Source organism: Hibiscus syriacus, unplaced genomic scaffold, assembly GCF_006381635.1.
Source record: "Hibiscus syriacus cultivar Baekdansim isolate YM2019G1 unplaced genomic scaffold, ASM638163v2 tig00116962_pilon, whole genome shotgun sequence".
NCBI lineage: Eukaryota > Viridiplantae > Streptophyta > Magnoliopsida > Malvales > Malvaceae > Hibiscus > Hibiscus syriacus.
Genome location: NW_024063488.1, coordinates 1826697 through 1970875, shown reverse-complemented (window position 1 = coordinate 1970875; position 144179 = coordinate 1826697). Strand labels below are relative to the sequence as shown.

The 144179-nt window shown below is 35.0% G+C and overlaps 9 protein-coding genes and 3 pseudogenes across 13 annotated transcripts in view; 9 read left to right on the top strand and 3 right to left on the bottom strand.

Moving 5' to 3' along the window:
• LOC120190316 (transmembrane protein 256 homolog) overlaps positions 1-4093 on the bottom strand; it is a 4409-nt gene extending 316 nt beyond the window's left edge. Inside the window, exons 1-4 of the mRNA XM_039193406.1 lie at positions 3970-4093; positions 3816-3886; positions 3646-3726; positions 3439-3482 (exon numbers count right to left, since the gene is read on the bottom strand). Of these exons, the coding sequence (XP_039049337.1) occupies positions 3439-3482; positions 3646-3726; positions 3816-3886; positions 3970-4063 (290 nt within the window). The 5' untranslated portion in view covers positions 4064-4093. The remainder of the gene's footprint in view (positions 1-3438; positions 3483-3645; positions 3727-3815; positions 3887-3969) is intronic.
• A 31142-nt stretch (positions 4094-35235) lies between these two features.
• Positions 35236-38220, top strand: LOC120190760 (scarecrow-like transcription factor PAT1). 2 transcript variants are annotated; one of them, XM_039193804.1, is made up of 2 exons: positions 35236-35315; positions 36335-38220. In XM_039193804.1, the coding sequence occupies exon 2, from the start codon at positions 36588-36590 to the stop codon at positions 38172-38174; it is 1587 nt and encodes a 528-aa protein (XP_039049735.1). In that variant the 5' UTR covers positions 35236-35315; positions 36335-36587; the 3' UTR covers positions 38175-38220. The 2 variants fall into 2 exon arrangements, with proteins under 2 accessions (XP_039049735.1, XP_039049736.1); XM_039193805.1 differs by having other exon boundaries at positions 35300-35319.
• Positions 38221-38531: 311 nt separating this feature from the next.
• LOC120190298 lies at positions 38532-40470 on the bottom strand (annotated as a pseudogene).
• A 17669-nt stretch (positions 40471-58139) lies between these two features.
• Positions 58140-62519, top strand: LOC120190776 (annotated as a pseudogene).
• An 8386-nt stretch (positions 62520-70905) lies between these two features.
• On the top strand, positions 70906-74332 carry LOC120190175 (cytochrome b561 and DOMON domain-containing protein At5g35735-like). The gene is made up of 5 exons (XM_039193295.1): positions 70906-70926; positions 71924-71989; positions 72929-73519; positions 73585-73839; positions 73925-74332. The coding sequence occupies exons 1-5, from the start codon at positions 70906-70908 to the stop codon at positions 74231-74233; spliced, it is 1242 nt and encodes a 413-aa protein (XP_039049226.1). The 3' UTR covers positions 74234-74332.
• A 399-nt stretch (positions 74333-74731) lies between these two features.
• On the top strand, positions 74732-75857 carry LOC120190173 (probable receptor-like protein kinase At1g80640). Its single transcript, XM_039193294.1, has 4 exons — positions 74732-74810; positions 74937-75098; positions 75240-75436; positions 75519-75857. The coding sequence occupies exons 1-4, from the start codon at positions 74732-74734 to the stop codon at positions 75855-75857; spliced, it is 777 nt and encodes a 258-aa protein (XP_039049225.1).
• A 5200-nt stretch (positions 75858-81057) lies between these two features.
• LOC120190239 (threonine--tRNA ligase, chloroplastic/mitochondrial 2-like) lies at positions 81058-84195 on the top strand. The gene is made up of 8 exons (XM_039193342.1): positions 81058-81390; positions 81473-81619; positions 81738-81885; positions 82174-82427; positions 82548-82925; positions 83022-83330; positions 83471-83671; positions 83810-84195. The coding sequence occupies exons 1-8, from the start codon at positions 81097-81099 to the stop codon at positions 84068-84070; spliced, it is 1992 nt and encodes a 663-aa protein (XP_039049273.1). The 5' UTR covers positions 81058-81096; the 3' UTR covers positions 84071-84195.
• A 655-nt stretch (positions 84196-84850) lies between these two features.
• Positions 84851-86343, top strand: LOC120190171 (annotated as a pseudogene).
• A 2029-nt stretch (positions 86344-88372) lies between these two features.
• LOC120190240 (F-box protein At3g07870-like) lies at positions 88373-90638 on the top strand. Of its 3 annotated transcripts, XM_039193345.1 has the most exons (3): positions 88385-88435; positions 89267-89579; positions 89634-90638. In XM_039193345.1, exons 2-3 carry the CDS (start codon positions 89311-89313, stop codon positions 90448-90450), a joined length of 1086 nt encoding a protein of 361 aa, XP_039049276.1. In that variant the 5' UTR covers positions 88385-88435; positions 89267-89310; the 3' UTR covers positions 90451-90638. The 3 variants fall into 3 exon arrangements, with proteins under 3 accessions (XP_039049274.1, XP_039049276.1, XP_039049275.1); XM_039193343.1 differs by having other exon boundaries at positions 88373-88435; positions 89301-90638; XM_039193344.1 differs by having other exon boundaries at positions 88420-88435; positions 89268-90638.
• A 23553-nt stretch (positions 90639-114191) lies between these two features.
• LOC120190039 (F-box protein At3g07870-like) lies at positions 114192-115710 on the top strand. The gene is made up of 2 exons (XM_039193166.1): positions 114192-114409; positions 114449-115710. The coding sequence occupies exons 1-2, from the start codon at positions 114337-114339 to the stop codon at positions 115618-115620; spliced, it is 1245 nt and encodes a 414-aa protein (XP_039049097.1). The 5' UTR covers positions 114192-114336; the 3' UTR covers positions 115621-115710.
• Positions 115711-132731: 17021 nt separating this feature from the next.
• Positions 132732-134304, top strand: LOC120190053 (fasciclin-like arabinogalactan protein 7). Its single transcript, XM_039193181.1, has 2 exons — positions 132732-132823; positions 133459-134304. The coding sequence occupies exon 2, from the start codon at positions 133477-133479 to the stop codon at positions 134269-134271; it is 795 nt and encodes a 264-aa protein (XP_039049112.1). The 5' UTR covers positions 132732-132823; positions 133459-133476; the 3' UTR covers positions 134272-134304.
• Positions 134305-137383: 3079 nt separating this feature from the next.
• Positions 137384-141058, bottom strand: LOC120190068 (TBC1 domain family member 2A-like). Of its 2 annotated transcripts, none has more exons than XM_039193193.1 (7): positions 140306-141058; positions 139371-139487; positions 138692-138870; positions 138480-138573; positions 138285-138362; positions 138047-138148; positions 137384-137634 (listed from the first exon to the last, which is right to left on the bottom strand). In XM_039193193.1, the coding sequence occupies exons 1-7, from the start codon at positions 140795-140797 to the stop codon at positions 137506-137508; spliced, it is 1191 nt and encodes a 396-aa protein (XP_039049124.1). In that variant the 5' UTR covers positions 140798-141058; the 3' UTR covers positions 137384-137505. The 2 variants fall into 2 exon arrangements, with proteins under 2 accessions (XP_039049124.1, XP_039049125.1); XM_039193194.1 differs by lacking the exon at positions 137384-137634 and adding an exon at positions 137931-137976.
• Positions 141059-144179: the final 3121 nt, after the last annotated feature.

Sequence of the window (144179 nt, the reverse complement as noted above, 5' to 3'; positions counted from 1 at the left end):
AGTCCATTATAATTTCACCATTAACAACCCAGATTCTGCATTATTAACGCATAAAAAGATGGAAATGGCCAAAAAAGAGTGCAAAATGCATTTCAAACAAGAAGGGTCTGAATATATTAAACGATATCAAGGTCCAGCCTATTTCCTACAAAGATTTTTTCTGCTATACAAAATGCCTTCTAAGTAGCTATTATGTGAATGGATCCCAGTTGTTTACAAAGACTACTTTGAAGGCATTTACCCACATTCTACATATAATTTGGATGCGGCAAAACTAGCACTAGATATCATGAGGGATGCTAGTGTTAAGTTCAGTGCTTTCCTTAACGGAGGCGACTCTTATCGGAGGAGCATTTGAACACTAGACAGTTAGCGATATAAGCATTTGCAACTGATTACATATTTGTATTGATATACATGGATTCTTCAATTATTTAAACCAAAGATATAGAGAAGTCATAGAGTTTAATAAAATCTGCTATGGTCTGTTTTCAAATTTCAAATTTCCAAGGGAGAGAGAAAATATGGGTGTCGTTTATACAGCCCTCACTACCGCCATCCATCGTTAGTCTTCCACCTTCAGTCGTCCGCTGTCCGCCGTCCGCTGTCCTCCGACCACCGTCCACCGCCGCACCCCGACCTCCTTTTGACGCCGTTTTTCTCAAGGATATTCGTCTACCCACAGCGTTTCCTTTTTCCTGGTTATTTTTGTTAGATTCCTTTTCAATCGGAGCAAATCTACTTGCCTTTCTTCGCCGTTCTTTTCCACCAGCAGTTTCCCGAGTTTCGTTTTAACCATTCCACTGTATTCGCCGGAAGCTCGTGACAAAAACCCAAGTTCTCTACTGTGAATAATCACTGCTGGTCAACGGATCTTCTTGAGAAAAACTTATTTTTCCAGATCGTAGTTACTGGCTCTGGGTTTTCAACGTATGGAGGCATATCTTACCTAGCATTTTACTTCTCTGATTTTTTCGTTCAAATCTGCATTCAAAATCCAGGACAGTTTGTCAGGTCTCTGGGTGTTTTATTTCAACAGTCAGTCATCATGCCAAGTGTTGGAATCCTACCTTCTCTCAAGATGAGACCTCCGGTTCAAGTTCCTTCACCCTCTGCAGCTGCGCATTCTCTGTCATCTCACCCTTCTCATCATGATGAGGTTCGTACTATCTTCATTATGGGTCTGCCTGAAGATGTCAAAGAGAGAGAGTTGCAGAATTTTCTAAGATGGCTTCCAGGTTTTGAAGATTCACATTTGAGCTTCAAGGGAGATAAGCCCAAGGGTTTCACACTCTTCTCAACTGTTAAATTTGCAATTGCTGCCAAGGATGCCCTTCAGAAAATAGTTTTTGACGCTAAGTTGAAGTCCTTGCATATCGAGATGGCAAGGAAGAATCTTGTTGTTAAAAGAGTAGTTACAGATTCTGATTTTGACAAGTATGGAGGTTTTCCTGTTCCTCCAGTACTGCCATTGCCAATTCCAGCTTCTGTAGCATATCCTAGTTTTCATGTGTCAGTTAAAGAAGTTTGTTGCGATGAAAAATCTGCAGTAAATGGTGTACACGAGGGATCCAGGGAGTCGATCACAAAGGGGTGCAGAGTTGACAAGTCTGGATGCTTCACGTTATTTGTTGAAAATTTACCAGAGAAGATTCATTGGGAGAGATTTGGATCTCTTTTTTGCTCTCATGGTCGGGTACTTGATGCTTTTATTCCAAATAAAAGGAATTCAAAAGGAGTTCGCTTTGGTTTTATTCGCTTCGCATCAATCGAAGAAGCAAGGAGAGCGATCTCAAAAAATGAATGGCTCTCGTATCGACGGCAACAAAATTGGTGTTTCTTTCGCTAAATTCAAACCTCGACATTCCTATTGGAGAAAGTCCTCGACAGGTGTTCTTCGCAAGTCCGAGATGGAAGATGATTCGAGGATGAATCATTATAAAGTTGAAGGTGTTATAGATGAAGAAAAACTTCAGGTGTTGAGCAATTGTCTAGTGGGGTGGTGCAAGGACTTTGTCAAAATTGGTCATCTCGCTAGACAAATGCAAGCGAAGGGCCTCACTGGCTTCACCTTAATGAGAGCTGCTGGTAATGCGATTTTAATGATTTTCAAAGACAATGCTTCATTGAGAAGTGTAAAGAACGATATATCAAAGATTCTCGCAGAGTGGTTCTCCTTAGTCGAAGCTTGGTCAGAGAGTTTGGTAATGGAGTGTCATCGAGTATGGTTAGTTTGCGAGGGTGTTCATTTTCACACATGGAATTGGAATAATTTCAAGAACATTGCTGATAAGTGGGGTTTATTACTAGCTATCGACGAAAGTTGTCATTCTCCATCATCCTTTGATCGGGCAAAAATTCAAGTCCTCACAAAGGCTGATGCGAGAATTGATGCGATGGTAGAATTGAAGGTTTGTGACAACTTCTTCAAGGTCATGGTGCATGAGATAGAGCCTTCATTCAAACCAAACTCTTGGGCTCCTGAAGAAGACGAGTCTCATTAGATCTTGTCTCTTCAATTGTGGTTTTGTTTTAGTTCATATGGTTGTAGGTGTTGCTTTTAAATTGCATTATGTTCTGTTGCGCTATTTTATTCCTACTGTTGGTGGTGTAATTAGAAGTAAGGTGATTAGACTGTGGCTTTGTATGAGGTTATATGAGGTTAAGGTGTTTGTTGTAATGGTGTTCATCACCATGAGAGGATATTCCGTGGTGTCTTTTGTATCGGGTATTATTATCAATAAAATTTGAGGTACTCTTTTCTTCCTTCCAATGTTCGTTAACATACTTTAAGTATGTGAACGAATAAAAAGGGAGTTTTTAATGAGACTTCCAACTTCTATAAAAAAAAAAAAAGCTGCTATGGTCTATAAATACTATTATAGAGATTACAGTTATTCACAGCCTTACTAATGCATGGTATAGAGACACCCACAGACCCTATGAAAAACTTCATGGTTTCAATGGAAATACATACATTACAAATGAATTAACATTTAGCAACAAGAAATTTTATAAAAATGTTTCAAGATACTGCAAATATTAGTGATGCAGAATGAATCTGTAGCGAATGTTACAAGCATTCTCGTTGTCTAACCTCCTTTTACAATACATTGTTGCAGCATCGGCCATTTTATATGCCAAAAAATTCTAAACTAATCAAGAAGTGCAATGAAAAATATAAAAGAGAAATCTTACATAATGCAAACTGTAAACTGTTAAATACATTGCTCCATCATAGAGTATAGCCAAACACTAGTTTAGAATCATTAAGTTTATGAATTGCATAAAGTAAAGTAACCCAAAATACGAAATCTCGATAAACATCAATCAATCGAAGTTATACCCTTTCACCAAATGCCTTGTTTTCAGATGGAACATCCACTAAATGAAAATTTCTGAGAAAATTTAATAGAATTCAAAGAGAAGGCAACTTACGATCCGGAGAAACAGAGAATGCCAGCAGTCAAAAGGCCGCCAAACTGAAACAAAACAAAAGAGAGCACTTAACCCATTGATAACTGGACATGAAGTAATAAAATTCAGCGCATTGTTTGATTAGTCTCTTAACAAAACCAATCAATAAAGCAACAAAGTACTTGTCAACAATAATAACCAGGAAGCCAAAGAGGAAAGGGAACTAACAATGTGGGGGCGTTTGGCAATAGGAGCAGCAAGAAGAGCAGCCGTGTGAAACAAGTGGTAAGTAGAAGCGATTTGCCATACCTAAGTTTATCATCCAATTACAATAAGAAACAAACCCATAAAAGGAAAAGGAAATAAAGAAGAACAAAAATTGGGTAATAAAAGATGACCTCTTTGTAAACGGGATTTTCAGGTTTGAAGATATGGAAACCATAAGTGCCCAATCCAAGAGCTGCAATTCCTGTTATTTCAAGAGAAAAAGAAAATAGCCCACAAGTATTTGTAAAGAAAGGATTGGGAAGATCAGAGAAAGAAATTGAGAACCAGAAACAGCAGCAATCTTATGCCAGTGATAAGCATGCATTTCGAAAATTCTCAGAAACCCCCTTCTCTCGTCAGTTTTGACTTCCGGTTGCATAAGGACGATCAGTTTTGCTGCAGTGAGCAGACTTTCCAATTTCCATTATCATCTCTCTCTCTCTCTACATTATTTTATTTATTATAAATTGTCCCAAGGGTTAATAAACTATACTTAAATGATATTTTTTGTTATTAAATTTAAAAAATATATAAAACCAATCATTAAAGTTTTAGGGTCTGTTTGTTTAGCTGTAATTGGTTTTCCAGAAAATGAATTACTGGAATTTAAATTACTGAAATTTGAATTACTGGAAAATGAATTACTGGAATTTGAATTCTGAAAAATGAATTACATTTCTGTAAAATGAATTACATTTCTGGAAAACATCTGGAAAACGTTTTATGATATTTGGATGATGTTATTTAAACATTTTTTCGGTATATTTTAGTGAAATAAAATTTTATAAATTATATTAATTATTTATTAAAGTAATAGTACTATATTATATTTTAAAAATATTAATTAGTATATTTTAATATCTTTACTAAAATATTATTGAAATATATAAATAATATTATTCATTATTAAATATATAAAAAAAAATTTATTATATATTATTAAAATAAAAATATAATATCTTATATTATTATAATATAATTGATTATTTTATATAATATTAAAAATATAATATTATATTATTATAAATATTAATAAATATATTTTAAATATTTTAATAATTAATATTTTGATGAAAATGATATTAAAATATTTTATTAATATTAAATTCATAAAATAAAATTATTTTGAGTATTTTTGCTTTGAAGTGAAAAGTTCGGAAAATGACTTACGGAAAATGAATCTGTAAGTCATTTTACAGAAAACACAAAGGAAATTCTGTTACTAGGAAAATGAATTACATTCCGGAAAACGAATTACGTGAAACAAACACGGGAAAACGTTTTCCGGAAAACGAGTTACGTAAAACAAACACGGAAAAATATTTTCCGGAAAACGAATTACGTGAAACAAACACGGGAATTCGGGGAAAACCAATTTCGTAATTCTAATTACGGGAAACAAACAGACCCTTAATTTGATTATAAAATAATAAATATGTCATTAGCTATGATTTATGACAGTTAAAGGTGATGACGTGATATGTTACATTAATAAATAGATATTATTTGATCCATCAATTATAATTAAAATTTATTTTAATATTTTTTAATGATTCTAATTCTAGGAAAAACTCTAAATTGAAATAAAAACAGAAATTTTTAAAAATTATATGTAAACATTTATAATTTATTTTTAAAATTGTATTTTTTGAATTAAAAAAAACATAAAATTATTTATATTAAAACCATGGACAATTATTTAGTGTGTAGACCACCTCGGCTTCGATGTGTTGTGGAAGTGGTTCACTTGAAATTGGGCCACTTCCAACGTGTTAAAACTCTTTGTGCTGTACTTGGAAAAAAAAGGCTTTCACCCTTTGATTATCTTAAATGTTGTTTTTAATAATATAGAGTAACGCACGTACATCATACAAATATAATTATTCGAATTTAAAATCTTAAAGAAAAATAAGACTCTTTTTTATTATCAAGGTAGTTCTATAGATTATGATTATCTTAAAGGTTATTCATTGATTTTAAAGTACCATATGACTTACTCTAGAGTTGTTCAATGTTTAATTGTAGGTGGAGATATGACCTGGTTAATAGGGGTGGTCAAATTTGGATAGTCGAGGTTATCTACGATTTTTGGATCACAAAAATTTGACTCGTGTCCTGGTCTGTAAGAAACCGGTATGCACAAATAAGATATCCGTAAAATTTGACTATTTGTATTTTGGATACTCAATTAATATTTATTTATTTTTTTAATTTATATTATTTTTAAAATAATCCACATAAAAACATAAAATTTATAAATCCAAATTATATAATCTAAAATAAAATTATAAAATACAAAAAATAAAATAAAATTATAAAATTACAACTAAATTTAAAATAATTTGAGATTAAAAGAAGTAATTTAAGAAATATTTTTAATACAACGGGAATAAAAGCAGTAAAGCTAACCGTCCCTAACTTGTTGTGGGAGACTCGGCATATCAGCTTGAAATATGAAATTCACATCTTATATCTGATTAAGGTTTCGTTCGAGCCAAGTTTGTAAGGGCAAACTGAAAAACTCATCCATCCGACTCGATTTTATCACACCCTGCCAAACGGTACGAGCTGCCACACAGTCTCTGAAAATATGCAAATTGGACTCGATCTTTCGCCATATGCCTTCTACATCGTTCTTCATTTGAGAGCAACTTATCTGGATATAGAGATAAAAAATGTTACGATGAAATAATTTTAAAATTAAAAATGAAAATTTTAATTTAAAAAGAAGAAGAAGAATCATGTTGATGGGTACTCAGTTAAGAGCAATTTTGTGATTGGGGTCTGATCTGGAAACTAACCAAAAATAACCGGCTGGAGCGAATGTACATGGCTTTCTAAGGAAGTCATTGCACACCCATTATTTAGAGAAAAATATTAAATTTAGTTTAATTTGTTAACGAGAATTGAAAAAAAAAATAAGGAAACTTGCATACCCAAATCTTTTTAGAATATGATATTAAAATTTTAAACCCCCATTATTTAATTTCTAGATATGTTACTACTGGGTACCCGATCTGCAAAATCGAGTGTTTACCTTTAAAATACCAAATGATTTTATATTGGATCAACGGATAGAATAATTCGGGTATGATACTTTTAAACACACATACTGATCAACAATACTAGCTATAAATGCAATATCTAGATGATTTCACATGAAAAATTTTCAACTATCCTCTTAATATCTCTTAGGATGATGATCTTCATCGGATATAAAATGCACATTATGAATCATTGGAGTACTACAAGTAGTTATGGATAAATGGGGATGTTCATCTCTTCTAAAAATTTTAAATTCTTATATATTTTAGATTTTTTTTTCTTTGAATTTTTATTAAAAAATTATTTTTGCCCTCTAAAATTTTATAAATTCATCCTTCTTAAAATTTTATAAGATTATCTCCTCTAAAATAAAATCTCACGTTCGTCGATGACTACAAAGCTTCACCGCCAACTTTCTAGTTTTTATAAATAGGTCAAGAACATATCTCCTCTTAGATAATTCACTTCTTACTCTTCATTACTTCTACTCTCAAGAAGTGCTTTAAAGAAAGATTCAAGAAAATATATCATTGCATTATCATCTCATGTAATAACAATACCACCAACGAAAGAATAATACCAACTGTTGATTGTTTATAGAAAAATGACTGGTCATTTTTATCCTTTTTCAACTCAAATTTTTAACTACGTCAATAAACTTTCCAAGCCAGGTACGAAGACTTTCAAAAGGTAGTTATGTTGTATGATAGACTAATTTAAGGTTAAGGTTGTTTTCAATCTAAAATGTTACCATATTCAACCTAAAAGTTTTATAAATTTATAATATTTTCGATGAAAATCAAAAAATTATATTGTGGGAGGCTTAGGGCTTATAACCGAAAATGTTATGAAGAATGTAACATTTTCGATTTCACCACTACAGCAAAAGTGTTATACAACGGCGTTTTTAGCGGTGCTTTTAGGGAAAACGCCACAAAATTTAAGGATGTAGCGGCGTTTACAATCGAAACGCCAGAAAATGAAACTTTAGCGGCGTTTTTTCAACAAACGCCTCAATAGGGTGGTAATTTAGCGGCGTTTTTATATAAACGCCGCAATAGAGTTGTTTATAGTGGCGTTTTCTAAAAAAACACCGCAATAGAGTAGTAATTTAGCGGCGTTTTTATATAAACGCCGCAATAGAGTTGTTTATAGTGGCGTTTTACAAAAAACGCTGCAAATGGGTCGTACATTAGTGGTGTTTTTATATAAACGCCGCAATAGAGTTGTTTATAGTGACGTTTTACAAGAAACGCCGCATATGGGTCGTACATTAGTGGTGTTTTTCTGTAAACGCCGCAATTAATTTTAACAAACGTGGCATTTTTTAATTAAAAAAGCCGCAATTAGTTACACATCAGCGGCGTTTGTAATGTTAAACGCCGCAAAGCCAGTTTTAAAACTCCTGAAGCCCTAGCCATTCTTCCTTATTGATTTGTCTACGATTTTCCGATTACAATTTACCCAGAAAACACCAGTAGCCATCTCCTTCACTGCGTCGTGCCTTCTTCGTCTCCGGCGTCGTCGTATTTCGCCATACCCAGGTTAGGCTTTCTTTCTCTCCAGTCGTTTGCCCTCTCAGCGGCGTGTTGATTCCTTAATTTTTTTCGCCCTTTTCTCTTAGCCTCAGTTTACCTAGCTAAAATCAAAGCTTTACTCTCAAGGCTTGGCCTTGAACCCTCCAGAAGACACGTAGCTGAAAGAGACGATTAAACAGAAGTGAACACGCTCTTCACTGGTATGTGAAACAGTTACTTAATGGTTCAATATCGTTGATGCCAATTTTTACATGTGAAGGTTCTTGTTTGATATGTTCATCATTGGAAAGGATTTGAGGCCTTGATTGCATGGCCGTTGATTCATCGTTCCCCTATTTTAAATGAGGATGTTGTCAATCTGATTGAATGGTGTTACCTTAGTCTTTATTTCAGCATTGGTCTTCTTCATTGGTGAATCAACATCATGGTGGTCACTGTCTATTGTTAGGTACCTTGAATTCTAGTGCATGTTGTAATTCTTCGCTTCCCTACAACATTCGAATTGAAGAAAAAAATATAAATAACAAAATAATAAGTTAATTATAAATTATATGTATGATACTACTGTTTCAAGCATGTTAATATACTTAGTTTTTAATTGATAAAAGGATAGTAGATTATGTTATTTAAGGATTTTAGATAGTAATTGATTACCATTGTTATTAGTATGCGTCACCATTACCTTACCAGATTAGGAATTCAATCAAATTTTGAGCCACTAATTCGTGGTCAATTTTAGTGCAGGAAATATTTCAGATTTTAATGGTAATTGTTCAACTCCCAATTCAATAGTATTAGACTCGTTCTAGATAGATTATTTAATTTGTTATCTGATCCATTCTAATCAAGCAAAATGGAGTTGACCATTGTTAACTGTGAACTATAGTTAACTATTAATTGTTAATCGTCTGTTAATTATTGTTAACTATTAATCATTAATCGTTAGTGATCGTTGATTGCTTTTGATATTTGATCATCATTGACCGTTAACTATCAATGATTGTCTAGGTGTTACAGTTCATCCAAAAGTCGAATAGAATTTCTTTTTTATTACATTTTTTTGTTTTTCAGATTTCACCTTTTATCGTTGAATCCTTGTTTTACATGTCAGTGTCATTTGTGTGTCTAATCTTTGTGCTAAACTTATTTGTGTACTTTGTACGATGATTGTTGTATGCCACTGCTTGTATTGTTAATATGTAATTATGATAATATAATAACACTATATGTCTGATTGAGTTGTATGAATGATGAGTATATTTGCTTAAATTGTATGTATGAATGAAATGCATGTTTAATCCATACCATTTGTAACTGTTTATGGTTGACCACATATATATTCCAATTGCACAATTGATAAGATTATTCATTCAATCTATATTACCTCACATCCTTATGTATAGCACATAGATAACTTGATTAAATTGGTATAATTTGGAACATGTATGTATGACATTTTGTATTCTGCACTAGGATTGGTTTAAACTGAGGAAGTTACTGTTTTAGTTTGTTTCCTCTGTTTCATACATTGTTCCTCAAAATTTTGTCAAACACTGATATGTATATGGAAGTCCAAATTAAAAAAAACAGTTTGTTTGCCTCAACAGTAACATGTGCATCGAAACAGGAAGTCAATAATAATGTTGCTTATGAACCCATGGTGTCGCGTATAGAGAATGAGTTAAAATCAAAGCAATTTTTAGTGGTGAAGAACACAAAGAGGATGCCAAAATGTTAACTTCCTTAAATTGATTCCTTGGTTAAATTGAATTGTCATATGGTTTAGGGGTGAAATAAACTTAATAAACCAGTTAAATTCCTTGTTTAAATTGAATAATCATATGACTTTTGTTGTGCTGCTCCATTAGGAGCTTGAATTCGAAAAGAGGGATTTGTTTATTCTCTCATGTATTTATTGTTTTAATTTTGTTCTTGTGTGTATGCTACTGAAATATTAACTTGGTAGGGAATTGAATTATCTTCAAGTTATGTACTCTTATTTTTTCGTTTTGATGGTTAGAAATATTATGGCTTTCGCTTGTAAGATACATTTGTTTAATTTATTTAAGAATCTTATAATATTTGTTTAGTAATCATATTTATCATGTACGATTAATGCATGTTTATAATTGAAGAGGAGGTGTGAAACAAATGAAGAGTCAGAAGAAATGTCCAGTTAACTCTTAATCAATGATCCATCTTTGGTTCTGTTAACGACATGGTTAGTAACACAAGACGAGGGTCTTCTAAAATTTGCATGAACTATGTTGGAACCATCTTTTATGTCCTTAATGATCCCTAAATGGTTCTATTTTTGTTTCAAATACATGTCTACTGTGTTGTACACAATAAATGGCTCTTAATTCAGTTCACTTCACTTGTGAAGACGTGTATTTGTGCTCACCTCTTTGGTTTAGGTTCTTTAAATCATTTAACGTATTAGCCCCCTTTTCCCTTATGATGATATGTAATCATGGTTTATTTGCTACAGTATACTTGCTTTGCCTGTATGGTTGTCAGAATTTGCAAAAAAAAAAGTTACATAAATCACTGTTGCTGTTGGAGTTTGATCGAGTTGCACAGGTATTAATGACATGCATATATTATTCTGGTTCATCAAAATAGCATCATAATAAACATTTTCCAGGTTTGTCCAAGATACTCATTAAGTAAAGTATTTTTACGTTGCTTTAAGATTGTCAAGTCAAATGTATTAAATTATTCTTGGTGTCGCATAGTTGACTAAGACTTAAGTGGATTGTCCTTGGAATTCTAACTTCTAACAATCATAATTAATCACAGAGATATAGTATGCATTTCACTGAGAAATTGTTGACTACGACTTAAGTCGGTTGTCCTTTTGTGTTATTCTTTTTCTTTATTTCTTCAACCCTTCGCTAATGGGTTAATTGGGTTTATATTTCGTTCTAAGTTCTTAATGCCTCTCTCGGTAACAATGAAACAAGAGTCTGTTTAGATGTAAATGCTACATTTTGATGAAACATGTGTAAGTATTTAGTTCTATAGTATGCAGTTGTATATAATTCTCGTTATAATTTTTATAAATTAACTTAGATACATTTGCTCCCATATAATTTTATCAATTTAAAAGTTGTATAATTTATGAGTGATTAGTTTTATACTATGCAAATATTATTATGCACTAAATATGATAATTTAATGCTTCTGTTTAGGTTCTAATTTTATCTATATTATTAGCAATTAACATTTGAAATTGAAACTCCAGAAATACGAAATGGATAAGAGTTGGATGGATTTCTTAAGGGTAAGCGTCGAATATCGAAATGGAGTCGAAAACTTTCTAAATTTAGCTTTTCTGAATGCAAGCCAAGAAAATATGATTCTTTGCCCTTGTAAGAATTGTGTGAACATTAATTGGCACATTCGTGAAGTTGTGTACGAGCATCTAGTTATTTTTGGATTTGTTCGGGGGTATAGAAAATGGATCTTTCATGGAGAGATTGTATCAGATAGATCTACTTCCACGAGTTACTCGACTTATCGTGCTCCTTCTCCCCATCCAACTTTTAGAGAAGATGACATGGAAGGGATGTTACGAGATGCATTTAATATGCACAATCATCAGTCGTATGATATAGAAAATTATTGTCAGGATGATGTTAATGATTTCATTGAGATTGGAAGAAGTGGATGTGATGAAGAGCCAAATGGAGAAGCGGCAAAGTTTTACAAGTTGCTGAATGAAATGAATGAACAACTTTATGAGGGATCAAAGTATTCAAAGCTTTCTTTCTGCATTCGTCTTTTCCACTTAAAATGCCTGGGAGGGTGGACTGGTAACTCCTTTACGCAATTGTTGGAGTTACTAGGAGAAGTGTTTCCTTTTGCAAAAATCCCTCAATCATGCAAATATATGAAGAAAATGATCAAAGATTTGGGTCTTGGATATGACAAAATTCATAGTTGTCTGAATGATTGTATGTTATATTGGGGTGATCGAAAAAATCAGGAGTCTTGTCATGTATGCGGAAAATCTCGATGGATGACTAGAGAGGCAGAAAATGTTACTGAGGATGAAGCTCAAGCACGATCAAGAAAGAAACCGATCAAGATTCTGCAATATTTTCCTCTCATACATAGGCTACAAATATTGTTTATGTCCTCCAAGATTGCTGAGTCTATGAGGTGGCAGAATCGATGATGGATTATTACGGCATCCTGCAGATTCTTTAGCTTGGAAGTCATTTGACAACAAGTATCCAAGTTTTGCAAGAGATCCTCGAAATGTCAGGCTCGGTCTTGCAACTGATGGGTTTAATCCATTCAAACTCATGAGTACTTCGTATAATACTTGGCCTGTTGTACTTGTTCCATACAATTTGCCTCCCTGGATTTGCATGAAACAATCATCTTTCATCTTATCCATGATAATCCCCGGCGAGAAAGGCCCCGAAAATGATATTGATATTTACATGCAGCCACTAATTGCAGAGTTGAAACAGTTATGGGAAGGGGTCGAAACGTACGATGTGTTGACGAAGGAGAACTTTAATTTACGCGCTACTTTATTATGGACAATTAATGATTTTCCTGCGTATGCAAATTTATCTGGTTGGAGTACCAAAAGTCGTTATGCTTGTCCTTGTTGTGCTGCACAAACATGTTCGAAGTGGTTGGTTAATGGAAAAAAGTTCTCTTATATGGGACATCTTCGGTGGTTACCTGATAATCATAGATTTAGATGTCAAAAGAATATGTTTGATGGTTATGAAGAGTTTCGAAATGCTCCTGACTAAACAACCAGCTCTGAAATATTTAGAATGTTGAAAAATATCAATTTTACTTATGGAAAGATGAATCAACCAACTAGTACACGATCAAAGAAAAAGGCAAAACAGGTCAATGAAGAGCTTGAAGTTGACGAACAAACTAATGATGAGTCTGATGAAGAGGATGATCCAAATGAGGTAGATTTGTGGAAAAAAAAGGAGTATATTCTTCGAGTTGCCTTATTGAAAAAAGCAGATTTTGAGACATAATCTTGATGTAATGCATATTGAGAAGAATGTTTATGAGAATATTATCGGGACCATTCTGAATGATGGCAGAAAATCTAAAGATAATCTTAAGAGTCTACTTGACTTAGTGGACATGGGAATTCGACATGATCTTCATCCGCAATTACGTCCGAATGGAAGAAATTTCTTGCCGCCTTCTATTTTTTCTCTTTCGAAGAAAGAAAAAGAAGTGTTTTGCACGGTGTTGAAGGATATAAAGGTCCCAGATGGGTATGCATCAAACATTTCTCGATGTGTTAGTGTTAAAGATCGAAGACTTTATGGTTTAAAGTCTCATGATTATCACATATTAATGCAAGATTTACTACCAGTAGTTGTTCGCGGTTGCATGTCGAGTAAGGTGACGTCTTGTATCATTGAACTTTCTAATATAATGAAAGCCATATGTGGGAAAGTTCTAATGGTTGAAGAACTTGATAAACTACAAGATCGAGTTGCCTTGACTTTATGCAACTTGGAGAAGATATTTCCGCCTTCATTCTTCACAATTATGGTGCATCTGTTAATTCATCTTCCTCACGAAGCAAGAGTTTGTGGTCTTGTTTTCTATCGATGGATGTACCCTATAGAGAGGTGTTAATTGAATTACACGTTTCAAATTACTACTGATTATACATTTGAATAAAATGTATTTACGTAGTATGTTGTTTTCTGTATAGGTTCTTGGGCAAGTTGAAGTCTTATTGTCGTAATAAGCGTTATCCGGAAGGATCAATTGCTGAAGGGTATTTGGCAGAGGAATGTATGACATTTTGCTCTAGATATTTGGAACATGTTGAAACAAGATGGAATAGACCAAATTGAAATGATGAGTTAGGTACTGATGACTTAACTCAACATTATTTGTTTGGAAGTTATGGTCAACCATTAGGGAAAGTTGAAATTGCACATTTAGATGACACGTCTTGGGTACAAGCACACTGATATGTTCTTTTCCATCACGATTCAATAGATCACTTTCGCACGTAAGTCTTTCGGACCCAATCCTAATGAAATCTCTTTATCTTTTATATTTATCAATTTTTAACGACATAATATTTTTTATAGTGAGTTTAAAGAAGTATTGAGATCTCGAGCACGCTCCCGAAGATTAAATCAGCGAGAGCTACATAAGTTATTCACAGAAACTTTTCATGAATGGTTAGGCCAGACGGTAAGCAACTAAATCTTACGGAACACTTATAAATAATATATGTCTTGCTTTTTATATCGACATCAATGCAAATTAATTTACCATTCATGTGTAATAGGTTTGGAGTGGGAGAGAAGTTGGTTTGGAGTGGGAGAGAAGTTAGTGAAGAAGTTAAATTGCTTTCTCAAGGTCCGAATAGAATAGTTAAAAGATATAATGCCTTCCTCATTAATGGGTTCAGGCTTCACACGAAATCTCGTGAAAGATTAAGGAGGACACAAAATTGTGGAGTCGTAGTTACTTCATCAACTACAAGTTATGCTACTGTAAGGGACAATAATTCACAGGATGGAGAGGTCGATTATTATGGAAATCTTACGGACATTATTGAGTTAGATTATTATGGAAAACGAAAGGTTGTGTTGTTTCGGTGTGATTGGGTTGATGTAAACAGATGTATAAAAAAAGATAAATTTGGATTTTCAAAGTTGAATTTCTCTCGATTAATTCACACGGGTCAACGTTTGATGGATGAACCATATGTATTTTCCTCTCAAGTGAAACAAGTATTTTATTGTCACGATCCAATGGATGACGGTTGGTATGTTGTGCTTCAAAATACTCCCAGAGACTTGATATACATCGGGGATGGAAGTAGAGATGACATTGAAACAAGATCAGAGTGTTTACCTCTACTACCACAAAACTTAGATGAAACTATCAGTAATACAACACAATTTCAATGGGTTCGGGAGGACGTTGATGAAGATATTTATGACAACTGACATTACATAAGACTGTTGTACGATTTTATATCTTCATTTATTTATTTATAATGTTATAACCCTTAACATGTTGTCTTTCAATGTATTCATTAATTAAATCATTTTTTATTACTCATGTTTGTTTATTACAGATATAATGCCGAGGAGAAAAATATCTGATTTGCGGGTTGTTCGAGCTTCTGAAGACCATGAAGAAAGAAATAACGAGGAAACGAATGCACCTGAGTCTTCCGAAGTTCCTGAAACTGTTGAAGAAGTAGAAATTCAAGGTAATCTTCGAAACTTTATTTACTACTTTGTTTATTTTCAAAACTGACATTTAATAATTTCTTATATAGTTGAAAATGCTGGAACGCGCAAGACTCGAGGACATATAACTTTAAAAGAATTATACCAACTTCCTCCTGGGCATCGTGTCAAAGTTTCAAGAAACGATGCCGGTCAACTTATTGGCCCAGAATCACGTCTTCTAGCAGGTTACTTAGGCATAGTTGGACGTAATACAAATCTGTTACCGATCAATTATGAGTCATGGCGCAAAATGCCTAATAGTAACAAAAATCAAGCGTTGGATTTTGTTAAGGTAATAATGTCATTATAATAGATACTCTATATAAATTCAATACTAATTTATACTTACGGGGCACACTTATTTGATGTATAGGAGAAATTTGTTTTAGAGGTCTCTGATAATTATGTGAAGCAAGCGTTAGGGAAGAGATGGAGGGACCACAAGAGCTCCTTAAAGAAGAAATACTTCAAGAATGATCTCAGCCTTGAAGAGAAGTTGCAAACAGTCCCACCAGGAATGCTCAGGTACCAATGGGAAGATGCAGTCAGATTTTGGAGTTCTCAAAAAGGACATGTATGATGTATTTTTCATAAATACTTGTAATAAAATTTAAATCATCATTATAAGTGGTTGTTTGACATTGTAGGACCCGATAGCATGTTGGTGTTGCTAGCAGGTAACAATAAAAGTTTACGCACACGGCTGGATCGAAGAGCTTTGCTTGTATAGCTCATGAGGAGGTATTATAGATTATTGAAATAGTTTTTTTTGTATTCCATGTACATACTAACTCATAGTAATTACATTATGGTACATTGTAGGAAAATACATCCGGTTCTAAAGTTGGTCGAATCCAACTCTTCGACATGACACATACGAAGAATGATGGCACTCCTATGACTGCTGACGCTGCAGAAATTATGGTACGTTTATTGGGTAGATGTTTTAAATTTACCTGACTTTATTTATATTTGTACCATGATATTTTTTATTTTAATTAATTATTCACTTTATTATTAGGAAAAATTGAGGGAGAAAAGGGCAGAGTATCATGCTACTGCTTTGAGTCAAGGTATTGTTAATGATGATGACATTGAAAACCAAGCTATTAATGACGTTTTGGGTCCTGAAAGATATGGTCGGGTGCGCTGTCAAGGATCATTCGTTACTCCCACCAAATATTTTGGATCCAGTTCATCACAGTACATGTCATCACAGTCTCGATCTTCCCAATTAGAAGTTGGTCGTTTAAAGAAAAGTTGGTTGAGATGGATTAACAAATGGCTAACTTGAAAGCGGAAAATGAAGCAAGGGAAGCAGAGAGAGCAGCAGCGGAAGCAGCTAGAGCAGCAGCGGAAGCAGTGGCAGTACAGAGAGAGGTAGCGACAGAACAGAGAGAAGTAATATATCAGCAGAGATGTAAAGAATTTGAAAAACGACTCAACGATATGATGCTGATGATACAAAAAATGCAACCTCAGAATCCACCATCGTAGCCTCATTTATGTTATGAGCATTATGTTAATGTTACTGAACCGTGTTTAACTTAACTTATATTACGTTAATGAAAACTTTTATTTATTATATTGGATTTGATGTTATTGCTGTTTTGTTTGTTGGATAATGGAACAGGTTGAAAAAACAGATTTGGGGTATTAAGCATAATTTTTAGACCTGTTAAATTCTGTGTTATTTAGCGGCGTTTGTAACAAAAAATGCTGCAATATACCATACATTTAGCGGCGTTTGTGATAAAAACGCCGCGAAATCTCAAGACATATTGCGGCGTTTTCGACGAAAATGCCGCTAAATATCAAGACATATTCTGCAAACGCCGCTAAATATCAACATCTTCTGCGGCGTTTGTATGAAAAACGCCGGTAAAAATAAACATCTACTGCGGCGTTTTTCTACCAAATGCCGTTAAATATCAACGCCTATTGTGGCGTTTTTCTGTAAAACGCCGCTAAATATCAATACCTTTTGCAAACGCCGCTATATGTTGTCACCTATTGCGGCTTTTTTTGTTGAAAAATGCCGCAAATTTTAGCGGTGCTATTTTTAGCGGCGTTTGTCTTTACGCCGCAGGTGTTTTTAGCGGCGCTTAAAAACACCGCTATAAGTAAAAAAAACGCCGCAACAAGCCACTTTTGCTCTAGTGCACCTAAAATATTACTTTGTCCAATCTAAAAGGTTATAATATTCTTGATAATATTTTCGGTTGTAATCAATTTCTATTTTTTTTAACCTGAGTTATATTTTAGAATTTCCGTTATTTCATCTCATACAAAAATTTCTTCAAATAGCATGCTTTCCCCTATTCGCCTTGAGCAACAAACCCAATAGCTTGTCATATAGACCTTTGTTTAAGATCACCATAGAGAAAGGCCAATTATGAACAGCCGCTAAGAAAATTAAGATTATCGCTTGGGACAGGTTATGACAACGAAGATTTTTAGAGATAGATATAATATTTTATGTTAGGGACGAATGTATACATTTTTAAAAGGAAATGAATTTATAAAATTTTAGGGGCAGAAACAAATTATCAATTGAAAATACACAAAAAATCTAAGATATCAGAGAATTTGAAAATTTTAAGCGACGACTACTCTCACATATTCATTCGGTCCATCCCTAAAATTGTCGATAGAGAAAGCGTATACATAACTTTTTCAAACAGCACCAATGATACTAAGCAAGGTGACAAGGTTTACAGTCTACTGAAGGTGAATCATGAAATTACATAGGCAGCTTTTTCAACAACGGTAGAGAAGGATGTCCCAATCGATAATGTGCTTCAACCAAAGATAGAACAGTAGAATAAGTAAACAAATCAAAGATCTCGAGTGTAAAGAGCATAAAAACCACCGACAGCAGGGTGCTGGAAATGACCCACATGAGACCCAAAATAGAAAACAAGATGGGTGAATGGGCTCCATTGGAAGGTGAAGACAAAACATGCAGACGACAAAGCTACAACAAAAATGGAGGATTCAATCTCCAAAAAGCTCAAGCATTTGGTCGGTAAAATTAAAATAAAGCCGACTTCTTTTCTTCTTTTCCCATCATGCATGACTTTTAGCCTGTCTGTTTGCTTCATTGAACTCTGTGATCAAAGTGAAAAAAAATATGGTGATAACTTGGTCTTATTGCAGGTCTGCCATGCGTGGAAATTAGCAGATGAACCCTTCATGGGAAACCTTTGTGTTTTGGGTTTATGACTTTAGGGAACACCTGACGTTTGATTTGTTCATTTTTCTTTTTATTCTTTGTTATCTTGTTTCTTCTCATATCATATCTTTGTGTGTGAATTCAATGTCTGCTTCAGATATAAGTAGAAGCAGGGTTGGATAGAAGAGAGGGTGGAGTAATCATTTTTTTTTCAAATTTTTTTAAATTTTTATATATTTTAAATTTTTTTCTTTAAATTTTTGTTGATAATATGATTTTGTTCTACTAAAATTTTACAAATTAACTACTCCTAAAATTTTATAAGTTTTTCTCCTACATAAAATCTTATATCGTCCCTGAATAGAAAAAGAGAGAATAAATTTATTTTTTGGTAAAAGGGTAACTTTTGCTCCTGATTCAATTTATCATTTTCGCCTCTATCGTATTTTCGCATCAATTTAGCCCTCGAAGTTGGTCAATCACATAATTCTATACCTTGCTTCTCACTTAAAACCCTAAATTAATGATTTAAAGATAGAGTTTAAGGTTTAGATGTTACTGGTCGTACTTCTCACGTCATTTTGCCTTATTTTTTTTATATATTTATTTGGAAATTTTGCTAATAAGACAAATATATTTGGGCTTCCATTTGTTATCAGGAATATGATTTTGTTCCCAAAATGTTTTCAACGCATGCCCATGTTTTTGGATTTTATATATTGCTATCTATCCACCTTGTCCCATATAAAAGAGTGTGTTTTCTGAAGTATTTAAAATATAAACAGAAAAGCAGCACCTTTTTTAATTCATTTATTAATTTAAATTATTTTGTTAGATAGTTCATTTTCAATTTGATTGAAGGTAAAATTCGAGTAGTTAAAAACAATTTTTTGAAAAAAAACAATTTGATTTATTCAGAAACTAAGATTTAAAAGTATAATTGTGTAATGAAGTAGTGACAAATACTACTTTATTGTTGCAAGTATTTCGGAATGTCCTACAGATAAGAGTGTTTAAACAGTTAATTCGGTTAATCGATCTAACCGAACTTCCAAAAATTCATTAACCGAAATATTTTTCTTATTAATTGTTAATCGAACAAAAAATCTTTTGAAAATTTTTGAACTAAATAATCCATAATCCCTAATTCTTAATCCATAATCCTTAAATTCATTAACCCTATTTTATAAAAAACCCTAAACTTTTTTTTAATTTCAAAATAAGTTTTATAAAATCTTAAAGCACTCAACAGTTGAAATTCAATTTTGAAGACAAAATTGATAGAAACAATGCTTAACTAACAATATCTTTCGTCTGAACTGCCACATATGATAAAGTTATCGTTGATAAAACATATTTTTAATCGTACGTAATTGAAATGAGTATTATTTCTTTGAATAATTATTTTTAATTAACTATATAAAAAATATTGTTTACCTAAATTTTAGCGGATATCTAAATTTGAATTTTTCTCTCTAAAATTAAAGCAATTTAGTCGCATTTTATTTTATTTATGTATTAAAAAATATTGAGTATAAAAAGGGGCGATCAATTTGAAATCCCATTTCTCGTAAGAAGATTTAGTATATAAGCGTAAATTTATTTATATTTCCAAGGGTATAATTATCCATGAAAGGATATGCATGCCATTGAAATTATAAAATTTTATAGTATTATTTATTGATCTTTCACAAACATTTCTGCCTTTTGATTGACAAGATTATTTTAAAGTTTAATTAGAGTTGGTTCAATTGGTAAGCATATTGATATTGCTCAAACAAATTTTGAGTTCGAGGTATTGTGTATGCAAAAAATCACCGTTGAGAAATTCATCCACCAGAATCAAATGTGCGACACAGATCAATCCGAATTAATCAGGTCGAAGTCCCAGACCTGGAAATACAACAAAAAGATAATAAATAAAAATTAAAGTTTAGACATGCAACAGTGTCAATTACTTCTTCCAATTCTCCATGCCAAAATTAAGTTTTCGCTCTTTAGCCATATACCATTAATTCTAATTAAAGTTGTTGTAAATTTGCAATTTCAGAAAGGGTAAACTAAGTATTTAGTTACTCGTCTGTTCCTGTAGTTTTATTTTGGTAACTCAACTATTTTAAAAAATATATATATTTAACTTTATGTTTTGTTCCATCTTGATCACCACCGAAGTACCGTTAAAAAATATACATAATTGTTTATGTGATATTTTTTTAAATGATAATGTGACATTATCCTATTGTGATACGTTAATATCATCATTAATTTTTAATTAAAATTAAAATATAATATTACGTAAGATTTAGAAAAATAATTGAATAATTAAAACGAATTTACGTAAATAAATGGATAATTAAATATATAGCGTAGCGTTTTAAGAAAAGCGTCGATAAAGGTAATAGAGATAAGAGATTACGAGTTGTGGGGGACAAACAACAGACAAGATTCCTTTCTCTTAATCCTCTTTGCACATTTTGATTCCCATAAAAATAATTTATAATTAAGGGGTTTCAACTAAATTTTATTAAAAATATAATAATTTTATAAAATATAAAAGTAGAGTACTATAATAAGGCAAGTGTTGTTGAGTTTGTTAGGTGAATTGGAATGCACTATATTATAGGTCATCTAAATTCAAAGTTGAAAATTTGCTAATGAGTCCCTCTTCCTTTCATTCCTTGCAAATATCCCCTTCTTTTCATTCGAATTTTCAAACTTCAACGTCACGACAATTTAGTTGACGGTTTAATTTAAGATGATCATTTTTTTCGAATAATCTAAGGTCATTACAAGATAATATATATGTAGAATCTTTCTTAATTATTGATAACATACACAATATTAAAAACACAACTGTTCGAATTAAAAATCTTTTAAAAAAATAATATTCACTTTAACTACTAAAATTACACGTTCGGGAAGGTCCGATTTTAGAAGGAAAAAAATGCAACTTCTTTTCATCATGAAGAAGGCAAGGCAAACGGTCCAAATTCCCAAATTAATTATATAAAGGTCTTTGTTTCCCCTCATTTGAAAAAATGACAACCGGTCTCACTCTCACCACCTACTAGATTAATAATTTGCCAGTCACACACACACACATATCTTACATTTATTTTAAATTAAAGTAAATATATTTTAAACTTCCCAGATGATTTTAATGTTTAAACAAATTTATTATAATAATTTATCTCAAGTTCAATTTAATGTATTATCAATCTAGAATAACATATTATTTTCTCAATTGAAATTTTTTTACCATAAAATTAGATACTTGTTTTTACCAAAAAAATAGTTTAAGGACTTAAAGCAAAAAGGGACATAGTTTAGGAGCTTATTTTGACCAAAAGAACAAGTTGGATACTTAAAATGGTTACATAAAATAGTTTAAAGATTTACTTTGATTAAAAATAGTTTATGAAACTAAAAAAAGCAAAATTTAAGGATTTATTTTTAGTTTAAGCAGAGAGAGAGAGAGAGAGAGAGATTCTTTTAAAGATCATCAATAATAAAAAACGCAAGATTGCCCACATTCATACAAATGATCCAATGGCTCAGGTGGCACTGGTCTTAGCCATCTATTCCCACCAGATGCTCCTCTTGCCCCAAAACCACCTCACAAATCACACTTACTTGAAGACAATTAAGAATGATTAAAGAAATTGGTAAACTATCAACGGGATGGGTTCAAGTTGTAAGCAGTTTCATAATGCTTAAGCATGTTTCTAGTTCTAGGCCTTGTGTATGCAGAAAATCTTCGCTGAGAGAGTCATCCACTAAAACCAGATTAATTAGGACAAAATCCCAGGGAATCGAGAGTCCAACCAAAAAAAGAAATGAGTAAACTGATTGTATTTAAAAATGGCTATACAATTTGGAAAACTACAAAACTAGTATCTTCAGTGGACTTTTATGGAGCACCTAACCAGCAATTTAAACCAAGCCTGAGAAAATTGAAAATATCCCTTTTTTTCTAAGCTGCAAAAGGATGTGAATTAACTAATGAGTTTTTAATATTTTTTAACTAATAGGTTTTTATAAATTTTAAAACTATTTTTTTTATTTTTTTATAATTTTTGTTTGATTTTTTATAATTTATTTAGATTTTTAAATATTAAAATCAAATTATTACAATGTTTGAAAAATAAAAGACAATTTTTAAAAAATATAATTAAATTAATATAATGTATAGATGTTAAATGTTATTATTTTTTTAAATTTAAACTTAATTGATATAATTTTTTAAAAACAACTTAATTAATATAATGCGTAAGAATTGAATATTAAATTATTTCTTATATCAATTTTGTTTTAGCTATAATTAACTACAAATGATAAAATAAATCAATTTAAAAATGATTTTGTAATTTAATGATAAAAAATCTTACTCATAGTTAAATTGGATGATCTAAATATAATTTACCTTTTTCCACAAAAATTGGTAAAATTAATGAAAAAATAGATGTTGAGAAAAGTTTTTGGATATAAGGATGATGGCTAAATATTTAGGGAATCGAAGATATTTGAATAGTATATGAGAAAATCACTAGTTGTTATCGGTGACTTTAAATTATCTGTGTGACACGAATTAATCTAAATTAATTATGATAAAACATTGAGCAACCAAGATGACAATAAAAAATAAAAAGATGTTCCCTCCTCACATTCACCAAAAACGTGTACACAACAATTTCCTCACATTCTATCGAAACATTTGTAATTATCTGAATATTTAATCTTCATACCCACGGTGATTTTCCCCAAAAATCACCGGTGATCTTCCCCAAAAATCACCAGTGATCGGTATAACACCGGTCAGATTATATTTCCCGTTAGTAGTAAACCGCACTATATGCTGATTTGGCATCACGTAGAGTATAGCGCGCCCCCTGTACCGCGCTATACGCTGACTGGGTTACACGTGGGGTATAGCGCACCCCCTTCTCCGCGCTATACGCCACGTAGGGGTATAGTGCGGATCAGGGCCGCGCTATACGTCGTACCAAAATTATATTTAACGCGGTCCCTGATCTACGCTATATAATAATTACATATAACGAGGTGCCGGTACCAAGCCTTATATGTTTATAAATACTGCATCTCTCCTCACATCTCCTGCATCTCTCCTCTCTTATAAATTAATACAACAATTCCGTCAACGAGTAATAATTCTGGCAATCTTCTCATATTTAATTTAGAAGTTCGTGCGATTTTTCGTTATAAGGTAATTTTGTTATAATTTTTTAATTATACTTATTGTTTATTATCATTATTTGAAAAAAATATTATACTAATTATTTTCAATTAATTTTTATGTTTGTAAAATTGAAAAGCGGGAGCATACGTCGAAATAGTTTTGTGGTGCAGGTAATAATATAAAATTATATTATTTAAATTATTTACGTTGATGTGTAAAAAAAATTTTGTGTTATATTTTCGTTTATATATAATTTATTTAATCAGGTTTGTTTAAGTTATTTTTTTTGCAGATATAATATTGCCGCACTTTTAAACTCAAAGAATGGCGTGACTTTCAGCTATTGTTTATTATGATGGTGAAATTCGAGAAGATGAAACCGACGTTATTTTCGTATCAAATGAGCGTATTAAAATATCATTCAAGAGAAACATACTCTTGAGGAGCTGATAACGAAGATTTCGAGGAAGATTCATGTTGGAAGTAATAGAAGAATATCGTCGTTGCAGTACAGATTTCCAACATCATTGTTGCCATTAACTTATACAGCGTTCGAACTTTCGAACAATGATGATGTTCAAATGATGGTTGAAGCTCAAAGTAATTATTCAGACACCACTATTGAGATGTATGCACATTTTGTTCAAGTGCGTGCTGTTCAGGGTCAATCTTTAAGCTCACACTATGGGCTGGCTGAACAAGTTGATCAAGTTGACAACCCGACTACAGTAATGTGTAATGATTTTAATGCCATAATGGGGAGACATTCATCCGCAACTCCTTACGATATGTACCGAGGTGGGTCCACAAATAATCCGTATGGCAACACCGCGTCCAGTTCAAGGGGAAGGCATTCATCTGCAAATTTCTTTGACCATATGGAGATGTCATCGACGCAACCATCTGTGCAGTTTCCATTTGACACGATGGCTTCAAGCTCCAGGGGGAGGCATTCGACTGCGAGCTTTTTCGATCTCAATGTCGATATGCCTTCCAGTTCAAGGGGAAGACGTGCAAGTAGTAGGTTCTTCGACCTAAATGTGGAGAGCATGGAGGAACCATCATCTCCACCAGAAGAACCGCTTCGTGAGCCTGGTGCGGATGGTGCTGAGATTGGACTATTCATTCATCCAGAATCACCGCAATTCTACTCCGACGATGATGAAGTTCCAGGAAATGTGGCACAAACTGACCCTCCTGCACATATGTATGAAGCTGATTATGGTGCAATGTATGGGCAAGAATTTACGGATATGCCTTATCTCGGTGACTATGGATATTACTCATCAATAAATAATGGTGAGTTATCTTTAGGCATGGAGTTTTCAAGCAAAGAAGAAGCGATGATGACTATCAAAAATTACAATATCCATAATTCTGTTCAGTCCAGAGTCAACCGATCGACGACCGAAAAATATGTATGCTATTGTGCCCGACACGAAAACGGATGCAATTGGATAGTTTGCGTATCGAAAATGAAGAGTGTAATACCCTAATTTTTTTCGGGCAATTTAATTAATTTGAAGATGCTTGAGAATTAATTTAGAGGTTTTGTGTTCGATGATGAATTAATTCAAGTGATAAATCATGGGCATTTGCGTTTGAAAGCTTGAAGTGCTTAATTGGATTGATCGTATATGTTTTATTTTGGAGATTGAGAGGCAAATTAAAATTCAACCCCTAATTAATCATCTAGAGTCCATCTCACAAGCTCAAACCAAATTACAAAATAATAGATCCAATTACAAAGCCCAACAGTAATTACATTCAAACCTAGGCTTCAAGACAAGACCAGATTTTGGCAGCTAGCTCCCACTTGAAGGCTTTGTTTTGCTCCACGTCACTCGGTCACCAGTTGTGCAGATCAAACAGCAGTCTTGAGCACCACGCCCAACAGCAGCCCCTGTCGACCACCCTGAATCCACAACAGGAGACCCATACGTTGCAGCAGCCCCATGCTGCCTACGTGAAGACCCTGTGCCCATGCTCCAATGTAGCACCCCAACCGAGAAAACACACTGCTCCACAACACTATGCCCGAGCAGACAGGCTCAACTCCCCAGCTTATTTTCCATGCTCGCCCTTGTTTGAGACGACGCCCTGCAGACACACGAAAAGAGGAGGACAGAACCAAGCAGGGGATATAACCATTTTTCAACAACGAACAAAGAGGAGGGGCTCTCGGTTGAGGAAACAAAAACCAACACAAAAATTCACCAACAGACATAAAACAAAGTAGCCCTTCGAAACAGAAATCATCAACAACAGGGGGAACCAAAAAAAAGGGATAGACACGAGAGAGCTAGAAAAGAAACGAACACAGAGGAAGGAGGGGCTTCTCAGCTAGCAATCAAGAACAGAGGGGGCAGTTGAGCAAAAATCCATTGAAGAAAGGAAGAACCGAAGCAAAATAGGGGACGGAGGTCATTTTGTACGGTTCCCTCAACTCTTCAAGGCAAGATAGCCTTTGTAACAACACTCTCATTTGATGATTGTATTAAAAAACGAGAAAGCAATAGAAACAATTTAAATATGAGGTATCTCAACTTTTCCTTTGGTTTTTTTACATGCATATTTTTAAATCTAAAAAAGAAACTAAGGAAACAGGAAGATGAGTCTTTGATTATCGTGAGTTGGAGTCGTTAGTCAAGGCTAAGGCTGTCGGGGGTCGCGTCCTTAGTCCAACCAAGTGCTTGCATGTAGGTTTCGGAGTCGGTCTCTGGGTTTTAGGAGGTAAAACATGGGGATTCGAGGGGCTTAAGTTTAGATTTTGCTTGCGTCGTTGTTGATGGTTGATTGGCCAAGCGTTGGCCACGGCTTTTTGGAGCAAGTTGCATCGTGAATGGCGACCATGGAGGCTCTGGTTTAGTTGGGAGATATAAAAGGAGAGATGGAGAGTTGAGAGTGAGGGAGAGAACGACGCTGGGGAGTGTTAGGTTTAGAAAATGAGTTAGGGCTTAAAGTTTTACCCTAATATTACATATATTAAGGCGCCAAAACGACGTCGTTGGATGCCCCCCAAAACGGCAGCGTATCGATCAGCTGGGGGAAACTGCACGTTTTAGGAGTAATGGTGTAATAGCTATTTAGGCCATTGTAACTTTGATTCGTTCTGTATTGGTCCCTGTACTAAACTTTATTATCTTTTGAATTCACCTCATAATTTTTAGTTTGTTTCATTTTGGTTATATTATGGCTATTTTAGCGTTGTTTTTACTTTGGACGTGTATTTTTAAAAGTTTTTATTTTGGTCATTGCTTCGAGTTTCTATGGTGTTTTGATATGGTTCTTAAGTTTATGCGCATCCTATTTTGGTCCCAAATGTTATCTTATTAAACTTTTACTGTTTAGACGTTCGACCTTTACATTCTTTGCATGTTTCTTCTGGTTCTATGTATGTTTAATGTTTATTATAATTTTAATCCTTCAAGATGGTGATTTGTTTTATTTTAGCTGCGTCGTTTATTTTTGTATAGTATTGGTGTTTTAGTTTTCAGTCTATTTGTAATTAAGTTTGTAAAGTTTTATTTAATATTATTTAGTCCTCGTTTTAGTAAACATGATTATTATCTTAAACTTATAATTTGTTGTGTTTTTATTTGTTATAGTCATATTTGTTCTTTAAATATTATTATGAACATAGTATGTAATTTTTGGTTATAAAATATGTATATAATTTTTATATTAAAGTGCTGCATTGTTGGAATATTTTGTATATATTTTTTGCTAATTGGATGATTATATATGATAATTTTTAAAGCATGTTAGCCTCATTTTCTTAACCTAACCTAATCACATAATTGGATTAAGGGTAATACTCCTTTAATTTAAAACTATTGAAACGACTTCTCTTAACTTACTAGAGGGTTGTTTTGACGATTTTAAATTAAAAGTGTATCCCAACAGTGTCACAAAAAGAATTGATTAATCATTTTAAAATTTGGGAATGAAAGAAAAAGAAATATTCGGCTATTTAAATTATTTGAGAAAAGATCGTTAGAACTCACCTAAAGATTTGGTATCGATATTTTTAAATAATCGAATATTCTTTATCTTTCTAATGACTTGGTAATTTTTAAATTAACATATTTTGTTGCTTTTCAATGTTACAAATTTTCATTTTTGTTGTTTAAAGGGATCATAAATCAAATTAAATTCGAACTTGTGAAATTCATTGCAAAGACATTAATTAATCGACTAGGTACCGATTTTAGGGCGTTATGGGGGTGCTAATCCTTCCCCACACGTAACCGACTCCCGAACCCGGATTTTGATAATGTTGACCACAAATTTGTCATTTTAATTAAAATTAATTTTTATTTAAAATAACAACGTTTTTGGGTGCCCAATCACACCCTAATCAAAGATTGGTGGCGACTCCTCGAACCATATGTTTTTATCGTAAAAGGATTTCCAAATTTTCGAAACGAGAGGTTTTCTAAATTTGCATTGCTTTTAATTAAAATTCAATTGAAAAGCGAATAATTAAAAATGACGCGGTTTTCTAAATCTCGCCCCCCCGTTAAAAATCGTTTCGACAAAGAGGAAAAACAACATATGGGAACTAACAATATACAACGGTCCTCACACATGTTGTGCTGGAGGGGTCAACCAAGATCATCCCAACTTGGACTCTGAAGTGATATGCCAAGCCATCATGCCCATGGTAAAAGCAAGCTCTCATATAGCTGTTGCAGTGTTGATTTCAGCTATACAATCGCAGTATGGGTACACCGTCTCCTATAAAAAAGCTTGGTTGGCAAAATAAAATGCCATTGTCAAACTTCATGGTGAATGTGATGCATCTTACAACGAACTTCCAGGTTGTTTTAGGCTAGTGCGGACGTTGAATCCTGAGATAATTGTGGACTTCGAAACCTCCTATGCATACCATAAAGATCGAGTTCTTCGCGATCGATGCAAATTCTACCGGGTTTTTTGGAGTTACCCACAGTGCATTAATGCTGCCAAATACTGCAAGCCTGTGGTCCAGATCGACGAGACTTTCTTGTATGGAAATTACAAGCAAGTTTTATTATTGGCAGTTGTCCAAGATGACAATCACAACATTCTTCCAGTTGCTTTTGCTCTTGTCAAAGGAGAAGATACAGATTCTTGGGCTTTTTTCCTCCGAAATTTACATGCACATGTTATCACGAGAGAGAAAAAATTTGTGTCATTTTAGATCGCGAAGCTGGGATCAAAGCAGCAATAAAGTCTTTGGGTCCAATGTGGCAACCACCCTTTGTCCAACATAGGTATTGTCTCCGACACATTGCTGCGAACTATCATGGAAGGTACAAGAAGAATGATGAGCGTCAATTAATTGTGCGCATGGGTAAGTGAAAGCAAGTTAGTAAGTTATACATTTTTTGATCATTTTAATTTTGCAAAGAAAGCAAGTTAGTAAGTTATACATTTTTTGATCAGGTTACGAACTACTTCCTCGAACGTTTGAATCAATGCTTCAAGATTTGCGGGAAAAGAACGAGGAAGGATACGATTGCATCAGCCTCATCGATAAAGAAATATGGACGACCACATATGATGGTGGATATCGATATGGACATATGACAACCAACTTGGCTGAGGTAATCAATTCAACCTTAAAGGGTGCCCGTCACTTACCTGTAGTGGCTTTGGTAAAAACTACATATTTTTGTTTGGGGGCACTTTTTGCGAAGCTTGGGGGACAAGCTCAAACCTGGATGCAAGGCGGTTATGTCTATCACCCTAGATTAGTTGCAGATCTAAAGAAAAAAAATTACTGCATCAAATGGAATGTCTGTAACAAGCTTCTCTAGAAGGCATGAAATGTTTCATGTTACAGAGTTACCACGACCTCTTCAAGGGATTGAAACTGTGTCGTTAAGAGTAAATCTAAGGGACAGAACGTGCGACTGCTGGTTTTTTCAACCTCTGAAGTATCCATGCTCTCATGTGATAGCAGCTTGCTCGCATACACGTCAAGACTATAACCATTTTGTGAATCCCATATACCTACTATCTGAAGTTTTTAAGGTATACGAATTTGAGTTTCCCCATAGGTAATGACAAAGACCCTGATGAGGTTCAAGATTGGCTTCCGATTGTACCAAATCCGAGTTTATTGAGGGAGCGTGGTCATCCAAAATCCAATCGAATTCATTGCGATATGGATATTCGAGAAAGATCTAGACAAGACAGAAGATGTGGCCATTGTAGAAACCCAAGACACACTAGAAAAACATGTCCACTTCTGTTGCCATCAAGTAACAATTGATGAGGAAATGATGTATTTGTTTATCAAATAATAATTTTTGTATTTTAATTTGCATTTACTTCAAGTTAATGTCATTCGATAATCGCTGATGAAGATTAAAAAAACGAACATAATCATTAAATTTTATCAAACTAATAAAAATTTGGTATTTAAATACAACAAACTTACAATAAGAATTAAATAGTAAATGATAACCAAATTACAATAACTGATATTAAATGGTAATAAACAAAATTAACTGAAATATATTAAAAAAAAGTCCAACAAATTTAACAAAATAAAGTAAGTATTAAATGAGAAATAATAAAAAATTACAATTAAACAAAATAAAGTAAATACAAATATAATAAAAAAAATCTATCGATGCATGCGTCGCAAATGTGTTCCGCAGGGCGGTGGCTGTCGGTCTCGAGGAGGATTTCTTTGTATCACTGGTTCTGACTCCTCGCTGTCATCATCATCGGCGTCGTCGTCGTCACCATCATCATCGTCGTCGTCACCATCGTCATCGTCGTCGTCGTCGTCCTGAGCAGGTACATTAGGTTGATGAGGAGCTGATGACGATGAAGCACCTCCATAGAATAAGGACCCTGGAGGTGTATGACTGACTATCCCACCGGCCTGCCAAAACTGGGAAAACCCAGACATCGCTGAGTGTGAAAACTGTACAGGAGGTGTCTGTGTTGCGGCCATGGGTGATGAGGCTGAACCCGCTAAATATCTAGTATATGAAACCCAAGTCGGATCTACAAACAAAGACCCATAATAGCCTCCAGGAGGGGTCATCTGTGACGGTAGCGGTGGCGGGGTCATAAAACCAGGTGAAGGCGGCGGTGGCGGCATCTGATAATGGAAAGGCGATGGCGGCATCATATATGGCTGCGGCATCATATATGGTTGTGGTGGCTGCTGGGAAGGTCCTACTGGTGCAGCTGAGGATGAACCGGAAGCACCTGATCTCCGTCCACGAGTCAGGGGATAATGATATTGTGTCGGTGAACGTCTCTGTCGACGTCGTGGAAAGGTATGCCATCGTGCATCCTCGGGAAGTAGAAACGGTTTCCCATTACTGTTGAACCACTCATAATAATCCTCAGCATACATCAAGAAGTCAGTAAAAATGAGCTCTCTACGTGGAAGACGCCGATGTCGATCCTCCCACAACACGACCCACTCATGATGCCTCACCAACCAATCTGTATCTGTCTTGCTACGTCTATCTAAGCTATACAACTCGTCCATATTGCGAGGTACTTCCGGAATTGGTTGAAAACAACCAAACTGTCGGAGCACGCGATCAGTGGAGTGCCACTCGACGGTCGCATAACAGATCAGAGGGACCATCGCCATCCAAACATCTGATAGGCCCCTCAACTCAGGTGGGATCACCGCCCTCACATCATCAGTAGAATATGGCACCCATTCAAACTAAAACAAATAATATATAATTTTTATCAAAATAATAATCTAATTATATAACTATAATCTAAAATCGATTTTTAAACATTAAAATTCATACCAGTGTGCCAGCCTTCTAATCGATTAGCACCCTAATTTTTTCTAAATCATCAGGTAGCTCCTGATGATTTTTCCTATCAGTAGACCACCTATTCAAGGAAAAAAATTGTTATACGCTGTATAAAATTATTAATATACAAAATCAGTTTTATAATTACGTCAGAAGTAGTGAAAATACGAATGGGTTCTTCACAACGGGACATAAAAAGGGCAATCGATACCATGCCCAAGACTGCAGCAGCAGGAGACATCCGCCGATAGCATTACGTCTGTAGTCAGTGGCTCCACACATCTCCCTGTACAGCAAAGCCAAAACTGTCGAGCCCCAACTAAATGATCCGGCGAGACGAAAGTCGCTAAGATGTTACAACCACATGCAGTGAACTAGGTTGTGCAATTTGTCTGGCATCAGCAACCCTCCTATCAACTGCAGTATGCATGCCCGTGCATATATCTTAACCTCATCCTCAGATGCGTCTGCGCTCAACTCCCAAAAATTGGCATCTAACCAATTTAACGGTATCCCACCTCTGATAAAATTTTCCGGGACACGTCCTAGACTATCCCGACACAAAGTAGTCCAAGAACCGAAAGCTATCCCCGATATCACATCTCCATCCACTGGAAGCCCCAGGTGCATAGAAACATCCTCAAGCGTGATCGTGCACTCTCCGCACGGAAGATGGAATGTGTGGGTCTCCGGCCTCCACCGCTCTACTAAGGCAGAAATCAGGTCTGGCTCTATCTTACAATGACCCTGATATATACCTATGTAACCGAATCTAACCTCTACTAAATACGGTAAGACACGACTGGGTATCACTAACTTAAGATTTCTAATAAAATGATTTAATACACGGTCCTTCTCCTAAAAATAAATAATTACAAAAATTAATTCTTAATCTAATAATCACGCATTAAATAAATCAACTAATTATTACTAATAATTTAAATTAAATTAAAACGTTAAAATGTTACTGTATCAGCAAAGTGTCGAGATATTTAATTCTTAATCTAATAATCATGCATTAAATAAATCAACTAATTATTACTAATAATTTAAATTAAATTAAAATGTTAAAATGTTACCGTATCAGCAAAATGTCGAGATATTTAATTCTGAATCAATCATGGATTAAATAATCAACTAAATACTAATAATTTAAATTAAATTAAAATGTTAAAATGTTATCGTATCAGCAAAGTGTAGAGATATATGATTTCCATCCGAGCGAAGTAGACTGCCTTCCATTATATATCTGTAAAATAATTATATTAGTAAAATATTAAATAAAGTAAATACATAATAGTAAAATTATTATAAAATATACCTTAAAAAGAGAGAGTATTTGAGAGAAATTTAGAGAATTTGAGAGAATTTGGTGTGATAAAAGTAATTGAGGATTGGGGTATTTATAGGGAGGATTGGGATGTGAGGGGCCGGGTATTTAGGGGTATAGCGCGCCCCCTGCACTGCGCTATACCCCACGTGACAGATACGTAGTTATAGCACGGATCAGGGGGCGTGCTATACCCACGTGGCGCCAAATCACCGTATGTCGCGGAGCAAGGGGTGCACTATACCCACGTGGCGCCAAATCAGCGTATAGCGCGGTTTAGGGGGCGTGCTTTACTGCTACGGGTGTTAGATCGAGAAATATAATCTGACCGGTGTTAGATCGGTAAATATACCGATCACCGGTGATTTATTGGGAAAATTGCCTCATCCCCACACCCTTAATTATTTTTCTCAATATCTATTACTTTTATATATTTTACCTCCACAAAAAATAAATTACATAACAATACAATTAAAATATTTAAATTATTTATAAAATGCAGATACAAGGTAAAAGTGCCCCCCAAATAACGCTACAGTGAGTGTTTAATTCCTAAATTAACATGTTCATCCGATTAATTTCTCAAATGGGGTGTTTTCTACAGTAGATTTTGGATCTCTCGACGTCTTCAGGGTTAAACCAGATTTTTTTGGGTATTGCTTGGGATCTCTCGGCGTCTTGTTTGGGATTTTCGGCGTCTTGAGGGTGTTGGATTGTTTATGGGGATCTCTAGGCGTCTTTGTGTGGAATCAAGAAAAAATGTGATTTTTTACACAAATATCACCTTAACATAAAGTAATTACTTGTAAATTTATTTAATTATAAAATATTTTAAAAAATATTATTTTAAAATATAACACAAGACATACACATCTTTTAGGATGAACTTATAAACTTCGATCTTACAAAGTACGAGGTTCATGATAAAAAACATTTTTCTTTTTATTAAATTTGTGTAAAATACACTTCTCGATATATTATATGTAAATATATGTTAACTATTTTTTATTTAATTTTAATTTAAGTTGTATATAATTTTGAGATATTTTTTTCTTTTTTCCTAGACACCCATAAAATAATAGCACGACAAAACGATTTAATGATTTATAAATTAATTAAATTGAAATTTAATATTAAGTTGTACGAAACTAAAAACTTATATATTTTATCATTCATTATACTAAAGTTCCGATATATTTTTGACTAATACTTTTTGGTATTAAAATATTATTGTAAAAAGAAGAGAGAATGTGATATAATGGAAACATCATTAAGTGGCGTGCCACTAATATTTTAGGTGAATTATATATTGAGTAAACTTATATAAAATTTATAAAAATTTTATAGAAAATATTTAAAAATTTGTTAGATCCGTAAAATATTCTTAAACAGTGCCTAACAACTAATTAATTTATGTTAAGGTGATATTTGTGTAAAAAGGCCAAATTTTTTCCATGATAACTTAAAGACGCCTAGAGATCCCATAAACAATCCAACACCCTCAAAACGTCGGGAGATCCCAAACAAGACGTCTGAAGACGCCGGGAGATCCCAAGCAAGACGCTAAAAAAATCTGATTTAACCCTGAAGACACCGAAAAATCTTAAATCTACTGTAGAAAACACCTCATTTAAAGAATTAATCAAATGAACACGTTAGTATGAGAATTAAACATTCCCTATAGCGTTATCTGGACACTTTTACCGCGGATACAATATATCATTTTCGATTTATAGAGATACAAATAATTTTTTTTCATAAGCAACGTGTAAAGTGATGGACCACATGTGCGTTTGAGAAGGCATCCTAATCATTTCAGTAGTCTATAACACAGTAGTTCCACATTCGTTTATCGTTCAAATCTTTATTTTAATTTTTTACTTCTAATTTTAAGATTTCGTCTTTAATAAGTTAAATAGATTTATATTGTATATTTAATTTTAATAGATGAATTTTTTAATAACTTTTTTTTATATATACAAAGACTTAAATCATATTAAACTATTTATTGCTTTAACTAATCATATTAGTTTATCGGTCAAATCTTTGAAAAAGAAAAAGAAAAGAAAACTCAATGTTACTATTTTCTTTCTTTTTTCCAGACATACTTATGGTACCTGTAGTTTTGCCAAAATCAATGGGATTTTCATAATTCGTCAGTTTTTAATTAATATAATAATGCGCATGTGGGTAGCTCTGCAGTTTTCCCAAAAGAAAATTAGTTAAAATTCTTTCATTTCTTCTTCCCACTCTCACAACTCAAAGCTGAAAGATTCCTTATTCTAAAGGTGGGTATGTTTGGAACTGAATCTATTTTCATGGTTTCCCTTTTCTTTTGGTGAATGTATACTGAGAATGGGTTGGTGTTGGATCAACTAAAACTAAGATGGTTTTCAAGTAATTGTAGTTTTGTTTTTACTCTTTTTTTCAAATCCTGAAATGGCTGTCATTGGGATTCTCAGTCCCTATCTGCTTTGTCCATTGTTGATGCTTGATTTTCTTCCCAAAAACAAACCGATTCCATTCCTTATCTGGGTTGTTCTTACTTGTCAGAAACAAAAAGAAAAAATGTTTTTGTGTGTGTGTGTGTGTGTGCGCGCGCGCGAAGAACTGAGTGAGTTGTTTCATCTTCAAGAACATAAGACCAGAATTGGAGTAATTAGTAGGTTATGGTTGATTTTTGGTAAAGCTCATTTAGTTTACTTTATTTGTTCTCCTTCTATAGCATCAAAGATGTGTTACATAGAAGGCCCCCTCCCATTTGTGTTACTCTGATTCTTCATTTTCCCTAAATTTTTCTGTCTGCAAACCCATATTTGGTCATTAGTATTAGAACATGATAATCTAATATACTGAGAACATGAGGGAAAAGGCAGATGATTTAGAGGTGATTGTGAAAGGGAGCATAGAAATGCATTAATATTACTTCAGTATGTTTCTGAGTCGTTATGATGATCAAAAGTCTTAATAACTTACTCTAGGAAGCTATTGTCCCGGGTTCAAGTAAAGCTGTTTAGCTATTTTTTATAATCAACACTATTTATTTCTGCTTTAAGTTTACATGGAGAGGAAAAAGAAGAAAATTATGTTCAGTTTGTTATATGTATGCAATGATACATTCTATAAGTAGTTCATTTTGTTATCTGTATACAATGATACATTCTATATGCTTATGAATCTCAATGCTTGCTTAGGTTTCGGTGAAATTGACACTGAACATTATTTGTAGGCATGATGAACCTGGAATTTCGGTTGTATCCTAGATGCTGCCACTAAATCTTGCTGAGATTGTTCCACTTTTTTGCAGATCAGGAAGAGACAAGAGATGGAAACAATCTTGATTATCGGGGGCAAAGGATCATTGGTGATGTTGGTTTTTCTTCCTTAGTTTGTATGCAGCATTTAACCTGTCAAAAAGAATCAAGATACACCAATAAACTGCTGAATTCTGATTGTTAAGTACTTTGGATTTCGTTTCACGACAATCCTGACAAGATTTATTTCTTTGGTTTCCCGAGCCTGTATAAAGGGTTAGAGAAGTTCAAGTAAATTATCTTTCAATGCAGGCATCCCAGCAACATAGAAGTTCAATCATGGCTAGTGGATTGTATCATCAAGTAAAGAAAGAAGTTGATCCCTACTTACCTCAATTCCCAGCTATTGATCGCTCTATCTGCTATAGTGACAGCAGCCTCAGATCTCATCTCTCAGTTAAGAATTCCCATGAGATTTATTGCACATTGGAGTCATCTTCTGCACGTGGCAGTGATACGGTCTACAACACTTCATCAAATGGAAGCCCGATAAAGCAAGAATCTCAGTCATATCCGTCTACTCTGCATCAGTCTCTGGATAATAACTATAGCTCTCCTATTAGTGGTTCCTGTGTAACTGATGATGTAAGTGATTTGAGGGATAAGCTGAGAGAACTGGAAACTGTGATGTTGGGACCCGATTCTGATATTATCAGCAGCACAACCTCACCGGAGATGGACAGCTGGAGACTTGTAACCGATGCAGTCTCCAGACAGGATTTAAAACAGGTCCTTGTCTACTGTGCAAAAGTTGTATCAGATAATGATTTGTTGACAGCACAGTGGTTAATGGACGAATTACGGCGGATGGTGTCAGTTTCTGGTGAACCCATCCAGAGGTTGGGAGCATACATGTTGGAAGGGCTTGTGGCACGACTGTTCTCCTCAGGGAGTTCAATCTACAAGGCTTTGAGATGCAAAGAACCGGAAAGTGTCGAACTATTATCTTATATGCACATTCTTTATGAGGTTTGCCCCTACTTCAAGTTTGGTTACATGTCCGCTAACGGAGCCATTGCGGAAGCCATGAAGGATGAAGATAGAGTTCATATTATTGATTTCCAAATAGCTCAGGGGAGTCAGTGGATTACTCTTATTCAAGCGTTTGCAGCTAGGCCTGGTGGGCCACCTCACATTCGTATTACCGGCATTGATGATTCCACTTCTGCTTATGCCCGTGGAGGAGGCTTAAGCATCGTGGGAAAGAGGCTGTCTAAGCTTGCAGCACATTTTAAGGTGCCATTTGAATTCAATGCTGCTGCTATGTCTGGTTGTACTCAGCAGGAACATCTTCAAGTTCAACCTGGAGAGGCTCTAGCTGTCAATTTTGCTTTCATGCTTCACCACATGCCTGATGAGAGTGTCAGCACCAAGAATCATCGTGATCGACTCTTGAGGTTGGTTAAGAGCCTGTCTCCAAAGGTTGTAACCCTAGTTGAGCAGGAATCTAACGCAAATACTGCTCCATTCTTCCCAAGGTTTTGTGAGACATTGAACTATTATACGGCCATGTTTGAATCCATCGACGTGACTCTCCCACGGGAACATAAAGAGCGGATTAATGTAGAGCAGCATTGCCTGGCACGGGATGTCGTTAACATCATAGCTTGCGAGGGGCCTGAGAGAGTGGAACGACATGAGCTCCTAGGGAAGTGGAGGTCAAGGTTCAGAATGGCAGGGTTCACTCCTTATCCATTAAGTTCCTTGGTGAATGCCACCATAAAAACACTGCTTGAGAACTACAGTGATAAATATAGGCTTGAGGAGAGAGATGGAGCTTTATATCTCGGATGGATGAATAGAAATTTGGTTGTTGCTTGTGCATGGAAGTGATTCTTTTTCCCCTCTGTAATATATTGTACTCTCATACATGGGAACAGGGGACTTTGAACATAGTTACCCTTGTTCTGCACCATTGACCAAGGCCTCTAGCATGCATGTAAGTGAAAATTATGCTTCTAAATGCTGTTTTAGGAGCCTGGGAACTGAGCAATGGTCGAATATCCTCTCTCTTTGCTTCCAAGAGCTTATTAAAAGGTTACTGCTTATTGAAGTCTTTTCTTAACTATGTACTTGTAAATCATAAATTTGCCGTCTTTTCATTCATAACCTACAACAGATTTGTGCAGAAGCAAAAAGGCCAACAGTAACTGCAAAATGTTGTCAATAAAGATTAGCAGTGGCACCTATTTAATATCACATATGTACTTTAACTTAAAATGTTACACTTGATCTAGAGAATTATTTGACCGGTCGAATGATTTTTACACATGGGGTGGTTTGCCAATATTAATACACCCTACCAAACTGCAGCCCCCAACTTCGATACATTTGAATACGGCCATTATTAAACTCTCGCCCCCAGTTCAATTTTTTGGACAGGTTAAGCGCTAGGCATCAAATTACACACAGAATGGGGTGATTTTGGACCATCTTGTCAATGCAAACAATACTATTTTCCGACTATGTTTCAGGTTCTCTGCTCATTTGCAAATAATGTATTCTGAGAACTCGATTTACTATGAATGGTATGCCCAACCACTTCTGTCTCTTCACTGGGATCCAACTTACCACTCCGTTGCTCATTTGACCGACCTTCAGGACCCGATATAGATGCATCAGTTATACCAACATTAGCAGTAGCACTTACTTCTGACTTTGTTAATGGTTCACCATTCAATTGCTCACGTGGTGTATTCTCTGCTCCAGAACTAGAATGAATGTTCTCACTTTCTCTTGCCTTGGTGCCTGATTCGCAATTTTGAGCTGCTGAATGGACATTTACTCCTGTTATATTGCGAGTAACAGTCCTAGTCGGAGGCACATCATGGTCATGTTGTCCCCCGTAAGTAGTTATAACCAATTTTGCATCATGAGATGCCCTCTCTACATGTTTCTTGATAGGGCATCCAGGATTTGAGCATCTGTAATAACTCCTACATCACAAGTGAGCAGAGAGTCAACTTAATTCCAAAGGCCAAGCCGCAGTATGATTATACATCTAAAGTAAAATTCTGTACAATCAAAACGCGATAAGTAATATGCATCAAGTGCTAAGATAAGGATCTTCCTCCACAGTCATTATAACATTGTAATCATTTCCATTTCCAATTTTTTGTGTTTGAAACGTGCATCAACAAATATAATGTGATTCATACCTTGGATTGGGATTTCCTTTAACTAATTTTTGCCCATATTTGCGCCAACGGTACCCATCATTTACAATGTCAACCTCACTTAGAGTCTTAACAACAGTATGTGATTCACTAGTTGGCTTATGCACTGGAGATGAATCAGCATTACTGTTCTCTTTCTTCCTGTTTGCATTTGATGACTGTTAAACAAAGGTTACGATGATATACGAGACATGAGAGAATAAACTAAGGTACCTGCGTTTTGTGATATTATGGCCTTCATCACTACTGGAAACATTTATTAACCTATTTGATTTTGAAGATGCACCTTTCACATCTTCACTGGAAGCAATAAGCAAAGGCTGCAAGCCATTTATTACCTTTGACAACAGTTGGAGATGCATCATCTGGTCTCTCTTCAACAACAGAGACAACAAAGCCAACAGCATGGGGAAGGTTCATCGGTTTTGGATGATCATGCTGACCAAAATAAACAGTGTCAACCATTTTCCCATCATATGCATGCTCCAACTGTTTTTTCACTTGGCAATTTGGATGTGTACATCTGTAATAACTTCGAACAAATTCGTTTCCTTTAACAAGTTTCTGCCCGTATTTACGCCAGTTATACCCGTCCTCTAAGACTTTCTCCCGTACTATTGGACCGCTCCCTATGATACTAGGCAAAGGAGAGGGAGTCAGTGACGTTTTCTTACATGTCAAGGAGGAAGCGTGTCCTTCATGCTCTGATTGTGAAGTATGGATCCCAGCATTAGGTATTCCTTTCCCTTTAGCAGATTGTGATGACCGAATTTCACTATCAGAGATCAGTTGCAATTGATGACCTCCAGCATCTGGGCTCTGTACTTTATCGTACCAACTTCATCTGTTACACACTCCCCTGAAGAAACCATCTGATGTAAAGAACCTCTCATCAGTTAAAATTTCAGCAAACCCAAGTTACCATTAAAAAAGGTCTTGTATAACTAAAACAATAATGCGAAATAATTACAAAACAATCCATCTGAAGAACAGCTGGTCACTGTATTATCAATAATTATTCAATTGCGTACACATTTATCATATTGCATTGGCTTCTTATTGGCTAATGCATTTCACAATTAGCCAAAACATTTGCAGAAAACTTATGCATTTCAAAAGCTTTGTTATGCTGAGCATGATGTGAAATGATTCCAATCGCCAACCGAACAATTCCTAATTATACTACAAAAAATAAGGATGAGACTTATGAGGTTAATATAATACAAGAAAGGGTGTTAATAAACCCTCCTTGGGCTTCCTCTTTTCAAGGATCATTTGTTGAATTTCTAGCCCCAGGTCCCTCTGATCATAGTATAGCTATGGTATGGATTTCTAAAGAGACTCAAACCAATAGACCTAAGCCTTTCAAATTCTTTAATTTCTGGACCAAGCACCCAAATTTTCTTGAAGAAGTTTTTTCCTCCTGGCACCTTCCTACTCAAGGAAACCCTATGCAGAAACTTTTCATTAAACTTAAACGTTTAAAACCTTGCTTGAAGAAATTAAACAATGAAAATTATAGTGACATCTCTGCAAGGGTAAAGCAAAAGAGAAATGAGCTAGAGCAGATTCAATTATCTACTTTAAATGGGCAGAATTCTTTAGAAAAAGAACTGAATGTCCAAAAGGAGTTAACTGCCCTAGAGGATAATGAACTCATGTTCCTTAAACAGAAAGCAAAGGTGAGATGGATTAAAGAAGGTGATAAATGCTCCAAATTATTTCACACTGCTATTGCCTCTAAACTCAAAAGAGATACCATTAGGGTTCTTATCAACAATGAGGGTAAAAGACTTGAGTCTTATGATGATATGGAAAATGAGATCATTGATTACTTCAAGAAGCAACTAGGAACTTCTGACCCTAATGTTCTTCTTTCTAATTCTGATTTCTTGAAAAACCTGCTTCGGTTTTCTATGCCTTATGAGACTGCTGCTGATCTTACTAAAATTGTTTCTGCTGAAGAGATAAAAAAAGCTTTGTTTAGTCAAGGGAACGACAAAGCTCCAGGCCCTGATGGATTCACTCCTATGTTCTTCAAAATCTCTTAGTCTGTGGTAGGAGAGGATGTTGTATCTTTCTTCTTTCAAGAGGCTACTATTCACCAAGCTTTTAATTCCACCATTTTAGCCTTGATTCCTAAAATTCAAAACCCCTGCAAAGTTAAAGATTACAGACCCATTTCTTGTTGTTCAGTGGTATATAAAATTATCACAAAAATTCTTGTTAAAAGACTCTCTTTGGTGCTGCCAGATCTTATTAATCTTAATCAAACTTCTTTTGTGAAAGGGAGATCCATAATTGACAACACCCTACTTGCTCAGGAATTGGTGAAAGACTATGGCAGGAAAAACATTTCCCCAAGGTCTGCTATAAAAATTGATTTACAAAAGGCCTTTGATTCTCTACACTGGGACTTCATGTCTTCTACTCTTGTTGCCATAGGACTGCCTCACACTTTTATAGGATGGATTGAAGCTTGTTACAGAGAAGCCATATACTCTATATCTTTTAATGGATCTCTTATAGGATTTTTTAAAGGTCAGATAGGAATTAGGCAAGGAAACCCTTTAACTCCTATTCTTTTTGTCCTGGCTATGAATATACTCTCTAAAATCCTCAATCTTGCTGCTGCTAGAGGAATTTTTTGTTATCATCCAAAATGCAAGAAGCTAGGAATCACTCATCTCTCTTTTTGATGATCTTCTAATTTTTTGCAAATGTAATCTTGAGTCTATGGTTGGTGTTTCCGATGTACTTAACCACTTCTATTCCTTGTCTGGCCTTAATCTTAACGTCAATAAGACTGAATTCTTTGCTGCTGGAGTGTCTGCTAGAACTCTTGAATCTATCAAATCTACCACTGGATTTAAGCAAGGTTTTCTGCCAGTCAGATACCTTGGAGTTCCTTTGGTCACTAGGAAACTTATTGAAACATACTGTTTTCCACTTCTTGACAACTTCAAAGCTAGACTTCACCATTGGTCTAGAAAATCTTTAAGTTATGCTAGACGTCTTGAACTTATAAAAATCGTCCTCTATAGTGTTGTAAATTTCTGGTTTCAACAGTTCATCCTTCCCTAGAAGGTTATCAATCGTCTTGAGCAGCTTTGCTCTCGTTTCCTATGGAAAGGATCCGATAAAGCTGCCAAAGGAGCCAAGATCAGCTGGAATAGACTTTGTTGCCCTAAATCTGAAGGAGGCCTTGGTTTGAAGGATCTTAATTCTTGGAACAAGGCTTGCATGATTCATCTCATTCGAAAACTTCTTGCGAGAAATGGATCTCTGTGGGTTGCTTGGATTCACTGTTATGTTATTAAAAACAGTGAATTAAGTGACATCAATGTTAGTTCTTCTTTTAGCTGGAGCATTAGAAAGCTTCTCAAAGTTAGAACTTAGGCCCTTCCTATTATTTCTGTTGGAATCACTAAAACCTCTGTTATTTGGGATGAATTAAGGGAGTATAGAGAAAAGGTTCCATGGCATAAATTGCTCTGGTTTCCTTTCCACATTCCCAAACATAGTATGATTTCTTGGATGATTATCCTCGGCCGTCTTCCTACTCGTGATAAACTTTGTAGAATGGGAATCTCAAATGACCAGCTTTGTATCCTTTGCAATAATGAACCAGAATCCAAGAACCACTTGTTTTTTAACTGTGTCTATGCTTCTTCTATCTGGAACTCTATCATGATTCTTACCAACTTGCGAGATTCACACGGGACTTGGAATTCAAGGATTGAATGTGCTGCTCAAAAATGGAAGGGAAAATCGTTACTTTCTATTATCCTAAGAATTGTTTGGAACGCTTTTAACTACTTAATATGGGAGTAGAGAACTAGAAGGATTTTTAAAGGTAGATCAAGAACAACATATCAAATTCTCAAGTCTATCAAGGAATTTGTCTGTATTCAGCTTAGTGATAAAGACATTAATAGGACTGATCATGTTAATTATATTCTTTGTAGCCATTGGGGTCTTGACTAATCTATCTTTTGTTGTAAATAGGGGCTTATTCTCCCACTTGGGATGATTGCAATTTGTTGAACTTTCATGTTGGATAATAAAAATCTTACTTATCCAAAAAAATATAATACAAGAATAATCCGAAAGTTCCTTTATTTCTTCACCAAGAAAAAAAATATTGAAAATTAAATTTTAAAAAGTTAATTCATTGACTATACTTGTGCAAGTTCTGTAGCTCGTTTTCTATCCAGTTTCTGGAAGCATAGGAACAAATTAAGAGACATAATTTCCAGCAAACGGTAAATTCAATTCAGTGAGGAACAAATACATTAGGTGAAGACGATAAAAGAAGGGAAAAGTCACCTATCATATACAACAGTGGAAGAGACCATGAAGAAAACCTAGCTGAAGATCACGTGGAATGAGCGAGATTAAAAGAGGCGATCATAGCCGTTGATGACGCATATACAAAAATATATAAAGCCAAGAGCTTTGGGAAAAATATACGATACGAGCAATAATACTCAAGTCTCTGGTTTCTTTTTGTCTTGAGACACTGTTATTGGTTGCTTTTCCCACGTAAATTACATTTGCGATGACTGTAATTTTTTTATCTGCTTTATTTTAGTTGATCAATTTAAAAAAATCAATTTTGATATTATTATTTTTATAGTTGATTATTAAATTATTTTAATTTATATACATTAATAAAAACAATTATTTTAAATTTTAAATTTTAAATTTTATATAAAATATTATTTTAACTCTAAATTTTAGATAAAATATTAATTTAACATCTAAACTTAATTAAACTCTTTATCACCTGTTGTTATACTTCATCATTGTTGCCGATGATCTCATACCCTGAACATATTTTCCCTTTATCAAAGTCCTCACTTTTAACTGCCTTAACTAGGGTTGTAAATGAGATGAGACATATTACAAGTTATTCGAGATTGATTCGATCAAAGCTCAGTCAACTCTTGACTCGAGCTCAAACTCGACTCGAATTCTTAATGAGTTGAAGCAAACTAGTTGATACATGACTCAAAAAGTTGGCGAACAACTAAAAAATATATTAAATTAAAAAAATAAAATAAGTTGTTTACTTTAAAAAATATATAATATTTTTAGAGAAAATAACCTCAGCGACCGAAAATGCCTTATAATATACGATTTTAACCAACTTTTTTTAGATTTTCCAAAATGACCAACAAATTCGCAACGCGAACTCCAATTTCGCAACGCGAATTTGTAAATCGCAACACAGAAGTCAAATTCGCAACGCGATAGTCAAATTCGCAACACAAAAGTCAAATTCGCAACGCGATAGTCAAATTCACAACTGATGCTTTAAATGTTTGAGAACCAAATAGATCGCCTTCGAGATTTTAAATATGCAGCTGCTTCTACATCAGCTATGTTTCTCTCAGACTGTTTCGGTTAACGGTTATCCTATCTTCATGAGCTGGATGAAATGGATAATATTCGGAAGGCATTTTTTTACATAATTTTATTTCTATATAATTTTTCAATGATTTCTCTCCCAAATTATCAACTATCAACTTAATAAAGGTATGTTATTCTCTAAGTTAGTGATGATATATAGTTTATAGCTTGTTTGTTTAGTAAATTAATTTACAATTTGTAGAATGAAATCATCTAATGTTGATCATGTTTGGATATTGACATGTGGATCACCAGTGCCATCACAATCATCTTTTCCTCTACCAAAATATGGATCCTCATCAAAATCCAAAGCTCATATGGTGCCAAGCAAAAGGAAATCAAAATCGCAATCAAAATCAAAATCCCTTTTGATTCTTAGGTGATTTTTAAATGCAAACGTTGTATTATGTGTATTTTAAGTGTGAATGCATACATTTTCAGTTAGACATTCATTAGTAACTTGAGTTTGAACATTTCTATGATCTGTTCAGTTGTTATCATGTTGGGATTTTCTCTTGTGTTTGATTGCTTGGATAGTTGTTCTCTTGCTTCTTCAAGTGTCATTAGCTTGTATTTATAGCTTGGAATGTGTTTGATGTTGTATATAACTTGATGTTGTATGTTGCGATCAACGAAATAAGCGTTGCGATAGTCAAATTCGCAACGCGAAATCGCAAACCGAAAATCGCAACGCGAATTTGACTTTCACGTTGCGAATTTGTACCTTCATCAGGTCTTTTTTGCTTTCAACATAATGCAGATTGGATTTAAAACAAAAAATCAACTTTTACAAATCAATTAAACAAGCATAAAAAACAATTCTTATTTACACATCAAATTAAACAAATAAACTTTTACAAATCAACTTTTACAAATCAATTAAACAAGCAAAAAATAATTCTTATTTCCTCATCAATTAAACAAATCAACTTTCAATGTAAAATTCAATTAAACAAGCAAACAAAGTGTACTCCAGACTGTTGTTTATGCACAAATACGTCAATTTCATGCAGCTCAAGTCAGGAATAACATGCAGAAACCAAACATTTGCTCAAATAACACTTTCTACACATCTAAAACCAAGAAACAACAAATTATTGAATTCTAGGTACTTAACCAAACATTTTTAAACCAACAAAGAGTATATATGTTAACAACACTTGATCAAACTTACCAATTGTTTATGCAAACTTTCAGCACGCGGATGCATGTAGGCAACGTCTCGCATATATCGCTCGAGACATAAAATGCCGAAACCATAAGCCTATTGCACCTCTATCTCTATCTGCGGGAGGTAGAAGGTGTTTACTTCCTCTCGTCAAACGCTCCAAGCACAAGCATACAAGAGGACCACAATCTCTTCTAGCTCCCTCCGTTTGTTGTGGCGCGGTATCATCTCTGTTCATTGTAACTTTGAACTTTGTTGGCTTCTTGTTTCCAGAATTAGTACAATAATCAATCGAGTCCAAGTATTTCGCCAAATGAGCGCTCCATCCCTTACAAATAATATATATCAAATCAGACAATGGTATGTAATTCAACATGCTGTCATATACCATTGTCTTCAGGGATGGGAGCTGAAGTTCGACGAGAAGCCAATGACGACGTTCCAAAATAGGGATAAACACCTGCAATCATAAATAATTGCGCACATCAAATAAAATTTATGAAAACCTTTAAAATATTCAAAAAATAAATACTAACCTTATCGACCTCCCACCATGCAGAATAAAGTTTAGCTTTTCCATTACCCAGCGTATATGAAGCATCTCTCGAATCCTTCAAGTGAGCTACGTGAAAAGACGTCCGCATAATAATCCATCGAATATTTCTTATTTTCCTCAATTTCCTTATTATTAGAAGACGTGACACCCATACATCAATATGTTGTTTTATAAAAAAATACATATATTAGTGAATTTATTAATAATTTTAAAAAAAAATTAATCAAAATGCAATATAAGAAGAATATAAGACTTACCACCTCTTCGAGATAGCCATTATCTTCAACCCCTAATAAAATACCCCACCAAGACCGATCAAGAAACAAATGAATAACATCATCGAGTTGGCATAGGTCAGAATAACACCCCTTGCTCCGCTCATGTAGATAAAAATCAACTGCGGTCTTAGCCCAAAGTGTATTATCCGTAATTGTGTCTGGTAGTGTTTCCCTCTCCTGCTGAGGAATAGTACTGGCCGGTAACACATATGAAAGCCAACTCGCATCCATCATATCGGGCATGAGAGGGGGTTTATCAATATGTCGACATATGACGCCATATGAATCGTGCTCTTGAATGGCGGACGGGACCTCTTGAACGATGACAAGGGCCTCTTGAACGGTGGGAGGGGCTTCTTCGATGATGAGATGGGCCTCTTGAATGATAGGAGGCGCCTTTTGAATGATGATAGGTGCATCAGGCTTCTTCTTACGGAGTCTTGGCACTAGTGGGGTGAACGGAGACGTAATGGCACGTGCACGGCATCTGATGCGTGAACCCCGTCGTGCAAAAAAAACCTGATATAAAGCATCTACCTTATCAGGCCGTTGAAAATAAATTAATACATAAATAAATAAATAAATAAATAAATAAATAATACCGAAAAAGGTTATTTGCATTTAGTATTAAACAAATTTACCTCATTGCGTAGAGTATGAACCTTATTCTGCAATGATGAAATAATCTCGCGTAGAGCGACAACCTCATCACATAAAGTAGATACCTCACCACGTAGCACACCATTGTCATCGCGTAAAAAATCCACCTCATCACGTAAAGACCGAACTTCATCACGCCATGCACCATTATCTTCACGTAAAGTACCGACCTCATGACGCAAAGCACCGACCTCATCACATAACTCCCCTAACTCATCCCGTGGAGGTGGAAAATAGGGAGATAAATGTCATGGCCTCTTTGTCGATCGTCTATCATGAGGTGATGGTGGAGAAGAGGCTCGATGATGTAATGCAATAGGTAATGGTGGAGGTGGAGAAGAGGCTCGATCAGGTGATGGCTCCGGGTGTCGAGCTGTAGAATCGGCCCGATCAGATGATGGCTCTCGAAGTGGGGGGTGCTCATCATCCGTCCCATCAAAAAACCGCTTACTAGCTTGCCACCAATCAGTGGCAAGCTCAGCCTCTGTAGGTGTCAGCCTTTGTAATGGATAGTTGGCCTCCTAACAATATAAAAGCTCAAACAAAGTTAAACTTGTACTAGTAATAACTTGTTTATATATGGTATTATTTGTGTGTTAACTTACATCATTCATCGTCGTATATGAGAGTAACTCTTCCCAATCCAACATGCGGATCCTCTTCCAGGTAATAGCCCTAGAAATATCATTTGATCTTTTTATCGCATATGTCCGCATGCTGGGGAAAGCCTCAAATATCCAAATCTACAAAACAATATAATACACAAACATTAGTAATTGTTAAATAATTAATTATAATTTTGGAAACATTATATAGAAATTCTTACCTTAAAGGCCCAAGTAAAGCCTGTCAAAGTGTATTTAGAACCATCGCCCCACAAACTTTTTCGGTCCTCAAAGGCAGACGACAACTTCTTCCAGGTAGCTTTCCATAGTTATGAACCCCACGGAAATAGGTTACATGCATTTAGGTACTCTACTAATAATATTAGGTCCACAGAGATAGGTTGTCTGCCTTCTTTGCCTAAAAAGCCGACATGCAAAAGTAATAAATGGCATACTCGGAACACATCAAGGTCATCCATCCGAGTAAAACCATCTTTAACAAATAATCTCTTCAAGTCGTCGACGTGTAAACTCGTCTTCGACTTTGTCAGCTTAGGAAAAACCCGAGATAACCATGATGGGCGAGAGATATGACTAGTGTACCGGGTTACTTTATCGTGTCCGAAGCGTAGACCAGTGATTAAGCAAAATTCCTCCCACTCAAAACAAGTATACGCCGATGCCGGAGGAAAATGAAACCATATCTCTTCATCACCACGTTGTATCATCTCGGGTAGATCGTCAGTCATGGTCTGAAGAAACAAATGTGTCAACATAGCATCTCCACCCGTATGTTGTACTTTCAGCCATGGCCCGAAGCAAGTATCCTCAAACAATTTTCTTTATAGAGGTGTAAGCGTCGACGCAATTTTAGTGGCTAGGCTTAATTTATTCCTTAAGGTCAATGCAGCCGAAAATTTTTTCTACAAAAACAATAAACATACCAAGTTAGATATACCAAATTATACACTATAAACAGACATGTTATTAAACAGTGAAAACAAAGCCAAATATGTTTCAAACTAGCACGGTATTCACATGCTGTCATTATTCCATCATAGTTCACAAAATGCATCAAATAATATTCCAGAAGTAAGCACTTATATAAACATTTAAAAGGACAACATATAGGTTTAGTGCAGGTTAAAGGACAACATAAAGAGTAGTAGTTTATTCTTGAAACTTAAATTAGCAACATTGTGAAGTTAGTATTTGTCTTTGTTTTGTCTTTTTATTGAAGTAATGCAATTCATTCAAGTTTCAATTTGCAGAATAAGAGTAGTTTCTGAAACTTAAATCCGTAACGCGAAAATGAAAATCGCAACGCGAAACTAAAATCACGTTGCGATTTTTATTTTGGTGTTGCGATTTTCATTTTCGTGTTGCGATTTTAAGTTTCAAAAACTATTCTTCTGCAAATTGAAACTTAAATGAATTGCATTTCTTCAATAAAAAGACAAAACAAAGACAAATAATAACTTCACAGGGTTAAAGACTAAACAGTTTAGCAGTATTGGCAGCAACCAAATGAATTTACTAAGCAATCTCAGTGAAATGGTTAATCTTTATATATATTGAAATTACCAGTAAATGTATCATCAATATAAGAAAAATCTAATAATAATACAAAAATTTTAAAATAAAAACAAGAGATTAAAAAACTAACCCTCAGTGGTTGATTTTCCATTTCTGACAGTGAATGGTTGTGAGGGTTGCTCTGAGAGATGGAGATAGATGGATTTTGTCGAAGATGGGGACGGATTTCGTCAAAGATGGGGATGGATGTTGCCGTAGAGAGTGAGAGATGGAGATGAGACTGAGTTGTGATTTAGGGTTTTATGTTATGATTTGGGATAATATTGTTTACATTTGTGTTGTGAAATTAATATTGTGTTTCGCGTTGCGAATTTGACTTTTGTGTTGCGAATTTGACTTTCGTGTTGTGAATTTGGCTATCACGTTGCGAATTTGAATTCTGTGTTTCGATTTACATATTCGCGTTGCGAAATTGGAAACTGGGTTGCGAAATTGGAGTTCGCATTACGAATTTGAGATCGCGTTGCGAATTTGTTGGTCATTTTGGCAAATCCAAAAAAAGTTGGTTAAAATCGTATATTATAAGGCATTTTCGGTCAGTGAGGTTATTTTCTCATATTTTTATGTGCTTAAGGTTTGAGTTTGAGTTTGTGTTTTAGCTTCAAACGAGTTAAATGTAAGAATATTTTGAGTTCAAGTTTTTTCAGTTTGAGTCGAACTTCAATTTTTTATTTCGAGTTGGAGTCGAGATTGAAATTTTTAAGCTCATGAATTTTTGAGTATACATTTCCCGAATTGAACTCAACACTACTTAAATTCAACTTACTCGTTCACAATCCTAACCTCACCTCCCTCCCTCGCTGCCTCACCTCCCTTTCCAAAGCCCATTAGGACCCCGACCTCCCAATCCACCTCCATACCTTCATCAGCCATTTCTCAGTCAATCCAAATATGACATCGACCTCGTGGATGAAATTATGCAGTGGCCTACTTCTGATGACATCGACCGCCAATATGAGTGGTCAGGCTTAATGGTTAGAAGTATGGTGGCCTACTTCTGATGATGAGTTCGCCTTTGTTGTGGAAGATGATTTGGAGCTTTCTCCTCTATACTTTTAAGTATCTTAACTCATTATGTTTTATTTTAGGATAAAATATATACTGTTGATTTGAAATCATTGAGGGTTAAAATACTAAAGAAGAGAAGAAAAATAGAAATGATTATTTATTCAAACGATAATTATTTTCATTATATATTTATTTTTTGTTATTTTAGGTGGAACTTTCCCATTTGCTTGGATAGAAATGACTAATTGTTATTATTTGTTGAACAATTCTGAAATTGTCTTTAATTTTAGGATAAATTATGTTAAATAGTAAACTTTTAATTTTATTAATTATGGTATTGAATTTTAGGTTTACACATTCACTTATAGTACTTTATCGTTAAGTTAATGACAAAATTGTGATATGATTAAACATTATTGATATAATAATCATATCAAAATGATGATTTTAATATAATTATCTTAATGTTTAAAATATTCAAAACTATTGTCAAAAGCTTTGCTGGATAGATTAAATTTCATACCTCTAATAAAAAATTATCTGTTCATTCTATGCAACAGTTACCAAAACTGTTAATTCTCTGTGGCAGTTTAGGAGTTACAAGTAAATTGACAGAATCTTTTGTTTTTGAAAAGATGGTACTTTGTATTGATGAGATTACAAAGTAACCACCCCAAGGGCCTCGTTAAAAAACCTCCCTAAGCCTAAACGGAGGAAAAAGAGTACACCTTAGGATGAATATAAACGAAAAATAGATAAACTATACCTATTACAATGCTCACCAAAACATGGAGCAGACCACATCCCTATAGCATTAAATCCTAAACAACCATTAGGATCAAACATAAACATTGACTAGAGGCAAGAACAAACAAAAAGAAATATTTCTTGGCAACACAGCATAAAACATACACACACCAGAAACATAAACATTGACAGGCCACCTAGGTAGTAACATACATCGCTATAACACAGTACCAGAGTTCTGAATTAACTAACACCACGAATGATCACTTACGGATTACACACAAAGTCGTTAACCACTGGAATCAATAGCGGCTATAAGTAGTTCGCCCATACCCCAATCTGTAGCAAGGCTTTATGGAATATCTGCTATACCGAAAAAGAACACCCATTAAATCTGGTCTTATTTCTGCAATTCCAAATCGTCCACATCAACCCAAAAAAACCAAGTTTCCATAGGTCCCGAACTCTCCTACTTATATTTTGGGAAAACCAAGCCTCCAATAATTGTTTTACATTCTTCGAGAACACCAGATAAACTTTCCAAACGCTACACCATCGTTTCCAAACTGTCCAGACTACAACACAATGATATAAAACATGGATGATTGCTTCCGACTCGCTTTTACAAAACATACAACAAGACTGATCAGTGCAATTCACTCATTCTTTTTTTTTCCAGCTCTAGCATAACCTGCAGTCTATGGTGAACTGCTTTCCACACAAAAGCCGACACCTTTGGAGGAGAAAATTTAAACAAACCTTATTCCACACCAGGTCTCCCAACTACCTTCGCAAGCCACTTTTAAACAAAAAGATTTCAGATTATAGGTACCATCATGCGCTCCATACCAGATTAACCTGTCGAGACCTTGATTAACACTAACCACTTTATTCAATACATGCTTGAATTCACACCAAATTGGCTTCTCCCATTCAAAGAAATCTCTTCTCAGCTCAATCCTCCATTCCCATATTCCATGAACCCTGCACCCAAAATCCTTAATCTTTCCGCATTTTTTAATTGCTAAACCGTATATTCTCGGAAAAGAATTTTTCAGAGAAACTTTTTCTGTCTAGAATTTAATCTTATTCATGTTACCTATTACATACCTCAATTTGGCAAGGAATTCAGACTCCAAAGCCCCAGACGGATTAACAATATTACGCTATACCCAAAAGGAATTTCTATTATTCACAGCTTTAGGAATAATCGATTATTTGTTGTAATTATACTTAGCCACCACAATCTTCCTCCATAAACTGTCTTTTTCCATACTAAACCTCCAAATCCATTTATTGAGCAAGAAACGATTTCTAATTTTGACATCAAAGATACCTAACCCTCCATGCGATTTCGGTCTACATATGCTATCACATTTAACCCGGTGAATACTCCTAACAGGCTTAAAACTCCAAACAAAGTTCGATATGCATCTATTAATCCTCTCACCAATAGACTTAGGCATAGAGAAAATATACATGTAATAAACAAGCAAGTTAACTAGGACAGATTTGATAAAAGTTAACCTACCTCCCATTGAAAGCAGTTTATCTTTCCAGTTTTGGAGCCGAGAATTGACTTTATCCGAGATAGGCTGCCAGAGAGACTTTGAATTCTTCTGATGCCCCAATAGAAGACCCAAGTACGTCGACGAAAGCTTCGCCCAACCACAATGAATCGAATCTTCCCAACACCTAACTCTACTTTCTTCCACATTGATGCCAAATAACTTAGTTTTTTCAAAATTAAGTTTCAAACCAGTAGTCACTTCAAAAAATTTTAGAACCCGATTAAAATTTAAAATCGACGCAGCTTTTGATTCGGAAAAATGATCAAATCATCTGCGAATTGGACATGTGATAAAACAATGCCTCCAGACCCTACTTCTACTCCACAACATAGACCAGTGACCATAGCCTTCTTTATCATACCACTGAGGGCCTCGCCAACAATGTTAAAGAGCAACGGCGACAACGGACATCCATGTCTAAGACCCCTCTTGATTGAGAAACTGTTTGACGGACATCCATTGACTAAAATAACAATCTTAGGAGTAGAAATACATAAATTTATCCATTTACTTCATATTCTGCCGAAACCCATTTTTTTTAAAATCAAATTTAAAAATAGCCAACCTACCGTATATCGTAGGCTTTCCTAAAATCTGCCTTAATCAACACTGTTTCTTTCTTACTTTTATTCAACCCATCGATGACTTCGTTGGCAATCATACTACAATCGGCTATCTGTTTTCCCGCCATAAAGGTGAACTGATTCTCTCCAATTACCTCGGCAAGACAACTGCCCAACCTCTTAGCCAATAAACGGGATACAATCTTGTACATGCTTCCAACCAACGAAATTGGTCTAAAATCGTTAGGTTAAAATGCCTCTGCTTTCTTCGGAATAAGCGCAATGAAGGATTTATTAAAAGAACAGTCTTCAACTCTGCGCCCAGTAAAAGTCCTCCATAAACTTCATAACTTCGCCTTTGATATGCTTCCAAAATCTCTTCAAAAATCTAAATTGAAACTGTCCGGTCCTGGCGCTCTTGATCCATCGGATGACTTTATTATATACCAGACCTCCTCTTCCAAAAAAGGGCTCTCAATGATCCTTCTGGTGGCAACATTTATTCTCTTGAGGGGGATATTGAATCTCTTTAACGGAATTGCTTTCACCTCGTTATATCCAACACTAAAATATTTAACAAAAGCTTACTGAATACCCACCTGATTCTTATAAATTGAATTCTGAAACTTCAGCTTAGTAATCTAATTTTTACGACCCCTTGAAGCGGCTGAGAGATGGAAAAATTTCGTATTTTTATCGCCCTCTTTAAACCACCTCAGCCTAGATTTTTGTAGCCATTCACGTTCATCATTCCTCTCAACAACCCAAAGTCTTGCTTCAACGATGTAATCTCCAGCTGTGAGTGTATATTGCCCGGATTCAACAACCATTTTTTTCTAGCGAATCAATCTTATTTGCAATCTCCTCTGCAGAATCGGGATTCAAGTCTCTGACTTCTCTATCTCTATCATTGGTCGCATTCTTTGTCAGCAAAAGAATTTTTTCAAGACCTTCACTTTTATTATCCGCACATATATCTCTGATCATTTCCACTAAAATAAGGTCATCTGCCCAATAATTAAACCATTTAAAAGGTTTAATAACCTTCCTTGACCTCTTCTCTTTCAACACAATTGGTCTGTGATCAGATAAGCCCCTAGACAGTGAACATTGCATCAATTGGGGACACATACTGAAAATTTTTGTTGAAACAAAAAATCTATCAAGCCTGCTTGCTACCACATTACAACCACCCCTAGACCATGTAAACAAACTACCATGATTAGACAACTCAACCAGCTCAGAAGCATTTATAAACCCTTCAAAAGTTCTCGACGCGGCCGATTGATCTTGACTCCCTATTATTTCAGACGCCACCCTAACAGTATTAAAATCCCCCCACTATCACCGGAACGTGCCAATTAGAAATAATCTAACTTAGATGCTCGAAAAACTCTATTCTGTCACCTTGCATATTCGATCCATACACGTTGATAATCCCTAACACCCTATTTTCCCAACTATTCTGCCTTTAAGAGCAATCATTCTTCTATGTACCGTTATACAACTAACATTATAAAATTCCTATCCCACGATGAGATCAGACCACCCGACACCCTTTCAGCAAACACGAAAGCTATTTCCTTATTGAATTTCCCTTTTAATCTTCTTAGGAGATACACACTCATTTCATTAACCTTAGACTCCTGAAGCATAACAATATTGACCTTACTCGTTTCAATTACCCTATGAACATGTCTAATCTTTTTGGATTTTCCTAACCCTCGGATATTCCAAGATAAAACTGATAATCTAGGTTCCATTAAATTGAGACACCGACCTAAACGAACACAAACAGTAAAGAAATTCATACTCGATACTAACCCGTTTACACAATATCTTCTAACCTTTGTAGCGCATCCCTTCTCATCCCTGAAAACTCCACCCCTAAAGTTTCAGCAATAGCTAGAGTCTCATCCGCTTCAATGGCTTCGATCTTATTGCCATCAGAATGCTCTCCGCCTATGGCTCTATTTTGATTCCAACTGCTACTAATATTCTGCCTTCCATCCCGACCATTAATTCCATTCTTTTTCCTCTTCCCATTGTTGAATCGCGACGATACTTTAAGGCTGACCCGACTCACCCCCATCGAACTTGACTTTGGTAAGCTATCAAAACCTAAAATCAGTGGGTCTTTGGTCCTCTTCAGAGAATTCCCAATTCTGATTGCTCGATTATCAGCCGGATGTAACTCATCCATAATTTTGAGCGATGACACCTCATCTATTGGCACATCTAAAAGCCTAGAGCTATTGGAGATGGATTGGGTTGTCCAAACTAGATCTGGTTCCCTATTAATAGCTATTAGCCCAACACTTTCATCGAAAACAGGCTGCTCAACCGGCCCATCAAATGAAGTGATAAGAACTTCGTGTAGTACCTCTACAGAAACACCCATGCAATCCACGATATCTTCTGCATGCATCGATCCACCTTCCAGAAAGCCATAATCATTGCCACACCTCTGACTAACTGAATCACCCTACTCCTGTTTATTAATGCCTCCCTCGAGACCAACACCTAGAACAACCTCATCCTCGAAGATTGGAGAGTTTGTTCCTTCTTCGATATCCGCACACCATGCTCCACCCCCACCATGGTTCTATCGATAAAGTCTCTGGCCTCTTCCTGCACCTCGGTCTGAACTTTAATGGAGTATAAATGTCCTTTAAAGATAATGGAGATTTTCTCTGGGATAGATGATTCGGACTGAACTTCCAACAACACTCTTGCAACATCAAACCTATCTCGATCAGCAATTTCTTTATCAATCATTACGACTCTTCCCCACAAGCTTCCAATATCATTGAAAAACTTAGCACTCCAAATAGAAAGAGGAACATCTTTCAGAGAGACCCAAACTTTAATTTTAACTCTATTTTCATATCCCTCCATCAATTCCAACTCATCAAATCATAAACGAATCCATTAATCTCTTTTTAACCAACAAGCCTGGCAATCGTTTTCATTCTTGAATTGGACAATCATCAGCAGATCGTGCCAAATACTAACCTTCACGTCCAAGCCTTCAGCTCTAAACGTTGTTTGGATAATATTATCATTATAACTGTTCTTAACTTTGCCAACCAAACTTATTTCCCTCCACGATAACTCCCTCTTAGGGATTAGAATACTCCTGCTTCCGACATCGAGGTTGATGAAGAACTTGCTTCACTATCATCAACAACGTTTACATGCACAACTACAACAGAACCACTATGAATTCCATCATGCTGACCATCAGTCTTTTCATATGGCTTCCCACCTTTTGCCTGCGTACCTCCAAGAACTTCTTTAAATGACCTATCGTCCCTTAAAGTTGGGTTTCAAACCTTTTTAAGACTTCTTTCCGCATCAACCTTCTTACTTAGGCTTTCAGTTGTTTTGTCATGGAAAACTCTGATCTTAAAACCATCTATCATCCTACTATCCGCTCTCCTAACCGCTAAGTTTGCTTCAGATATGTTTCTGAACGAATGCAAATGTAGATCCAGCAGATTTTCTTTTCCTACTCCTATACGCAATGAACACATCCAAAACAACACCATAGGCTTGAAACGCTTCCTTAAGAGAGGAAACATGAATCCTTTTGCTAACATAATTAACGAAAACTGAGAAGCCTATGTAAATATGAGTAGGTCTCTCCACTTCACCATTCCTGCTTGAAATACAACCATCTCCCCGCCCTTTTGTTCCCATTTTTCGTTATTTCCTTTTACTTTTACTAGTTTTTAATTTTAGTTTTATCATAGTTTAATATTAATGTTTTCTCTTGGCCCTTTTTCTAGTAAAATGTATCATGGCTATTAGTGTTTGTAGACTTCTGGTGCAGGTTTATTTTTTGGTATGTATTTCAACATGCTTCCACGGATGAGATTACCTTTAAGAGAGATCACATTCTTCATTTGTCGTTTTGGATCTTCTTCAAGTTTTTCTCCTCCATGGTTGGTGCTCGGAGCCGTTGGTGTAATTAGTTTATATATGTCGTCGTTTCATTTTATTGATGATTTTACTTATCAAACTATCACTAGACGATCATTATAAGATTTTATGATAGTTGCGACTGTATTTGTTTAATCTGTAATCAATAAGATGTTGTGATATGATTTACCATAAATAAATATTTTCTCGTATTACTTAAAAAAATCATACCATGATCAGAGCATAATCACTCTACTTAAATTTTTGTTATATTTTATATTTATTTATATAAATTTTATTGAGAAAAAAAAACTCGTTTCTATAAAATCAAATCAGTCCCGTTGAATCCATATCGTTTTACCATTCCTAAATTTATATCGATTTAGATTTGATTTAGATGTATTGGTTCTCATTTTATAATATAATCAAGTTCGAATTAAGGTTAATCTGATGAAATATTCGGATACGGGTTACTATTATTTTCTATCGAAAGTTGTCCTTCAACCTTTTTGCCAAAATCCCACAGCGAAATTCAGAAACTGAGAACCCTAATCCACACCTTGGGTTTGGGCTGTGTCCGAGTGAGATCGTTGGCGAGGCAACTCAGAAGTCAGAAGGCAGCAGGCATGGGAGTGAGCTTGGAAGGGCAGAAGGTAATAATGGTACCATACATGGAAGCACATGTCCCAAAGTATCACATGTGGATGCAGGACCCTGCTCTCCTTGAAGCCACCGGATCAGAGCCTCTCTCACTCCAGCAGGAGTACGATATGCACTCTCTTGGAACCAATACCCTCTCAGTTGTTCTCTCTCCAGTTTATTTTTCCTTTTTTTGATTGTTAGTAGCAATTTTACAAATGTTTTTTTTTTAATTTAACCTTTCATTTGTTCTTCAACAGAGAAAACTTTCATTGTTTTGGATAAGGAGATGGTGGAGGGAAAATTTGTTCATGGACATCCCCATGTGGAAGGTCAACTAATTTACACCCTTTCCTCTCCCCTCCTCTCCCCTTTTCTTTTACTTGATTGCTGAGAATTTAGTGAACAATTTAGGGTGCGTTTGGTTCACGTAATATAAGATTATCAGTGGGAATATGATTACCGGCATGAATAAGATTACTATGAATGTTGTATTTTATGTTTGATTCATTTAGCAGTAATATAAGATTACCGTGTTTGGTTAAAAGAATAAAAGATTATTAGAATGTATATTTTATCAAATTTTCCTTATTATATATTTATTTTTTAACAAGTTGAATTCTACTATAATTAATTTATATATTTTATTTAAAAATTTATATATTTTTTTACAAAATTGAAAAGATAAATAGGTTTGATGAAAGGGTAAAATTTTATTTAACCCCTGAACTTTATATAAAATTATAATTATGGATTTTTTTTGTAAATCTAAAATAGTTTAAGGATAAATTTATAATTTAACCTTCGTAGATTTTTTTTTATTCAACGACAGAAGAATGATATTTTTGAAAAAAATTCAATGGCATTTTAGTTCAAAATGCCGGTAATCCAACAATACCTAAGGAAAGAGAGGTAATCACATTCCCGATAATATACCCCAAAATACCACTGTTGGTAATAAAAGATTACTGGAAACTGGGAATGTTGACCAACCAAATGGGGGAATGACATTTCATTCCCCTGGTAATAAGATATAACCTGAACCAAACAACCCCTAACACCCCCTAGGGGCTGTTTGTTTATTGCTGAATGGAATCATTTAGCATTAAATGTTGAACCGTTCAACATTCAGCGTGTTTGATTCTCACCTCTAAATGAAGACTATGTTGAATGAAACAACAAAACACTACTGAATGATTCAACAAAACACTGCTGAATGATTCAGCATTAAAGTACATTCTGAATAATTAAGCACCCGGTATTTTACCATAATACCTATTTTTTCACATGTTGTCTTATTAAACAATCATATCTTATATAATATAATAAATCATTATGAAGGTAAAAATGAAAATATTCATAATTCATATTGTACATTCAGAACCATTATCAAACTACATGTCACATTCAGAGCCAATTCATAAAAACCTTTGAATCATTCAGGATATTGAATCATTCAGCGCTTAATCATTTTATTTTATCAAACAACCCCTTGCGTTTGGTTCACAGAATGTAAGATTACCAGTGGAAATAAAAGATTACCAGGGAATAGGATTACTGGGAATGTTGTATTTTGTGTTTGGTTGGTTTAGCATGAATGTAAGATTACCGTGTTTGGTTAAAGGAATAAAATTTATTGGAATGTATATTTGACCAAATTGTCCTTATTATATATTTGTATAATATTACAAATTGTAAAATATTTATATATTTTCTTTAAAAAATTAAATTCATAATATTTATATAATTTTTTTACAAAATTAAAAATATAAAAAAAGGTTTAATGAAAGGGTAAAAAAAATTTTAACCCCTGAACTTCATATAAAATTTTAATTATAGACTTTTTTTTGTAAATCTAAAATAATTTAAGGATAAACTTGTAATTTAACCTTCGTAGAATTTTTATTATTCAATGACAGAAGAAAGATATTTTTGAAAAAAAAAATAAAAATTTAAGGGCATTTTAGTCCAAAACGCCAGTATTGTTACAATACCTAAGGGAAGGGAGGTAATGACATTCCCGGTAATATACCCAAAAAATCTACTATTGGTAATAAAACATCACCGGGAATGAGATTCCCGTCCAACCAAACATGGGAATGTGGGATTCTCATCCCATGAGAATCCCACAATCCTTGAACCAAACACCCCTTAGTGTATTTCTTAAGATTTGTTATAGTCGCATGTTATGATTCATGAAGGACTGATATGGAGATGGTAAATGATGATCCAGCCATGGTTGGGGATGTGAATATCTACATGAATGACTTAGATGACCCTCAATTGGCAGAGATTGAAATTATGATAGCTGAACCAAAAAGGTACATGCTTTCCACTTCTTTAGGATCTACAAAATCTAATTCTAAAATAAAACTTCCATGCTTTGCCTATCTTTTCGTCATACTTTTGCATCCATTTAGATTCATCAACATGAAATTCCTTGCACTTCATTTCTTTTTGGTTCGAGGAACCTGCTGGCTTTGATTGCTTTATTATTATTATTATTATTATTGTTCACATTCTGATTTCATGGTTACTGTAATTACCTTATTCATATCTGTTTCTGCTTATGGAATTGCCTCTCTTTTTTGAAAATCGGGTTTATGTGTGTGCAGCAATTGTTTCCATTTATGTTTTTGTTAGAATCTGGCAATCATTTTTGTATTTTTTATTGTGTGCTTGGAGAATGCAACTCTTGAGAGTAGAAAAAAATAGTAATGAGATGATTAATTCCAAGCCCCAACAAGTTGCAGGTTTAAGATTTCTTGATGTTTACATGTATCTCCGATAAAAATGTTATCTGGCATTTTGGATTTTCGTTTCTTGCTGTTATGCTTCATGTCGTATCGTATAAATATTTGACCTATCTTGATTGTTCTGATATAATCTCCTAAAGTGGACATTGTTGTTTTGATATTTGTAGTCCCCTACTGTAGCTGCATATAGAAAATATATATAACTAAAGGATTTTTATGATGGTTGTATAAAGACTGAAAACATTTCAGGCAAAAATTAACAAAGAAATGCATGTCTAAAAGGAGCAATGCTTGAAACGGTAGGATGCAATTCCTTTGGTATACAAAGGTTTTGTCATTTTGAGTCGAGCGTTATTCCAGTCACATTTATGCGGACAACTTTCTGGTCCTTATGACCTTGTATTTGATGTGATAAAAATCATCTAGGAAACAAAAGAAAGTATCAAACTGTAAAGTTGATACAACTGCTTTTTTTTAATTCCCTTTTAATATTTTCTCTTATTTTTAATGCTAGAATAGCCGTGGTAAAGGCCTCGGGAAAGAGTCTGTGTTTTTGATGATGGCCTATGCAGTTCAGAACTTTGGAATCCATGTCTTCCGTGCTAAAATTGGAGCATCCAATGTGTCATCTCGTAGTTTGTTTCGGAAATTGGTCTTTCTCTTGTTCACTCTCTCTCCTTACATACATTCACATTCTTAAAAAGCCTATTTTGTTGTTTCTGCTTTCGGGTTTCGGCACATGCATGCTTTCATTTGAAATTTGGAGGATTAATGTCCAGGCTTTTGCTTGGAGGTTAAGAGAGTCGTATGCAATGTGGTATTTGTATCGGTACTTATTCTCTTGTTCTTGTTCCTGACATGCCATTACGGTTGTTGTAGGGATTTGAGGAGGCTTCTTATAGCGAAATCTCCAAGGAGGTGAGAGATATTTCCTCATGTCTTTAAAAGTTTTCAGGCTTACCCATCCCTTTGTTTATTATGACATAGTTGTTGCCGAGCCTTCTTGATTGTTTCCTCCCATTGATCTTTTCATACATAAACCATTTTAAGAACTAAAATGTAGTGTACGGCTTTAAATGAGGATGCCATTTTACCGAGCTTACTAAGAATGTCTTTAATAACTGACAGAGCCAATGCCAAAAAAGTTGTGTTTCTTGACCAACCAATGTTTGTACAGAGCCTAGCTGATTGTAAATGTGTTAGTGTGGGGTGATCGCTATCCCCAATTAGCTTTTTCTATGTTTTTTACTTTTGCCCGTGCATGACTGATGACAGGTAACATTGGAGTTGCCGGTGACCGATCAAAAGCAACAGGAGCTTTTGTGGTTGTTTGGCAGTGTGGTTACGCATGCATAGCCGTTGGCAGGCCATAATCTATTTTCCCCTTAAGTTATTTACTGTGATCATACATGTATCTGTGAGTTGTAGAACTAGAATTGCAGATGAATTCCGAGTTTTCGGAAATGACCATTTAAAATAGTTTGATGTTCATGATGATCATCAACAATGGAAGAAACAGTGATGAATTGCATAAACATTAACTGATTAGTGATTAATGACAATGGACGAGGACTTTGCCATTGTTTGTAGTGTTGATGATGCTCCTCGCGAAAAACGTTGTCGACCTTGCAGGGGAATTTTTGTTACGTGCGTACCTTTTCATTTGCTGTTCTCCCCATTTTTTAGGGTTTTATGTTGATTAATTCAGACTGACCCGTGTCGCACATTTGATTTTGATGGGTGAATCTCCCACGAGAATTTTTCACATACACAAGGCCTCAAACTATTTACCATTTAATTTACCTGCTACTTTGCTAAAGATATTAGTGTTTTAAAATAAAAGATTTAATCACTAATGTTATCGATTTATAATAAATTACCGATTTATAATAAATCAATCACTTACCGTTAACAATCATTACAGGAGTAACATAATATTGATGTGGTGTGTTAAACCGACTGACGTTGTATCGTTTGATGACGTGAGACAACTAAAATTTTTAAATAAAAGTAGGGATGGGTCGAAGAGGAGCAATCGGGGATTGTCGCTCCTTAAAAATTTTAAATTATCAGATATAGTTTTTTGAACAATTTCTATCTAGGAGAGGGAAAAGAGAATTTTAGGTCACTGGGTCATTTTTTTTGAATAATTATCATATATTTTAAAAGTTCACTTATAGTATAAAATCTTGTATTTGTCCGTGTTAAACCAGAAGAAAGAAAGAAAGAAAAACTACATATAAACATTTTCAAATAATGAATTGGATGATAATGATGGCGGTGACAAACATATTGTTAAAGTTAATTAAAAGAAAATTGAGAATCGCATGAAAATCTAAATCTGGGCAAAATCTAACCATAAAAAGTTTCCTTTTTCATATATATTATATTTGAGGTTGTCAAAATGAAAGATGGAGTTTGTCAAACAAAAACACAGTTCGTATTTACGTAGAAAACGGCAGGTTTAGGATTGTGATGTTTTGAATTTTTCATTAAGATGTACTGAAATTTCAAAGACATTGACAGGCCATGTTTTGTACTTGAAGTCTGCAAATTGCGATTCGTGCCTGCATGCATGACCGCCTAATTGAAGAGAAACTTGTTTAGAGTTCGGCTTTCAACTTTTATTTGGGCTGACTATTTTGATTGGAATCATTATGGTACTTATATCTGTTCAAAGATAACTCTAAATCATTTTACATTTAACGTTCATACTTTTGATATTCTTGATGCTCGAACTTAGGATCCTAAAAATAACAAAAAAATTTTACCACCCAACTTATGTGCTATTCAAAAACTCTCTGTGTTGGGTTTAAACAGGGCCACATCTCCCGCGTCTTTGGAGAAGGGAATGGAGTTGATTAAGACAGCCACTGATCTGACCCATGCTTTGAAGCTGTTGTTCGAACCCATTGCTGAGGGTTTTGGAGCATGCGTTGGTGATGCCCATCAAGCTGGATTCCACAGAAGATTCAAATGTCCAATTTATCCTTCGATTTTTTTGAGCTTAGGCCTTTTATTTCTTGAAAGATTAAATTATGGAATTAAACTTAATTAAACGAATCAAATTACACCGATAATTTATATGATTATTGAATTTCACATCTTTTTATGATTCCCATCCTAAACCTCCTTTATAGATCCTCTTGGTTTCACGAGCCTACTAATCCTTCTCTGAAAAATTTGGAATAGAAAGAATAAATGGGTTCATGATAAAGAGGTACAAACTGATTCTGTGATGGTGAATAGGGCTTGGGGACTTGTATCCAAGCTTGCGGAGGCGAATCAAGCGGCTGGAAGTACACCTAGCTCAACAATCAATTTGCGAAATCGGACTTGGAATATGCCAAAGGAGGGGCTCATACGAATTAATGTTGATGGTGCTTTCTTGAGAAGCTCTGGTGATGCGGTGATAGCTGTGATGGCACGCGATCATAATGGTACTAGATCTCCCTCCCCGCCCCCGCCCCCCTTGAAACAACAGAAGCTATGGTTTTCATCTATGTGGTCTGAGATTTGCTCTAGAAAATGATTGTAAACATATCATGATTGAAGGCAACACAGTTTCACTGTGAACGGATTAACAAATTGAAAAGATGACATTTTGATCGTTTGGATTGTTTCTCAACGGGACGCACGATGTTCTTGCTCATAATCCAAACTTCAAAGTTTTCTACAACAATTGAGATTCTAATAGGGTTGCGCATAATCTGGCTCACTGGTCCTTGTCGAGGACCAATCCATTTTGATTCTATTTGGATAAACCTGTTTGTATCAAAAATATTATATTTTTTGATGTCATTACTATTTAAATGAAGTCGGATTTACATTCAAAAAGAATAAACCATAAATCCTTAATCTTAAATTCTATACCCTAAACTCTTAATTTCAAACCTTAGACCTTTAAACACTCATCCTAAACCATAGATCATGAAACCTCAAACCCTAAATCCTTAACCCTAAATCCTAAATTATAAGCCATAAATTCTCTTATGTTAAAGATATTTATACTTAAAATAAAACATTTGGATCAAATTAATTAAATTTGATTTCACCCCGTGTAGACACCCATTTTTTGTTTGGACTTAAAAATATATATATATATATATATATATATATATTATATTTTATTATTATTATTATTATTATTTTAAATATCATTATTATTATATTTATTTTATTTATTATTAATAAAATTATTACATGTGTTTGTAGGCCCAGACTTAGAACCAATACAAGGAGTCCAGATGCAATATTTACAAGACCAATACCAAACTGCTAACCCAGCTAGATCCGACCCGATACAGATCCAAACCCAAACCGGCCCAATGTAACTAGGGTTTTCAAAACCCTAGTTTACCCTTAACACTCATATGCCGCCGCCTCCAACAATGACAATCCACACCGCTACCAAGCACACTGCCGAGCAATCCAAAGCAGCCATCGTCACTCCTTACGCCAAACATCACTCAAGAGAACAAAAATCGGACAGAATATTAGTGCTCCATTAAACAGATTTTTAAACTAAAACAAATCTAGAAAATCAATAAGTTACCCTACCATTATTCATAATATCAGTGGAGCATCCATTCATCAACAACCAAATTTCAGTATAAAAGGATGTAACCATTCGAAGGAGGAGGGGGCAATTTCAGAGACAGAGATTCAAATGAAAATACTAAAAAAACAAGATTTGTGAGGAGAGAAACTTACAGTGGAGATTCAAAGCGATCGAGAAACTTTAATATCGATTGTGGAAGCCCTAAAGCTGTCGTTTCTTCGAAGGTAATCTCTAGATCTATGCTTATAGGGTTGGTTTTAGGTAAAACTAAATAGAGATTTGGGTTGTGGGAAGGAAACATAGTAAGTTGGGGTCGGTTTAACTCCTCTGGCAGCCGTGTGCCGTCGCTCGCCACCGCGATCTCCGCCGTGGTTTCTTGTTCCCGGCGAGAGGAGAGTTGAGAGAGTTTTCTCTTTCATTTCTGATAAAACAAATGAAATGAAGAAGGGAGAAATAAAAGCCCATATTTTGGGTTTATATGTCCCTGATGAAACGACGCCGTTTTAATAAGGACATTCTATGTGTTTTTTTGGGTTTATTAACGATTTAGGTCCCTGTCATTTTGTAACATAATATTTTAAATATTAAAGGAAGTTTTTTTTATTTTAATTTCGAGAGCTTATATTTTATTATTTATATTTTAATCCTTTTTTTATATGTTACGTATTCTTGTAAATATTTGACATTGGTCACGATATGTTAATTATTATATTATATTCACTAACCGTATATTATATTTTATATTTAAATTTGACCTTAAACTTTATTATTCTTTTGTTTTTAATCACCTAATTATTTAATTTGTTAGTCTTTGTTATTTTATGTTGTAAATTAGTATTTAAGTCATGTTAATATTTACATTAATTTAAATTTATTTAATTTCGTTCTAAACATATAAAGTAGTTTCAATTGTATTTACTTAGTAAGTTTATTTGTCATAAAAGCTTTAATATTATTGAATTTATTATGTAAATCAGTTTATTTGTTACTTATTATATTTTCAAAATCTTATGTATTCATATATATATATATATATATATTACTATTTTAACTTTTAGCAAACACTATTTTAATTGGTTTTGACATCCTTGTTAACATTAATTATTAAATACATAATGGAAAACAATAATCAAATTCAAAACGGCGTGAGATTCCTTTGTCCTTATTTTCAAAAGATTTTGCAAGTGGAGCTCCCATTATCATATAAAATTTTTCTTTAAACAATTTAATTTTATGGGTCAATGTGATGGAAAACTACTTATATGGCAGGTGTGTGTTTTATAATTTCATATAATATATATTGTATTATTTTATTAATTATGTTGTTCTCACATTATATAGTGTTTAAAATTATGTTGTTCTTATTTTCAAAAACTTTTGACTATTATGTGATTGAAAATGTCGTGAGATTCTTATCATTATTTTCAAAAACTTTTGCAAGTGGAGCTCCTATTATATATTGTGTAAAATTATGTTGTTCTCACATTACAAATTATATTAATTATTTTCAAATATTAACTTTTCTTGCCTATTATTTTATTTCATTTTTAAGGATTAAAATATTATTATCATAAATATTTTATTATATTTTCTTAAAAAATTTATTATATTATTTCGTGCAAAATTGATATTTAAATTATATTCGATTCAAATTTAAAAAATCAATGAAAATAAACTTTTCGAATTTAAATAAGAAATAGATGAAATATGTAACACCCCAACTCGTTATCCGACCTTGATACGAGTTTGAGGCGTCACATTACTTTACAAACTTTGACTTTTAAAGAAAACCGAAGAAATTTTAAACTTTCCTTAAAATAACATTGTTACTTTACCTAAGTTGACCAAAACAAGACACAACTGATTAGAGCATTTGTAACTAACATATTTCTTACATGTCAACACATTAAACACAACAAAATACATACCGTGACTTTACTTCTGATCTGATCGCTGAGTGGAGATATGATGCTCTGCAAATTCCTATTCTTGATCCTCTCTCTTTAGAACCTACGTGTAAAAACACTTACACGCTAAGTCGTAGACTTAGTGAGGCATAATTACATAATAAGGAATTACTAAAAATATAAACATGCAGTCTACTATCCAAATGCAATTATACTATCATATCATCATTTATCATACCACATATGGAACAATGTAAATCATAATAATACCATATTAAAATACAATTATATACATACTCTTTATGTCCTGTTTAAGCCCATATACACTATTGAGAACTCAAGGCATACGAGTATTATGAGGCTGTGCACACGTATACTGTCACCTCAGCTCAATAAATGTCCCGAATAACCTATCTAGAGGTCATAAAGAACCTCGACAACTATCCATAGGTCCCGAAGAACCTAGGTAAATTGTCCATATATTCCTTAGAACATAGGTATATTGTCCATATGTCTCGAAAGACATAGGTAAAACTGTCTATATGTTCCGTAGAACATAGGTAAACCCTCGACTATTGGCATGCCAACTATACCCTAGCTCTCATATCACATAACTTGAGTATTATCATTTATAACATTTCATATCACTTATAACATTTCATATCACTTGTTCTTTCTCTTCTGTCACATACCACATGTATGTGTAACCATATATTTCATATCATATCACATGTATCACATATTGCATATTCATGTAATCATATAGATAATGTCACATAGCTTATATCATTTCTCATATTCATATATATATAGTTCACTTTCACATATCACATTTTCCTTTTCTCCTGTTTTTCATATCTCTTATAACCACATATGTCTGTCTTATCTCATATCATATAATTCTTTAGCTTATATCTTATATCACATGTTTATATCATATAACCTATGTAATCACATATACTATTTATACTAGTTCACATAACTTATTTCACTAACATGTATTCACACAATTTATGTAACATATGCAATAATATATATATCACATACACTCATGTATATAAGCTCTAATTTGGAAAATAAACTTACCACAATTCACATATTATATCCCATAGACAGGTATCTTTTCATGCATGTTCATTTCAAATATATCACATTATGCATGTGGTATGAATTCATATAATGTTTCATAATATTGAATGAATCATGTATCAATATATTAAATCTAGACTTATCGCAAGTCTAGAAATGGATATACTAACATAATCATGCTATGCATATGCACTCACCTTAGCCTTGTTTGAATTAAATCAATTCTAACCTTTCGATTACTTTGAAGCAAAGTCACGTTCAATATCTACATAATTATACATTGATGCATATCAGTATTCCACTTGATATACGTTAATCATTCATTCCTTAGACCAAAAGAAAGGTTAATTTCATCTCTTAATGAAGGTATGTATCGATGCACTCTACAGTGTATCGATGCACTCTACAGTGTATCGATGAATTCCTTAACGTGTGCATCGATGCACTACCTATGCATCGATGCACTACCTATGCATCGATGCACTACCTATGCATCGATGCACTACCTATGCATCGATGCACTACATATGCATCGATGCACTACCTATGCATCGGTGCACAAATTACATTTGATGCTTTCTTCTTAATGGGGTGTATCGATGCACTACTTGTGCATCGATGCACTCATTGCATTCGATGTTTAATTATTTAAGAGTGCATCGGTACACATTGAAGATGTACCGATGCACACAACCCAGAATTTCCATTTTCAACACGAAATTCACTCTCTTTTCAGCTCAACTCTTATTATTTCACTTCCTTTAATATCCCTAACTTGCATACATATACTTACACTCATTACTACTCAATAATCACTTTTTTAAACTCAAAATCCAATCCTCCACATAGAATTCAAGAATCTCACTCAAATTTCAACATGTTCCAAATCTAATTCTAACTCTTCATCTTCCTTAATTAGGTTGATGACAAGTCAAATTCAACTTCTTATTCTAATTATGAACTCTATTTTTAAATTTCATTCAAGAACTCCAAATCTTTAAATCCTCATACACTCTTCATCTTGTTGTTTTAAAGCAAATTAAGCTTTCCTTAATCTTACTTAGCATCTAATAATCAAAATCAAACTTAAATTTCAGCACATAATCAACTCAAGAGAAAACTCACCTTTGTTGGCTTCATACATGAAGAAGAAGAGAAAGGAAGAGAACTCTGAAAACCTCTAAACTTTGTTTCCTTCTTTCCACGTGTATCTATATATACCATTCATAAATATTTTTCTTTGCAAATGACCATACTATCCTTTCATTCCTCCTCCTTTTCAATTTGGTCCTACACTACATTTCTCATATAAGTCTTTAAACCATTCAATTATTCTAATTAAATCGCCAAATTTTGACACCTTACAATTTAGTCACTAACCCGGTATTGAGGATGTTACAAAATAGCTTTCTCGACAAATGATTGCTAATGCGAGATTTCTTTTCAAATTAATGAATTTTTTTTCTAATTAATTAATTTTATTGAAGCAAATTAATCAATATTAGATAAAAGGATCATATTTTAATTTTATATTCGATTCAGAGTTTCCACCATTACGACAACGTGTAAGCGAAACAGTACTAATTTTGGGCGCTGTAGGGGTGCTAATCATTCCCTACGTGTAATCGACTTTCAAACCCGTTTTAATTGAATATTTGGTAAACGCATACTAACTTTTGTCTTACAAAATGATTTTTCTTAAAATTGTTTTTAGATGACGTTTTTAGGTATTCAACCTACCTAACTCAAAGGTTGATGACGACTCATTTTCAATTTAATTCCAATTAATCCAAAATCACACTATTTTTTTTTCAAAATTAGAAGTCGTAATTGTTTTTTAAAACAATTAAACGATTGTTCAACCTAAAAACGGTTAATAATTTTTGGGAAAAGAATCATTAACTGATAAATAAATAAACGGCGTGGAATTAGCCGGCGACATTGACCTGTATTCCCGAGTGGTTTATTTATTAGATTCGGCGTAACGCTTTTCACATGATTATTGACTCCATAAAGGTCAAATGCTTTAACATAACTCATCTATTCATTCGTCTAATATAAAATTAGGCACTTGCAAAATTTAGATCGCTTTCCTCCAGTCGGTGTTGCACTGAAAATTTAAGCTGTTTCCAATTCCTTACAGCGGCCACTGGTCCAAATATGAACATAACACTGTTTCTTCAAAGCTTTAGAAAAATGCCTTTGATGAAGAATTAGTCAACAAAAACGAGCTCTTCTAGACATTTTACTTCCCCATTTCCTCGTTCGTTCCATACAGGAAACATATTTCTATATATATCTGTGTTGTTGGGATCTCAATTGCCTTGTGAATCCCAGTTTCAAACATGGACAAAACCTGGAAACTTGTTCTGTTATCATGCCTGTAGGAAGCGTAGATGGGCTCTCGATAATTTATAACTCTCTCAAACTTTTATTGATACGAGACAAAATATGTTACAACGACGTTACCCCAATATTATAATACTACAACACTATAACACTAGCTGCAGCTAGTTTACAAACACAACCTCGCTATTCTAAGCTTTGCTAAGCTTTACTCGATTCTCTCTAGCTTTTCTAAGCTTTCAATAATATTCCTAAGCTTTGCTAAGCTTCACCCTCTCTCTTTAATAGCTTTGCTAAGCTATTATTCATTTTGACTTTTTTAAACCTTCATTTTTCTCTCTTTTATATTTCTCTCATACATTGCATTTATTTATAAGGGTAATTAAATCTTCTTGTATTGCCACATGGAGTTCCTTGTCTTAATGAAATTCCCTTCCATCATCAATTGTCACATGTTTATTTTTCATGCTTAGTTCTTAAGTAATTCAAGATCATGCTTCATTAATCAAGAATATTATAGTTTTTGCCACCTTAACCTTTGCTTAATAATTAAGTATTTCAAAGTGTTGTTGCTGCCATGTTTCCTTATTGCTAGTTGTCACCATTCTACCGCCTTTGACTTTTCAAAGTCCATTCTTATTTGATAAGAATTGCTTGCTACTAACATTTGGTGTTGCCACGTTTTTTGCCTTAATAATTAAGCATATTCTTTTTGCCATCTTTTTTTGACTTTTCAAACTTCTAGAATTAAGTTTGATTTCCAACACTCCCCCTCAAACTTGATTTTCCATTCCAAGCTTTTCTTTGCTTATCATCTCCAATCGATTCTTCATTTCTTGGTAAGCGCACGCTACTGCGACTATATATTCCTATTTGCTTTTTCGGCACCTTGTAGAGATTTTTGCAAAATCTCCCATGCTTGTTTTGCGGTCTTTGCATCAGAAATTATTTCAAAGGTAGATTCGTCTACTCCTTAAAAAATAAAGAATAATGCTCTTTTATCTTTCTTTTTTTCAGGATTCCTTCAATACCTTCTTGTCTTCATTGGTCAGGATTGCTTCTGCTACTGCATTTTCAGGCTCGGTGTAATCATCCTCGATGATATCCCAACAATCTTGGGAGCCTAGTAACGCCTTCATTTGAATGCTCCAATTGCCATAATTCGTCTTTGTCAATATCAGAATTTATGGTTGAATCATGTTGACCATCTTCTCCACCACATTAAACTCGAACCAAGCTCTGAGGCCACTTGTTGGAAGCGTCGATGGGCTCTCGATAATTTATAACTCTGTCAAACTTTTATTGATACGAGGCAAAATACGTTACAACAACGTTACCCCAATATTACAATACTACAACACTATAACACTAGCTGCAGCTAGTTTACAAACAACCTCGCTATTCTAAGCTTTGCTAAGCTTTACTCAATTCTCTCTAGCTTTTCTAAGCTTTCAATCATATTCCTAATTTTTCCTAAGCTTCACCCTCTCTCTTTAATAGCTTTGCTAAGCTATTATTCATTTTGGCTTTTCTAAGCCTTCATTTTTCTCTCTTTTATATTTATCTCATACATTGCATTTATTTATAAGGGTAATTAAACCTCCTTAATGAAAGATCTAGGCATTTCCAAATTCTTCTTGTATTGCCACATGAAGTTCCTTGTCTTAATGAAATTCCCTTCCATCATCAATTGTCAGATGTTTATTTTCCATGCTTAGTTCTTAAGTAATTCAAGATCATGCTTCATTAATCAAGAATCTTCTAGTTTTTGTCACCTTAACCTTTGCTCAATAATTAAGTATTTCAAAGTGTTGTTGCTGCCATGTTTCCATATTGTTAGTTGTCACCATTCTACCGCCTTTGACTTTTCAAAGTCCATTCTTATTTGATAAGAATTGTTTGCTGCTAACATTTGGTGTTGTCACGTTTTTTGCCTTAATTATTAAGTATGCACTTTGCTTAATAATTAAGCATATTCTTTTAGCCATCTTTTTTTTTTACTTTTCAAACTTCTAAATTAAGTCTGATTTCCAACAATGCCTGCTGCTTTCTTTCTTGGCTTCATCTTCTGCCCAAATCTGTCGTAGCCAAAGGTTTCCAGATAACAGGCAATATGACAACTGCAACGACCTTCCGACCTTGAACTGTTTCCTCCACTGGACATATGATCAAGCCGCTGGCACCCTCGATGTCGCGCTTAGACACACCGGAACCACCGACTCGACGTGGTTGACCTGGGGCCTCAACCCTTCGGGTCCAAGAATGCAGGGTACCCACGCTTTGGCCGCCTTTGTCAACTCCAGTGGCGTGGCTCAGGCTTACACAACATCCATTGACACCATGAGCCCCACCATGCAATCGAGTGCTTTGAGCTTTGAGGTTCTCATCCTTTCAGCAAGGTTTGAGAACCAGGAGATGATGATATTCGATGTTCTGAGGATCTCCGAAAGCTGGTCATCAACCAGCCAGGTTTGGCAAAAAGGTCAGGCCAATAACGGGCGACTAGGGATTCATTCTCTTTCAGGGGCCAACCTCCAATCCGCTGGAAGTGTCAATTTCCTCACCGGACAATCTGGAGGGAGCTCAGGCAGTTCAAGAACTCGAAGAAGAAACGTAAGTGATAACTTCTTTTTTTCACTGTGTCATGTTCTAAAACGGATTCAAAATAAAATTTGCAGGTTCATGGAGTTTTGAACACGATGAGCTGGGGAATCTTGATGCCCTTGGGAGCCATAACAGCTAGGTACATGAAGGTGTTCAAATCAGCAGACCCGACATGGTTTTATCTCCACGTTGCTTGCCAAACTTCGGCCTACGCCGTGGGTGTTGCAGGTTGGGTTACTGGCATTAGGCTCGGTAGTGATTCTCCTGGTATTACACACAATCCTCATCGGAACATCGGTATCGCCCTCTTCTGCCTCGATACTCTTCAGGTACTTTCTTCTCCCTCGTCCCAAAGAATTCTCCTAGGATCATCAGCAAAATTCTCACAGATGTTTTGATCAAACTATCCGACAGGTGTTTGCTTTGCTTCTGAGGCCAAACAATGATCACAAATACAGAATGTATTGGAACATCTACCATCATTCCGTTGGTTACACTGTCATCATCTGCATCATCATCAATATCTTTGAAGGATTCGACATCCTTAAACCCGATGACCATTGGGAGAGAATCTACATTGGAATTCTCATATTTTTGGGCATTGTTGCCACTTCGTTGGAAGTATTCACTTGGTACGTTGTTCTGAAAAGGAAGAAGAAAGGGTCTGATAAGCACTCTCACAACATCAACGGAGCCAATGGAGTGAGGGGACAGGAGGTGTAACAATTTTGTAGATGTTACATATACTATTAGCAGTGTATAGTTATATATTTGTTGTCAGTCTATTACACCATGTGTTTTGGATGACAATCACATTCACATTTATGATTGTTCTTCTTTTTGTTGTGTTATAGTTATGGTGTGATCTGAGTTGTACACTGTAAATAAACTATAAGAATGATCACTTTCGTTTAAGGATTATACAATTTTTTCTCATTGAATTCAAAAAAACATAATATTTGTTCGTTTTGTTTTAGTTAAAATAGGGTCACTGAGGATTAACTACCGTTAGACTTTTGATAGAGTGTTGACATGACACAATGAATATATAATATTAAAAAGGATAAACTACACAAATGGTTATTAATGTTTGAGTAAATTTTTGTTTTCCCACCAAAGTTTCGAAAGTAACACATTAGTCACTAAAACTTTAGTATTGTTAAGTGTTATTAGTAATCGTAAAAGTTTTAGTATTTTTCTGAAAAAAGAAACAAAGGGACGATGAAAAAGAAGTTTCTGCCTCTGCTTCTTTGCCTTGTTTCTTTTCATGAAGCCATTGTTGTTTTTGTGGTGAGGCCCTGTTTTGTCACTCATTTCTAGCCCTTTCTTTCAAGTACTAAAAATGCACCCATTGCTTATTTTTTTTCTAAGTTCTGCTAAAAAAAGGTTATACCTTAGCTTTAAAAAGTTGTTACTGAAATCACAGGGAGTGAGGAGAACAAAAGAATGAGTTTGTCAAAGAAAATGTTAATAGCTCTCGGTGTTGCTTGTTCTTCATTGGGTGTAATTATCTCTTCGTTGTTTGGTTTATGGATTTGTTACAAAAAGGATTCACTTGAACCCGTAAAAAATAATGCCAACAACTCAGGTATATTCTCTTAAGCCAATGCTCAGTTCATTCTTTTGTTCATAGTTTCTGGGATTTTGAGAGTGCACCTAAGAGTTGATTCTTTTGTGGTTAGAAGCTTAAAAAGAGATTGCTTTGGCACCATTTTTGGGTAAATTCAAGTCTATGAGGATGCTTCCAAGGAGGGTTTTGCTTCATTTATAGATTACAAGGTACTTGCAGAAGCTACCAACAAGTTTCATCAAAGTAATATTCTGGGAATTGGTGGATTTGGATGTGTTTACAAAGCTCAATTCATTGATGGTTCTTATGCTGCTGTCAAGAAGTTGGGATGTTCAAGTCATGATGCAGAACAAGCGGTCCTTGTATTAAAAATCACATTTTTCATGTATTTTCTTGGATTTTCATCTTTGTTGTGATGTTATTCTTTGAAAATTGCAGAATGAGGTGGATTCGCTTTCTAAGTTCAAGCATTTAAACATAATTTCATTGTTGGATCTCAGCAGTTACAGTGAGACAAGGTTTACTGTCTATGAATTGATGCAAAATGGTTATTTGGAAACTCAATTACATGGTAAGAGAACTAAGAAGCTCTCTTCTTTTAATCTCTCACAAAGATCACAGAAATGTGAAAATTTTGTTTTGCTTCAAGACCTTCCCATTTTTCGCAGTAGGCGTCGACCAAAGTGTCACGGACTTACCTTTTCAACTAGGTTTGCAATCCCTGCGGCACCTGAAAAGGGAATCTTCCCAAGTCAAGTCAGCCTCAATCATCAATGATATGTCCAAGAAATAGCCATATAAGCCTTAGGATTATTGCCATAATAGAGTTTCCCAAACCAAGGTTAGAGATCGTGGGGCATAGCAGATGCACACCTCGCGACCTCACATTACTTGTTTGGAAAAATAGTTTATTATTAAAAAGCATCGGATTACATTGCCATACTCACCCCACACCACTGACTAGGCTGTAGGGGCAGCCCTCGATGGTGTGTCTACTCACATACCTTTACCTGTGGATCAACCCAAACTTTGCCGACTGTCCACCCCCTACATATGTGGAAAAACAAAATAATAGAAATGCTACCTATAGATGTTGAAATGCTCGAACAGGGGATAATAAGTCATACCTCACTCCCTACCTAAAACATTGAAATGCTTGAAAAAAAGGACAAGCTTATTCTACCCTGCCACTAGCCCCTATACATGGTTGGCCTTGGCATACCTATCCAGCTGTGGCCACATAAGAAAGGGACGGCCACGACATTTGACCCCACCCAATTAGTTGATGTCCTCATCGACGAGTGATTCTCGATCCTTTCTCTTTTGACGTTGAGTTGAGGACTTCTCTCATGGTAAAATTCTTCCTTTTCAACTTCGGCAGCAAGGTTGTCGGCTCTACACATGGGTTCTCTCCCAACAGCATCAAACAACTTGTAGAAGGCATTGGAATAACTCGTGCTGACATTATAAAATCGATACCTAAGACAATATCAAAATCATCCATCGGAGATATGATAAAGTCAACTTCCCCCTCCCACACTCCAAGTTTTATCTTCACATTCTTAGCGGTCCCACATATCGCTACATCGGACAAGTTCACTGCCTTCATCTGCCCCTCTTCCTTGGTAACATTCAATCCGCACCTCTTAGCTTCCTCAGGAGAGATGAAAGTGTCGGTTGCTCCAGTGTCCACTAGGCCCTTGAAGTTATTTCATTCACTACGAGATCCACATACATGAGGCCCCTAACTGGCTCTTTCCTCAACTTACTAACTTGAGTTTGTAACGCACACAAGAATCGAATCGAACCCATTCTAGCCGATTTATTTTCAGTATCATCTTCAGACGGATCTTGTTGTGATTCATTCCTCGATGTGTTCACCAGCGCATTGAACGCCCTCCTATGCGGACACTCAGCTAATCGATGAGAGCCTTTACACAAATAACACTCCAAGGATGACCTGGTCTTTCCCTACTTTACCTATATCTATTATTAGGATATGAATCCACAGGTTGCCTCAGTTTATCACCACTTTGCTTATACCCATTACTTGACGTATTCGGTGTTGGGTCTCGGAGAAAAGGTCTCTTATCCGCTTCCCAACTAAAAACTCCATCCCTTCTAGCCACCTTATTCCCATTACTCAAATTCATACCACTATCACCCCTAAACAAACTGTCTTCTCCTTAAAAGAGGCCTTTTCGCTTGACTACTACATTAGTATAATCGTTGAGATGCTCAACGACATTCATAGTGCCAGTCACATCCTCTACTCGTTGTCTCTGGATCTCTGTTCTAGCCTACAGTTTAAGCCCTTCCAGGAAATAGAACATTTTGTCGTTTTCAGCCATATCTTGGATGTCTAGCATCAGTGTTGCAAATTCCCTCACATATTCACAAACAGTCCCTGTTTGTGTTAGTCCCCTCAACTTCTTTCGTGCATTGTACTCCACATTCTCTGGGAAGAATGATTTCTTTAATTCTTTCTTCAAATCATCCCACGTGTTGATGAAGCACACTCCGTCAACAAACTTGGATCGCCACCATAATTTGGCATCTCCTGCAAAATACATTGAGGCCATAGAGACATTGTCCTCTTCAGAGTTAGCCTGCATCACTTTAAAATATTGCTCCATATCAAACAAGAAATTCTCTAACTCTTTAGCATCCCTGGTTCCGCCAAACCGCTAAGGTTCTGGTATCTTGTCCCTTTGACTTCTGTCAACAGTGCCTGAACCCAGATTACCCACAACGAGTTAAATTAAATTGACTTGAGCCTTGAGTTCATCGAACGACTCCAACACATAACTGATAGAATCTTGGGCTTCAGCCTTAAGTTCGTTTAATGATTCTGAGAGTTGAGCTTGAGCTACCTCAATCACTCTAACTCGATCCTCTGAAATCATCCCAGCTTTTAGTGTCGCCACTTCGGCTTCCAAACTTTCAATTCTGTTCTGGTCTACTGAACCACTGGAACGTGTTCCAACCATTTTCCAATATATGTTAAGCAATACTGTAAAAACAATAATAATCACAAGTAAGTACCAGAATGGTTAGAATATAAATTATCACAACACAAATTTTCCAGCATCCTCGTGCCACAAAGTATTGCCTCAATGTCAACAACACGAATAAGTATTCTGGCACAAATATTACCATAAAGCACCTCCGTGCTATATAAAGCAAGATCCCCTGCCAAACATTGTAATTACGTGTGCTTGTATTGTTACTCAGATGAAAAATATCCTTGCACATTTTCACAGTTAAGCACCATTGTGCCTAGACCATTTTATTTCACCCGGCCTACTCCCCATGTTAGGGCGCTCGACGTAAGATCAGGTCATCCTGCCTACTCCCATAGGAAGCGCTCGACATGAACTCTGTCTACCTTGTCTACCCTATACGTTGGAGTGCTCGGCGTGAATTTAAAGTACACCTCATTTCACCCGGCCTACTCCACACGTTAGGGCGCTCGGTGTAAGATCAAGTTATCCTGCCTACTCCCTTCTTGGAGCGCTCGGCATGAAATCTGTTTATCCTACCTACCCCACACGTTGAAGTGCTCGGCGTGAATTTAAAGCACACCTCATTTCACCCGGCCTACTCCACACGTTAGGGTGCCCGGTGTAAGATCAAGTCATCCTGCCTACTCATCTCTTGAAGCGCTCGGCATGTACACTGTCTCCCCTGCCTACTCTCAATGTTTAAGCGCTCGGCGAGATATTAAAGTACATCTTATTTCACCCGACCTACTCCACACGTTAGAGCGCTCGACGTAAGATCATGTCATCCTGCTACTCCCCCACTGGAAGCGCTCGGTATAAACCCTGCCCCTATTCCAACTCGTAACGGTAAAGCGCTCGACGAGAAATAGAAATACCCTGCCTACTCCACACGTTAAAGCGTCTGGCGTAAGATCAAGTCATCATTCCTACTCTCCACGGGAAGCGCTCGACATGAACTCTGTCCCCCTTCCAACTCTTAACGGTGAAGTACTCGGTGAAAAATAGGAATACCCTGCCTACTCCACACGTTAGAACGCCCGACGTAAGATCAGGTCATCTTGCCTACTCCCCACTGGAAGTGCTTGACATGAACTATGTCCCCCTTCCAACTCTTAACGCTGGAGCGCTCGGCGTAATTCCTTAAAAAGAAACAAGGAACACAAATCATCTACCACGAATCATTATGCTTTGATACCAAGTGTCACGGACTTACCTTTTCAACTAGGTTTGCAATCCGTGCGGCACTTGAAAAGGGACTCTTCCCAAGTCGAGCCAGCCTCAATCCTCAATGATCTGTCCAAGAAATAGCCACATAAGCCTTAGGATTATTGCCATAATAGAGTTTCCCAAGCCAAGGTTAGAGATCGTGAGGCATAGCAGATGCACACCCTACGACCTCACATTACTTGTTGGGAAAAATAGTTTATTATTAAAAAACATTGGATTACATTGCCATACTCACCCCACACCACCGACTAGGCTGTAGGGGCAGCCCTCGATGGTGTGTCTACTCACATACCTTTACCTGTGGATCAACCCAAACTCTGCCGGTTGTCCACCCCCTACATATATACGAAAACAAAATAATAGAAATGCTACCTATAGACGTTGAAATGCTCGAACAGGGGATAGTAAGTCATACCCCACTCTCTACCTAAAACATTGAAATGCTTGAAAAAATGACAAGCTTATTCTACCCTGCCACTAGGCCCTATACATGGTTGGCCTTGGCGTACCTATCCGGTTGTGGCCACATAAGAAAGGGACGACCACGACATTGCACGATTAAACACGCGACCAATAAGTCACCTTGGATTGGTGTTGCATTAAGAGTGGTTCAAGTGAACATAGTGGAGGTGGTGGGGTATTTAGAAAAGAAAATTTAAGATTTAAAAAGATTTTGAGATAAATTATATATAAAATCATTGTTTAAGGATATATTTGATGTTTTAGTGACCAATTTGTTAATTCTGAAACTTCAATGAGGAAAACAAAAACTTACTCAAACATTATTAACTATTTGTATAATTTACCCTTTTAAATTTATATATTTATTGCACCTCGTCAATAAACTATTAAACATCTAACGAAAGTTAATTCTCCATGATCACGTAGTCATTATTTCCTTTCCATTAATATTTTACTATTGATCCTTCAATTCTAGCTCCGCTACAATTGTTGATCCATTGAATCGTATGTTTCCAAAATTATTGTATGAGATTTTGAATTAGTAGGGCAAGAAAATTTGATATTGATCTTACAACAAATGACTATTGATGACAGGTAACTATTGATCGATAATGCTAAGTAATGAAGTTGACATTTTTTATTAAAAAATGATATATAAAGTTTAATGTATAAAAATGAATTATTTTAAAATTTAGTGAAAAAATAATACATAAAGTAAATGTATGGGAAAGAAAAAAAACTATGTCGTTAATTTAACGATCTGATACTTACCTTAACGTCAAAACTAAAGTTTAATAGAAAAAATCGATATAAACCTTAAAATTTAATAACATTTAAAATAATATATTAAAAAACTTGTATTTTTAGAAACAAAACAATGCCTTAAATTATTAAAAGAAACAATAGGATTGGCATTACTACGAGGTTAGTTCAACTAGTAAGCAGTTTGATATTATTTTATGTTTCGAGTTATTAAGTCCTTGTATATGTAGAAAATTCTAGTTGAGAAATTCAATCACTAAAATTAGATGTATAATTTAAATCGATCCAGATTAATCAAAACGAAAATAAAAAAAAAATTGAAATTCGAAAAGACTTGGTGAGATGAGTGAGAGCCCAAAATAGTACAAAATCAGTGGTTAAGCCCAATGTGAACTGATTGAGTAGGCAAGTAGTTATCCATCCTCCAACAAAGCTCAAAAACTCTCCACCACAAAGCAAGAATCTGTGGTTTTTTTTCTCTTCAAAATTCAATTGATATATTCATTCAGCCATTTGCCAATAGCTCAAAGGCCGATGTTCATATTCCATACTTAAACACAATGGCGACTCTCCACTTTCTTCTCTCTTCCTCTCGTTTCCTTTCGAAACCCACTTCTCCCCCTCTCCCAAATCCATCCCTTTCCCTTCATTTGCCTCTTAAACCTCTCGTTTCCTTCTCCAAACGGCACCAACTCAAACGCCTACGCGGCTCTGCAGTAGCCACTGATTCAGCCCAACCAGCAGTTGAGCACCAAGAGGAATCCGTACGGGAAACCCAGAAGCAAGAACAAACTGCCAGACTTGTTCTTCCAACCAACGACTCATCTGATGAGCTCCTTAGGATTAGACATACAGTAATCATCGCTTTATCAGTTTTTCTTTTCTGGGTTTTTGTTTGTTTATTCCATAAGGACATTTTTTATCTTGGGATTTCAGTGTGCACATGTAATGGCAATGGCAGTTCAAAAGCTATACCCCGAAGCAAAAGTGACAATTGGACCCTGGATAGACAATGGGTTCTACTACGATTTTGATATGGAGCCTTTGACCGATAAAGATCTCAAGAGGATTAAAAAGGAAATGGTAAGTAAGCTAATGTAAGTTATTTGAATAACAGAAGGAGGGGAAGTTTAGTGAGAACTTTGGGGAAAATGTTTTTCAGGGGTTCAGATAAATTCATTTGTTACATCGAAATCTGTAGGATCGGATTATCAAACGAAATTTACCGCTTGTAAGAGAAGAAGTTTCAAGAGATGAAGCTCAGAGAAGGATAATGGATATAAATGAACCTTACAAGATGGAGATTTTGGATGGTATTAAGGAGGATCCCATCACTATCTACCATATTGGTGAGCCACATTTCCTCTTTTGAATGATATCTGTGGAGCTGGAGCTTTAAATTCTCTTGTATTGAGTTTATAATGGGAATTATTTTGTATGTAACAGTAATGTATTTATTCTACGTTAGTCCATTGAACTTAATCCATGTTTCCTTGTTGGATATGCTAATTATATGTGTGTACAGTTTTTGAACTTAATGGGTGTAGCATGGTTAATCTTTATACACAAAATGAGTAATATTTTTTTTCGTGTTTTTCTTTTCTTTTTATCATTTTGTTGATTAATTCTGATTCCAGGGAATGAATGGTGGGATCTTTGTGCGGGGCCTCATGTTGAAACTACGGGAAGGATAAACAATAAAGCTTTTGAGCTTGAGTCCGTTGCCGGTGCTTACTGGAGAGGGGATGAAAAGAAGCCTATGCTACAAAGGATATATGGAACTGCATGGGAAAATGAAGAACAACTCAAAGCATACCTTCACTTCAAAGAAGAAGCTAAGCGCCGGGATCACAGACGTATTGGCCAAGATCTTGATTTGTTTTCTATACAGGTACCTCTTCTCTGCCATATGGTGCTCCTACTTTTGTGTTGGTTGATAACTCTAAAATCGCTGTTCATTCGTGATTCTTGACATTTGATATGTTCACTATGGGAAATGTATGTACTACAGGAGGACGCTGGCGGAGGTTTAGTCTTCTGGCATCCGAAGGGTGCCATTGTTAGGCATATTATAGAAGATTCGTGGAGGAAGACACACATAGAGCATGGTTACGATTTGCTATTTACTCCACATGTGGCAAAGGCAGATCTTTGGAAAATCAGTGGTCATCTGGACTTCTATAAAGAAAATATGTATGATCAGATGGAGGTCGAGGATGAACTTTATCAACTTCGACCAATGAATTGCCCTTATCACATATTGGTATACAAAAGGAAGCTTCACTCTTATCGAGACTTTCCTATAAGAGTTGCTGAGCTCGGGACTGTTTATAGATACGAGTTGTCAGGTAGCTTACATGGCCTTTTCCGTGTAAGAGGTTTTACCCAGGTAAAATCTACAACTCATGGATCTTAGGCGAACATTTTAAAATATATCTTATTTTCTGTTCATGCTTTGTTGTTTGAATAGTAACCGCATTTGCAGGACGATGCACACATTTTTTGTTTGGAAGATCAAATAAAGGATGAAATCAGAGGTGTCTTAGACCTGACTGAAGAGATACTATTGCAGTTTGGTTTCAGCAAGTATGAGGTGAACCTCTCAACTAGGCCGGAAAAGGCTGTGGGAGATGATGATATTTGGGAGAAGGCGACCATAGCACTTAAAGATGCTTTGGATGATAAAGGCTGGAGCTATCAGATTGATGAAGGTGGTGGCGCTTTCTATGGTCCGAAAATTGATCTTAAGATTGAGGATGCCCTTGGAAGAAAGTGGCAGTGCTCAACCATCCAGGCAAGTTTGGACTTATCCCCGTTCTCTGCTTCCTTCTGGACTTTCCTCCCTTATTCAGCACCTTCTCTTTCCATCCCTTTCATGTGAATCTTAGCTCAAATGTACATTTGTAATTGGTAATTCGTTTTCTCGCTTGACAGGTTGATTTTAACTTGCCAAACCGATTCGACATTACTTATGTTGACTCAAACACAGAAAAGAGGCGTCCAATCATGATCCATAGGGCTGTGCTCGGATCCTTGGAGCGATTTTTCGGAGTCCTTATAGAGCATTATGCTGGTGACTTTCCTTTGTGGCTTGCTCCAATACAAGCTCGGGTTTTACCAGTTACTGATGCACAGGTATACTCAGCTTTGGGTTTCATCAGCTCTTTAACAAGTTTGTACCTGTGTATTGATTGACTGCATACCGAAACTTTTCAGAAACTTTGCCTTTGTACAATTTTCTAAAAAGGAAAAAAATTGCCGTCTTTTTCGCAGCTTGGATTCTGCAGTGAAGTGATTGGAAAACTCAAAGCCAATGGCATCCGTGCTGAAGTTTGCCATGGTGAACGTTTACCGAAGCTTGTCAGAAATGCTGAGAAGCAGAAAATCCCCCTAATGGCAGTCGTGGGCGCAAAGGAAGTCGAAACACAATGTGTCACCATTAGATCTAGATTCGGCGGAGAGCTCGGTACCATGAAGATTGATGAATTTATCAGTAGCATCCAGCAAGCCATTAAAAACAGAACATTATTGTAAAGTTGTTATACCAGGTATAGATAGTTCAGGCTTATTTATTTCGTGGTAGGGAAATAATTAAGCAATACGCTATGAAAGATTAAAAGTTTTCATGTATATGAACTTAGTTCCAGATTTTATCTGTATGTGGCCCTTTTTTTCATTCTGTTTTTTTTCTGGGAAGGAAACACCGTTGAATCGAAGATAAGAGATTTTGGAATGGGGTAAACTATACTGATAGTGCTTCTGTTTTCGATCTGATCGGTTTTAGTCACCGGTTCAAAAAAATGGTTTTGGTCCCTCACATTATCGATCAATCCGGTTTAAATTCTTTAGCTGTTGACTTCCGTTAACCTATTAACATAACAAAAATCTGACTTGGAAATTAAAAATTAAAATAAAAAAATCACGTGTCATTCTTCTTCTTCTCGTCTCAAAAAGCATATACACAAGAAGGATATTGCAATATTAATTATTTTAATATGCATAAAATACAAATCCCAAGATGAATCATATAATACAAATCTCATACACCTTTTTTCCGGTAAAACTAGTCAAACTATGTTAGTAGTTAAGAGATCATTGTTCTCTTAAGGTTTTGGGTTCGAGTAGCCTATATGCAATGGTGTAAGCATTCAATGTCAAATGGTTGAGAGTCTTTAAACAAATGATTGAAAGTCTTTGAAAAAATATTACCTTATATTTACTCCATACAAACAAACAAAAATGTATAATAAGTTGAAAACATTTGCCTTTATGTTGGCCAATGTTCACTTAAAAGAAGTATAATGAAGGATTAAAATGTGTGGTGATCAGCTAGTAAATATTACTTACCCTATAGTTAAGTACACAAGAGAACTAATAACAGAAGGGGAAGCTGAGCTCAGTTGCCATGGCCAAACGCTAAAATTAGAAATAATTTCTTTCCATTGAACAGCGTACAAATGGTTTCAACCCAAATTTCATTCAAAAGAATTAAAAACACAGCAAGCACAAATCACTATACAAATGAATATTGCACTCCTACCATTCTTGTTTTTCTTTACATCAATCCTTATACTTGAATCTACTGCTTTCAATGTCGTTGCCGATTTCGGCGCAAAGGCGGACGGAAAAACGGACATGAGCGCAGTAAGCAAAAATATATGTATGGATAATGAACTATGAAAAAGCTTTTCTGTTGAAATGCAGGTTAATTTCTTTTGCCCTGTTTATATACAGGCTTTGCTGAATGCTTGGGAACAAGCGTGTGCATCGGCCACCGTCGTGATTCCGAAAGGGACGTACATGTTAAGCAAAGCATTGTTGAATGGTCCTTGCAAGGCTCACACTCCAGCTGATCCTAAAGCGTTCAAGGATTCAAATTGGATTGCCATCTCCTATGTCGATGGCTTAACAATAGCCGGCGGCGGAGTTTTAGATGGCCAAGGATCCAGTGTTTGGGGCCAGAGCAGTTGAGCCAAGAGCAAATATTGCGACACACTTCCCATTGTAAGCCAGATTTCATGGTACATTTATCAAGTTTTACCCTTATGATATGGTGCTAATCATGCCCCCCAAAATGAACAGAATCTGAGATTACATGCTCTTAAAAACACAATTATACAAGATGTAACAACTAAAGACAGCAAACAGTTCCACGTTAATGTTTTACACTGCCAAAACATTACTTTTGAACACTTCACCGTCTCTGAACCCAGAAATAGCATAAACACCGACGGAATTCATATCGGACAATCGAATGACGTCAACATCCTCAACTCCATTATTCTAACCGGCGATGACTGCATCTCATTAGGCGATGGGAGCAAAAATGTGTACGTCAAGGAAGTGAGTTGCGGACCAGGTCACGGCATCAGCATCGGAAGTCTAGGAAAATATCAAAGTGAAGAACCGGTAAACGGAGTTTACGCGAAGAAATGCACCATCTCTAATGCCATGAATGGTGTTCAGATCAAAACTTGGCCGGCCTCGTATCCCGGCACTGCGACGGACATGCATTTCGATGATATTAAAATGGAAGATGTCGGCAACCCCATCCTCGCGGATCAGGAACATTGTCCATGGAACACATGCAATTTAAACTTAGCAAAATTAGCTTTAAGAACATTAGAGGCACTTCTACAACTCAGGAAGCAGTCAAGATTATTTGCAGTAGCGGTATGCCGTGCGACTACGTGAAGCTCATCGACATCAACCTTACGTACAAAGGACCAGAAGGACCCTCCATATCTAAATGTTCGAACGTGCATCCAACACTTTCCGGCATACAGAATCCGGCTGCTTGTAAATAACCACCGTGGAAGACATGCCATAGGCAAGACAGTTGTATTTTTCAGTAGCGTATGAATAGATTTGATTCAAATTTTCATTAATTGATTATGTTTGGTAAGTTTTCGGTCCATGTAAAGTTAATATTTATGTAACTGTTTTCTGCCTCCTCCATCCGTACACATTGAAAACATTCATGCTGCTCTTGCTTTTTCTCTCCTCTGTTAGAAAACCATAGATATACATTGACTGTCTTCTCCATGATAATGGGCAAGGATGGACAAAAGGGGTAAGTGGAGCATTCATCTCTCTGAAAGTTTCGGGGAGGCTTACTTTTATCGAAAGCGGTGGAGGCGGCGGCTGTGCGATAAGCCTTTTGAAAGGTTTTATTTAAATGTTTCAACTATTTTGTCAAGGATTACATCCTGAACATGGAAGCTACTTCCAGATTCCTGGTTTCCCGGGAATGTTGAGACGACTATTGTTGCTATGGTGCCTTGAAAATCATAAATTGCTGCAAAGTTGAGATGGAGCAAACCAGCAACATTCAGGGCTTTAAAATTGACTTGGTGGTGCAAAAGACGACCAAGAGTAAAGGGTAAATTGATAATTTGTCCCTAAACTGCTTTGAGTTTATAAAAAGGTCCATATTTGTATTTTATCTAAAATTCAAGTGTTGAAATAAAAATCGAACCCTTTTACTAATATGTCATGTCATAACGTTTAAATGATCTAAACTTAATAAAACGATAACATAAGTGATCTAATTTTTTTTTGAATTTAGTGAGCAAACATGTTCAAATATGAAAGGTAGGTTTAGCTCTTTTAATTTTTAGAAAATAATTTTTTTTAAATTAAAAAATGGAAAATGTTTTCAAAATAAATAAAAAGGGTAAGGTATAAAAATGATCATTAGTGTTTGAATAAGTTTTCATTTTTTCTACTGAAGTTTTAAAAGTGACAAATTATTCATTAATATTATCGATTAGTAACAAATCGATCACTCCACTATTAACAAACATTGTCTCATTAACATAATATTGATGTGACATGTTAGACAGCCTTGTTTAGAATTGTTTATCCACGCTAGATAAAAGTTGATAGGGTTTAGACTCTAATAAAAAATAGTCATTGAAAAAAGAAGGAGAAAGAGCATTATTCCATGAAACATCCATTTGCTCAACTTAAGAATCTCATAATCTGAGGCGGTATAGCATTCTATATTTCTACCTATTTAATAGTTATATGTGTAAAGTGGCAATTTCATATAGCGAGGATGGTGGAGCAAGTTAGTATGTGGGTCAGTTCATAAAGATAGCTGGGTTATTGTTAAGCCAGATTAGAGTCAAACTCGGTCAATATGACTGTCTTGTGTGGCCAAACGATGTCGTATCAGTGATTTGATGTGTCACATAAGCATTTCGTTGTTCCTGATAAATATTGTTAACGTCGAGTGGTCGATTTGTTACAAATTGATAACATTAATGATCCGTTTGTTACTTTTAAAACTTCAGTGAAAAAAATGAAAATTTACTCAAACATTAGTGTTCATTTGTGTAGTTTACCCATAATAAAACTTTCAATTTAGGTTTTAGTTTTATCATGAATACAAATTATGGTTGGAGTTTTAAATTAGAATTTATTTTACTAATAATCAATTGATCTTGTGGGATGATATATTAGATTTTTAAGTAAAATAAGAGATTCGAACTTTGACATTTACCAATGAAACAAATGTGATTAGAAGAATCGCTCTCATAATAAGCTGTAGATCAGATTCAAATAATTAATTTTAAAAAATTAAATTTTATTTTGCAGCGAGCTTACAAATGTAGTGGCCTTTGAAAGAAAAATTTAAGGCCCAAAATACGAATTTTCATTTCCAATGCTGCAAAGTATAATTAGTCCATCATCCTCCGGTGGTCAGAGCCCATTTTCTTCCCGAGCCATTCCCTTTTTCACCTGGGAAAATGCAGTTGTTATAATACAAAGCAACAAGCCACACAGTGGTTACAAAACAAGACGAAGAAATCAACTTTCCCAAGCACAGCTTAATTCATGTCGGTTTTCTTTGCCTTCTTCTGATCGTGGGGTGTTTTTGCTTTCTCCAAATAGGTATCTTTTATCAAATTGATTTTCCTTCATTCTAACTCATCCTTCTAGTTTATTGTTGGAAAATTGTTTGGAAACAAGTCTTTTGTTTGGTTGTTTTTTTTCCGTTCTTTCTGTAAACTAAAACTGGGATTGAATATAAACGGATGAATCTAGTAACTGGGTTTGAAGTTTGAACCGCTTGATTATAATTATCTGATTTAATAATCAGTCAAAGGGCGTTTTTAATTACACTAATGAACACTAATTAGAATTTTCTCATGGTATGGTATGTTTTCTATGGGTTGAAAGTTGAAACAAAAAAACTGCAGTTACATGCATAGGTTGCTGGGTCAGTCTTCCACACATTAATTGCTAGTAATTAGTGTTTCATACGACTTCTTTTGAGTTTATACTGCTCCTTGAGATTGTTATCTGTGTGTTTAATCGTGTATCCGACACTCCTAGTATGTAGGATTTAAACATATTTTACATGAATATAAGCATTGTTGGATGTCCGAATACAACATATATTCAATACTGATGAGCTGCAATAATTGGTAAGAAATTCATATGAATCAACAGATGATCGTAGTTACTTAACGGCCAAATGATTCGTTTTTAATGCAAGTGACAGCATTAATGACTGATCGTTGATTAGTTTGTTTGATTCGGACAGTTTTTTGTTCGGATCCTGTACTGCCGTACAGTACTATTTTGTCGTTTTGTTTCTCATTTTAGTCGATGTGTTGATGCCAATTGCATTATGTTTAATTGCATCCTTCTTTGCATCATCAAGCCATCTTCACTTATTATTCATGCTGAATCTATACCTATTAATATACTTCCTTAAAAGCATTTTAAGAGGAGGAACGAATTTGTAATGCGGAGCAACTAGAATGATGGACCGTCTTCCTCACGATGTCATCCTTGAAATACTATCAAGACTTCCTATAACAACTTTGGTGCAATCGAAGTCTGTATGCCGGTCCTGGCGAAGCATAATAGGAGGCTCACTACTTGCTAACAAGCATTTGTTACATATGGCCGAGAATGATCCCTGCATCATCTTTCAAAGTCATTCACTCATCCAGAACCAATACTACTTCGTAGATTTTGCTGCTTTTAGTGAAGGAAACAAGAGCTTAAAGAAAATTCAGGCGTCAACAATACTTCACAAATCCACATTTGCAATCCACAAATCCGCATTCTTCGGGAAACTAATGCATGCTACTTTGGTTGGTTCATCGAATGGCCTGCTATGCTTTGACAATATTTCACAAATCCACACTTGCAATCCTTTAACCGGGGACTTGGTAGAGCTGCCGAAGTTAGCAAGGAATCCTGGAGAATTGGGAATTTTAGGATTCGGTTTCAGTCCAACGAAAAAGGAATATAAAGTGGTTGAGATTGCTTATCAAAGAAGAAGGTTTAGAACTGAATCTTATCATCCTGCATCAAATTCATTTCAACCCTGGGTTCGAATTTTAACACTTGGTGGCTCCCAATGGAGAAGTTTAGGGATGGTGTCGTACAAATTTGTTCGACCAATTTCGCAGGTTATAGTCAGCGGTAGACTTCATTGGATCACTCAACCTGGAATCATAATGAATAACCGGGTCATATCATTTGACCTAACAGCCGAGCAATTCCAGGAGGTTCCTCAACCTGATTATGGGACCTTAAACAAGCAGTTTTATGAACTAGTGGTTCTCCGAGGCCATCTTTGTGCTGCCGTTCCTAATGCTAGTCTGGGATTAGACATCTGGGTTATGAAGGAATATAATGTCAAAGAGTCTTGGGTCAAAGAATTTATCATTGGAGGTTCCCTGCCAGAGGAGATACATAGTATCCCTGCCACTAGATCAGAATTTCGAGCTGTATGCAGATTCAGAAGTGGGGAGATCTTACTGGAACATAGAAGCAAATCCTTCTTTCTCTATGATCCAGTTAATGAAAAATTTGAGAATCTCGTGTTGAAAGGAGTGCCGAACTGGTCTAAAACTGTTGTTCATGTTGGCAGTCTGGTTAGTATCTAAGGTAGTAAATTAACAAAGAAGAACTGTGGTTTTCTGTTGGTTTTTTTCTCCTTGGCGTAGTTGAACTTGTGTTTTGTATTACTAATCAACTTATGACTTATACTTGTCGTATCTTTATCTTATAAGGGCTGCAGTGAAGCCTTTGAATCAGCCATATTAGATTCTATCATTCTAATGGCTTGTGGTTAGGTTTTTAATGGTTGACGTCCCTGTTTTGGATTGGTGCTTTATCTTCTTCTTCCGCGGCCATTACAGAGTCGAGATTAGCTACTTATTGATCCTTGGGGTCGATGTTGTCTCGACAATGGGCCAATTCATTTTTGTGCTGAACTTTTGTGCACGAAGTATTGATACTCGTTCAAATGTATCAATACCTTTTTGTTACAAGAGTTCATTAATGCTCTAGTTTTATATCTCAAACGACTCTATCCATTTCCCAACAAATGCAAATCAATTAACGACTCTACTATACTACTTGCAATTCATAAACATAAGCATGACAAACAGTATAAATAAAGAGGATCAAGTCTAAGCATACAATGTCATCAATAAAGGATCGTGCTAACCATTAACAATATGTTCTCTACATGATAGAATTCTAATTTTCTAACTGGCTTTACCTAGCATCAATTATCATTCAACAAGATATCATGTTATTCATTAATTATCTATGATATATCTATTAAGATCAGCACACACAATGTATCCTTTAGCCTTAGGGATTACATTCACAATAACAATTATCTCAATGAGCTACTGATTCACCTAGTGTCAAAAACATGCTAGCCACACATCAATCGTATGCATAAACACAATGTTAACACTCCATGTCACAATAATATTTAGGTACTCAACGTGAAAGGGGAAATTCAGTCTCACATATGTATCGGTATAGTTCTTATCAATTAATCAACACAATAAATGATCGGTCAGTGTCACCATAGCAATCGAGTACAAACCATAGAGGGGGAATCCAATGTTATCATAATCTCGGTTAAATTCTCGCTCGCAATATATATGGCAAGCCAAACATGATATCCAACAAATTACCATCAAATATGTCACAACATATACAAGTATTCATAGGCCAAATATATAAATGTCTTATAAGGCCAAACGAGATAGTTTAACTATTCAAACACCACTATCAAACAAATCAAGTGAGGACATCTCTTTTCTCATAATTATATAACTCGTTCTCTCGTCTAGAACGTTATGTAAGAGTTAAATAATCTTTTAATAACTTATGCTGCTTAAAGGCATTAAGCATCATTGTTATCATCCATATATTACATTATTAGGCTTGAGGTTGTTTATTCGTTAACAATTCATAATTCACATTTATTCCCCTTTTCACACAATTTATCAATAGGCTTGAGAGGCGGCTTCGATATCATTAAGCCTCTCTTTAGGTTAAATCCTCTTATTACAAGTTATCCCTTGGTCATACGATCTTTTATGAAGCCAAACTTGACTTTTAGAAGCATGGAGTATCGATACCAGGCTGAGGGTATCGACAGTCAACCTTATAATATCATCACCTTTGGTTAATATTGATACCAGAAAATACTTCGAAATTCCACGATATCGATACATAATCTTAGTATTGATATCCAATTAACAATATCGAAATGCACAAAAATTGTATCGATACTCCATATTTTTCTCAAGATTTCTTCACCAAATCATTGGTATCAGTATTGTTTTTCAAGTCCCGATACTTAAGCCCAGAAATGATTATTTCTAAGTTTGGGAATCACTCTAAAACACTCCTAAACACTCAAGTTTAAGCCCAAATCGATTTCTAAGGCGTATGGGGGTTACATAGTGTCATTTAGCATAAATTTCACACATGTTTAACAATCAATGCCAGAATTTGAATCCAAAGTATGCTTAAGCACCCAAAATACTGAACATGTGTATACAACCAACAAAATATCACATTTATGAAGTTCAAACGGTATTTCAAAGTTGAAGGTGTACTACCTTAATACTAAAATCCCGAAATGAAGTTCATTGCTCAGCTCTCACTAAATCTCTTCTTCTCCCTTGCTTTAGGTGTTTCTCCAAGCTATTGTGTTAATCAAACAAGTAGAGGATGGATTACCTACTTGACAAAGGAATTAACAGGAGTATTCCATACTCTTGGAACACCAAAAAGATCTTGAATCCAATGAATAAGTTCTAGGGTTTAAAATCCTTCCAAAACTCTTATCTAAGATCAACACCATCTTTTATAGAGACATAGAACTTAAACTGAAACTCTGTTGATTCTAGGGATCAATCTTACGTTACCTTGACTCCAGTCTCAACAATGAAGGCCAAGCTATCACCTTTGAACAATGAAGCTTTGATGTGAAAGAGGAAGATGAGTAGAGAAGAGGAAGAAGAAAGATAAGAGAAAAATGAAAAGTTCTCATCTTTTCACCCAATAAATCCCTCGTATGAGCTAAGCAAAATCCTCCAAAATCAGCTTTATTTTCATTCGTATGACTTTACAGTAGCATCGCTCTTTCATAATAGACGCTGAATGAAAATTCTAGAATATACGTCGTACAATAAAACATACTGTGACATAATATACATCATTAATTAAATTATCCTTATTACATAAATATGAAAAAATATAATGATCTAACCATAATTAATCTTTTATTATTATTTAATTTAAATTTTGATATGAATATAATTAAATTATATTTTATTTAAAATTATAATTATTTCGAGAATTTTTTTGTTTATGATTGGAACACTTAATTTATATAAACTTATATATTCATCACAATAACAATCATCATAACCAACCTTCGACTATCCTATTTATAGTCGGAAGATCATGTTCTTCAACATCATCTTTAGGTTCTCGTTCACCAAGTCCCCACTGATTTTTAGCTGCTTTACAGCCACCCGTCTTCTATCTTATAAGCAACCTTTATAAACAACCTTAAATTCACCTTCACCCAAAAGGCTACGATCTAAAAAAATATCCGTAACCTCAGTTAATTCTTCATATGTAAACAATGACTTCAAATTACCTAAATCGTCGAGTTTTGCCATCATTGGTGGTGAATGCACAAAATGACAAAATCACTTCTGAAACTACTCGCAATGAGAGGAGCTGAAGACCGTGTCTTTGTATAGGATGAATCTATAAGCATGTAACATTAATCAAAACAAAAACTCCAATTACATATAAATAAAAAATTACCAATAATTCCTTAAGCAACTGAATAAACTAATATGTAGTCGTGATAAAATTTACATGATCTTGGGAAGAGCATAGTGGGATGGCATTATATAACCACAATAACACGTTTTTTGGGCGATGAATTGGATCACCAATGATTAGTTTGATGGTTGTTTTAGGAATGAATATGTAAACTTATATAAATTAAGTGTTTCAATCCTAAACAAATAAAAAATCCAAAAATAATTATAAATTTTAATAAAAATAAATTAAGTATATTCTTATTAAAATTTAAATTAAATAATAATAAAGGATTAATTGTGTACATGTCATTATATTTTATAATATTTATTTAATAAGAACAATTTAGTTTATAGTGTGCATCGATATATCATATTAGTGTTGTATTTCGATGTACGACGTGTACTCTAGACTCATCTAACGATGAAATATGTTTTTTTATCATGTTACTGCAAAGTTATTGCAAAAGAAAAAAAAAGTTAATTATAACGAAACATAGAAGCAAATTCCCAACATCATGTAAATGTAATTCAAAATCTAGAGACCTACTTAGCCACCAATATGTGTTTTTTTTTTCGTATCCTTTTTTTTTATTGTAAATTTAATTAAAATTTAAACTATACATCTTGTTTATTATTTTACGCCTATAAAAGTTTTTTTAATCAAAGTAAATGATTAATTTTTTCAAAGTTATCATTTAAGGTGTTTTATCGTTAATTATGTTATCTAACAGTGCATGATATATAATATATTATTTTTTAATTTCTTTTAAGAAAACTAAAATAATTTATTTTATAAAAACTCTCTAAAACCCTTAAGTTACCTAAAATTCTAAATCCCTAAATCTCATATATTATCATAAAATAAATAACCACCGATCATCCTTTTTACCGTCACTTGAATATCGAGCCGCCTAGTCTCCGACTGTGCATTCGCCGCATGACCTCTAATCTTCACGGGGATTTAGGGGTTTGACAAATTAGAAAATTTTAGGGTTTCTTATAAAAATAATGTTTTTTTAAAATTAATATTAATCATAAATTAATGTAATGGGTTAAGTTATTGGTTAACAGATTTTAACTGCGGTTGACGAAATAACCTTATAATGGTAATATTATGAAATTTGAAGTACCTTAAATGGTAATAAAAGAAAATGTTAAACACTTATTTTTAAAAAAAAACCACTAAAAACAGATAAAAATATATAATTTAAAAACTTGTCTGTCAACTAATTCTTTATTTTATCACTCAATTATTTTTTTTAGTTTAAAAAAGAACTTGATATTAATATATTTTTTTGATTAATAGATATTCATATACAATCATACTAATTCCGGAGCTAATCTAACTAATCCCGATAGGGCCACATGTCCTTTGAAGAAGAACGCAAGGTAATACATATATTGTTTTTTTAATAATATAAGATGATTATAAGAAATTTTTTAACTATTCAATAAACACGTATGTCATAACTATTTTTTAGGTGGAACCATTATTTATGGTTTAAAAAAACGATTACGACTTTAATTCGGAAAATTTGGTGATTTTGAACGGATTTGAATAAAATTGAAAAGAGTCGCCATCGACCTTTGGGTTAGGTAGGTCGAGTACCTAAAAACGTCTTTTAAAAACAATTTTAAGAAAAATAATTTTATAAGACAAAATTTTGGTCTACGTTACCAAAGATTCATTTAAAACAGGTTCGGGAGTCGGTTACGTGTGGGGAAGGGTAAACACCCCACAACGCCCAAAATTGGTACTGTGTAGCTTACATATCGTCGTAAATGGTGGAAATTACAATTTGAATATGAAGTAAAAAAATATGATCTATTTATTGAATATTTGTTAAAATAATAGAAGTACTTCACTTGGTAAGAAATCTCAAGATTTGCAATCCTCCAACGGGAAAGCTATCTCATCTATTTCTTATTGATAAAGTATATCCTATCTTTGAATTACCACTAAATAATATCGTCATGAGTAGAAAATAAAATATGCTTAATTTATGTATCGTTAATATTAACATAACAACCATTACTACAATAAAAATTATGAAAATAGAATAATAAATAAGTTATGATCTATTTATTGAATATTAGTTAAAATAAATAAAAAAAAAATCCTTTTCTCGATAAGAAATCCCGAGATTTGCAATCCTCCGCCGGGAAAGCTACCTCGTCTATTTCTTACTTGTAAAGAATATTTTCTCTTTAAATTAAAAAAATATCGAAAATTGACATAAAATGCATCATATTATACTTTTCCAAAGCATACATCATTCATATTAAGAATCAAGAAATAAATAAATAAAGATTAAAATTTAAACATCAAACAATATGAACATAAAATAAAATAAAATAACAAGAATAGAATAACAGTAAAAAATTTCATAAGATCGTACAAAGGAAGAATTTGTACTTTCAAATCCATATTTTATTTGAACGTCGTATCGGATTGCACCATTTCGGTCAAATAGTACTTTCCACGCCCGTTCTACAAATTCATGTTCTTGAAAAATATTTGAATGAAATTAACAACTAAGGAAATAAAATAGAAACAAATATGATTGCAAATGACAAATAAAATATTTACAATATTAAATAAGAACATTTACTATACATGTATGAAGGATTGAAAAGCAAACAATTAAATATTACAAACCAAACTAAAATACCAAAATAAATCATTTAAGGCAATAAAATGTAATTAACGGAAATTAAAAGAGCTAAAATGACGGGAAAAAAAAATATTAGGGACTAAACTGCAAAAATACAGGAAGTTAAAGGACCAAAATAGATATAATCGAAACTTTAGAAACCAAAATGAAAAAAAAAATTTGGGAACTAAAACAGTAAAAAAACAGAATCTTCAAGGGCTAAACAGCAAAAACAGGAATTTAAAATACTAAAATCAATAACAGAAAGTTAAAGGACCAAAATACCAAAAACAGAAACTAAAGGACTAAACAGCGATTACAAAACAAACAGAACCCAAATATAAAACATTAAAAAAGACAAATACTAGAAACCAAAATAACTCAACAATATTTTTAAGGACTAAAATAAAATGAAAGTAAAACAAGTAAGCCATATTCAGCATTTAACCCAATATATAAAAGTAGTGATCAAAATGCATTCAGAATCAAAATACATGGATTATAAACATAAATAAAACATGTATTTCTTTTACATAGTAAATAGTGACTAAAATGAACCAACAATAAACTATACTGCACATGTATAAATAAATTAAAGTTTGATGGCTGAAATACAGATATAACCACAAAAATATTTAATAGCAAATAATGACGAAAATGTAACAAAAATAAAATAAAAGCTCAAAATGAAATGATGGAATTTCATTAAAGTGGTAAGATTACAACCATTACACAAGCTGCAGGGACCTAAACTGTTGTTTACCCATAAACTCTAAGGACACGCGTGCAAGATTACAGAGGTAAGAGGACCAAATGGGCTATTAGCCCTTAATCCCACCACTCGGCCTCACTCATGCCTCAAAACGACGTCGCTCGACGTCTGAAATATAACCCTTTTAAGGGTTATATTAAAACCCTAAAATCATTTACTCTCCCCCTCATTTCCTCAGCCGCAGACCCAAACCCGTGGGAGAGAACTCTCCCTCGGCTCACCGCCATGGGAGGCGACCAAGCCTCCTGCCACCGCTAATCAGTGGCCACTAAACCTAAACCGATCAACTATCCCCCATTAACGACCTCTCCTTTGAAACCCAACCTCTAGAACCCAAACCCACAACTTACCACCCGAACCGGACTCCCCCCAAAACCAGAAAAACAAAGGCTTTACCTTCAGAAATGGGGCTAGCTGGAATCGGAGAAGGTCACAGCGAGATCCACGGTGGGGTTAGAGAAGGTAAAACTTTTTTTTTCTCCCCTTTTTCTTCTGTTTTTTCTGTTTCCCATTTCCTTTTTCTTCTTTTTTCTGTTCTTTTATCTTTGCTTCCCTCTGGATTCCTGGTGAGATGATGATGATATCTAGGTAGATAGGATTTGATTTCTCTGATTGGGTGAATAAAATCCAGATTTTTCGGGATTTTAGGGTGCTATTCTAATGGGTTTTTTTTAGATTTGGGGTAAGTTTAGGCCACTGTTATTTGATTGGGTTACTGTTTTTACAGGAACCGGTCACTGTTCATGCAGGAGAGCAGTCGGCGGCGACGGGACACCTCGGCTTGGTGGCTCGGTGATTGGCTCACGGTTGCTCACGCGGCTCAGGCTTGACTGGTGAAGATCAACGTGCGGCTGGGGGATTGGAATCTGGCTTGAGCGGCGGCTGTGTAGTTAGGGGATTAGGGTTTGAAACCCTAGTCTGATTTAGGGTTTGAAACCCTAAACTGATTTAGGGTTTGAAACCCTAAACTGATTTAGGGTTTGAAACCCTAATCTGATTTAGGGTTTGAAACCCTAATCTGATGGGTTGGTTCAGTCTGGGTTGTTGGGCTCCGGGATTGGGCTTGTCACTTGCCACCTGGGCTTTGGGTTGGCTGCTGATTTGGCCTTGGGTGTGTAATTGGGCCTGTACAAAATTTGTAATATATAATTTAATAATAATAATAATAATAATAATTAATAAAATTAAATAATATAAAAAAAAGACCCGGACAAAAACGGGTGTCTACAGCTGCCCCTCTTTGCACATTCTTGTGTTAACAAGAATAGGGCAAAGACGACAAGACGACACGTTTTTGTCTGGTTCTCTTTCTTTTTTTGCTTAAAAATTGGATAATGTTGGTTGTTGGGGACGACACTGCTCATACGCAATGAAAAGGTCTGGTCGTCTAAGGGTGACACGGCTCCTACGTGATGAAGAAATCTGGTCAAGGGATGACACGGCTCATACGCGATGAAGAGTTCTGGTCATCTTTAAGAAGGGTGATAACTCGGTTCCTACGTGATGAGGAAATCTGGTCAAGGGATGACACGGCTCATACGCGATGAAGAGTTCTGGTCATCTTTAAGAAGGGTGATAATTCGGTTCCTACGTGATGAGGAAATCCGATTATCTAAGGTTGACACGGCTCCTACGTGATGAGGAAGTCTGGTCGTCTAAGGGTAGATGACATGGTTCATACATGATGAAGAACTCTGGCCATCTTTAGGAAGGGTGATAACTCGGTTCCTACGTGATGAGGACGGCTGGTTATCCTAATGTTGACACTCTCCTATGTGATGAGGAGATCTGGTCAGTTGATGTTGACTGATTCATTGCTTCAATAATGAAATAAGTCCTGAAGATCCTGTAAAAATGGTCATATGCCATGATTTCATGTTATCAATATGCTCTTAAGAATGATCTAAATGCGTGCTTAAAAGGTTATGTTCAGTTCGATCCTGGCATTGAGAATCTCTCATATTCTTTGATCGGAACATGCGATATTTATGCATTTATCCATGCCTGGTTACCTTCTTGACCTCTCATTAAATATCCTTTGACTTGGTCCTTCTGATCTACCCCGAGAGAGTTTATCTTGCCTCTTTGATTCTTTGGTCATTGATTGATTTTTCAGAGAAAATTCATTCAGAATGGCCTTTCCTTGTTGCATGCCTTTAAATTGGGACTTCTTTGCTTGGGAAAAGTATGATTATGTTGAAACTGATTTCTTTAATTTAAACCCTCTTTTTTCTCAATGGTTTGTTTAATGATTGATGGGAGCGTGCCTTTGTATGTGTTCTATGGCGAACACCTGTTTCAAAATCCCCATACTCTGACACTTTTCCGAGTAAGGCATAATAACCGATGTTATTGATTAGCAATTTGGTGAATATATGCGAGGATATTGAATCAAATTCAAAAATTTCACTGAAGATAGGTAATGAGAAAGTACAATCTTATGGGATAAGAAAACAAGTATATACAAAGGAAAAACAATGGACAAATATAGTGAATATCAAATGCTGAGTCCTTCTATTTCTTCACCCCAAATCTTTCTCGAAAGTTGACATGTGTTTCGAAGATTCAGATCGTACAAAAGATGTGTGAGCATGAGAGTCTTTCCCTAAACTGTTAGGCTTCCGAGGGAATCCACCACTTCAATTTCTGATTATTCGAGCCGTCCATTACGGATTTTCAACTCGAATCCTCCTTTGGTTTCAAGATGCCCATTTTGGGTTTTCATCTTGAACCCTCCTTTATTTATTTTTCATCTTTTTCATTTTTTCATTTTTTCATTTTTTCATTTTCCTTTTTTTTTTTTTTTTTAGGTGTAATATCGTTTGACCGAATCTGAATTCACGGGATTAGGCAAATCTTCCCCATCCATTTCTGTTAACACCAAAGCTCCTCCTGAGAATGCCTTTTTTACAACATAGGGACCTTCCCAGTTCGGCATCCACTTCCCTCGAAAGTCTTTTTGCATAGGTAAGATCTTTTTTAGTACCAAATCGCCTTCACGAAATTCTCGAGGTCTGACTTTCTTGTCATATGCTCGTATCATCCTTCTCTGGTACATTTGGCCATGGCAAATAGCTCTCAACCTTTTCTCCTCAATCAAATTTAATTGATCAAACCTACTTTGTACCCAATCAGCCTCGTCTAATTTCAACTCCATCAATACTCTCAAAGAAGGTATTTCCACCTCAATAGGTAAAACTGCTTCCATCCCATATACCAAAGAGAATGGTGTTGTCCCAGTAGATGTACGAACGGACGTGCGATAAGCAAGCAACGCAAAAGGTAATTTTTCATGCCAGTCCCTATATGTTTCAGTTGCTTTTGTGATGATCTTCTTGATGTTTTTATTCGCTGCCTCTACTGCCCCATTCATTTTTGGGCGATAAGGAGCCGAATTGTGATGTTTGATCTTTAACTTTGTGCAAACTTCCTTCATTAAATCGTTGTTCAAATTCAATGCATTATCTGTGATGATCCTTTCAGGTGTTCCATATCTACAAATGATTTCTCTTTTTAGAAATCTGCACACTGCTCCTTTTGTGACATTAGCATAAGAGGCAGCTTCAACCCATTTGGTGAAGTAGTCTATAGCCACTAAGATAAAACGATGTCCATTTGAGGCCTTCGGTGAAATTGCCCCAATGACATCGATGCCCCACATTGAAAACGGCCAAGGTGCGTTCATTACATGGAGTGGTGAAGGAGGAACATGTATTTGGTTATCATGAATCTGGCATTTATGACATCTTCGAGCAAATCTGATACAATCTCCTTCCATAGTGGACCAATAATACCCAAACCTCATGATTTTTCTAACCATTGTGAATCCATTAGCATGTGTTCCACAAACTCCTTCATGGACTTCCTCAAGTATTTTCTTGGCCTCGATTCTATCCACACATCTCAAAAGCACCTGATCCTTGCTTTTTTTATATAATATATCTCCATCAAGGACATACCCCATTGCTAATCTTTTTAAGGTCCGTTTATCATTCTCAGTTGCCTCCGCTGGGTAAGCCCGATACTTCACATATTGGAGAATATCATAATACCATGGGAGATTATCATCCTCTTCTTCCTCTATGTTGCAACAATGAGCTGGCATTTCTCTTATACTCATCCGAATAGGCATCATTCGAGATTGATCATCGGCCTTAAACATAGCTGCCAACGTAGCCAAGGCATCTGCCATTTGATTTTCTTCACGAGGAAGATAAGCAAAAGAAATTTCTTCAAACTCTTTGATCAACTCCATCACTAAGTTCTTGTATTCTATCAACTTGGAGTCTCGAGTCATCCATTCCCCGCGAAGCTGATAAATAACCAGAGCAGAATCGCCGAATACTTCTAGGCTCTTAACTTTGCGCTCAATTGCAGCTTGAATACCCAAGATACATGCTTCATACTCTGCCATATTGTTAGTGCATTCAAAGGCGAGCCTACTAGTACAAGGATAATGATCTCCCTCAGGTGAAACTAGTATTGCCCCAATTCCATGTCCCACGGCATTAGAAGCGCCATCGAAGTTCATTTTCCATGCTTCATTTTTCGGAGTATCTTCTTCAGTAACAAATATACTCATCAAGTCCTCATTCGGAAAATCAAATTTTACTGGCTCATAGTCTTCCAATGCTCTGCTTGCCAGGAAATCTGCAATAGCACTTCCTTTAACTGATTTCTGGTTCATGTAGACTATATCAAATTCGGACAACAACATTTGTCATCTCGCCATCCTTCCAGTTAGAGCCGTTGATTCCATCAGGTACTTTAACGGATCCAGTCTTGATATCAACCAGGTAGTATGATACAACAAATACTGTCTCAGCCTCTTAGTAGTCCATACTAAAGCACAACACAGCTTTTCAATAGAGGAATATCGAGTCTCACAGTCAGTGAATTTCTTACTGAGATAGTAAATAGCTCGTTCTCTTCTTCCAGTTTCGTCATGTTGGGCCAACACACATCCCATTGACTTCTCAAAGACAGTCAAATATAAAATCAATGGTTTGTTTGGGATTGGTGGCATCAAGACAGGAGCATTAATTAAGTAACTCTTAATTCTATCGAAGCATTCTTGGCAACTATCATCCCATTCTCCTGGGTTTTGCTTTCTCAGTAATCGGAATATTGGATCACATTTCTCGGTCAACTGAGAGATGAATCTGGCAATATAATTTAACCTTCCCAGAAAACCTCGTACTTCCTTTTGCGTTCTAGGGGGAGGTAATTCCAAAATTGCTTTGACTTTATCAGGATCTATTTCTATCCCATTCTCACTGACTACAAATCCCAATAACTTCCCTGAAGTAGCTCCAAATGTGCACTTGGCCGGGTTAAGCTTGAGCTGGTATTTCTTTAATCTTAAAAATAGTTTCTTTAAGACTTTTACATGTTCTTTTCCAGTTTGTGATTTAGCAATCATATCATCCACGTACACTTCTATCTCCTTGTGCATCATATCGTGGAACAACGTAACCATGGCTCTTTGATATGTTGCCCCGGCGTTCTTAAGTCCAAAGGGCATCACCTTGTAGCAAAACGTACCCCACATTGTCACAAAAGTTGTCTTTTCCATGTCTTCTGGGTCCATCTTAATTTGATTGTAACCTGAGAAACCATCCATGAAAGAGAAAAGAGCATGACCAGCCGTATTGTCAACCAAAGTATCGATATGTGGGAGTGGAAAATTATCTTTGGGGCTCGCTCGATTGAGATCCCGGTAGTCAACACACATCCGAACTTTGCCATCTTTATTTGGAACTGGCACTATGTTTGCTACCCATTCAGGGTACTTGGCCACTTGTAAAAATCCAGCATCGAACTGTTTTTTTACTTCTTCCTTGATTTTTAATAGCATATCTGGTCTCATTCTTCGAAGTTTTTGCTGAACAGGCTTGCATTCCGGTTTTATTGGTAGCTTGTGCATCACAATGTCAGTCTCCAACCCCGGCATATCTTGATAAGACCAAGCAAACACATCCCTATATTCCCGAAGAAGGCTTATAAGACCATCTCTTATTTTTGGTGAGAGTGAAGTGCCAATTTTAACTTCCTTTATATCCTCTTCTGTTCCCAAATTTATTGTTTCAGTTGTCTCTTTGTGGGGCAATATTTGTCTATCTTCTTGCTCCATCATTCTAACAAGCTCAGAGTTTAACTCACATTCCTCTTCATCTTTATAACCCTCAGATTCTTCGAGACACATGTCATTTTCAAAATCAATTTGTGGTTCAAAAGTATCATTACTCGAACAGATGACATCTGAAGACCTGCGAATCAAAAGGAGTATATTTGGCTGTGGACAAAAATTTTATCTAATATTTATTAAGAGAATAATTATCAATAAAGAATAAAGAATACTCAAGAGATGAATAAAATACTTGCTAAGATTAGAATGAAAGAAGAACACTGTTTCATTAAAGCAATGACAAATAACAATTTGTCCTTTTACAAAAGCCCTATTATATTTGGGTCAAAAGGAGACAGATTTGTTATTATGCATTACTTTGAAAAGTGCTTATAGAACACAGGGAGTTCTTCAACAGTGTAATTGTTCAAAACATAGCCAGGAGGACACGGACGGATTGATGCCAATGAACACTCTCCAGTAGACTCTTCTGTGATAACGTTGATGCTCAGGCTTCCCAATAAATCTTCAACAAATTCTGTATCTTCAATATCCCCTAACTGTTTCCGCGTGTCAATCACAAATCCTCCAGACACAAAAGATTTGGAGAGTGGTGGAATGACCATGGGTCCCCAAACAAGATCTTCTCCCTTTACTCTTGCCTTCCTCCTTTCCTTAAGCTTTTGTGCATCCTTGACTTTATCATGGTACGTTGGTTTGTATCCGAGACCAAAATAATTTCTTTTAGGAACTGGAGCCGACCCTTCAGTGATTCCTTGCAGTTTCTTTCCCAAGCCTTTCCCTACCTTTGCTCCTCTAGCTAAGGTCTCCTTTAATTGCATCTTTGTATTTTTTGAAAGATGAAGAATGGGAATTCTTTTGCCTTCAGAAATAAAAGTAGCATTAACAAATTCCAAGGACTGGAAGGAGGACTCTAGTGCATTTTCATCTACCCCTACATATGGTGCATCTGTAGTGATAGAGGCAATGATGTCTTCTTCCGCTTTGATGGTCACCAGAGTCCCATCAACAATGAATCGGAGCTTTTGGTGAAGGGAGGAAGGAACTGCCCCAGCCATGTGAATCCAGGGTCTCCCTAGCAAGCAACTATAACTCGGATGAATATCCATGACAACAAAATCTACTTCAAATGTTGTAGGGCCAATTCTGAGAGGGATAATCATCTTCCCCATTATCTTGCGTTCCGTCCCATCAAATGCCCTTACAGCATTGCTACAAACCCTCATTTGTGATACATCCACAGGAAGTCTATTTAGAGTGGCGAATGGCATAACATTCAAGGCCGATCCGTTGTCAATTAACACCCCAGAGACGATGACTCCTTTGCAATGAGCAGTAATGTGTAAAGCCTTGCCCCTGCCTTTTCCTTCTTCAGGTATTTCGTCATCATAAAAATAAATAAAATTATCTGCATTAATATGATTTACCATCCTGTCCACACGTTCCACTGGTATATCCTTCCCTACAAAAGTTTCATTCAGCACTTTGATCAGAGTATTTCGATGTACTTCCGAATGCAATAGTAGAGATAACATTGAAATCTGTGCTGGGGTCTTATGAAGCTGTTCCACAATATTATACTCGCTGTGTTTCAGAAACTTTAAAAATTCCTGAGCCTCCTCAATCTTAACAGGCTCATTCAATTTATCCTCAGGATCTTTAATAACCACATCTCTTGCTTTATCAGCCTTTCCAGGAGCATAGCATCTTCCACTCCTGGTGAAAAATCCAACTTCAGCAACCTCTTCCTCCTTACTCTCAGGAGTATTAATTTGGCATGTATAGTCCCAGGGAACACTCTTATTACTCTTGTAGGCAAAAGGCGTAAGGGTTTTGATCACCACCCTAGATGTTATACTTCCACTGCTGGCCTCGTAATTTGGTTTCGATATGACCAGGACAGGCTTTTTTAAATTCTTTTCAGCTTCCCTTGAATTTTCTTCAGAAGCGCAGATATATCTTTCATTCTCACTCATTCTTTCTTCATAGAACTGCAACTCCTGCTTGTTCATTAATTCTTGGACTATTTGCCTGAATTCTTGACAGTCCTGAATTTGATGACCATTTTCACCATGGTATTCACAAAAGATCTCTGTCTTTTCCGTTGAGCATTCATTTCTAGGGCTCAACAACCCTCTCTCCTTTATTTGAGCATATACCCATTTCAGTGGTGTTATTATTTCTTCAATTCTCCTCTTAATTTTCTGATTTTTCTCAATAGCGTTCACTCCCTGATTCTGATGATTTGGAAGCGGGTTTGCAGCAACACAGGGTGCTTCAGAATCATTAAAGGACACCACCTTTCTCTTGATCAGATCTTCAACCACTCTTTTAAAAGCGAGACACTTTTCAATGTTATGTCCTCTGAGATTTGCATGATATTCGCATGTCTCATTTTCGTTGAACCATTTTGGATAAGGTGGTTTAATTGGATCAATGAATTTTGGTGACACTACGTGAGCTTGGACTAATCCATGGAAGAGCTCACTGTAAGTCATTGGTATGGGAGTGAACGTCATCCTTTCATTGTTATGCTCGCGCTTAGTCTCTCCTTGGGATGAAGAAGAATTTCCCATCTTCGGCTTACTCACAGAGAAATTTACATTATTCACCTCTCCTTCTTTCCTTTTCATATAGGGTTTCTTTGCAGGAGTTTGGCTACCGACAATCTGCCCCTTCTTTAATGCTCTCTCGATCATCTCTCCGCACATCACGATATCAGAGAAGCTCTTAGTTGCCACTCCTAACATATGATCAATATAAGGAGATTTTAACGTATCTATAAACATGGTTATAAACTCCCTCTCAATAAGTGGTGGGTGCACTTGAGCAGCAATATCCCTCCAGCGCTGAGCGTACTGTCGGAAGGTCTCATTATGCTTCATCTCCATATTTTGGAGAGTAACACGATCAGGCATCATATCGGTAACGTGTTGATATTGTTCTTTAAACGCATTGGCCAAATCCTTCCAAGACCCTATTTTAGCTCGGGTTAATTGGTTATACCATCTGACAGCTGACCCCGCCAAGCTGGCCTGGAAACAGTGAATTAATAGCCCATCATCCTTCACAAATCCTGTCATTCTTCGACAAAACATGGTCAAGTGAGCAACAGGACAAGTTTTTCCATCATACTTTTCAAATTCCGGCATTTTGAACTTTGGTGGTAATACTAGGTCTGGCACAAGACTCAATTCCTCTGCATTCATTCCGTCTTGAGAACCCTGCTTTCCCATTTCTTTAAAAAACCCTTTGCACCAGTCCTTTAAATGCTCTGGTACTTCCGTTTTAGGTTTCTCCATTTCCTCAGGATCTACATCAATATACTCATGAGGACTGTTTTGAGGGTTAATCGTAGCCATTTGAACCTTTACAGCTGAAGACCCTGCAGGATGTTCAACTAGCTTTTCAGGTGAGATAACTAGTCTCGGGGTAGACTCCTGCCTAGAAACTTCAACAGGGGCAGCGCTTGGTTCTTTAACTGTTTCAGTACGTAACCCAGACATCTTGGTCATCATCTCATTCATCATATTAGCCTGGCTTTGCAGGATTTGATCTATAATTGACTTTTGTGACTGATCCATCTTTGCCTGCCATTCTTGTTGTATTCTTAGTAAATCTTCTTGCATTTCTTTCTTTAATTGATCAAGCTTGGCCTCCATGGCTCTACTTCGCGTGTGATAAGGATTGGAGTTCTTACTTGCCAGAATCGTCTGTCACATAACCCTTCGGAAATTAATTTTATTGCTCTTTTAACTTCGAATGCATATTATTGGTAATGTGCTATAAATGATATATTTTATTGGTGATGCATTATAAATGATGAATTTACTTATGTATGATGCAAGTATGAAATGCAAATAAAAGGCGTTGACCCAAGCAGTAACCATTCGGAAATACTTTCATTGGATAAAAAGTTTCACTCATTACAAAGGAGTTCTATTACATATAAGGCCTAGCCCTCAGACTCAGCTCTACAATTTCATTCATAATGGCGATGATCTCCCTTGTATATTCAGAAACCGGATTTGTGCGCAGTTGGATGATCTCCGCTCTATTGGCTAATTCGTTCATGTATCGAGCCACTTCACCCATTTGAGCAATAGCTTCCCCCATCATGCGCTCGCGCTCTTCTACTAAGGATCGATAATGCTCGTATGTATTTTCCCATCCCTTATTGATGCGTTTGATTTCTTTTTCTAGACTGGTAATATGAATTCGGCACTTCTGGAGTTCACCTTTCAATTCTCTGATTTCCTTCTGGAAGGATTTGTTTTCTTCGAGAGCAACTCTTAGGTCCACTGAAGCGGGAGGAACTTGCACTTGCAGAAGGGATTGCTCGAGGTTCGATACATGACTTTTGAGCTCATCATTCATAGCTCGAGATTGGTTCATCTCATGTTCGAATCTCATCTGTAATTCTCCCATTTCTCCCGTGAGTTCATCTACTTGCTGACTTTTTGTCGAGAATCTCTGCATCCACGATCCAATCTCTGCCTGCTTTCTATCGAGGAATCGATTCCATCCCTGTCTCTCAGACCACATCTCTTCTTTCTTTTGCTTTCTTTCTTCTTCAAGCTCTAAAATTCTTCGATCTTTGTCCTCAAAGTCCTCAATTATACTGTTCATCTCAGTTTTTAACCCCTGGACTTGATTCTTTTCTTCTTCTAATTCTTTCAAGCTGACTTCTTTTTCTTCATGGAGTTTTTGAGCTCTACGAGCCTCAGCTTTATACTGCTTGATCAACTCCTTTTTATCGGCCTCTAGCTCGCATACCTTTGCTTTTCCAGCTTCTATCTTCTTGATCTGACACTTGTTCTCAATTTCCAGACTTTTGATTCGCCGTCTTGCAGCCGCTAATTCTCTGGATCCAAGTTTCTTTCTCACTTGCTGCACCCTTTGATAATCTTTTTTTAAGTCTTCTAAATCGGCTTCCACCTCCTCTTTCCGTTCTCTCATCATTATAAACTGTCTGGCGTGAAATTCAGCCTCGATAGTCAACATGAAGTTTACTCTCTCTATCTCTTCTATTTTCTTGGAATCTTTAGCCTTTTCCATTTCAAACTCAATTCTTTGGATTTCCAGATTCGAAGGGATATTTCTGATTTGTTCTTCTATCGACCTTGATCCCTCTCCAGATGTTAAAGGTATCTTATCATTTACCCTCCTGATTCTCCAGGCTTCATAATCAGGCGTCAAGATAACATCCGCTCCCATTACTTTAGTCCTAAAAGTCATCCTCCAGGAATCAGCCGCATCTTTGATTTTCTTTCTATAATTGCCTTCTTTATAATCAAATTCAGCACCAGTCAACCCATGAGTCACGGGAACAAACTGTCGGGCACCGTACTGTCTCAATATCAACAAAGGAGCGTATCCCACTCCTCCCCACAGTCCCAGTAATATAATCCAGTCCAAATCTCCACACTTGAACAAGATTTGTGTATGCATCAGCCACGGTGTTCGCCATGCTATGTTTTGACTTTGTAGATTCCGGAAGAAATCAATCCATTGATCTTTCTGAGATACTTCAGGCCACTCCTTCGTAAGGTACTCAGCAACAGGAGAATAATCTTTCAAAAAACGGTTATAGTTGACCTTTTCTTCCTTCCAGAAATGGCTTCTGATCCACACAGTAAGCAATTGAGCACAACCCATAAAACGACCTCCCCCCAACCTTCTACATATATTCAAAGATCGGAAAGTTTCAGCAAGAATTGCATGGACTGGATTCACCTCTCTTCCTAACTTCTCAACCAAATCGACTACTGCTAGCTCGATCAGCCCCAAACATTTTGGAAAGATTACCAAACCATATATACCCAAAGCAAATACATCTCTACGCACATTTTCATCTACATGTGCTTCAGCTATCTTTTGTAAGTGAGACCACGGCACTCCCTCACTTTCTCCCTTGCGTTGCAAGCGATCATTTACCCATTTGTCGCTTGTGCCCGAGATCTTTGCAAGCTTTGACTTAAAAGAAGGCCCTTTTATCGATCGGGAGTAAACTTTGTCTACTTTAACGCTTGGCAAATTCAACAGAAATTGGTATTCCTCGAGGGTTGGAGTCATGTCCTCTCGGTTGAATGTGAAACAACTATAGGCCGGATTCCAAAACTGTATTATGCTTCGTATGAGAACCGGATCTACCTTCACGTATATCAGATGAAATATATCCCCATAAGTCCGCTGAAAAGCTTGCCTCTCAATAAGATTCCAACTTTCCCAAATTGTTTTCAATCCCTGAAGCTCATTCTGTTTTAAAGAAGCTGGTGTATAATCAGACAGATCCGACACGTAGTTCCCTGATAGACTATCTCCCTGCTCTTTCTGCTTGGCTTCGGACCAGTTCCTTACATCTGCTGGATTCACTTCTTTGTTTAGGAAACTCCTTTCCATCGTGAAAGTCTTTCCACTTTATCGATACTCACAGATCAATCGCCTTTTCTAATGATATGTCTATGCAGTATGAAAAAAATAAACAAAACAAACAAAACAGTTAGTCAAAACAATTGTATAAATTTAACATAAAAAGATATATAAAACAGGAAATAAATCTATTATATTTATGTATTATCTACCCGAATAATATTCCTCAAAAAGGGTCCTACCCGAACATGCTCTCTACCCTCCTAAATTAATTAAATTCTAACTGCACCTAAATTCTATTTCACATGCTTTAACAGAATAAATCTATTCTACACACTCAAAAATAAATAAATAAAATAAAATAAAAAGGTTAGAGGGTTTCTCCATTGTGTACGCCTATTTTGGGTACCTATTGGCGGACAGAGGTTCAGTATGACTCTACCTAGTGTGACCGTTCTATGGTTCACTATATGCATGGTTTCAGCTCTAACAGGAAAAAAAGGACTCGAATTGTCCTTGATGTCGATGCCCCCTTGGGCTACCAAACCCTCAATCCTCACCCATTACAGGTTTCAAAAGGACCGAGTTCAATTCGAGGGGATTCACTGCCTTATACCCATGCGAGGAATAAATTCCTACGAAGGTATAAGGTATGTATCCCATGGGTTGTTTGCTAAAACTCATACGAAGAATAAATTCTTACGAGAGTAAAGCAAACACCCTAACTAACTTGGATCGAAGCTCATGTCTAGAGCTCGTGTTATGCTAATGAAAGTGATGTGTGTGAGGAGAAACAAACAAACCTTTGACTCAAAAAAAAAAAACAGGGAAAATAAAAAAATAACACCAAACGAGAACTAAGAAATATCTAAAAAAAACAATTAAAATGTTAGTATATAAAAATAAAGAGATAAAATAATAAATAAAAATTCAATAAATAGATCATAGTTTTACTAAAGATTCGAACTTATAATTTCAACCATAACGACCATATATAAGCGACCGACAGCCTGACTCTCTAGAGGTCCCCAGCAGAGTCGCCAAGCTGTCATAACCATTTTTTAGGTGGAACCATTATTTATGGTTTAAAAAAACGATTACGACTTTAATTCGGAAAATTTGGTGATTTTGAACGGATTTGAATAAAATTGAAAAGAGTCGCCATCGACCTTTGGGTTAGGTAGGTCGAGTACCTAAAAACGTCTTTTAAAAACAATTTTAAGAAAAATAATTTTATAAGACAAAATTTTGGTCTACGTTACCAAAGATTCATTTAAAACAGGTTCGGGAGTCGGTTACGTGTGGGGAAGGGTAAACACCCCACAACGCAAAAAATTGGTACTGTGTAGCTTACATATCGTCGTAAATGGTGGAAATTACAATTTGAATATGAAGTAAAAAAATATGATCTATTTATTGAATATTTGTTAAAATAATAGAAGTACTTCACTTGGTAAGAAATCTCAAGATTTGCAATCCTCCAACGGGAAAGCTATCTCATCTATTTCTTATCGATAAAGTATATCCTATCTTTGAATTACCACTAAATAATATCGTCATGAGTAGAAAATAAAATATGCTTAATTTATGTATCGTTAATATTAACATAACAACCATTACTACAATAAAAATTATGAAAATAGAATAATAAATAAGTTATGATCTATTTATTGAATATTAGTTAAAATAAATAAAAAAAAAATCCTTTTCTCGATAAGAAATCCCGAGATTTGCAATCCTCCGCCGGGAAAGCTACCTCGTCTATTTCTTACTTGTAAAGAATATTTTCTCTTTAAATTAAAAAAATATCGAAAATTGACATAAAATGCATCATATTATACTTTTCCAAAGCATACATCATTCATATTAAGAATCAAGAAATAAATAAATAAAGATTAAAATTTAAACATCAAACAATATGAACATAAAATAAAATAAAATAACAAGAATAGAATAACAGTAAAAAATTTCATAAGATCGTACAAAGGAAGAATTTGTACTTTCAAATCCATATTTTATTTGAACGTCGTATCGGATTGCACCATTTCGGTCAAATAGTACTTTCCACGCCCGTTCTACAAATTCATGTTCTTGAAAAATATTTGAATGAAATTAACAACTAAGGAAATAAAATAGAAACAAATATGATTGCAAATGACAAATAAAATATTTACAATATTAAATAAGAACATTTACTATACATGTATGAAGGATTGAAAAGCAAACAATTAAATATTACAAACCAAACTAAAATACCAAAATAAATCATTTAAGGCAATAAAATGTAATTAACGGAAATTAAAAGAGCTAAAATGACGAAAAAAAAAATATTAGGGACTAAACTGCAAAAATACAGGAAGTTAAAGGACCAAAATAGATATAATCGAAACTTTAGAAACCAAAATGAAAAAAAAAATTGGGAACTAAAACAGTAAAAAAACAGAATCTTCAAGGGCTAAACAGCAAAAACAGGAATTTAAAATACTAAAATCAATAACAGAAAGTTAAAGGACCAAAATACCAAAAACAGAAACTAAAGGACTAAACAGCGATTACAAAACAAACAGAACCCAAATATAAAACATTAAAAAAGACAAATACTAGAAACCAAAATAACTCAACAATATTTTTAAGGACTAAAATAAAATGAAAGTAAAACAAGTAAGCCATATTCAGCATTTAACCCAATATATAAAAGTAGTGATCAAAAATGCATTCAGAATCAAAATACATGGATTATAAACATAAATAAAACATGTATTTCTTTTACATAGTAAATAGTGACTAAAATGAACCAACAATAAACTATACTGCACATGTATAAATAAATTAAAGTTTGATGGCTGAAATACAGATATAACCACAAAAATATTTAATAGCAAATAATGACGAAAATGTAACAAAAATAAAATAAAAGCTCAAAATGAAATGATGGAATTTCATTAAAGTGGTAAGATTACAACCATTACACAAGCTGCAGGGACCTAAACTGTTGTTTACCCATAAACTCTAAGGACACGCGTGCAAGATTACAGAGGTAAGAGGACCAAATGGGCTATTAGCCCTTAATCCCACCACTCGGCCTCACTCATGCCTCAAAACGACGTCGCTCGACGTCTGAAAATATAACCCTTTTAAGGGTTATATTAAAACCCTAAAATCATTTACTCTCCCCCTCATTTCCTCAGCCGTAGACCCAAACCCGTGGGAGAGAACTCTCCCTCGGCTCACCGCCATGGGAGGCGACCAAGCCTCCTGCCACCGCTAATCAGTGGCCACTAAACCTAAACCGATCAACTATCCCCCATTAACGACCTCTCCTTTGAAACCCAACCTCTAGAACCCAAACCCACAACTTACCACCCGAACCGGACTCCCCCCAAAACCAGAAAAACAAAGGCTTTACCTTCAGAAATGGGGCTAGCTGGAATCGGAGAAGGTCACAGCGAGATCCACGGTGGGGTTAGAGAAGGTAAAACTTTTTTTTTCTCCCCTTTTTCTTCTGTTTTTTTCTGTTTCCCATTTCCTTTTTCTTCTTTTTTCTGTTCTTTTATCTTTGCTTCCCTCTGGATTCCTGGTGAGATGATGATGATATCTAGGTAGATAGGATTTGATTTCTCTGATTGGGTGAATAAAATCCAGATTTTTCGGGATTTTAGGGTGCTATTCTAATGGGTTTTTTTTAGATTTGGGGTAAGTTTAGGCCACTGTTATTTGATTGGGTTACTGTTTTTACAGGAACCGGTCACTGTTCATGCAGGAGAGCAGTCGGCGGCGACGGGACACCTCGGCTTGGTGGCTCGGTGATTGGCTCACGGTTGCTCACGCGGCTCAGGCATGACTGGTGAAGATCAACGTGCGGCTGGGGGATTGGAATCTGGCTTGAGCGGCGGCTGTGTAGTTAGGGGATTAGGGTTTGAAACCCTAGTCTGATTTAGGGTTTGAAACCCTAAACTGATTTAGGGTTTGAAACCCTAAATTGATTTAGGGTTTGAAACCCTAATCTGATTTAGGGTTTGAAACCCTAATCTGATGGGTTGGTTCAGTCTGGGTTGTTGGGCTCCGGGATTGGGCTTGTCACTTGCCACCTGGGCTTTGGGTTGGCTGCTGATTTGGCCTTGGGTGTGTAATTGGGCCTGTACAAAATTTGTAATATATAATTTAATAATAATAATAATAATAATAATTAATAAAATTAAATAATATAAAAAAAAGACCCGGACAAAAACGGGTGTCTACAACGTATACCTTATAAATATAACTGTTGAAATTTAAAATCTTAAAAAAAATAACACTTCCTTTTATTACTGTACATATAAATTTGTTTTATACTAAAACAATTTGCTGTGGATATTAAGACTGAATGTTGCAAAGTCATTATCAGTAGGCCCATCATTGCATAACCATGGAAATATGGAATCGATTCATAAAATTTGCTTTGGTCTACGTTCACATTTCATCAATCTATATGCTTAATCGGACGGTCCAAATTGTCATGTCCATCAATTTCCATATACCTTTGTCCCATTAATCAAATGGAGAAAAATAAAATCAAGACATTGTATAAGGCAAGGGAGTGATAGTTTCTATACAAACACCGATTCATTTCCTTGTGGTTTCCGTCTCTCCTTTTCTATAATAATATTCATACCATCTTATAAAAGTCTACCATGTTTATCTTCAACCTTCCTTTTCCATCATCTCTCTTAAAACCCCACCATTTGTGATCCATGTGTGCTCTAAATCTCTTTCCCGCCATGGATTTAGACGATGCGAGGCTCGCAAAAAGAAGAAGAACCAAGCTTGAGGTTGAAGATGATGATCGGCAACGGCGGACAACAACCGGGATGGAAACCCTTCCCGGTGAAATCGTCGTCGACATACTCTCCAGGCTGCCGATCACATCTTTGGTGCAATTCAAGTTCGTATGCAAAGGGTGGCGTGCTTTAGCTCAGGATCCTCTCCTTGTTGCAGATATGTGCAAAACTCACACAACAAATCCATGTCTCATCCTTCACAGCGATTTTCCCATCCGAAACCACCTGTATTTTGTTGATTTATCTCCGAACAGCCAAGACAAAGACAAGGTAAAAAGATTATATGTGCCTTTCCAGACATCCATGCCTGAATTTGATGTAGTTGGATCATGTAATGGTTTATTATGCTTGTCTGATTCTTTATACAACGAGGCTCTTTATATCTACAACCCTTTCACCATGGATTACATCGAGCTGCCCGAATCTCGACAGTATCCTGATCAGGAAGTAGTGTTCGGATTCGGATTCCATCCAAAAAGCAAGGAATACAAGGTAGTTAAGATAGTTTATTATAGGAACACTAGTAGTAGTAGCAGCAGCATCTACAGTCGTACCAGGAGAGTCGTGTATCCGCATTCGGATGTTCAGGTTTTCACTCTGGGATCCTCTGCCTGGAGAAGCCTAGGGAAAATACCTTACCAGCTCGTAAGGCGACCATTGGAGGCATTGGTCAGCGGAAGGCTTCATTGGGTGAGTAGGCCACGGAGATATCACCCGGCTCGACGCATTATGTCGTTCGACTTAGGGACCGAAGAATTCGAGGAGGTCCCGATGCCTGATTGTGGTGGCCTAAACAGGTGTAACTTCCATGTGTCTGTTTTAAGAGGTTGTCTTGCAGCAGCTGTTTATAGGAATTATGGGAAACTGGAGATATGGGTCATGAAGGATTATAATGTGAAGGAATCTTGGACTAAAGAGCTGAGCATTGGAGCTTATATGCCAAAATGTTTGAAACAAAATTTGGACCGAGATAACAGGCCATTGAAGATCTGGAAGAACGCGAGTGGTAAAGTGGTTCGAGTCCTTTCCGTTCTGGAAAATGGTGAAATCCTGTTGGAGTATAAGAACAGGGTTCTAGTTTCTTATGATCCAAAGAAAGGCAAATTTACAGATCTTGTGTTCCAGGGGAACCCTCATTGGTTTCAAACAATTGTTCATGCAGCAAGTTTCAGTTGGATCCCTTCCTTGATGGTATGAAACTGATGATAATGTTTGTTTCTTAGCTCACCACATCTCATTGTAATTTGTACCAGTATTGTTTGTTATACAGAATCAAAATCTGGGAAATCTAGAGCTTGAATCTAGGCTTTACAGACTGCATTTCTTTTACAATTAACATCAACCAAATCAGTTTTGTGAAGCCAAAGTTAAAAAAGAACTCAACCACCAGGGGTGCAAACAATTAAAATTTTATGATATCTCGAAAGTATAGTAAATCAACTCTTTTCACACATGATGATAGAAAAAATGAGGGTTTTGTCCGTCTTCCAACTCACCTTACTAGAATAAAAATCACTCTTTTCATACATGATGATAGAATAAATGAGTTACCTCCATCGTTAGTAGTTTAACCCTTCTGATTTGAGTAGAAAGTTATAGTCGGAGACAAAATGTGAGTGATTGATGTTTAGTATCGATTGATTTTAGATCTTTAACACATCACGTTCATCTGTCAAATGTCATATACATTATGCCAAATGATTGTGGTTTCTTTATGTACAATGAAAAAAAATACGAAAATTATATAACACAATTTTTTTGAATTGTTCGTGGGTGTGCTCAGATAATTAAGGGTTCAAAGCAAAAGTAAGTGGGTGTTTAATTAATTAATTTGCAACTCTTTTTGCTAGTGTAAATGAGAAAATTTTCAAAATCCTAAAGGAGTGCTTGGGATTGGTAGTTCATCCACTTAAAGTCTTGCACCTAAAAAAGAGTTAAGTGGAAAAAGAGAAGTCATCACATCTGTGCTTTTTTCCACTGCTCTAAAGGAGTCTATCAAGTGTCATCTAGTGGCACATGTTCACACATTCTTCTCTTCATAATACAACTCTTCTAAGCTACGTGATTAAAATATGTATCAACAATAAATAACCAAAGTAGTAATGATTTGCTCTCTTTTTTTACTTTTTATGTATTTGATTTTAGGGTAAAGTACACAAATGAGTCCTTTGACTATTAAAAGTTACAAAATTGTCAATTGACTATAGGGTGTTGCTTTGTCGAGTTCCTCAATTATTAAAAATTATAAAATGATCATTCAACTATTCATATGTTTTAGACTTGTCCTTTTCTATTAAAAAAATGACGGTCGATTGAGTTGGACGTTAACCTATTGATCAATATATGATAGCATATGATCTCAAAGTCTCAAACGACTATACAATTCAAATGATTCTAGAATCAGATTTTATCATAACCCGTCAACATGTTAACATCCAACTCAGACGACCGTCAATTTTTTAACAAAAAATGATGGGTTTAGAATATATGGATAGTCATGTGACTATTAAATAGTTGAAAGACTCAACAAAACAACTCCCTTACAGTTAAGATGATCATTTTGTAACTTTTAATAATTTAAGGACTCAACAAAATAATACATGGTTAGTCGAGGGATCATTTGTGTACTTTACCCTTGATTTTAACTAATTCCACGGCCTCGCGCCCCATTCCTTGAAGCTTTCTCATCTCTTTGGCGCATTTCCATGACTTTATGGCATCAGTGGTAGCCAATGCAATGCAAACACATGCGTGAATCATCCCTAACCACTTTCTTTTTAAATAGACTTTCGACATTAAATACAATACATTTATGTTTTATATATAAACAAACTCTAGTGTTCCGTCCATAGTATGGATTGACCATTGATTCATTTACGTAGCTTGATTATATCTCCAATGTAACATTGGCTTCTTTTCCTAAAAGGATTTAATATATGAATATGTTTTATAGGTCGTTGTGGAATGAAATGACGTACTACAATAATTGTGCATTGCGTGAATAGCAATAAAGCGATGATGTGCGAGTTGAATCCTCAGGCCTTTAGTAGGTTGTGAAAGAAAAATGAGAATAAACACGAGTAACAATTTATTAATAAATAATTAACGTCCAAGAAGATAACATACTAAGTGAATAATGTATCAAGTGAGTAGCAATACTTTTTTTTTAAAAAGATGAGACTATGGCCAGTACATTAGAAATTTATTAAACGAGCATAAGGGGGTCCAAGGGAATCTCGATGCATAAGATCAAACAAGCTGGGGGTGTAACCCCTTAGACCGATACGGATAGCCCGATCCGATCCGGGGTGTCACATTAGGGCCATCGAACCGACCCACCGTAAAAATAACGGAAAATATAAAACTTTTCTTAAAACATGTAAATTATAAAATCATTTATGAGTACAAAATAAAATTTATCAGTATTCGAAATAAAACAGATTTTCAGACTTTTATATAAAACAAAATACATTTACATGCCCCCCTAATCACATGTACCATACCTGCAACCAACGCCGGAAGAACTCCCTTGCCGATGTCGATAGATGCACTGATACGATTCTTTTAACTTGCAATGGTGAGTAATAGAGTGAGCTTTGGGAAGCTCATGAATACAATGCTACAATTGATGCTACAAGACATGTAGATAAATGAAAAACCATATAATTTCCTTATTGAATCAAATGTATACCAGTTTGTGGGATAATCTGGGGTTCCATTAGTAGTTCATCAAGTAGAAGCCATGAAGACCACAGTTCATAGGAAACATTCATAGTTTCACGTTTTCATGAGGTCGAATAGGATGTCTAGTTGTTCCAACAGTACAATAAAATCATAATAGGTACACTAATCAAATGATAGTTCAGTAAATCTCATAAATCATACTGTAGTGGAGCTTTTTAAACTCGTAGTTTAAAACCATCGTATAAAGAGTTAACCTAAGGGAACATCTTAGGGCCTGAGAGCATATCCAAGAAAGTTTCGGGGCCACGGGGCCTACCTGAGAACACATCTTAGGGCCGCAGGGCCTACCCGAGAATGATCTCAGGGCCGCAGAGCCTACCTAAGAGTCACATTAGGTCCATAAAAATTTTCCAGCTTTATCATAGCTATACTTTATAAATCAGTATCTCCAAGATACAATTGCACTGTGACATAATTTCCATAAATCCATAAACCATCACCATTAAATCGGTGTATCAATAAAACAGTAACCATAGATTTCAGTGTACAACATGTTAAAACAAATAAAACAATTAAGTAATATATAGGGAACACACTAGAGAATCCAAGTATTTTTCAGAGGCATTTTATAGTTATCAGTATGGATAACATGAAACTTGTGCAATCTGATCGGATTCTAGGAACGAGGTCATATTGAAGAGAATCGATTACTACCCGATCTAATCAGACATTTAAAGTTGATACTTTAGAATTCCACTATGATTCATGTGTATCAGGAAAGTGTTCAGAAACCTTTATACAGAATAATTCTAGATTCATATTTACTGAGCGTGATTCCATTAACCAAATAATTAGGGGTATTCAGGGATATACTTTGAATTCATAGGATTTCGGCCCAATTGAACCAAATGGGGCATTAAGAATCTTTTGTTTCTGCATTACTTGCGTGTTCAGACATTCGAAGTAATTTGAGATGAAAATGTAGAAATGAAAATTCAAGACATTTACAATTTATGTCGATCGATCGGATTATCAAACACTCGACTTACACAACTCCTAGACTAATACATGTCGACAGGTCTATTCAATGCCCTTCCAGGGTATTCATTCTTTAATACTAACAATTCTTGTCCATTGATCACCTTCAGAATCATCACTGAATAGACCTTAAGGAAACGAATCGATATTCTAATGGTCTTTATTTCATTTCCATGTTTCATCTATATCAGAAAATGTTGGCGTACTGAATTTGTGGTTCATAACCCATAGGAATAATACATCATGTAAGTTCATCCGAGTTTCCCGACTTATGCTAATCACGTAATTAATCCTCAGTCATTGAGGTTACATAGTTCATTAAGCAGTCAAGTCTATTCTAGCTATTTTGGGGGTTTTCGGAGTAATTCAGACTTTTTAAAATTTTAGATACATATTGCACTGCTAATCAGTTCAATTTAGTCATATAATAAAGTCATTCTGGTATTCATGGTTGATTTATCTCACGAATATCCATTTCTTATTATTGAATGTGCTCTAGAGTTGAGCTGAGCCAAGTACTTCTAGAATTATCATCAATCCAACTTGAGAAGACGAACATGCATTCAAGTGATATCTATGCCAGTCAAGTACTGGTATAGCATTAGGGTTGATCGACTTACTTAAGCAATGTTCCATAACTTTTAAGGGTAGTACAACACCCATATTTATTTGGATTCCTTAATTAATCCAAGACATTAACTTAGTCTAGTCCATAAAGGCATTTTGGTCATTTTGGTGATCAATATTTTTCCATTCATTTCAAAGCTTAAGGATATCCATTTATTCTTGGGCTTGGTGATATTCTTGAGTTATTTCCATTACAGGGGTATTTTGGTCATTCTATGGATTTGCGGTATTTCAATCCTTTCCTTCTGTCATGTCTTATTATTTAATTCCAATTTATCATCTATTTCAGTCCCTTCGAAAAATTCTGACAAAATAGCACCCTCGATAATTTATTATTAACTCGGAGATTTTCAAGTCAATTTCCTTCTCAGAAGTTACAAACAGGTTATCAGGAATTTTTCTGTACAAAGACGGATCTTAACAATTAAATCCGTAATTTATCGAGTTAAGTATGAATCCTCAAAGTACTTTCTCATTTAGGGTTAACTCAGACTATTTTTACCTCTCAATGGCATTTTCGTAATTTCTTAACCAGATAGTTTCGCTATTAACTCTTAACGAAAATAATTATAACTTAGAGATCTTATGGTTAATTGTTTTCCCGAACATCCTCTGATCTTGAAATGATTCTTTAGCAGACTTCTAGTATATTGCACAAACACTCTTAGGGTTAAAACTAGTTATCCGAATTTTCTAAGCAAAACTAGCATTTTTTATGCACATATGTAGTTTTATCAAATCAATATGTCTTTTCAGAGTTATTAATCAACTTCCAATGACAATTCTTGTCATTTTACAACATAAGGGTATTTTCATAATTTTACCAAATCAGAGTATTCTCATAATTTATCATCCAAATACCTTTAACATTTTACCTTTGATGATATAAATTATAAGTTACATATCCAAGGCTGATTCCTTTATCACTAATCATAGAACTTGTAATTTAATTCTAACAATCCCTCAATTTCTAATATTAGTCATCCGAGCCATATTCAGTTACCGAATTTTTACATCATTCATATCGATTGTATGAATTAATTAAATACCCAAATGAGACCAAACATGTTCATTCATGCATTCACCAATACCGACATGTTCCATAAAGCATGAAAAGGTAGTAATGTATTATCTCGATTTCCGTGCCATACTGACCAACCATATAAATTCCATTCGAATGTCCTTGATCTTTAATTCAACTTCCAATAATTCTTCAAATATATAACAATAGAAATTTCATCAAAAATTGAGTTTAATTCCAAAAAATGGATTGAATTGGATGATAAATCAATGAAAAACAGCTTACCGAGTTTGAATTTGGTGAAATAGACCCCAAAATCGAACCCAGGACATTAAAAAATGTCAAGATAGGTATACTCAGAAAAAGTCAACGGGAGGTCAACGCCGGTCAAAGTTCTGGTCAACGGTGGTCAACGGCAGTCAACGGTTAACGTTCGGTTAACGGGTCGGTCAATGGGTCGGGTCGGACCGATTCAAAATCTGCCCCAACATCGGAGAGCTCAATTCCTAAAAATATTTTAAAGCATTTTAAGACACTTACCAAGCTCGATTCACAATTTTGAATGGCGAAGAGCTCGATTCTAAAACATCGAAAAACTTTGACTTCCTCACCCTCCACGCGTCGGCAACGACGGAGACACGAAGGTCACCGGTGGACTCGGAACGATACAAGGAACACGATGGTGCGGGAGGTGTCGAAAACGGGTGGCCAGATCGACGTGAATCGATGAAAAACCAACGGAGATTGAGTTAAAATCGACGATACTTCCAATTGAAATTTACGACAAACAATGTCGATTCACGATGAGAGGTTTAAGGGGTTTTGTTCATCGGTTGACAACGAACACAATGGTGGTTTTGGTTCGTCAAACAGTGGTCGGATGGTGCATAGATCGGAGCTCAAAGAAAGGTTGAGGGGAAGAGGAAATTGGAACATTTTCTGGAAACTGATCGGGGAAATGAGTTTATATTTTCAACTTTTAAGAAAAATGGTTAAATTCAGGACTAGATCATTGAATTTTCTTAACTTTCTAAAATGGTATGCCAACTTTAAAATTTTACAATTTAATCCTCAATTTCTAAAATTTAACCCCTAAATTGAGGTATTATATGGGGGAGGGGGACACCTCATAGATTTTCAAGACCGAAGAATTCTCAAGTTTTGGAAAGAAAATCAGCGACCATGTTAAACTCGCGAGGCACGTGCGTGAAACGAATACACCGTCACGCTCCAAAATTTATTTGAAATTTATTTAAAATTAATTAATTGTTTTCCATACTAAAATGTAAATTTTTAAAACTTCTGAGCTAAATTTGAATGTTTTGGAACTCCAAAGACCAGTCCTGTAATTTACTCATACTCATCTTGCAATAAAAATAAAGAAAAAGGGGAGTTAGGGTTAACGAGGCTTGAACACGTGACTTAAGGCATGGTCGGCAATGCCCTTACCGACCGACTTATGTCCCTATTTGTCTTTAAAATAATAAAATATATATTTTATTTGTTTTATTTTTAGGTTTTAATACATAAAACCACAACCCCATTTCCCCATAAAACACCCTTAAAATCCCCAATTTCCTAAATCCCTAACCCCTAATTGAACCTCGTCGTTGCCTCACCAATTTCTTCACCCTCAGTCGTCGTAGCCAGCACTATTCCCCGCATCCGACCTGTCTCTATCTGGTAACCAAAACTCCCACGGTTTCAAGTCGAGAACCAACATCATTCATCGTCAATCGAAGTTCGGCTGATTCAAGGACAAACCTTGCAATCGCCATTAATTCAACTTGATTTGGTCGCTTCAGCCGTCGGTGAACCTCACACTGACCATCATTACACTCCTCAGGTGATTCCGATCAGAATCAGACTGATCTCATCATCCAGTGTTGCATCGTCGTCGTCCGTCGTTGAGGGTAAGCTTCGTACGTTTTACGGTTAAATTTATCGTGGTTTTGGCTTGATTTGAATTGGATTGGATTATTTGGTGTTGTTAGGTGAGCTTGGTAGTAATAGGTCACCGAATAAACCCCTTTTTACCCATTCACATGCCACCAATCATCGCCAAGTGCGTATGGGGCTCGTCCATAGCTTTGGAGCCTTCTAGAACCGATCTGAGTCAACTTGGATCAAACCGAGTCAACCCGAATCGATCTAAGTCAACCCTAACCGGTCTGACCCATGACTTTGACCTGATCCATTGACTTTGACATTACCTATTGACTTTGACCAAAGTTTACAGTTGACTTTGATCGTTGACTTTGACATAAAAAGTTAAATTTTTCGAAAAGTCATATTTTATGTTTTTCGACGTCCTAGGTTTGAATATGAAGTTCATTTTGCCAAATTCGAACCCGAAAGCCTCTGAATTGACCGTTAAACCCGAATGTGCATTTTTAAATTAAGTATTTATTTCAATTCATCAAATTTTTCTGAAGGATCAATGACTAATTAAAGTTATTGTATATTTCAGGTACTCGTGGATCTCCTGACTATTCGTCTGCTTCGTACGTTTTACGGTTAAATTTACCGTGGTTTTGGCTTGATTTGAATTGGATTGGATTATTTGGTGTTGTTAGGTGAGCTTGGTAGTAATCGGTCGCCGACTAAACCCCTTTTTGCCCGTTCATATGCCACCAATCGTCTCCAAGTGCGTATGGGGCTCGTCCATAGCTTTGGAGCCTTCTAGAACCGGTCCGAGTCAACTTGGATCGAACCGAGTCAACCCGAATCGATCTGAGTCAACCCTTACCGGTCTGACCCATGACTTTGACCTGATCCATTGACTTTGACGTTACCTATTGACTTTGACCAAAGTTTACAGTTGACTTTGATCATTGACTTTGACCCAAAAAGTTAAATTTTTCGAAAAGTCATATTTTATGTTTTTTGACGTCCTAAGTCCGAATCTGAAGTTCGTTTTGCCAAATTCGAACCCGAAAGCCTTCGAATTGACCGTTAAACCCGAATGTGCATTTTTAAATTAAGTATTTATTTCAATTCATCAAATTTTTCTGAAGGATCGATGACTAATTAAAGTTATTGTATATTTCAGGTACTCGTGGATCTTCTGACTATTCGTCTGCTTGACCCGGTTCCTCCCGATCTTCTTGTCCGCGAGAGACCGTGAATACTCGTATGTTCTGTAACCATGTTAAATATTCAGTTTAGATTATTATTCTGATTATAACCCTGTTCTGCAATAACTTAGGTTCCCGTTCATCAAAAGAGCATAACAAAGTCGGTGCTCATTAGATTTATTGGACTGTTTCATTTTGCGAGGTGTGTTCCTTGAGTGTCATATATATGTTTTAAATATCTGATTTATACGTCATATGCACATGATTGTTTTCTCTGATTTGAAATGTATTATTTGCTCTTATTTGACTACTGCATGATTTATCTGATTTAAAGTATGATTTTTGATTTACTAAAGTAAGCCTGATTGTCTAATTCATGTTCTATGGTTATTATTTTTTATTTATACGTCATATGCCGCCCCTGCGCGTGGGGATGTAACACCCCCAACCCGTACCCAACCCAGATACGAGTCCGAGGTGTCACATTGACTTTTTAAACTTTGACTCATGACAAAAACTCGAGAAAATTTAAAACTTTCATTAAAGTCACAACGGTTTGTTTAACTCAATCAATTAGTACATGCCAACTATATTCAATATACAGAATACATCTAATTCAAGACATCTTTTCTGATCTGATCTTCGGTAAGAAGTAACTGACCAGTCTTGCTCCTCTTCACTTTTCTTCTAGCTTTCCGGAACCTATGTGTGAAACACTCACACGCTAAGTCGATGACTTAGTGAGGCATAAAAACATATAACCACTACTAATGCATTCATAATCTATACTTATTATATCATACAAAATCATACATTCTGTCATGCAACCACTATCCACTTGTATACACACATCATTCACATATTCTTATAACAGGTTTCATAGCACAAAACATGTAAATCATATGTAAGGTATTTATTATTATCTCTTTATTATTCTTATTTTCGTTCTTTATCTTTTTGTCATATGCTCTTGCATCAATTCCTCTTAACCAAGCTATATACACATCATCATATCACATATATCACTTCACACCATAAAGATTACAAACCGATCACATACTATCATGCAAGGTTCTTTTATATTATTTCCTTTATTAGCCCATGTACACATGTGAGAACCGTAGATATGTGAGTCTATAGAGGTTGTGCACTAATGCTGTCACCACAGCTCGTATAATTGCACCGAAGTGCCACGTAGAATTGCACTGGAGTGCTGCGTAGAATTGCACCGTAGTGCCATATAATAATGTCCATAAGGACCACATATCATTCCTTAAGAATCATATACATATACTAGGGATCAAGTATGTGTCTCACAAGACTTCACACATGTTCCAAAGAATATATATATATCCCGAAGGACCGCGTAGACCAACGACTTTTGGCATGCCAATTATACCCCTAGCTCTCAAGACACATAACATGGACATTTTCTTTTATACTTATCATTTCACATAACACATAATTCACTTTCACATATCACGTAGCTTATATAACTTTTCGTGTCATTTTACATTTCTCGACAATTTGCTTACATTCTATTATTATGACTTTTCATAATTACATATACACATAATCTTATAGTTCATTCACATGGATCATCATAAATTTTCATAAGATCACACTCATTCACGTAGTTCATTTACATATAATTCACCTGTACATATTTGGTTTATCATATAATCACAGAGTCTTATAATATTTCATACGACCTCATACATCACATCACCTAGATATATACTCAAATACTCATAGTTATATAGTACTTAAATTATTCCTATTCACATCATTCATGGTCATATTTATAAACATGCATTTTATATTCTATGTGCATATCATCACTTTATATCCAAATCTCCTAAGTGATATATAATTCTCAGTTCCTTTTATAGTTCAGTCTTATCTAGTTTACCTCCATTCTCCATAAATCTTATAACTCTAATGCACAATTTCCCATAATTGATCATATCATTACTTACTTGTCTCATTTATATTTCTATTATTTATATAACCTTTACACATGTTTACCTAATTCAGTTTCACATACTTATCGCATATGCAAGTCTTCTAATAAATTATCATCAAAAGCTTCTATAACATCTTCCTATAGCTTCATAGATCTTTACCATATAATTGGTCTTACATATCCCTATAACCAGTTCTATTAATATCTCCTAATATATATATATTAATCTCATATTGTTCTATAGGTCAATGTTATTTAACTTATCTCACATTTTATTTAATCCCTTAAGTTGATTCTACCAATTCCCTTATAACTAAATCAGGTAATTTATATCTTGTTCCATATTTTATGTCACTTTCTCTTGTTAACACATAAGTCGTGGTTACCTTACATAATTTGTGATCCTATAACTTATATCACATGTTCATATAACAATTTTCCTATAATACATAAATCATTGTCATATAACTCATATCATATAAATTCATACCACATAACATATAATACGAACAAAACATATTCACACAATATCAAACATAATCATACTTCTACTCCTACAATCATATTGGAAACAGACTTGTCGCAAGTCCAATTTCCATATTCAATACGTATATTATAATAATATGCACTCACCTGGCCTCACTAGTCAATACCGATCTCTTATATTTTCTTGATCGATCTTACTTGCCAAATATTCCGGAATTGCTTTACGCATAGAATCTACATAAATGTATATTTTAAGGCAATTATTAGATACCTACACCTTGTAATTGGATACTAGCAACTTACACGGACCTATTAAACCAATATTCACAACTTTCCTTTAGGGGGAATCGGTTCCCTCCTGTGGGGGTATCGGTTCCCCCCTAACATTCTGTAAATTCTGGTTCGTTTGAGGGGGTATCGGTTCCCCTTGAATGGGTACCAATTCCCCTAGTCCAGAAATCACATTTTGAGCTCGAAAATCACTTCATTTTTAGTTCCTCACTTCCTATTTCACTTCCTTTAATATTCTTAACTCAAATATACATACTTAAACTAATAAATTTTCATTCAATATCTCTTTAACTTAAAAATCCACTCCTCCACATAGCATTCAAGAATCATACCAATTTTTCCATGTTACCCAAACTTAATTCTAACACTTCTAGCTTCTTATTCTCATAGATGACAAGTCAAATTCAACTTCCAATTTGAGTAATGAACTCTATTCCAAAATTTTATTCAAAAACTCTTAATCTTTAATCTCTCCTAATTCCACCATCATTTGTTTTTAAGATGATTTAAGCTTTCCTTAAGCTTAATTATCATCCAATAATCATAACCAAATCCTAAATTCAGCTAAATATCAACTAACAAGAGATCTTACCTTTGCTTATGGCTTCACGGTGGAAAAGAAGAGAATGAAGAAGAGAAGTTTGGAACTCTCTCATATTTCCCACGTTTTATAATACTCAAAAAGGGAAGATAAAAATCTTTCCCATGAAAAGACCATTTTGCCCCTTTAGTTCATCCATCTTTGCTATTTAATCCAATATTAAAATTCTTTACTTAACTCTCGAGACTTTTAATTTATTTCTAAATTGAGCACAAAACTTTCAAAATTTGCAATTTAGTTACTGACCCTGATTTGGGATGTTACAGGGGAAGTCCTGGCCGCATGTATAGATGAAAAATAAATAAATAAAAATAAACCGATTTGACCGATTCGACCCGACCCAACCCGATTGACCGACCCGACCCGTTGACCATTAATCGTTGACTGTCGTTGACTTCCGTTGACCATAATTGACCAGAACTTTGATCGGCGTTGATCGAGCAGTGAACGGCCGTTGACTTTTTCCAGGTATACCTATCCTGACGTTTTTCGAAATCTTGAATCTGTTTTTGGGGTCTGTTTTGCCAAACTCAAACCTGATAAGCTATTTTTCACTGATTTATCATCTGATTCGATCCGTTTTTCATAAATAAGCCCCGTTTTTTATGAAAATTATATTGTTATGTATTTGAGGGATTATTGGAAGCTGAATTAAGGATCGAGGATGTTCGAATGGAAATTAATAGTCGATCAATATTGCACGAAAATTGTGGTAATACTTTACTACATTTTCATGCTTTGTGGAACATGTTGATATTGGCAAATGCATGATTGAACATGTTTGGTCACTTTTGGGTTTTTAATTAATTCATACACTCAATATGGATGTGGTAAAAATTTGGTAAATGAATACGGCTCGGATGACCGATATAAGAAATTGAGAGATTTTTATAATTAAATTACGAGTTCTGTGATCAGTGATAAAAGAATTAGCATGGATATGTAACTTATAATTTATTTCATCAAAGGTTAAATATTAAAGGTACTTGGATAAGAAATTATGTGAATACTCTGGTAGGGTAAAATTACGAAAATACCCTTATATTGTAAAAAGACAAGATTTGACCATGGAAGTTGGATAAAGGATTTTTAAAGACATGTTGATCTGATGAAACTACTGATGTACATAAGAAATGCTAGTTTTGGATAATCGGTTTTTAACCCTAAGAGGGTTTGTGCAAGATACTAGAAGTCTGTTAAGGAATCATTTCAAGATCAGAGAATGTTCGGGTAATCAATTGACCATAGGATCTCTAAATTATAATTATTTACGTTAAGAGTTAATACCGAAATTATTTGGTTAAGAAATTACGAAAATGCCCTTCAAAGGTAATAATAGTCTGAGTTGACCCTAAATGAGAAAATACTTTGAGGATTCGTACTTAACTCGATAAATTACATATTTAATTGTTAATATTTTGTCTTTGTATAGAAAATTTATGATAACCTATTAGTAACTTCTGAGAAGACAATTGACCTGAAAATCTCCGAGTTAAGAATAAATTATCCAGGGTGCTATTTAGTCAGAATTGTTCGAAAGGTCTGGAAAAGATGATACGTTTGAATTAAATAATAAGATCATATATAAGGAAATGATTGAAATACACCAGATCTGTAAAATGACCAAAATATCCATATAATGAAAATGACCCAAGAATATCACCAAGCTCAGGAATGATTGGATATCCTCGAGCTCTGTAATGAATGGAATAAAACTGAACATCAAAATGACCAAAATACCATTATGGCCTACAATAAGTAAATGTCTTGGATTAATCAAGGAATCCAAATAAGCATAAGTGTTGGACTACCTTTAAAAGTTATGGAACATAACTTAAGTGAGCCGATCAACCTTAATGATATGTCAGTACCTGAACGGTATATATATTACTTGAATGCGTGTTCGTCTTCTCAAGTTTGACTCGATGATAATTTTGGAAGTATTCAACTCAGCTCAACTCTAGATCACATTCAGTACTAAGAATTTTACATTTGTTCGACAAATCAACCATGAAGACAGAACTGAACTGAACGGAAGTACAATATGTATATGAAATTCACAAAATGTCCAAATTATTCTGTAAAACCCCGAAGAAACTGGAATGGACTTGACTGCTAAATGAACTAAGTAATCTCAATGATTGAGGATTAAGTAAGTGATTTGGATAAGTCTGGAAACTCTGATGAGTTTACATAGTGTACCATTACTATGGGTTATGAACAAAAAAATTAAGTACGTCAGCATTTCTTGATATCGTTGAAGCGTGAAAATAAAATAAAGACCCTTGGAAGACTCATTCAGGGATGACTCAAAAGATGATTTATGGACGATAATTGTTGGTATTAAAGAGTGAATACCTGAAGGACAAAGAATGAATTGTTTAACATGCATTAGTTATGGGAGTTGTTCAGCTAGAGTTATTTCGATAATCTGATAGATTGACATAGACTGTAAATGTCCTCAACCTTCATTTCTTCCTTATCAGCTCAAGTTTCATTCTAAATAATTGATGATTCTGTCAGTTATTGAACTCTTCCAATAGTGATTATAAATTCTGACATTCTATTGGTATACTGAAGATCCGTGTTTCTTTGCCTGCTAAGATTATCCAGTACCTTTGAATAATATATGTAAACTCTGGTGTGTTCCCTAATCACATGAATATTTTATCTGATATCCGATTTGAATTCGGTTACGATACCTGACATGGATTCTGATTTGATACTTGACCTGGATTCTGATATGATACTTGGCATGGATTCTGATATGATACTTGACCTGAATTATGTTTTGATTGTTGATATATCCGTTTACAGATGCCACATGTTTTATTTGGGGTTATTATTGGAGGAAGAATACTTGAAGGCTCATCGGCTTTGTGCTCAGGGCCTTACTGGACGTGACGGGGTTGTATGGTTCTGGAGAACCTACACATTTTGTTCGTGATGGATGGGGGTAGTATTCATATATATATATATATATATATGTGTGTGTGTGTGTGTGTGTGTGTGTGTGTGTGTGTGTGTGTGTGTGTGTGTGTTTTAAAAGACCTGTATATTTTTACTGGTTTTACGGAAACACACTAGATAACATATTCTGATCTCCTGAACTTAGTCATTCAAAATACTTATTTGAACTGAAAGCTCATTGTTCGTTACCCCGGAAATATCAGTAGGATCTCCGCTCAGCCAAAAAAATATGTAGATATCTAAACCAATAAGGAAATATATGGTTATCTGTATATGCACGTTCTTCAGCATTATCTGGTAGTTCTGTATTACTGAGCTTTCCGAAGCTAACTCTATTACTAACTATTACAGGTTAAAAGAATTGTATCAGTGTAACTATCAACTTCAGTAAGGGAGTTCTTCCGGTGTTGTTTGCATAGTATGGTACATGTGATTAGGGGCAATGTAATTGTATTTTGTTTTAAATACGAGTCTAAAAATCTATTTTATTTTTGAATACTGATAAATGATTTTATGAGTTTACATGTTCTGATAAAAAGTTTTAAATTTTCCCCTATTTTTACAGTGGGTCGCTCCGGTGGCTGTAATGTGACACTCCAGATCGGATCGAGTTACCCGCATCGGTCTGAAGAGGTTACATTATATTGTCATACCTCTGACATTTTTAGTGTTCGAACTCAATACCTCAAAGAATAATAATTTTTTTACTACTGAAATCATTGGGTTCGTGAGTGTAACACCTTTTTTATAACAGATTTAAGTTTATATTGAATGTTCATACCCTTGATATTTTTAGTGTTCGAACTCAGAACTTCAAAAAATAACAATAATTCATTTACTACTTATGTCGTTGGGTTCGTGCGTGTAATACTTTTTTTATAGTTAATGTAATTAAGTCACTTTTGTCCTTTTTTTTATTTATGCTCATGTTATATAATTATTTTGTCCTTAGATCCACCTGTAATAATATTTTGGGCAATCTATATCTATGACCACTTAACTATTGTACCTTTTATTTTAACCACTACTTTTTTTATTTATTCAATCACATCACTTAATTATTTAAGAGTTTCAATCAAACTAATGACCGCTAACATTTAAAAGAGGTGGTGAAGTGTCTGTTAAAAAATTGGTATAATATTTGATATTCAATATTTACACATTCTATCAATTTAGTCCTAATTTTAATTCAATTAAATAAATTTAATCTCCAATTAGATGGTGACATGTGTCACTACTTGATTGGAGAATATTGAGAACCAAATGTATAATTATACCAGTTTTTTTAACATTCACATTACCATCTCTATTAAATTTTAACGACCAGTGGCTTGATTGAAATACTTAAATAATTAAGTGGCATGATTGACAAAATTAAAAAATATGTGGTCAACATAAAAAAGGGCAATACTTAAGTGGTTATATGTATAATTTATCCTAACATTGTTTTAAGCAATAAATTAATATTTCAGTATTTTGTTTGAGTTAATTGTGTCACATGTCCTTAAATTGTGATTCTCATTCTAAATTAATCCCTAACTTCTAAATATTTTAATTCCATCCTTAAACTATGATTATCATTCTAAATTATTCCTCAAACTTTTTAATATTTCAGTTTTATCCCAATCTATGATCTTTATTCTAAATTAGTCTATAAACTTTTTGATAATTTCAATTTCATCCAAAACTATATGTATATACTAATCACATCTATTGTTAATACAAACCATTAGGTCAAGTTATATTATTACATGCTTGAAAAAAAAATTAGGTTAAATTATGGTTGAAAATAATTACAAATTTAGATCAATTTCAGGATGAAATTGAAATATTTAAAAGTTTAGGGGCCAATTTAGAATAAAAAAACATAGTTTGAGGAAAAAATTGAAATAATCAAAAGTTTAAAGACCAATTTAAAACGAAGATCGTAGTTTAAGTACATATGATACAATTAACTATATTTTGTTTTAGTAGTTTACTATTTTCGGACACCAAATTTTCATACTATTTATCTTTTTTTAACAATATGAAATTATTATAAAATAATATATATTTAAAATTTTTAATTAATTAATAACATACATCCTACAACTATTAAACCCATAACATTTAAGAAGAATATCATTCTCCTTATACTCTCTTAAAACACTAACATGTTGGTCTGTTCAACTGCATTCATTAAGAGCTTTTATTGTTACTAGTTTATTGTGTGTGTTTTTAATAAAGTATATAAATAATTATTAAATTATATTAAAATGAATTTCTATTATTAAAATTAAAAAAATATAAAACAATTATTAAGCTTATTAAATTATTATAATATAATTATTAATTTTTATATTTCTATTTTAAAATAATCATTAAATTTATCAAACAATTAAAAAATAATCTTTAAATTTATTTCACATTACTATTATATTATAACACAATAATTATTTTATAACAATTTGACAAGATTAATAATTATTTTATATTTTTAAAAACTTAAATAATTTTCAATATATATATTTTATTTCTTGATAAAATATCACCCCACATCCACTTTGTTGTTGAAGTGTATAAGACCATCTCAGCTTATTCCTATCTGCCACATTGGTACCCAAAGTACTAGACTTTCTCTCTGAATTCCTCTTGCGCAGGTTAATTCCCTTCCTTTGCTTATCTCGTTGAAATCTGCTCTTGCTAAAAGTTCTACTGCTTCATTTTCTTTCAATTTAAAATGAATCCAAGTTAAATCTAGATCTTTCCCCCCCTAGTGTTTTTGTTGTTGTCGATTCTGCGGATGTGGGTTTAATTTTTTCCCTTGAAAATGTTACTTGAGTTTTCTGGGGAACTTGTTGATGTTGAAGTGTAATGAAAAGTAAAAGTTAGATTTGATCTGGCTTTTGGTCTAAAATTGGATTACTTGGGGAACTTAGTTAGTTTTACTTTGTGTGAATGAGCTCAAGAACAACAAAATGGATCATATTTGTGAATCCAGTTCATGGTTATTTTCTGTCTCATCTGTAAACTACATTGTTTTGGATCAAGTTTTGAGATTTTTGTCAAGGTCTGGTTTTTCAGCACTTGCCGTTTTTGTTTTGGTTACCAATTTCCATTACTAGTTTTATATAGAAGATTGAACACACGTCCTGATCTAAATTGTGAAATGTGGTTTTGAATTATGATCTTGTGAATGTTGTTTTAGTGTTCTGTTCATCATTTACATTTTGGGGATTTTTTTCACCTTTTAGCTGCAAATGTAGTATAACTGTGAAGGATTTGGTTATTGTAGGAATTTGGGGAGTGGAAAATGGAATTTCCCAGGATTTTTATGTTCAGTTGTTGTGCATTGCTCTTGTGCACCACCTTGGCCTATGGTCAAGCCACTAGCCCTCCGGCTCCAGTCGCAATGATCCCAACTCCAACACCGGCACCAGCACCGGCATACATAAACCTCACTGCTTTACTCTCAGTGGCTGGTCCATTCCACACTTTCCTCGACTACCTCGAGTCGACTAAAGTCATCGACACCTTCCAAAACCAAGCCAACAACACTGACCAAGGCATTACAATTTTTGTACCAAAAGACAATGCCTTCAAGGGTCTTAAGAAGCCTTCATTGTCCAATCTCAGTGGTGAGCAGCTTAAATCACTCATCCTTTTCCATGCCTTGCCCAAATTCTATTCCCTTGCCGACTTCAGTGAACTCAGTATAAAAGGCCCCATTAGTACCCTTGCTGGTGGCCAATTCGCTTTGAACTTCACCGATGATTCCGGCACCGTTCACCTCGATTCCGGATGGAGCAAAACAAAAGTCACGAGCGCCGTACACTCAACCGATCCCGTCGCAATCTATCAAGTCGATAAGGTCCTTCTTCCCGAGGCAATCTTCGGTACCGACATACCTCCGACTCCTGCTCCAGCCCCGGCTCCCGGTATTAGCCCCGCAGCTGCAGCGGATTCCCCATCAGAAAAATCCAAAGAAAGTAGTTCTTCACCAGAGACTTCACCTTCAACTTCATCATCTCATAATATCATGAACTTGGGGATTTGGAGGCAGCTGGTTTTGGCTGCCTTAGCATGTGGGGTTGTCCTGTTTTGCTAAGATAAGGACTTAATTGAGTGTAATTTAAATTCATGGGGACCTCACACAGCTGGTTTCTAAATTTACTTTGATTTTTGAAACCATTTATTCATTTGTATTGTGAGGCCTTCTGTTTACAGTTACTGTTTCAACTTTCAATTATAATGGCATTTTGCCTGAATCTCATGTTTTCCATTTTATCATATACTTGTTTCCATTCTATTTATCCCAATATTTCCAAAAATAAAAAAAAAAATTGACGATTAGATTTAAAAGTTTAAATTTTAGAAATAGAGAAATTAAATCTCTGAAAATTTTGAATATATATATATTTCAAACATATAAAGTGTGTAAAAAATTATAACATTTTTTACCCTCCAAATTTCAAGGCTTTGTTGACTAATCCGGACCAACTTACATCACACACCTGGTTTTGGTGCGAGTTTGTAGACAGAAAGACTCAAACTTAAGACTTTTCGTAAGCGATATCAAATTGTTTACCATTTGAACCAACCATTATCGGTAATTATAACATATTTGAACTTCAAAATAAATAATTCTTAATATCCGTGATTTAAAATGTTGAATTTAAGTTGATTCTTTTTAAAATTTCAACCTTTTGAATAATAATCAATTTCGATTTAAAGAGCAAATTTCATACTTTTTTTCAAATCTGGAATTTCATAATATAAGATTTTTTGTATTTTCTAATCTTTTTATAATATAAGATTTTTATAAAATCACGGACATTTTTATAATATCTTTTAAATTTTTTCAAGATTTGAAAATTTTCATTGATTTATATCTTTTATTAAAAAAATTAAATTATATTTTATTTTATTTTTAAAAAAAGTTTTTATAATTTTTTAATTTCAAACATTTTTATTTGATATATAATTTTCAAAATTTTAAAATATTTTTAAAATTCAACAAATAAATTGAACCCCAATCATGTATTAACTGTAAAAGCTAATTCCATTATAGATTATCGTTATTTACTTATTGTAAAATGTATAGGGGTTAGATTATTATTTTTTGGGAGGGACGAATTTGTTCAATTTCAAAATTAAAATGACTTCGAGATAATTAAGCCTTATTTTTTATTGAAGAATCTTAATAGATTATAAAAATTGAATCGTAGCTAAACTAGGTGTACCTCTGATTCTTTGTTCAACTGGGGTAAAAAAAATCCTAAAATTAAAAAGAGATGCTGATAAAGAATATCGTTCTAGTCTTGGTTAATATTAGGCCTTGAATTTAATTTTAAACAAGTTTTCATAAAAATTTATATTAAAAAATTAAATTCAAAAATGAAAATCAAAACATAATGAAAATGTTTAAATTTTTTTAATAAAATGTTTCATTTTCTAATTTTCTATCAACTATTTAATCATTCAATTCAACCTATGTGATTTAATTGGTTAGTGGGATCTAACTTATAATTTACAGCCTTGAAAGTATTATGGTAATAGACATGAAATATACTTAAAAAATTTTAATAGAGCCGAGATTATAAGACATTATTTGTTCATATTTTTTAATTATTAATAATGCATATATATCCTACCAACATAAGTATTTGAATATAAATTCTGTAGAGATAATAGCCTTTCTTTTTTATTTCAACCGTTACTTAGTAAGTTCAAGTATACTTAAAAAGTATTTTCTTTTAATAGTATGAGGTGATTATAAGGTAGTAAATGTTCATAATTTTATTAACCAATTGACAACACATATCTTATAGACGTAGCTACTCAAACATAGGACCTCTAGGCAGAACAACATCCCTTTTTTACTACTGGGTTCAAATATAGTTTTTAATAGTCAAGGATAATTACAAGGTAATATTTGTTTAATTTTTTTATTAATCATTGATAACGTGCACACACTCTGTAGACGCGTCTGTTCGAACTTATAACCTCTGAAGAGAATAATATTTTTTTTAATCACCGAAACGATTAGAGTTAAAATATACTTGAGAATGGGAGATACATCATTAGGTTTTGTGACGTAGTCATTAGAAAGGGAGGACCACCACCCCAAAAATAATGATGCTTCACGAGTTAAAGTCCAACTGGAGGTGAGTGGGTGACCCAACAGATTGAAGCTCAGAGAATCATCCATTATCAATTGCTACCTTATTCTTGTATTGCAAGATTATTAATGCAACACAATTATATGTACCCACCATGCCTCTTCTTTTTCTTTTAAGTCTCAATTTTCATAAATATGGTTAGGTTTTCGTTGTGGATTTAGGATTTTAACTTCAATTAATACATCACTCCATCAACTAATGAATTTCTTTTCGAATTTTTATGTTCAACGATATGGTACGAAGAATACTGATTTGGGAAACAAAGACGAGAGGTGATGATGAGTAGAAATGGATGGTGGGGACTAGGGAATTTAGGACCATATATTAAGTGAATGAGAATTCATCATCATCCCATTTCTTCCTTCAAATTTTATTCAACATCATGATCTCTGATTAGCATTGGTCTTTATTTTTTTTTATTTTCTCTTAATCAATAAAAAAAAAACTATGAATTGAAGGAATACCTATGAATGTCCTATGACAAAACTATCCAAAACAAAAACCTCCATTGTTATCTATGGCTCAATCAATAGCAAGCACACCCCAACTTGGTTTCATTTCAATACCCCCATCGTTGCTTCGTCCGGAACACCATTGCCCCCCATTTTTCTTTGACATCTGATTTCACCGCTTCAATTGCCAACTTAACTCGTTTACATGCAAATCCCAACTAGAAAGACAAAAAATGCAATCTAATTCATCTATTCAACCTCGGGTTAGTTTTCGATTTCTTTTATTCTTATAATAATTTTTTTTAATAATATGAAGGTGATTATAAGATAGTATCTGTGATTGAAGAATGGTAGCATTTACGACTACCTTGGTAGAATAAATGTAAACTTTGAACCGATTGAATGTGACTTTTAGAATGATATCTTAAAACAGTTTTTTTAAGAGTAACCCTGAGATTTTTTTATTTTTTTTGACAAAGAGACCAATGGGGAATAAATAAATAAAAAAGAACAGTGGGATGTTTAATGACTATGAATTGAAAATTTTACATTTTTATGGCCTAAAATATCATGAAAAAATATAATAGGGGAAAAAGAAAGCAATCTCTTCACCTGTCATTCCCATAGAGAAATACATGCCAGTAATTTTCATTTTCTTCTCCATTATAGGATGTTTGATGTACAAACTTCCACTCTTTTACACAACTGTTATTTCTCATTCAGGAAGCTTAGCCTTCTCAATCTCAGATCGAGCTCTTTCATTACTTCCGTTTCTTGCTTTTTCCTTTGCTTTGATATCGTGTTTGTCGTCATGAATCCCATCATATCAAATGCAACCTGCACAGGATGTAAACGAAGGTTTCATTTGATTGTTTGTGAAGAAAGAATGATACAGATTTTCATACACACTATACAAATTCGGTTTAGGCTCTGGTTTGTTACTTTTCGATAAACTCATCATTTCCGTTCAAACATGGAAGATACACTCATAACTGTAAAACTCATACATGTTTATGCTGATCAACTAAGGAATGGAAAATAACAGACAAAAGCAATAGATGGGAGCCGGACCCTTCTATTTTCATATACAAACCCATACATGTTCCTTGAAATGCCATGATCTCCTATCGGGTTTATGTCAAGAACTAGGTTTGCTACTCATTATTTCAATTCTCCGAACAGATTGACAAAACAGTTTTGAAATGCTAAGAAAAATAATGATGGGGGAACGAACAATGAGTAATCTTACCGTCAATAACTCGTCAGGATCAAAAAGGTGATGGGTAGTTCTCTGTAATATATTAATAATGTCACCAACCTGATGCGTTAGAAGCAATTCGTGTTCATTCATCTGAAAAAGCAAACCGAAATTTAACTTAGCTCCCACGGTATTGTTTTGACAACTGGGCCATTTTAGGACTAAACATTGAAGAAAATTATCAACTTGTTATGGAGTGCAAAAGAACAAATGAAAAAGACATTGGCACCTTAAATATAGCCAAAGCTACATGAAAAAGAACCTTTGCCCCCTCGTAGAAAAGGACATCCCATACCCGCAGAGTCGTCTGGACAAATAGATCAACAGAGAGAGAGAGAGAGAGAGAAGTCAGAACACAACTTCAAATAAAACTGACATCGAATATAACAGAAGAAGGGATATGGTAATGGAAAATTGTTGGTACCTCTGAAGGTAAGCTTTTAGAAAAGAGGCACAGGAACCACTCAGTAGTAACAAGTGAGACATCGAACCCCAATGCTTCCAAATGAGCAGCAATACTGCATCGTTTTGTTTCGATTTTTAATAAGATTAGTTCTGTCTAACCATAGAGCTAAAACGGATTAATTTAACCAAAACTATGCTCATAACTAAAACAGTTTAATTCTCACAGAATACCTTGGGCATTTCTTAGCAAGCAAATCCTTGAAAACCCTTTGCTCAACATGGCATCCAGATAAGTTATTCGTATAGCAATCATTAACTAAAACGTTCTCAAGGAGGACGGCAAGCATCCAAAATGCATCTTCCTCTGTTTTCATGACAAGCAATAATAATGCAGCAACATAATTTAATCCCTGCACCAAGAACAAGTTTTGTCTTAAAATGAAATCGTAAAATGTAGAATCAATATGTGATTACTCAAAAATTAAATATGTACTAACTGTTAAAGTTGGCAATAGCAGGGACCAACTGAAAGTGGTATTTGGAATGATAAGTTTTATTAATATTCCACATCAAATTTGATATGAATAATTAAGAACGAAAGTAATCAAAGAAACACATGGAACAATGAGGTTGGATTCGGGTCTAAACTTAAGTCACTGTAAACAGCGAGAGCTGGTAAGGGCTTGGACAAAATGACTGAAATCGAAATTTTATTTTCATCTTCAATGGATTAGGGCTTATAGACAATAAAAAAGGAAGGATTTAAATATCAAGATTAAAAATTTCTGGCAGTATTAAGTTTGCATGATCATTTGCAGAATATTTTTTAGCATATTCTCCTGGTCCTTTATGCCCATGAAACTTAGATGCAATCAAATTCCTTAAGACAAGCACAAATCGATGAACTTACCTGACAGTAGCCTACATCAGAATCACGGAAAGAATATGCCACAAGCACACGCCTTAGAGCTGCATGGCCCTCAACTGTATCCAACCATGGGTGACCAGGGAAGGTTCGTGGAAGGTCCTGCAAAAATACACATAATAAATAAAGGCTCAATCAAGTAGCCTAATTTAAAAGAAATGGGGCTACATAATACTACAATACACAGAAACTTAAATTTTAATCAATCAACTAAATCACAATTTTAGTTGTATCCAGTCAACAATTATGTGTTAGACCTTCACATTCCTTGGAATTTTCACAAGTACTTTTGAAAGATACACTTATTAGTTTTTTGTTTCAGACTGATACTCTCTCATTTCTGTATTTGAATCCACAGAGCATTGGGAACTTCACATCCAAGAGATTTGAAACCATTGATCTTTGTTAGGCATATGTATATATATATATATATATATATATCTTCATTCATAAGATTATTATTACTTTACATGCAATTACAGCTGAAAAAACAAAGAAATTCCCATAAGATCTTCAAATTTGATTGGAATACATTCTAATTCTGCATTTTCATCAACATATGTTTTCAATTAGAACCTCTTGAGATTTTCATTACAAAAGAAACCCTTTTTTCAAAAGATCAAAACCTTGTAAGGGGGTTAAGCCTTTTAAGTTTATGCAATAGAAAAGAATATTAAGTGAATTCAATATAGAAATCCTAATATTAATCCATGGAAACAAAATCATCCTTGCATTTACGTCCATCATAAGAGATTATGCATTTTCAATTCCGAATTCATTATGCAAAAGTAACCAAACCTCTCGAGAAATGACCAAGACAAACATCAACTCCAAGATCAACGATCTTAACAAAGATCCAGGTAAAAAGAAAACAAATTTCAATTAAGAAAATGAAAGAAAATAACACCCCAAGGACTTACATGATCAATCTGGCGAGTTGCAGGCGTGTCCACACCTTCAACGGCCTTCAACAAATCATTATAATAGCTTTCAGGCGCCGTAGACTTCTTCTTGGCGGCACCGGAAAGTGAAAACCAAACCTTAGGCCTCAGCACAGGGGGAATACCTTTCCTAATAAGTTTCTTCAATGTAATGGCATTAACAAAACCTGACAATTTGAGTGAAGATTTCAATCCAATTCCTTCAGATAGGGGAGAAACCTGCGGCTTCAAATACCAATTGGCCCCTTTGCTTGCTTCGAGTGCCCACCAGACACGCCCTTGTTGCCTGACCTTTTCTCTGACCTCATTCAACACATTGACATCATCCACATTGCCTTCCACCGGGAACCCATAAAGGTCCTGGAATTTCACTATTATATTCGCTCTCCTCGCGTGGATGCTTTGCCTCAAGATGGGAAACTGTGCTTGCCAATCCAAGGAAATGTCCCTTTTGCTTTGGGCACCATACATATTCCCCCTTTTTTGATGATGGATGGATGGATCGAGAGAAAAGAAGAAATTATGAGGGCCGTGTCAGAGATGGGAGAAAACTACAAATTTTGAACCGTGAAAAATGGTCAATTTATTGGAGCTTGCAAGCTCAGAAATTCAAACTCTTTCAAATGGGTTTGATTTAAACAACAGTTTGGATCTAGCAGAGGACAACGCTCTCACACATTTGGATGGCTATCAATCTTTTCCATTCATATATTCAAAAACAAACGCAAAAATCATTTTTTTCCAATTACCCGATAGCTGAAAATAAAAATAAATAAAAAGGCAAGCAAAGCAAAGCGCAGACTACTTGTTTTCTTCTTTTTTTTCTTCGCTATAAGAGAGAGAGAGAGAGAGAAAATGAAACAATATTTTTCTATAAAAAAAGGGAATTTCTTTTAGTTATTTATTTGAATGACCAGAAAAAAGAAACCGAATATGAAGAAATTACGAGCTTATCAGCTGGATTCATTTTCTTCTCTCGGCATTAAGAAATCCCAACTTTTCCCATGGAAGATAACAGTCAACAGGTATGAACTAGATCATGACGATAACATTCAACGTGAAAAATTATATTTTGTTTAGGGTAAAGTACACATATGATCCCTAATTATAAGATATTGTTTTGTTGAGTCTTTCAATTATTAAAATTATAAAATGGTCCCCGAACTATAGAGAGTTTTTTTTGTTCAATCCGTTAACTATTAAAAGTTATAAAATGGTCACCCAACTATTCATTATGTTCCAAACACATTCTTTTTTAATAAAAAGTAATGGACGTCTAAGTTGGATGCTAGTATGCTGACTGAGATATGATAGTAGTTTGAGATTATGATATCAGATTTTTATCATGTCTCAGTTGGCAGATTAATGTTTGGTTCAGACTATCGTTAATTTTTTAACGAAAAAGACGAGTTTGGAACATAATGAATAGTCGAATGATCATTTTGTAACTTCTAATAGTCGAGGGACTCAACAAAGTAACTCCCAATACTCGAGGACCACTGTGTAATTTTTCATAGTTAAAGGACTTAACAAAATAGTATCTTATAGTAAGAGGATCATTTTTGTATTTTTACCTTTTTTGTAAATACATGGATGATGGTTTATATATGAATATCCCATCTTTATGTAAAGATTTTAAATTATTTTATTTAAAATTTATTTAAACAATGGAAAATGATAAATAATAACATTATATTAGTAGTGATGACCAAATGAAATGATAATTTTTAGTTATTTATGAATTAAGTTATAGTTTATTAATTTGTGATATTATTTCAGTCAACAAAATAAATAAATCAAAATCAAATTTTGTTCATAATATCTTATAAGGGCTTTTGTACCTAGCCGTTGCCCAGGTTTGTTAGGTCATCGAACAAAGGGCAAGGGAGACATTAGGTTCGGGATCCAGTCTCCCATGAAACCCTATATATTTAACATTATATTAAAATTGTCGTACTTGAGACATTCCTAGAGATAACCTCTTAATATTAGGAACGAAGTAGGAAGAGTTTTAGTATTATTGAATGGATGGACACACGAATTTATGTTAAAGAATATAAATTTAAGAAATTATATTAAAAATTTAAAAATCATAAAATTATAAAATGTCATAGATATGAAATTAAATCATTAATAAAAAAACATATTAAATATAAAGAAATTTAAATTTTCTAAGCATTCGACTACACCCTCTGACACCATCCCTACCCACCAGTTTATGTGTTTTCTGTTAAACACAACTCCTTCAGCAATCCAAGCATCCACATGCAATCAACAAAGAATAATTTAGGTCAAAAGGTAATTTCCTGTTATTATTTATGATAAAAATTAATCATTAAAAAGTTATTATATTTTTTAGTTAACATTGTATTCATGTTATTTGCTTTAAGGAATAAATAAATTTCTGTAACGTAAAAATTTATTATATTAATATAACTACATACTAAGGTCATCTAATATTACCAAGTGTACGTAACATTCATAGTTTTCTCTCCTAATTTCTTTTATTGATAATTCGTTTATCCTTTTTTTTTTTTTGATCGACGGCGATATCAATTTTTATGTTGGTTGCTGTTGTTTTCATTTATCTTTTCTTAAGGGTTGATTTGACATCGTCACGACTAATCAAGATGACGTTTATCTATAATATTGTTGATCTTTCTTGCTTTGGACAATCGGATTGGATTTGGATACCCGTTATATGTTCATGGATAGTTTTTTCACGTCGCTCGAGTCTGATTTGCAGTTTGTCGGTGGTCAGCTTGATCCCCTTTTGTGGTTCGTTTACTGATGCGTTTAGATCTGTTTGTATATGTCTTTGTTCGAATTTTCTTGGTTAAATTTAATTCTTTCCTTGTATGGTATTAATATGATCTTAAGTTGTTAGTTTTGTTTCAATGATTATAGGAAAATTTTTCTAATTATGTACTTAATTTATGATTATGATTATAAATCTTTATTGTAGTGTAAAATTTTTCTTATTTTGAATAAAGTTAATGATTTATATCAAAAAAATATTATAAAAAACTAATAAATTTATCTGTGTGGTATAAGAATTAAAATAGAGAAGAAAATATTAACAATTAATTGATGAGATAAGACATGAAACCTTTAAGTAAAGATACTGATGATTAAATAAATAAATAAAAACAGAGAAATATTATTTTTGGTTTAACAAAAGGCTCACTTTTATTTTATTTTATTTTAAAATCTACAAATATAATTTAACGCATAAACAACCCCAAAAGCTGAAACAAGCGAAAATGCCAACTTTTAGAACCATGGGAGCTTCTACAAAAGCTTGGAACCGAGAAAAGAGAAAATCAAGCATCAATCTCTGCAGCAGGCCGTCCAGTTACTTCCCAATGAACATTGCCGACGAAATTTTCTTGTTGCCGACGATCTTGTAAGTATCGTCGAAATCATCTTCGTCTTCCGGTACATCGAGGCACGATCGTTGTTGGTTATCGTCGGGATTCGCAAGGCTACAACTTTGGCCATTGCAGGATTGGACCAAGAATGAGCCGAGGATGAGTGTTACGAAGATGAAAGCAATCATTCTTCTTGTTACGGCCATCGGCTTCTTCTTTTTCTTTTTGTCGGTCTTATGAAAATGATGGAAGGAACAACAATTAATTAATTGTTTTGATGGGATTTTGATGAATCCAAAGTGTCTTCTGCTTTGAGTTTACCATTCATAAACACTACTGATTAATATTTATATATAATTTGTTGCCTTCAGCTTTGAGCTGGTCATAAGGTAGACCTAGCAATTTCATGTTCTGGTTTTCAAAAGATATCTATATTTTTTTCGAAAAAGGAGGAACAGAAAATCACAACAGAAATAATGTTT

What these genes read in the sequence shown, in the direction of transcription:
- LOC120190760 (XM_039193804.1), top strand. Translation starts at nt 36,588, where the DNA reads ATGCAGGCATCCCAGCAACATAGAAGTTCAATCATGGCTAGTGGATTG.
- LOC120190175 (XM_039193295.1), top strand. Translation starts at nt 70,906, where the DNA reads ATGGACAAAACCTGGAAACTT. An exon ending in CAAGAACTCGAAGAAGAAAC is followed by an intron (nt 73,520 to 73,584) that starts GTAAGTGATAAC and finishes TAAAATTTGCAG; the next exon opens with GTTCATGGAGTTTTGAACAC. An exon ending in TCTGCCTCGATACTCTTCAG is followed by an intron (nt 73,840 to 73,924) that starts GTACTTTCTTCT and finishes ACTATCCGACAG; the next exon opens with GTGTTTGCTTTGCTTCTGAG.
- LOC120190173 (XM_039193294.1), top strand. Translation starts at nt 74,732, where the DNA reads ATGAAAAAGAAGTTTCTGCCTCTGCTTCTTTGCCTTGTTTCTTTTCAT. An exon ending in TGTTTTTGTGGTGAGGCCCT is followed by an intron (nt 74,811 to 74,936) that starts GTTTTGTCACTC and finishes CTGAAATCACAG; the next exon opens with GGAGTGAGGAGAACAAAAGA. An exon ending in AAATAATGCCAACAACTCAG is followed by an intron (nt 75,099 to 75,239) that starts GTATATTCTCTT and finishes GGTAAATTCAAG; the next exon opens with TCTATGAGGATGCTTCCAAG.
- LOC120190239 (XM_039193342.1), top strand. Translation starts at nt 81,097, where the DNA reads ATGGCGACTCTCCACTTTCTTCTCTCTTCCTCTCGTTTCCTTTCGAAA. An exon ending in TTGATTTGTTTTCTATACAG is followed by an intron (nt 82,428 to 82,547) that starts GTACCTCTTCTC and finishes TATGTACTACAG; the next exon opens with GAGGACGCTGGCGGAGGTTT. An exon ending in TACCAGTTACTGATGCACAG is followed by an intron (nt 83,672 to 83,809) that starts GTATACTCAGCT and finishes TCTTTTTCGCAG; the next exon opens with CTTGGATTCTGCAGTGAAGT.
- LOC120190240 (XM_039193343.1), top strand. Translation starts at nt 89,311, where the DNA reads ATGATGGACCGTCTTCCTCACGATGTCATCCTTGAAATACTATCAAGA.
- LOC120190039 (XM_039193166.1), top strand. Translation starts at nt 114,337, where the DNA reads ATGTGTGCTCTAAATCTCTTTCCCGCCATGGATTTAGACGATGCGAGG. An exon ending in AAAAAGAAGAAGAACCAAGC is followed by an intron (nt 114,410 to 114,448) that starts TTGAGGTTGAAG and finishes GGCGGACAACAA; the next exon opens with CCGGGATGGAAACCCTTCCC.
- LOC120190053 (XM_039193181.1), top strand. Translation starts at nt 133,477, where the DNA reads ATGGAATTTCCCAGGATTTTTATGTTCAGTTGTTGTGCATTGCTCTTG.
- LOC120190068 (XM_039193193.1), bottom strand. Translation starts at nt 140,797, where the DNA reads ATGTATGGTGCCCAAAGCAAAAGGGACATTTCCTTGGATTGGCAAGCA. An exon ending in CAACTCGCCAGATTGATCAT is followed by an intron (nt 139,488 to 140,305) that starts GTAAGTCCTTGG and finishes GTATTTTTGCAG; the next exon opens with GACCTTCCACGAACCTTCCC. An exon ending in CTAAAAGCTTACCTTCAGAG is followed by an intron (nt 138,363 to 138,479) that starts GTACCAACAATT and finishes CTATTTGTCCAG; the next exon opens with ACGACTCTGCGGGTATGGGA.